At 38.7% G+C, this 144179-nt stretch overlaps 1 protein-coding gene across 8 annotated transcripts; it reads left to right on the top strand.

The window, feature by feature from the left end:
- The first annotated feature begins 61754 nt into the window (after nt 1-61754).
- On the top strand, nt 61755-125008 carry LOC128861464 (uncharacterized). Of its 8 annotated transcripts, none has more exons than XM_054099607.1 (7): nt 61755-61834; nt 63499-64440; nt 109833-110566; nt 123302-123539; nt 123614-123825; nt 123894-123999; nt 124133-125008. In XM_054099607.1, exons 2-7 carry the CDS (start codon nt 63963-63965, stop codon nt 124243-124245), a joined length of 1881 nt encoding a protein of 626 aa, XP_053955582.1. In that variant the 5' UTR covers nt 61755-61834; nt 63499-63962; the 3' UTR covers nt 124246-125008. The 8 variants fall into 8 exon arrangements, with proteins under 8 accessions (XP_053955582.1, XP_053955591.1, XP_053955642.1 ...); XM_054099616.1 differs by having other exon boundaries at nt 63484-64440; XM_054099667.1 differs by having other exon boundaries at nt 61757-61834; nt 63770-64440.
- Nucleotides 125009-144179: the final 19171 nt, after the last annotated feature.

The raw sequence follows: 144179 nt of genomic DNA, 5'->3' as shown, positions 1-144179 counted from the left end.
AACAGAATCGAAGAAGCAAACGCGCTCTCTAATTTGAAGTTGGACTGGATATGCGCTTTCGGTAAAAGTGTCATAACTCCCTCAATTTTGCTTTGATTGCCTTGAGGCGTTCATTGCGCGATAGCTAAGGCGCCAACCTTGCTAATCATGTACAAGTGTCGAAAATCGAATGTAAAGCAACAACAGAAGCGAAGGAGCAAACGCGCTCTCTAATTTGAAATTGGTGTGGGTATGCGCTTTCAGTAAAAGTGTCATAACCCCCTCAATTTTGCTTCGATTGCCTTGAGGCGTTCATTGCGCGATAGCTAAGGCGCCAAACTTTCTAATCAGGAACAAGTTCCGAAAATCGGTTGTGAGATAACCACAGAGTCGAAGGAGCAAACGCGCTCTCTAATTTGAAATTGGTGTGGGTATGCGCTTTCAGTAGAAATGGCATTAGTCCCTCAATTTTGCTCCGATTGCCTTGAGGCGTTCATTGCGCGATAGCTAAGGCGCCAACCTTGCTAATCATGTACAAGTGTCGAAAATTGAATGTAAAACAACAACAGAATCGAAGAAGCAAACGCGCTCTCTAATTTAAAGTGTGCCTAGATATGCGCTTTCGGTTAAAGTGTCATAGCTCCCTAAATTTTCCTCCGATTGCCTTGAGGCGTTCATTGCGCGATAGCTAAGGCGCCAACCTTGCTAATCATGTACAAGTGTCGAAAATCTAATGTAAAACAACAACAGAATCGAAGAAGCAAACGCGCTCTAATTTGAAGTTGGCCTGGATATGCGCTTTCAGTAAAAGTGTCATAACCCCCTCAATTTTGCTTTGATTGCCTTGAGGCGTTCATTGCGCGATAGCTAAGGCGCCAAACTTTCTAATCATGTAAAAGTTTCGAAAATCGGTTTTGAGACAACCAGAGAATCGAGGAAGCAATCGCGCTCTCTAATTTGAAGTTGGCCTGGATATGCGCTTTCAGTAAAAGAGTCATAACTCCCTCAATTTTGCTCCGGTTGCCTTGAGGCGTTCATTGCGCGATAGCTAAGGCGCCAACCTTGCTAATCATGTACAAGTGTCGAAAATCGAATGTAAAGCAACAACAGAATCGAAGAAGCAAACGCGCTCTCTAATTTGAAGTTGGCCTAGATTTGCGCTTTCGGTTAAAGTGTCATAGCTCCCTAAATTTTCCTCCGATTGCCTTGAGGCGTTCATTGCGCGATAGCTAAGGCGCCAACCTTGCTAATCATGTACAAGTGTCGAAAATCTAATGTAAAACAACAACAGAATCGAAGAAGCAAACGCGCTCTAATTTGAAGTTGGCCTGGATATGCGCTTTCAGTAAAAGTGTCATAACCCCCTCAATTTGGCTCCGATTGCCTTGAGGCGTTCATTGCGCGATAGCTAAGGCGCCAAAGTTTCTAATCAGGAACAAGTTCCGAAAATCGGTTGTGAGATAACCACAGAATCGAAGGAGCAAACGCGCTCTCTAATTTGAAATTGGTGTGGGTATGCGCTTTCAGTAAAAATGGCATTAGTCCCTCAATTTTGCTCCGATTGCCTTGAGGCGTTCATTGCGCAATAGCTAAGGCGCCAACCTTGCTAATCATGTACAAGTGTCGAAAATCGAATGTAAAACAACAACAGAATCGAAGAAGCAAACGCGCTCTAATTTGAAGTTGGCCTGGATATGCAATTTCAGTAAAAGTGTCGTAACTCCCTCAATTTGGCTCCGATTGCCTTGAGGCGTTCATTACGCGATAGCTAAGGCGCCAAACTTTCTAATCAGGAACAAGTTCCGAAAATCGGTTGTGAGATAACCACAGAATCGAAGGAGCAAACGCGCTCTCTAATTTGAAATTGGTGTGGGTATGCGCTTTCAGTAAAAATGGCATTAGTCCCTCAATTTTGCTCCGATTGCCTTGAGGCGTTCATTGTGCGATAGCTAAGGCGCCAAACTTTCTAATCAGGAACAAGTTTCGAAAATCGGTTTTGAGATAACCACAGAATCGAAGGAGCAAACGCGCTCTCTAATTTGAAATTGGTGTGGGTATGCGCTTTCAGTAAAAGTGTCATAACTCCCTCAATTTTGCTCCGATTGCCTTGAGGCGTTCATTGAGCGATAGATAAGGTGCCAACCTTGCTAATCATGTACAAGTGTCGAAAAGTGAATGTAAAGCAACAACAGAATCGAAGAAGCAAACGCGCTCTCTAATTTGAAGTTGGCCTGGATATGCGCTTTCAGTAAAAGTGTCATAACTCCCTCAATTTTCCGGCGATTGCCTTGAGGCGTTCATTGCGCGATAGCTAAGGCGCCAACCTTGCTAATCATGCACAAGTGTCGAAAATCGAATGTAAAGCAACAACAGAATCGAAGAAGCAAACGCGCTCTAATTTGAAGCTGTTCCGGATATGCAATTTCAGTAAAAGTGTCGTAACTCCCTCAATTTGGCTCCGATTGCCTTGAGGCGTTCATTGCGCGATAGCTAAGGCGCCAAACTTTCTAATCAGGAACAAGTTCCGAAAATCGGTTGTGAGATAACCACAGAATCGAAGGAGCAAACGCGCTCTCTAATTTGAAATTGGTGTGGGTATGCGCTTTCAGTAAAAATGGCATTATTCCCTCAATTTTGCTCCGATTTCCTTGAGGCGTTCATTGCGCGATAGCTAAGGCGCCAACCTTGCTAATCATGTACAAGTGTCGAAAATCGAATGTAAAACAACAACAGAATCGAAGAAGCAAACGCGCTCTAATTTGAAGTTGGCCTGGATATGCGCTTTCAGTAAAAGTGTCATAACCCCCTCAATTTTGCTTCGATTGCCTTGAGGCGTTCATTGCGCGATAGCTAAGGCGCCAAACTTTCTAATCATGTAAAAGTTTCGAAAATCGGTTTTGAGACAACCAGAGAATCGAGGAAGCAATCGCGCTCTCTAATTTGAAGTTGGCCTGGGTATGCGCTTTCAGTAAAAGAGTCATAACTCCCTCAATTTTGCTCCGGTTGCCTTGAGGCGTTCATTGCGCGATAGCTAAGGCGCCAACCTTGCTAATCATGTACAAGTTTCGAAAATCGAATGTAAAGCAACAACAGAATCGAAGAAGCAAACGCGCTCTCTAATTTGAAGTTGGCCTGGATATGCGCTTTCGGTAAAAGTGTCATAACTCCCTCAATTTTGCTCCGATTGCCTTGAGGCGTTCATTGAGCGATAGCTAAGGCGCCAACCTTGCTAATCATGTACAAGTGTCGAAAATCGAATGTAAAGCAACAACAGAATCGAAGAAGCAAACGCGCTCTAATTTGAAGCTGGCCTGGATATGCACTTTCAGTAAAAGTGTCATAACTCTCTCAATTTTGCTCCGATTGCCTTGAGGCGTTCATTGCGCGATAGCTAAGGCGCCAACCTTGCTAATCATGTACAAGTGTCGAAAATCGAATGTAAAGCAACAACAGAATCGAAGAAGCAAACGCCCTCCCTAATTTGAAGTTGGCTTGGATATGCGCTTTCAGTAAAAGTGTCGTAACTCCCTCAATTTGGCTCCGATTGCCTTGAGGCGTTCATTGCGCGATAGCTAAGGCGCCAAACTTTCTAATCAGGAACAAGTTCCGAAAATCGGTTGTGAGATAACCACAGAATCGAAGGAGCAAACGCGCTCTCTAATTTGAAATTGGTGTGGGTATGCGCTTTCAGTAGAAATGGCATTAGTCCCTCAATTTTGCTCCGATTGCCTTGAGGCGTTCATTGCGCGATAGCTAAGGCGCCAACCTTGCTAATCATGTACAAGTGTCGAAAATCGAATGTAAAACAACAACAGAATCGAAGAAGCAAACGCGCTCTAATTTGAAGTTGGCCTGGATATGCAATTTCAGTAAAAGTGTCGTAACTCCCTCAATTTGGCTCCGATTGCCTTGAGGCGTTCATTACGCGATAGCTAAGGCGCCAAACTTTCTAATCATGCAAAAGTTTCGAAAATCGGTTTTGAGACAACCAGAGAATCGAGGAAGCAAACGCGCTCTCTAATTTGAAGTTGGCCTGGATATGCGCTTTCGGTAAAAGTGTCATAACTCCCTCAATTTTGCTCCGATTGCCTTGAGGCGTTCATTGAGCGATAGCTAAGGCGCCAACCTTGCTAATCATGTGCAAGTGTCGAAAATCGAATGTAAAACAACAACAGAATCGAAGAAGCAAACGCGCTCTCTAATTTGAAGTGTGCCTAGATATGCGCTTTCGGTTAAAGTGTCATAGCTCCCTCAATTTTCCTCCGATTGCCTTGAGGCGTTCATTGCGCGATAGCTAAGGCGCCAAACTTTCTAATCATGCAAAAGTTTCGAAAATCGGTTTTGAGACAACCAGAGAATCGAGGAAGCAATCGCGCTCTCTAATTTGAAGTTGGCCTGGATATGCGCTTTCAGTAAAAGTGTCACAACTCCCTCAATTTTGTTCCGGTTGCCTTGAGGCGTTCATTGCGCGATAGCTAAGGCGCCAACCTTGCTAATCATGTACAAGTGTCGAAAATCGAATGCAAAGCAACAACAGAATCGAAGAAGCAAACGCGCTCTAATTTGAAGCTGGCCTGGATATGCACTTTCAGTAAAAGTGTCATAACTCTCTCAATTTTGCTCCGATTGCCTTGAGGCGTTCATTGCGCGATAGCTAAGGCGCCAACCTTGCTAATCATGTACAAGTGTCGAAAATCGAATGTAAAGCAACAACAGAATCGAAGAAGCAAACGCCCTCCCTAATTTGAAGTTGGCTTGGATATGCGCTTTCAGTAAAAGTGTCGTAACTCCCTCAATTTGGCTCCGATTGCCTTGAGGCGTTCATTGCGCGATAGCTAAGGCGCCAAACTTTCTAATCAGGAACAAGTTCCGAAAATCGGTTGTGAGATAACCACAGAATCGAAGGAGCAAACGCGCTCTCTAATTTGAAATTGGTGTGGGTATGCGCTTTCAGTAGAAATGGCATTAGTCCCTCAATTTTGCTCCGATTTCCTTGAGGCGTTCATTGCGCGATAGCTAAGGCGCCAACCTTGCTAATCATGTACAAGTGTCGAAAATCGGTTGTGAGATAACCACAGAGTCGAAGAAGCAAACGCGCTCTAATTTGAAGTTGGCCTGGATATGCAATTTCAGTAAAAGTGTCGTAACTCCCTCAATTTGGCTCCGATTGCCTTGAGGCGTTCATTACGCGATAGCTAAGGCGCCAAACTTTCTAATCATGCAAAAGTTTCGAAAATCGGTTTTGAGACAACCAGAGAATCGAGGAAGCAAACGCGCTCTCTAATTTGAAGTTGGCCTGGATATGCGCTTTCGGTAAAAGTGTCATAACTCCCTCAATTTTGCTCCGATTGCCTTGAGGCGTTCATTGAGCGATAGCTAAGGCGCCAACCTTGCTAATCATGTACAAGTGTCGAAAATCGAATGTAAAACAACAACAGAATCGAAGAAGCAAACGCGCTCTCTAATTTGAAGTGTGCCTAGATATGCGCTTTCGGTTAAAGTGTCATAGCTCCCTCAATTTTCCTCCGATTGCCTTGAGGCGTTCATTGCGCGATAGCTAAGGCGCCAACCTTGCTAATCATGCAAAAGTTTCGAAAATCGGTTTTGAGACAACCAGAGAATCGAGGAAGCAATCGCGCTCTCTAATTTGAAGTTGGCCTGGATATGCGCTTTCAGTAAAAGTGTCACAACTCCCTCAATTTTGTTCCGGTTGCCTTGAGGCGTTCATTGCGCGATAGCTAAGGCGCCAACCTTGCTAATCATGTACAAGTGTCGAAAATCGGATGTAAAGCAACAACAGAATCGAAGAAGCAAACGCGCTCTAATTTGAAGTTGGCCTGGATATGCGCTTTCAGTAAAAGTGTCATAACTCTCTCAATTTTGCTCCGATTGCCTTTAGGCGTTGATTGCGCGATAGCTAAGGCGCCAACCTTGCTAATCATGTACAAGTGTCGAAAATCGAATGCAAAACAACCACAGAATCGAATGAGCAAACGCACTCTCTAATTTGAAGTTGGCCTGGATATGCGCTTTCAGTAAAAATGTTATTAGTCCCTCAATTTTGCTCCGATTGCCTTGATGCGTTCATTGCGCGATAGCTAAGGCGCCAACCTTGCTAATCATGTACAAGTGTCGAAAATCGAATGCAAAACAACAACAGAATCGAAGGAGAAAACGCACTCTCTAATTTGAAGTTGGCCTGGATATGCGCTTTCAGTAAAAGTGTCGTAACTCCCTCAATTTGGCTCCGATTGGCTTGAGGCGTTCCTTGCGCGATAGCTAAGGCGCCAAACTTTCTAATCAGGAACAAGTTTCGAAAATCGGTTGTGAGATAACCACAGAATCGAAGGAGCAAACGCGCTCTCTAATTTGAAATTGGTGTGGGTATGCGCTTTCAGTAAAAGTGTCATAACTCCCTCAATTTTGCTCCGATTGCCTTGAGGCGTTCATTGCGCGATAGCTAAGGCGCCAACCTTGCTAATCATGTACAAGTGTCGAAAATCGAATGTAAAACAACAACAGAATCGAAGAAGCAAATGCACTCTTTAATTTGAAGTTGGCCTGGATATGCGCTTTCGGTAAAAGTGTCATAACTCCCTCAATTTTGCTCCGATTGCCTTGAGGAGTTCATTGCGCGATAGCTAAGGCGCCAACCTTGCTAATCATGTACAAAGTGTCGAAAATCGAATGCAAAACAACCACAGAATCGAATGAGCAAACGCACTCTCTAATTTGAAGTTGGCCTGGATATGCCCTTTCAGTAAAAGTGTCGTAACTCCCTCAATTTGGCTCCGATTGGCTTGAGGCGTTCATTGCGCGATAGCTAAGGCGCCAAACTTTCTAATCAGGAACAAGTTTCGAAAATCGGTTGTGAGATAACCACAGAATCGAAGGAGCAAACGCGCTCTCTAATTTGAAATTGGTGTGGGTATGCGCTTTCAGTAAAAATGGCATTAGTCCCTCAATTTTGCTCCGATTGCCTTGAGGCGTTCATTGAGCGATAGATAAGGTGCCAACCTTGCTAATCATGTACAAGTGTCGAAAAGTGAATGTAAAACAACAACAGAATCGAAGAAGCAAACGCGCTCTCTAATTTGAAATTGGGCTGGATATGCGCTTTTAGTAAAGGTGTCATAACTCGCTCAATTTTTTCTGCGATTGCCTTGAGGCGTTCATTGCGCGATAGCTAAGGCGCCAACCTTGCTAATCATGTACAAGTGTCGAAAATCGAATGTAAAGCAACAACAGAATCGAAGAAGCAAACGCCCTCCCTAATTTGAAGTTTGGCTTGGATATGCGCTTTCAGTAAAAGTGTCGTAACTCCCTCAATTTGGCTCCGATTGCCTTGAGGCGTTCATTGCGCGATAGCTAAGGCGCCAAACTTTCTAATCAGGAACAAGTTCCGAAAATCGGTTGTGAGATAACCACAGAATCGAAGGAGCAAACGCGCTCTCTAATTTGAAATTGGTGTGGGTATGCGCTTTCAGTAAAAATGGCATTAGTCCCTCAATTTTGCTCCGATTGCCTTGAGGCGTTCATTGCGCGATAGCTAAGGCGCCAACCTTGCTAATCCTGTACAAGTGTCGAAAATTGAATGTAAAACAACAACAGAATCGAAGAAGCAAACGCGCTCTCTAATTTGAAGTGTGCCTAGATATGCGCTTTCGGTAAAAGTGTCATAGCTCCCTCAATTTTCCTCCGATTGCCTTGAGGCGTTCATTGCGCGATAGCTAAGGCGCCAACCTTGCTAATCATGTACAAGTGTCGAAAATCTAATGTAAAACAACAACAGAATCGAATGAGCAAACGCGCTCTAATTTGAAGTTGGCCTGGATATGCGCTTTCAGTAAAAGTGTCATAACTCTCTCAATTTTGCTTTGATTGCCTTGAGGCGTTCATTGCGCGATAGCTAAGGCGCCAAACTTTCTAATCATGTAAAAGTTTCGAAAATCGGTTTTGAGACAACCAGAGAATCGAGGAAGCAATCGCGCTCTCTAATTTGAAGTTGGCCTGGATATGCGCTTTCAGTAAAAGAGTCATAACTCCCTCAATTTTGCTCCGGTTGCCTTGAGGCGTTCATTGCGCGATAGCTAAGGCGCCAACCTTGCTAATCATGTACAAGTGTCGAAAATCGAATGTAAAGCAACAACAGAATCGAAGAAGCAAACGCGCTCTCTAATTTGAAGTTGGCCTGGATATGCGCTTTCGGTAAAAGTGTCATAACTCCCTCAATTTTGCTCCGATTGCCTTGAGGCGTTCATTGCGCGATAGCTAAGGCGCCAACCTTGCTAATCATGTACAAGTGTCGAAAATCGAATGTAAAGCAACAACAGAAGCGAAGGAGCAAACGCGCTCTCTAATTTGAAATTGGTGTAGGCATGCGCTTTCAGTAAAAGTGTCATAACTCCCTCAATTTTGCTCCGATTGCCTTGAGGCGTTCATTGCGCGATAGCTAAGGCGCCAAACTTTCTAATCAGGAACAAGTTCCGAAAATCGGTTGTGAGATAACCACAGAATCGAAGGAGCAAACGCGCTCTCTAATTTGAAATTGGTATGGGTATGCGCTTTCAGTAAAAATGGCATTAGTCCCTCAATTTTGCTCCGATTGCCTTGAGGCGTTCATTGCGCGATAGCTAAGGCGCCAACCTTGCTAATCATGTACAAGTGTCGAAAATCGAATGTAAAGCAACAACAGAATCGAAGAAGCAAACGCGCTCTAATTTGAAGTTGGCCTGGATATGCGCTTTCAGTAAAAGTGTCATAACTCTCTCAAATTTGCTCCGATTGCCTTTAGGCGTTCATTGCGCGATAGCTAAGGCGCCAACCTTGCTAATCATGTACAAGTGTCGAAAATCGAATGTAAAACAACAACAGAATCGAAGAAGCAAACGCGCTCTAATTTGAAGTTGGCCTGGATATCCGCTTTCAGTAAAAGTGTCATAACTCCCTCAATGTTGCTCCGATTGCCTTGAGGCGTTCATTGCGCGATAGCTAAGGCGCCAACCTTGCTAATCATGTACAAGTGTCGAAAATCGGATGTAAAGCGACAACAGAATCGAAGAAGCAAACGCGCTCTAATTTGAAGTAGGCCTGGATATGCGCTTTCAGTAAAAGTGTCATAACTCTCTCAATTTTGCTCCGATTGCCTTTAGGCGTTCATTGCGCGATAGCTAAGGCGCCAACCTTGCTAATCATGTACAAGTGTCGAAAATCGAATGTAAAGCAACAACAGAATCGAAGAAGCAAACGCGCTCTAATTTGAAGTTGGCCTGGATATGCGCTTTCAGTAAAAGTGTCATAACTCTCTCAAATTTGCTCCGATTGCCTTTAGGCGTTCATTGCGCGATAGCTAAGGCGCCAACCTTGCTAATCATGTACAAGTGTCGAAAATCGAATGTAAAACAACAACAGAATCGAAGAAGCAAACGCGCTCTAATTTGAATTTGGCCTGGATATGCGCTTTCAGTAAAAGTGTCATAACCCCCTCAATTTTGCTTCGATTGCCTTGAGGCGTTCATTGCGCGATAGCTAAGGCGCCAAACTTTCTAATCAGGAACAAGTTCCGAAAATCGGTTGTGAGATAACCACAGAGTCGAAGGAGCAAACGCGCTCTCTAATTTGAAATTGGTGTGGGTATGCGCTTTCAGTAGAAATGGCATTAGTCCCTCAATTTTGCTCCGATTGCCTTGAGGCGTTCATTGCGCGATAGCTAAGGCGCCAACCTTGCTAATCATGTACAAGTGTCGAAAATTGAATGTAAAACAACAACAGAATCGAAGAAGCAAACGCGCTCTCTAATTTAAAGTGTGCCTAGATATGCGCTTTCGGTTAAAGTGTCATAGCTCCCTAAATTTTCCTCCGATTGCCTTGAGGCGTTCATTGCGCGATAGCTAAGGCGCCAACCTTGCTAATCATGTACAAGTGTCGAAAATCTAATGTAAAACAACAACAGAATCGAAGAAGCAAACGCGCTCTAATTTGAAGTTGGCCTGGATATGCGCTTTCAGTAAAAGTGTCATAACCCCCTCAATTTTGCTTTGATTGCCTTGAGGCGTTCATTGCGCGATAGCTAAGGCGCCAAACTTTCTAATCAGGAACAAGTTTCGAAAATCGGTTTTGAGACAACCAGAGAATCGAGGAAGCAATCGCGCTCTCTAATTTGAAGTTGGCCTGGATATGCGCTTTCAGTAAAAGAGTCATAACTCCCTCAATTTTGCTCCGGTTGCCTTGAGGCGTTCATTGCGCGATAGCTAAGGCGCCAACCTTGCTAATCATGTACAAGTGTCGAAAATCGAATGTAAAGCAACAACAGAATCGAAGAAGCAAACGCGCTCTCTAATTTGAAGTTGGCCTGGATATGCGCTTTCGGTAAAAGTGTCATAACTCCCTCAATTTTGCTCCGATTGCCTTGAGGCGTTCATTGCGCGATAGCTAAGGCGCCAACCTTGCTAATCATGTACAAGTGTCGAAAATCGAATGTAAAGCAACAACAGAAGCGAAGGAGCAAACGCGCTCTCTAATTTGAAATTGGTGTGGGTATGCGCTTTCAGTAAAAGTGTCATAACTCCCTCAATTTTGCTCCGATTGCCTTGAGGCGTTCATTGCGCGATAGCTAAGGCGCCAACCTTGCTAATCATGTACAAGTGTCGAAAAGTGAATGTAAAACAACAACAGAATCGAAGAAGCAAACGCGCTCTCTAATTTGAAATTGGGCTGGATATGCGCTTTTAGTAAAGGTGTCATAACTCGCTCAACTTTTTCTGCGATTGCCTTGAGGCGTTCGTTGCGCGATAGCTAAGGCGCCAACCTTGCTAATCATGTACAAGTGTCGAAAATCGAATGTAAAGCAACAACAGAATCGAAGAAGCAAACGCCCTCCCTAATTTGAAGTTGGCTTGGATATGCGCTTTCAGTAAAAGTGTCGTAACTCCCTCAATTTGGCTCCGATTGCCTTGAGGCGTTCATTGCGCGATAGCTAAGGCGCCAAACTTTCTAATCAGGAACAAGTTCCGAAAATCGGTTGTGAGATAGCCACAGAATCGAAGGAGCAAACGCGCTCTCTAATTTGAAATTGGTGTGGGTATGCGCTTTCAGTAGAAATGGCATTAGTCCCTCAATTTTGCTCCGATTGCCTTGAGGCGTTCATTGCGCGATAGCTAAGGCGCCAACCTTGCTAATCATGTACAAGTGTCGAAAATCGAATGTAAAACAACAACAGAATCGAAGAAGCAAACGCGAGTTATGGTTTCTATAGACTCCCCAGTTATGGTTTCCGTCTATTTTTTGAAACCTCGAGTTGCGGCCATAACCCCTTTTAATATCCTTCCTCTAAATAATAAATACTTTTTATTAAGTTTATGGAAACTTTTATTGCAAATTTAGATTACGGAGTTTCTGCGACTTTTGCCAGTCGCCCTTCGCGGTTCAGCCACAACTGGCTTTTCTTAGATCTTTAGGTCTTAAATATAGCCTTAGTATATACATATTTAGATTGTAAATATGTGTGTTTGTGATGTTACTCAGCACCATCCAAATAGTCTACTTTTTGTTTAGACTTGCAGCAATTGTTTTACTGTGTCCTCTTATTTCACTCAAGTATGTTTTGCATACTTGAGTGTTGACACCAGTATGTTTGTTATCTGCATATACGTATGACTTCACGTCATTCGTATATGCAATGAGCGAATTATACTTAAGCATATACATATTTATGTATATTTATATTTCTAACTCTAAAGTGCTGAGTGGCATTCCTAAGGTTCATTTTACAATCATACATTTTATTGGAATATGATTGTTTTCTTTTTCACTAATACTCATTTTACAATTAAAATATGGTTCTTTTCTTTTTGATAATTTTATGTGTGGGAGCGGGGCCATTCCACATAACTCCCCCACCGTTAGAGTTAGAACTCTCCTGAGTTCTTTCATTAATAAGTACATTTTGTTTGGGGTTGGTTTCCATTAACATAATTCCCCCTTCATTATAATTCTTTTTATTAACAACTTTTACTTTTATATTCTTCCTTTTCCAATATACAATTATTATAATCAATAAGAGCAATAAACATATTGCTACTGTTACATTCATACCATATGAAACATTTTTATGGTATTTTAATTCTTTAATTTCTTTAATGTTTTCCATATTTTTTTCTTCAATCATTTTAAACTTTAATTCCTGTTCGTAACTTTGGTTTAACATTTTTACTGGGTAGTGGAATTTTTCTGCAAATTCCACTTTATTATTTTCAAACATTTCATTATTTAATTCGATTTTACAATTTGTAAACGTAATCAGGAAATTATTTTTTAATACGATATTTCTATTGTCACAATTTTGTTTTAAGATTGTTTCGTATGCATTGACGATCAATATCGTATCGTCATCAATGTTTAATATTTTAGTTTTATTATTTATTTCAAAAGAACAATCATTTTCAAATATACAATTTCTACTTCGTTTTAGATCTTTCAAGGCAATGTCTTTCTTATAACTTAGATTTATTTCATTAATTGTAATTAAATACTCATTTTCTGTTTTTATTTGTAATTTATTTCTGTTCGGTAATGGAGTGATCATCTTTAGATCAGTTATAACATAACTTCTTGGTATCTTTATTGCTATTACAAGTGATTGATTTTTATATGCTAATACTCCCATTTTTGCCATTTTCAATTTGTAAAAATCTATTTGGAAGTGATCAATTTCTTCCTTAGTTAGAATTCCTGGATGGACCATATTGTATTTAGCCGCAGCAATATTGTGCTGTATATCATTGACCCTACTTTCCAAATATCTCAATTTATTTATCAAATTATTGAATAGGATGTGCTCGTAAAAATTTTTGTTCTGTTCATTCATACTTTTTACAAATTCCTTTATTTCCTCCCTATCTTCATTTATTGTTTTTCTAATCAAATCTATACTATCATTAAAATGATTATTTATTGCTATTTGCTTATTAACTGTTTCAATAATATTACGGTCATTTTCTTTCTGTACTTCTAAATATCCTAAAATCTCTTGTCTATCTTCATCATCCATTAACCCGAACAACCAATTATATGTTCTTCCTACTGCGTTCAATAATCCCCTCCTGTATCTACCGTTCTTTTGGGGTCGAATTGTTCTTATCTTTGCCTTCAATGCCTCAATTTCGTTTAGCAAAAACTTCTTTTCTGTCATATTAATGTTTCTGACTTCCTTTCCTAATTCCTCCACAACTTCTAAAATTTCTTGTGGCTGGATAATATGCAATATGGTTGTGGTCTCGTTAACTACTTCCACCTGTCCTATTCGTACAATGGTGTACCCTGCCTCGTCCAGTATCGGGGTCACCTGCAAAAATCCCCTCGCTGATGCCATGCTCACTAGCATGATATAAAATATTATACGCCACATAGTCTGAAAGCAAAATAATAAAAAAAACTTACAAGTGGAAACGGCAATAAAAAAAAATTAACCAGTATCTCCATTATGGACTATGATACTAAACCTATCATCATCGTAATTATTTTCTGTGTCCAAATTAGGTATGTTCGCAAATTTTTGTGGTCTTTTTATATTAACAATTTTTCACAAAAAAAAAAAAATTTTTTTTTTCACTGTCGTTTTCAAGTATCATAACTTTTCGCAAAATGTTAAAAAATATATGTATCACTAGCTACTTACATAGACTCCTTTCGTCAATGGATGGATCAAAATTTTCAGGATCTCTGCTCTGCTTGGTCTTCACTTATTTGCTGTGGTTTGGTTGATGTTTCCGGAGTGCTCACTGGTACTTGTTGAAATTGTTATTCTGCTGCTGTTATTTTGCTGCTGTTGTTTTGCTGCTGATGTTACTGCTGTTGTTTTGCTGCTGATGTTGCTGCTGTTGTTTTGCTGCTGATGTTGCTTTTGCGTTTGATAGCGATCAAGGAAACAAGCGACCTCTTTGATGACAGAGATATCTGTTGCTGCTGCTTCTTTCACTGCTATTTTATAGTGCGGTTTTTTAAATTTTTATGTGTAAATGCTTTCCTTCTTTAAAGATCCCTTAATAAGCAACCACCGTAGCCGAATGGGGTGGTGCCATCCGTATCGCGACTGCGCCAGTTATGGTTTCTATAGACTCCCCAGTTATGGTTTCCGTCTATTTTTTGAAACCTCGAGTTGCGGCCATAACCCCTTTTAATATCCTTCCCCTAAATAATAAATACTTTTTATTAAGTTTATGGAAACTTTTATTGCAAATTTAGATTACGGAGTTTCTGCGACTTTTGCCAGTCGCCCTTCGCGGTTCAGCCACAACTGGCTTTTCTTAGATCTTTAGGTCTTAAATATAGCCTTAGTATATACATATTTAGATTGTAAATATGTGTGTTTGTGATGTTACTCAGCACCATCCAAATAGTCTACTTTTTGTTTAGACTTGCAGCAATTGTTTTACTGTGTCCTCTTATTTCACTCAAGTATGTTTTGCATACTTGAGTGTTGACACCAGTATGTTTGTTATCTGCATATACGTATGACTTCACGTCATTCGTATATGCAATGAGCGAATTATACTTAAGCATATACATATTTATGTATATTTATATTTCTAACTCTAAAGTGCTGAGTGGCATTCCTAAGGTTCATTTTACAATCATAAATTTTATTGGAATATGATTGTTTTCTTTTTCACTAATACTCATTTTACAATTAAAATATGGTTCTTTTCTTTTTGATAATTTTATGTGTGGGAGCGGGGCCATTCCACATAACTCGCGCTCTCTAATTTGAAGTTGGCCTGGATATGCGCTTTCGGTAAAAGTGTCATAACTCCCTCAATTTTGCTCCGATTGCCTTGAGGCGTTCATTGCGCGATAGCTAAGACGCCAACCTTGCTAATCATGTAGAAGTGTCGAAAATCGGATGTAAAGCAACAACAGAATCGAAGAAGCAAACGCGCTCTAATTTGAAGTTGGCCTGGATATGCGCTTTCAGTAAAAGTGTCATAACTCCCTCAATGTTGCTCCGATTGCCTTGAGGCGTTCATTGCGCGATAGCTAAGGCGCCAACCTTGCTAATCATGTACAAGTGTCGAAAATCGGATGTAAAGCAACAACAGAATCGAAGAAGCAAACGCGCTCTAATTTGAAGTTGGCCTGGATATGCGCTTTCAGTAAAAGTGTCATAACTCTCTCGATTTTGCTCCGATTGCCTTTAGGCGTTCATTGCGCGATAGCTAAGGCGCCAACCTTGCTAATCATGTACAAGTGTCGAAAATCGAATGTAAAACAACAACAGAATCGAAGAAGCAAACGCGCTCTAATTTGAAGATGGCCTGGATATGCGCTTTCAGTAAAAGTGTCATAACCCCCTCAATTTTGCTTCGATTGCCTTGAGGCGTTCATTGCGCGATAGCTAAGGCGCCAACCTTGCTAATCATGCACAAGTGTCGAAAATCGAATGTAAAGCAACAACAGAATCGAAGAAGCAAACGCGCTCTAATTTGAAGTTGGCCTGGATATGCGCTTTCAGTAAAAGTGTCATAACTCTCTCAATTTTGCTCCGATTGCCTTTAGGCGTTCATTGCGCGATAGCTAAGGCGCCAACCTTGCTAACCATGTACAAGTGTCGAAAATCGAATGTAAAACAACAGAATCGAAGAAGCAAACGCGCTCTAATTTGAAGTTGGCCTGGATATGCGCTTTCAGTAAAAGTGTCATAACTCCCTCAATGTTGCTCCGATTGCCTTGAGGCGTTCATTGCGCGATAGCTAAGGCGCCAAACTTGCTAATCATGTACAAGTGTCGAGAATCGGATGTAAAGCGACAACAGAATCGAAGAAGCAAACGCGCTCTAATTTGAAGTAGGCCTGGATATGCGCTTTCAGTAAAAGTGTCATAACTCTCTCAATTTTGCTCCGATTGCCTTTAGGCGTTCATTGCGCGATAGCTAAGGCGCCAACCTTGCTAATCATGTACAAGTGTCGAAAATCGAATGTAAAACAACAACAGAATCGAAGAAGCAAACGCGCTCTAATTTGAAGTTGGCCTGGATATGCGCTTTCAGTAAAAGTGTCATAACCCCCTCAATTTTGCTTCGATTGCCTTGAGGCGTTCATTGCGCGATAGCTAAGGCGCCAACCTTGCTAATCATGTACAAGTGTCGAAAATCGAATGTAAAACAACAACAGAATCGAAGAAGTAAACGCGCTCTAATTTGAAGTTGGCCTGGATATGCGCTTTCAGTAAAAGTGTCATAACTCTCTCAATTTTGCTCCGATTGCCTTTAGGCGTTCATTGCGCGATAGCTAAGGCGCCAACCTTGCTAATCATGTACAAGTGTCGAAAATCGAATGTAAAACAACAACAGAATCGAAGAAGCAAACGCGCTCTAATTTGAAGTTGGCCTGGATATGCGCTTTCAGTAAAAGTGTCATAACCCCCTCAATTTTGCTTCGATTGCCTTGAGGCGTTCATTGCGCGATAGCTAAGGCGCCAACCTTGCTAATCCTGTACAAGTGTCGAAAATTGAATGTAAAACAACAACAGAATCGAAGAAGCAAACGCGCTCTCTAATTTGAAGTGTGCCTGGATATGCGCTTTCGGTAAAAGTGTCATAGCTCCCTAAATTTTCCTCCGATTGCCTTGAGGCGTTCATTGCGCGATAGCTAAGGCGCCAACCTTGCTAATCATGTACAAGTGTCGAAAATCTAATGTAAAACAACAACAGAATCGAAGAAGCAAACGCGCTTTAATTTGAAGTTGGCCTGGATATGCGCTTTCAGTAAAAGTGTCATAACCCCCTCAATTTTGCTTTGATTGCCTTGAGGCGTTCATTGCGCGATAGCTAAGGCGCCAAACTTTCTAATCATGTAAAAGTTTCGAAAATCGGTTTTGAGACAACCAGAGAATCGAGGAAGCAATCGCGCTCTCTAATTTGAAGTTGGCCTGGATATGCGCTTTCAGTAAAAGAGTCATAACTCCCTCAATTTTGCTCCGGTTGCCTTGAGGCGTTCATTGCGCGATAGCTAAGGCGCCAACCTTGCTAATCATGTACAAGTGTCGAAAATCGAATGTAAAGCAACAACAGAATCGAAGAAGCAAACGCGCTCTCTAATTTGAAGTTGGCCTGGATATGCGCTTTCGGTAAAAGTGTCATAACTCCCTCAATTTTGCTCCGATTGCCTTGAGGCGTTCATTGCGCGATAGCTAAGGCGCCAACCTTGCTAATCATGTACAAGTGTCGAAAATCGAATGTAAAGCAACAACAGAAGCGAAGGAGCAAACGCGCTCTCTAATTTGAAATTGGTGTGGGCATGCGCTTTCAGTAAAAGTGTCATAACTCCCTCAATTTTGCTCCGATTGCCTTGAGGCGTTCATTGCGCGATAGCTAAGGCGCCAACCTTGCTAATCATGTACAAGTGTCGAAAAGTGAATGTAAAACAACAACAGAATCGAAGAAGCAAACGCGCTCTCTAATTTGAAATTGGGCTGGATATGCGCTTTTAGTAAAGGTGTCATAACTCGCTCAATTTTTTCTGCGATTGCCTTGAGGCGTTCATTGCGCGATAGCTAAGGCGCCAACCTTGCTAATCATGTACAAGTGTCGAAAATCGAATGTAAAGCAACAACAGAATCGAAGAAGCAAACGCCCTCCTTAATTTGAAGTTGGCTTGGATATGCGCTTTCAGTAAAAGTGTCGTAACTCCCTCAATTTGGCTCCGATTGCCTTGAGGCGTTCATTGCGCGATAGCTAAGGCGCCAAACTTTCTAATCAGGAACAAGTTCCGAAAATCGGTTGTGAGATAGCCACAGAATCGAAGGAGCAAACGCGCTCTCTAATTTGAAATTGGTGTGGGTATGCGCTTTCAGTAGAAATGGCATTAGTCCCTCAATTTTGCTCCGATTGCCTTGAGGCGTTCATTGCGCGATAGCTAAGGCGCCAACCTTGCTAATCATGTACAAGTGTCGAAAATTGAATGTAAAACAACAACAGAATCGAAGAAGCAAACGCGCTCTCTAATTTAAAGTGTGCCTAGATATGCGCTTTCGGTTAAAGTGTCATAGCTCCCTAAATTTTCCTCCGATTGCCTTGAGGCGTTCATTGCGCGATAGCTAAGGCGCCAACCTTGCTAATCATGTACAAGTGTCGAAAATCTAATGTAAAACAACAACAGAATCGAAGAAGCAAACGCGCTCTAATTTGAAGTTGGCCTGGATATGCGCTTTCAGTAAAAGTGTCATAACCCCCTCAATTTTGCTTCGATTGCCTTGAGGCGTTCATTGCGCGATAGCTAAGGCGCCAACCTTGCTGATCATGTACAAGTGTCGAAAATCGAATGTAAAACAACAACAGAATCGAAGAAGCAAACGCGCTCTCTAATTTGAAGTTGGCCTGGATATGCGCTTTCGGTAAAAGTGTCATAACTCCCTCAATTTTGCTCCGATTACCTTGAGGCGTTCATTGCGCGATAGCTAAGACGCCAACCTTGCTAATCATGTAGAAGTGTCGAAAATCGGATGTAAAGCAACAACAGAATCGAAGAAGCAAACGCGCTCTAATTTGAAGTTGGCCTGGATATGCGCTTTCGGTAAAAGTGTCATAACTCCCTCAATTTTGCTCCGATTACCTTGAGGCGTTCATTGCGCGATAGCTAAGACGCCAACCTTGCTAATCATGTAGAAGTGTCGAAAATCGGATGTAAAGCAACAACAGAATCGAAGAAGCAAACGCGCTCTAATTTGAAGTTGGCCTGGATATGCGCTTTCAGTAAAAGTGTCATAACTCCCTCAATGTTGCTCCGATTGCCTTGAGGCGTTCATTGCGCGATAGCTAAGGCGCCAACCTTGCTAATCATGTACAAGTGTCGAAAATCTAATGTAAAACAACAACAGAATCGAAGAAGCAAACGCGCTCTAATTTGAAGTTGGCCTGGATATGCGCTTTCAGTAAAAGTGTCGTAACTCCCTCAATTTGGCTCCGATTGCCTTGAGGCGTTCATTGCGCGATAGCTAAGGCGCCAACCTTGCTAATCATGTACAAGTGTCGAAAATCGAATGTAAAGCAACAACAGAATCGAAGAAGCAAACGCGCTCTAATTTGAAGTTGGCCTGGATATGCGCTTTCAGTAAAAGTGTCATAACTCTCTCAATTTTGCTCCGATTGCCTTTAGGCGTTCATTGCGCGATAGCTAAGGCGCCAACCTTGCTAATCATGTACAAGTGTCGAAAATCGAATGTAAAACAACAACAGAATCGAAGAAGCAAACGCGCTCTAATTTGAAGTTGGCCTGGATATGCGCTTTCAGTAAAAGTGTCATAACTCTCTCAATTTTGCTCCGATTGCCTTTAGGCGTTCATTGCGCGATAGCTAAGGCGCCAACCTTGCTAATCATGTACAAGTGTCGAAAATCGAATGTAAAACAACAACAGAATCGAAGAAGCAAACACGCTCTCTAATTTGAAGTTGGCCTGGATATGCGCTTTCAGTAAAAGTGTCATAACTCCCTCAATGTTGCTCCGATTGCCTTGAGGCGTTCATTGCGCGATAGCTAAGGCGCCAACCTTGCTAATCATGTACAAGTGTCGAAAATCGAATGTAAAGCAACAACAGAATCGAAGAAGCAAACGCGCTCTAATTTGAAGTAGGCCTGGATATGCGCTTTCAGTAAAAGTGTCATAACTCTCTCAATTTTGCTCCGATTGCCTTTAGGCGTTCATTGCGCGATAGCTAAGGCGCCAACCTTGCTAATCATGTACAAGTGTCGAAAATCGAATGTAAAACAACAACAGAATCGAAGAAGCAAACGCGCTCTAATTTGAAGTTGGCCTGGATATGCGCTTTCAGTAAAAGTGTCATAACCCCCTCAATTTTGCTTCGATTGCCTTGAGGCGTTCATTGCGCGATAGCTAAGGCGCCAAACTTTCTAATCAGGAACAAGTTCCGAAAATCGGTTGTGAGATAACCACAGAGCCGAAGGAGCAAACGCGCTCTAATTTGAAGTTGGCCTGGATATGCGCTTTCAGTAAAAGTGTCATGACCCCCTCAATTTTGCTTTGATTGCCTTGAGGCGTTCATTGCGCGATAGCTAAGGCGCCAAACTTTCTAATCATGTAAAAGTTTCGAAAATCGGTTTTGAGACAACCAGAGAGTCGAGGAAGCAATCGCGCTCTCTAATTTGAAGTTGGCCTGGATATGCGCTTTCAGTAAAAGAGTCATAACTCCCTCAATTTTGCTCCGGTTGCCTTGAGGCGTTCATTGCGCGATAGCTAAGGCGCCAACCTTGCTAATCATGTACAAGTGTCGAAAATCGAATGTAAAGCAACAACAGAATCGAAGAAGCAAACGCGCTCTCTAATTTGAAGTTGGCCTGGATATGCGCTTTCGGTAAAAGTGTCATAACTCCCTCAATTTTGCTTTGATTGCCTTGAGGCGTTCATTGCGCGATAGCTAAGGCGCCAACCTTGCTAATCATGTACAAGTGTCGAAAATCGAATGTAAAGCAACAACAGAAGCGAAGGAGCAAACGCGCTCTCTAATTTGAAATTGGTGTGGGTATGCGCTTTCAGTAAAAGTGTCATAACTCCCTCAATTTTGCTCCGATTGCCTTGAGGCGTTCATTGCGCGATAGCTAAGGCGCCAACCTTGCTAATCATGTACAAGTGTCGAAAATCTAATGTAAAACAACAACAGAATCAAAGAAGCAAACGCGCTCTAATTTGAAGTTGGCCTGGATATGCGCTTTCAGTAAAAGTGTCATAACCCCCTCAATTTTGCTTTGATTGCCTTGAGGCGTTCATTGCGCGATAGCTAAGGCGCCAAACTTTCTAATCATGTAAAAGTTTCGAAAATCGGTTGTGAGACAACCAGAGAATCGAGGAAGCAATCGCGCTCTCTAATTTGAAGTTGGCCTGGATATGCGCTTTCAGTAAAAGAGTCATAACTCTCTCAATTTTGCTCCGGTTGCCTTGAGGCGTTCATTGCGCGATAGCTAAGGCGCCAACCTTGCTAATCATGTACAAGTGTCGAAAATCGAATGTAAAGCAACAACAGAATCGAAGAAGCAAACGCGCTCTCTAATTTGAAGTTGGCCTGGATATGCGCTTTCGGTAAAAGTGTCATAACTCCCTCAATTTTGCTTCGATTGCCTTGAGGCGTTCATTGCGCGATAGCTAAGGCGCCAACCTTGCTAATCATGTACAAGTGTCGAAAATCGAATGTAAAGCAACAACAGAAGCGAAGGAGCAAACGCGCTCTCTAATTTGAAATTGGTGTGGGTATGCGCTTTCAGTAAAAGTGTCATAACTCCCTCAATTTTGCTCCGGTTGCCTTGAGGCGTTCATTGCGCGATAGCTAAGGCGCCAACCTTGCTAATCATGTACAAGTGTCGAAAATCGAATGTAAAGCAACAACAGAATCGAAGAAGCAAACGCCCTCCCTAATTTGAAGTTGGCTTGGATATCCGCTTTCAGTAAAAGTGTCGTAAGTCCCTCAATTTGGCTCCGATTGCGCGTTCATTGCGCGATAGCTAAGGCGCCAAACTTTCTAATCAGGAACAAGTTCCGAAAATCGGTTGTGAGATAACCGCAGAATCGAAGGAGCAAACGCGCTCTCTAATTTGAAATTGGTGTGGGTATGCGCTTTCAGTAGAAATGGCATTAGTCCCTCAATTTTGCTCCGATTGCCTTGAGGCGTTCATTGCGCGATAGCTAAGGCGCCAACCTTGCTAATCATGTACAAGTGTCGAAAATCTAATGTAAAACAACAACAGAATCGAAGAAGCAAACGCGCTCTAATTTGAAGTTGGCCTGGATATGCGCTTTCAGTAAAAGTGTCATAACTCTCTCAATTTTGCTCCGATTGCCTTTAGGCGTTCATTGCGCGATAGCTAAGGCGCCAACCTTGCTAATCATGTACAAGTGTCGAAAATCGAATGTAAAGCAACAACAGAATCGAAGAAGCAAACGCGCTCTCTAATTTGAAGTTGGCCTGGATATGCGCTTTCAGTAAAAGTGTCATAACCCCCTCAATTTTGCTTTGATTGCCTTGAGGCGTTCATTGCGCGATAGCTAAGGCGCCAAACCTTGCTAATCATGTAAAAGTTTCCAAAATCGGTTTTGAGACAACCAGAGAATCGAGGAAGCAATCGCGCTCTCTAATTTGAAGTTGGCCTGGATTTGCCCTTTCAGTAAAAGAGTCATAACTCCCTCAATTTTGCTCCGTTTGCCTTGAGGCGTTCATTGCGCGATAGCTAAGGCGCCAACCTTGCTAATCATGTACAAGTGTCGAAAATCGAATGTAAAGCAACAACAGAATCGAAGAAGCAAACGCGCTCTCTAATTTGAAGTTGGCCTGGATATGCGCTTTCGGTAAAAGTGTCATAACTCCCTCAATTTTGCTCCGATTGCCTTGAGGCGTTCATTGCGCGATAGCTAAGGCGCCAACCTTGCTAATCATGTACAAGTGTCGAAAATCGAATGTAAAGCAACAACAGAAGCGAAGGAGCAAACGCGCTCTCTAAGTTGAAATTGGTGTGGGTATGCGCTTTCAGTAAAAGTGTCATAACTCCCTCAATTTTGCTCCGGTTGCCTTGAGGCGTTCATTGCGCGATAGCTAAGGCGCCAACCTTGCTAATCATGTACAAGTATCGAAAATCGAATGTAAAGCAACAACAGAATCGAAGAAGCAAACGCCCTCCCTAATTTGAAGTTGGCTTGGATATGCGCTTTCAGTAAAAGTGTCGTAACTCCCTCAATTTGGCTCCGATTGCGCGTTCATTGCGCGATAGCTAAGGCGCCAAACTTTCTAATCAGGAACAAGTTCCGAAAATCGGTTGTGAGATAACCGCAGAATCGAAGGAGCAAACGCGCTCTCTAATTTGAAATTGGTGTGGGTATGCGCTTTCAGTAGAAATGGCATTAGTCCCTCAATTTTGCTCCGATTGCCTTGAGGCGTTCATTGCGCGATAGCTAAGGCGCCAACCTTGCTAATCATGTACAAGTGTCGAAAATTGAATGTAAAACAACAACAGAATCGAAGAAGCAAACGCGCTCTCTAATTTAAAGTGTGCCTAGATATGCGCTTTCGGTTAAAGTGTCATAGCTCCCTAAATTTTCCTCCGATTGCCTTGAGGCGTTCATTGCGCGATAGCTAAGGCGCCAACCTTGCTAATCATGTACAAGTGTCGAAAATCTAATGTAAAGCAACAACAGAATCGAAGAAGCAAACGCGCTCTCTAATTTGAAGTTGGCCTGGATATGCGCTTTCAGTAAAAGTGTCATAACCCCCTCAATTTTGCTTCGATTGCCTTGAGGCGTTCATTGCGCGATAGCTAAGGCGCCAAACTTTCTAATCATGTAAAAGTTTCGAAAATCGGTTTTGAGACAACCAGAGAATCGAGGAAGCAATCGCGCTCTCTAATTTGAAGTTGGCCTGGATATGCGCTTTGAGTAAAAGTGTCACAACTCCCTCAATTTTGCTCCGGCTGCCTGAGGCGTTCATTGCGCGATAGCTAAGGCGCCAACCTTGCTAATCATGTACAAGTGTCGAAAATCGAATGTAAAACAACAACAGAATCGAAGAAGCAAACGCGCTCTAATTTGAAGTTGGCCTGGATATGCGCTTTCAGTAAAAGTGTCATAACCCCCTCAATTTTGCTCCGATTGCCTTGAGGCGTTCATTGCGCGATAGCTAAGGCGCCAACCTTGCTAATCATGTACAAGTGTCGAAAATCGAATGTAAAGCAACAACAGAATCGAAGAAGCAAACGCGCTCTAATTTGAAGTTGGCCTGGATATGCGCTTTCAGTAAAAGTGTCATAACTCTCTCAATTTTGCTCCGGCTGCCTGAGGCGTTCATTGCGCGATAGCTAAGGCGCCAACCTTGCTAATCATGTACAAGTGTCGAAAATCGAATGTAAAACAACAACAGAATCGAAGAAGCAAACGCGCTCTAATTTGAAGTTGGCCTGGATATGCGCTTTCAGTAAAAGTGTCATAACCCCCTCAATTTTGCTCCGATTGCCTTGAGGCGTTCATTGCGCGATAGCTAAGGCGCCAACCTTGCTAATCATGTACAAGTGTCGAAAATCGAATGTAAAGCAACAACAGAATCGAAGAAGCAAACGCCCTCCCTAATTTGAAGTTGGCTTGGATATCCGCTTTCAGTAAAAGTGTCGTAAGTCCCTCAATTTGGCTCCGATTGCGCGTTCATTGCGCGATAGCTAAGGCGCCAAACTTTCTAATCAGGAACAAGTTCCGAAAATCGGTTGTGAGATAACCGCAGAATCGAAGGAGCAAACGCGCTCTCTAATTTGAAATTGGTGTGGGTATGCGCTTTCAGTAGAAATGGCATTAGTCCCTCAATTTTGCTCCGATTGCCTTGAGGCGTTCATTGCGCGATAGCTAAGGCGCCAACCTTGCTAATCATGTACAAGTGTCGAAAATCTAATGTAAAACAACAACAGAATCGAAGAAGCAAACGCGCTCTAATTTGAAGTTGGCCTGGATATGCGCTTTCAGTAAAAGTGTCATAACTCTCTCAATTTTGCTCCGATTGCCTTTAGGCGTTCATTGCGCGATAGCTAAGGCGCCAACCTTGCTAATCATGTACAAGTGTCGAAAATCGAATGTAAAGCAACAACAGAATCGAAGAAGCAAACGCGCTCTCTAATTTGAAGTTGGCCTGGATATGCGCTTTCAGTAAAAGTGTCATAACCCCCTCAATTTTGCTTTGATTGCCTTGAGGCGTTCATTGCGCGATAGCTAAGGCGCCAAACCTTGCTAATCATGTAAAAGTTTCCAAAATCGGTTTTGAGACAACCAGAGAATCGAGGAAGCAATCGCGCTCTCTAATTTGAAGTTGGCCTGGATTTGCCCTTTCAGTAAAAGAGTCATAACTCCCTCAATTTTGCTCCGTTTGCCTTGAGGCGTTCATTGCGCGATAGCTAAGGCGCCAACCTTGCTAATCATGTACAAGTGTCGAAAATCGAATGTAAAGCAACAACAGAATCGAAGAAGCAAACGCGCTCTCTAATTTGAAGTTGGCCTGGATATGCGCTTTCGGTAAAAGTGTCATAACTCCCTCAATTTTGCTCCGATTGCCTTGAGGCGTTCATTGCGCGATAGCTAAGGCGCCAACCTTGCTAATCATGTACAAGTGTCGAAAATCGAATGTAAAGCAACAACAGAAGCGAAGGAGCAAACGCGCTCTCTAAGTTGAAATTGGTGTGGGTATGCGCTTTCAGTAAAAGTGTCATAACTCCCTCAATTTTGCTCCGGTTGCCTTGAGGCGTTCATTGCGCGATAGCTAAGGCGCCAACCTTGCTAATCATGTACAAGTATCGAAAATCGAATGTAAAGCAACAACAGAATCGAAGAAGCAAACGCCCTCCCTAATTTGAAGTTGGCTTGGATATGCGCTTTCAGTAAAAGTGTCGTAACTCCCTCAATTTGGCTCCGATTGCGCGTTCATTGCGCGATAGCTAAGGCGCCAAACTTTCTAATCAGGAACAAGTTCCGAAAATCGGTTGTGAGATAACCGCAGAATCGAAGGAGCAAACGCGCTCTCTAATTTGAAATTGGTGTGGGTATGCGCTTTCAGTAGAAATGGCATTAGTCCCTCAATTTTGCTCCGATTGCCTTGAGGCGTTCATTGCGCGATAGCTAAGGCGCCAACCTTGCTAATCATGTACAAGTGTCGAAAATTGAATGTAAAACAACAACAGAATCGAAGAAGCAAACGCGCTCTCTAATTTAAAGTGTGCCTAGATATGCGCTTTCGGTTAAAGTGTCATAGCTCCCTAAATTTTCCTCCGATTGCCTTGAGGCGTTCATTGCGCGATAGCTAAGGCGCCAACCTTGCTAATCATGTACAAGTGTCGAAAATCTAATGTAAAGCAACAACAGAATCGAAGAAGCAAACGCGCTCTCTAATTTGAAGTTGGCCTGGATATGCGCTTTCAGTAAAAGTGTCATAACCCCCTCAATTTTGCTTCGATTGCCTTGAGGCGTTCATTGCGCGATAGCTAAGGCGCCAAACTTTCTAATCATGTAAAAGTTTCGAAAATCGGTTTTGAGACAACCAGAGAATCGAGGAAGCAATCGCGCTCTCTAATTTGAAGTTGGCCTGGATATGCGCTTTGAGTAAAAGTGTCACAACTCCCTCAATTTTGCTCCGGCTGCCTGAGGCGTTCATTGCGCGATAGCTAAGGCGCCAACCTTGCTAATCATGTACAAGTGTCGAAAATCGAATGTAAAACAACAACAGAATCGAAGAAGCAAACGCGCTCTAATTTGAAGTTGGCCTGGATATGCGCTTTCAGTAAAAGTGTCATAACCCCCTCAATTTTGCTCCGATTGCCTTGAGGCGTTCATTGCGCGATAGCTAAGGCGCCAACCTTGCTAATCATGTACAAGTGTCGAAAATCGAATGTAAAGCAACAACAGAATCGAAGAAGCAAACGCGCTCTAATTTGAAGTTGGCCTGGATATGCGCTTTCAGTAAAAGTGTCATAACTCTCTCAATTTTGCTCCGATTGCCTTTAGGCGTTCATTGCGCGATAGCTAAGGCGCCAACCTTGCTAATCATGTACAAGTGTCGAAAATCGGATGTAAAGCGACAACAGAATCGAAGAAGCAAACGCGCTCTAATTTGAAGTAGGCCTGGATATGCGCTTTCAGTAAAAGTGTCATAACTCTCTCAATTTTGCTCCGATTGCCTTTAGGCGTTCATTGCGCGATAGCTAAGGCGCCAACCTTGCTAATCATGTACAAGTGTCGAAAATCGAATGTAAAACAACAACAGAATCGAAGAAGCAAACGCGCTCTAATTTGAAGTTGGCCTGGATATGCGCTTTCAGTAAAAGTGTCATAACCCCCTCAATTTTGCTTCGATTGCCTTGAGGCGTTCATTGCGCGATAGCTAAGGCGCCAACCTTGCTAATCATGTACAAGTGTCGAAAATCGAATGTAAAGCAACAACAGAATCGAAGAAGCAAACGCGCTCTAATTTGAAGTTGGCCTGGATATGCGCTTTCAGTAAAAGTGTCATAACTCTCTCAATTTTGCTCCGATTGCCTTTAGGCGTTCATTGCGCGATAGCTAAGGCGCCAACCTTGCTAATCATGTACAAGTGTCGAAAATCGAATGTAAAACAACAACAGAATCGAAGAAGCAAACGCGTTCTAATTTGAAGTTGGCCTGGATATGCGCTTTCAGTAAAAGTGTCATAACCCCCTCAATTTTGCTTCGATTGCCTTGAGGCGTTCATTGCGCGATAGCTAAGGCGCCAACCTTGCTAATCATGTACAAGTGTCGAAAATCGAATGTAAAACAACAACAGAATCGAAGAAGCAAACGCGCTCTAATTTGAAGTTGGCCTGGATATGCGCTTACAGTAAAAGTGTCATAACTCTCTCAATTTTGCTCCGATTGCCTTTAGGCGTTCATTGCGCGATAGCTAAGGCGCCAACCTTGCTAATCATGTACAAGTGTCGAAAATCGAATGTAAAACAACAACAGAATCGAAGAAGCAAACGCGTTCTAATTTGAAGTTGGCCTGGATATGCGCTTTCAGTAAAAGTGTCATAACCCCCTCAATTTTGCTTCGATTGCCTTGAGGCGTTCATTGCGCGATAGCTAAGGCGCCAACCTTGCTAATCATGTACAAGTGTCGAAAATCGAATGTAAAGCAACAACAGAATCGAAGAAGCAAACGCCCTCCCTAATTTGAAGTTAGCTTGGATATGCGCTTTCAGTAAAAGTGTCGTAACTCCCTCAATTTGGCTCCGATTGCCTTGAGGCGTTCATTGCGCGATAGCTAAGGCGCCAAACTTGCTAATCAGGAACAAGTTTCGAAAATCGGTTGTGAGATAACCACAGAATCGAAGGAGCAAACGCGCTCTCTAATTTAAAATTGGTGTGGGTATGCGCTTTCAGTAAAAATGGCATTAGTCCCTCAATTTTGCTCCGATTGCCTTGAGGCGTTCATTGCGCGATAGCTAAGGCGCCAACCTTGCTAATCATGTACAAGTGTCGAAACTCGAATGCAAAACAACAACAGAATCGAAGAAGCAAACGCGCTCTCTAATTTGAAGTTGGCCTGGATATGCGCTTTCAGTAAAAGTGTCGTAACTCCCTCAATTTTGCTCCGATTGCCTTAACACGTTCATTGCTCCATGGCTAAGGCGCTATCCTTTCTAATCATGTACAAGTGTCGAAAATCGAATGTAAAACAACAACAGAATCGAAGGAGAAAACGCGCTCTCTAATTTGAAGTTGGTGTGGATATGCTCTTTCAGTAAAATGTCATAACTCCCTGAATTTTGCTTCGATTTCCTTGAAGCGTTCATTGCTCAATAGCTAAAGGCCCAGCCTTTTTAACAGTGTACACATTTTGAAAAGTGGTTTAAAACAACAACACAATCGAATGAAAAAAACTAAATTTGGTTGGATATTTCCCTAATATACCATAAGTGAACTCAACGAAGTCGAGTCAAGAACGCAGTGAAACTATTTTACTGTCAAGTCCTCTCCTCGATCACATTTTATTGAACACAGTGCTCTTCTCTATCCCTCTTCTACGACACTCCCATCTACTTATGGTATTTAAGGGTTCTTTTATATATAGGCCAAGTCCGCAAAATGTCTTCTATGTTGGAGTGGAGCTGTTGAAAGTAGGGTAAGCGCGCATGTCAGCAACACCCATGTTTGTATGGGAAGCCCGCAAGAATAGTACATTGTTTCCCTATATCCTTTCGAGTTTGAGTGAATATATTGTATATCTTGCTGATAAACAGACACACATGAATTAGTTGGTTTAAGAAGAAGTATTTTAGTATAACAAAGTGCAACTTTCAAAAAAAAACAAAAGTTTCCTTTAATCTTGCACTTCGTTGTATTAAAATTCAGTGAACTACAAAACTGATTACTCAGAAGAAGTCTAAATATTATTGTTAAAAAGATGAAAGTTTTGATTATATTTTGAAAAATTTTGAACAAAATTTGTGCAAATTTCTTGTTTCAAGCTTTGCGTTATATGGTTTTTGTTTTAGTATGAACTATTGTATATTTTTACAAAGAAAATAGTGATGTGTTTATGAATTTTTAATGGGGTGTATATGAGAAGAAACCGGAGGGGTGCGAATGAATAATGGTTTAGGCAAGTATAATTAAAGCAATTCGCAGTCTAAAGTGCGAAATTATTTTGTTGTCAATACAGTAAATTTCTGACTCAGTCGTTGAGTTTATGCGCACTATTGGGAGAGTAAATTAGAGGCTGCAAATAGACATAGCCATAGGTTGATTTGAGGTGTGTCCTTCCACCTGATGGTATTTTGAGCCCTCTACTTATCCAAAACATTTCCCTATTAAATGAGTTGGGCTAAGCTTAATTGGTTCTTTTTAACCTTTTCCGCGCTATGGCGCTGGGACATGAATTAGTGGTCCATATCCCGATCATGGCGGCCGCCGTAGCCGAATGGGTTGGTGCGTGACTACCATTCGGAATTCACAGAGGGAACATTGGTTCCAATCTCGGTGAAACACCAAAATTAAGAAAAAGATGTTTCTTATAGCGGTTGCCCCTTGGCAGGCAATAGCAAACCTCCGAGTGTATTTCTGCCATGAAAAAGCTCCTCATAAAAATATCTGCCGTTCGAAGTCGCTTTGAAACTCTAGGTCCATCCATTTGTGGAACAACATCAAGACGAACACCACAAATAGGAGGAGGAGCTCGGCCAAACACCCAAAAAGGGTGTACGCTCCAATTATATATATATATATATATATCCCGATCATGTGTAGATGACTGCGCAGTCTACAGTGGCCTGTGGAAATGCTCGTGAGCATTCTCAATTCCCATTCTCGCCAAATTAGCAGGGTGCGATTTTGCGTTCCTAATAGATTCAATTCACTCAAGGATCAGTGAGAACTGCACTTTACCACAATGCCTTTAGTGCCGCCTAGCTGTTACTTGAAATGGAGACTCGCTCATTCCGGAGGCATACATCCCCATTGGAAGTTGCTTTGAACACAACCCATCGGCATAGAAGCTTGCTTCTGCGGACATATATATTCCGGCGCCTGTGCCGTCTGTTTCCTTTCAAATTCAGGTATACTCCAGATTAACTTGTCGTCCAGTTCAATGCTGAACTTCTTTTCGAATTCGATGACTTTGCTGATATCGTTTCTGGGTGGCTGGGTGACAATTGCAGACTCAGCAATTACATGTTTTTAGATGACCTCGCTTTTTCGCTACCGAAGCCTTCCAACCTACGTTTGGCTCTGTCAATACCACAAATTGGTAAGTGAAAACCATGCTGCTTTTTCTTCTTTTTCAGGTATTTTTAGTCGATAGTATTTTCAGCGATGTATTATTTTCCAATCTGTTTTCTTTATCGTGCATTTTTTTTAAATGCGTCCATTAAAAATTGTTTTAAACTGCATAGAGTTCAACTGATTATAGTATTTATCAGTGCATTGACGACAGACTTCTGCAGATATTCCTATTTTTACATCTCTTAGCAATTGTTAAGCTAATTTTCTTCTATTTTCTTCCAATTATTGCGGTTAACTCGTTAAATTTTTTATTTAATTAATTGCACATTATTTGTGATTTTTCTTAAGTTCTACTTTCCATTCGAGAATATGTCATACAATGCCTGCTGTTCCGGCTCAAAGTGTCAGTGTCATATTGTTTCAACTAAGCGAGAAAATGAAAATTCAATGCCGCCGCGCAGCAGGTTGCCAAAGTGACCTAGTTTCTGTTGAAAATAAAAGTATGCAAGGAAAGCTGGCAGCTTGTAAAACAATAATTTTTTCATTAAAGCAGCAGAGAAAAGTCTTTAAAGGAAACTAAGAAAAATAAATGGAACTTTAGGGTTTCTCGGCAACGGATCTGACTTTTATCTTTACTTGTATGTACATATAATTATAAGAGAATACATAAAAGATGTTATTACGTATGGGAATATTTCGAATGAAAATTATTTTCAGTGGTATTTGAAAGTAGAATTGATTGAACTGAAAAGGTTTGCGATGTTGGCTTTATTGGCATTGTGAGTCTACTTGTAAATTTATTTATTTTAAAGGGCTATTTATTAATAGTGCAGTAAAATTGCGCGTTTGTCCGATTTCTCTTTTCAACTGTCCACCTCTACAGGAAACAGTTAAACACCTGCGCTATCAGCACACAAACGTCGCACGAATGGAACACGAGACGCACTAAAAGTATGCTTAGGTCATGTAGAAAGGCTTTTCCGGACAACATTGCCGATGCTGCGAATCTCAAACTTGCTGGTACATTCAGTTAGCTTTTTAAAGGCCAAACAATGGTTTGGAGAGGGCCAAAGGATAGTTAGGAGGATAGTTCCGCTGGTATCACAAGAAACCTCTAACTGGCCTAGGTGCGTCAAAAGACAGCCGCTTTGCTTAACCTAACCTAGCAACATCTTTTGATTTTAAAATCCTTAAAATACATTGGAATTTTCAAACTGAAAAAAGAATTATATAATAAATTTTTAAAATTCTCACTTAATTAAAGCAAGCAATGAACTTCTCAAGCCTTTACGCATAAAATAACTGATTTTCAGATAAGAGATATTATCTTTTTGCTATTATTACTACACAAAATATTCTAAGGCAAGGCATTTCGAAGTGATTTTGAAGATATATATGAAACTAATAACAAAGCAATTAATCAAGTGCAAATAAATATAACAAACAATAGGGTCAACAAAAAAACTATGGTGAAGAATTCTCTCTTACTACCGATAGTTATATATGTATTTTCATATGTCCGCCCACTTCGAGCCTTACTTCACCATTCTTACGGAATGGCCAACGAAAGTGCTCCGGAGACAAGTTTATCAAAAGCCAACCTCAATACAATGTTATTATTATTATTACTATTACTCCATGCCACCATAATTTTTTTAATATGCTATCCGGCATGTTTTCGCCGTGTCTATGAGTTACGTGGTCCATTCGATCATTCCAAATTGTTGACTACTTTTTTCAATAAATCTGAGTAATAAATCTAAATGAGCTAAATCAACAAAAATGCGACGTAGACGATGGTAATTGGACTTCAATTCTTGCACGAGCTGTATTATGGGCACATAAGCCAAGATCCGCATGTAAAATCTTCGACGTAGTCGAAAGACAAAGGCCAGCAAGTTGAGAACGGCGATGAATCGACATTTCGGCGACTTCTGCTACATAAACTTCGCTCTATAAACTTCGCCAACAGATTTATTTGTTTTTCCAAAGTAAATTTTCACAATTTTCAAGCGTTGTTCTGGTGCTAAACTATTCATGATGACACAGTTTGCCATTGTCAGCTAGCTTCTACCATAGTTACCGATATTGATAGTTCACATGCAGCTAAACAGAACACCCGATGTTAAGTTGTGTTTGGTTACTGCAAGTATATAAGAGAGTTGAACATTATTCAAAATACGGCTTAATATCGACATTATAAATATTTATTGCAGTTGTTGTGTCGATTTAAATTCGTATCCGTTTTTGTTTCCAACTTTTTTACATCTATATTCCAGGTGCTCCTTAAATTTCGTATTTTTGTCTAATACGTCACCTAAATACTTCCCCTCACTTTCTCAATGGCCACGTTATTTATATTTAATTAAATTTGACTGTTCATATCTTACCCAATTATTCTCCAGTAACTCGGCGCAACACGACTCAACGTATTTGTTGAAACCAACAGTTAATGAATGAATTCACTTCTCATAACAAAATCTCAAAAGAATTTTTAGCTTAAGGATTTGATTTTTTATACATATTTAAGGATGCATTATTGCACTTTTGGAATTCTTCGAGCGCATCTCTACAGTGAATTTTCAGAGGATCTGAAAAATACCGTTCAACAATTTTTTTTCTCGAATTTTCAACAAATGCAGCTATTCCGTATGCAATTTCTTATTTGAAATATACAGTACTCATTCAACTGAAACGCCTACGGTATCAGCAATTTCATGCTTAGGAAAACTTCGATGATCACAGACGTGAAGACTATTTTGATTTATCTTCAAACAACCGCAACGGTCTTTAAATTCCAATGGCCCATGGATGCACAGGTAGAAGCTTTTACCATTTTTTTGTGAATTTTGTTGCTGAGAAATCATCAAACAAAAAAGCAAAAAACCAAAAGGCATAAACTGCAATAATGAAATGGCAAATCGAAATCATTTTTTTGCGCATTCAAATGAAGGATGAAATACTAACATGTTGTACAAATTTTTATTCCACTGCTTAACACTCGCTTACAACACTTTTCAACCAACCTGTATTTTTCATTTAAGTCTCCGTTGGAGCTCAACTCGCCAAATTCATTAGCATCTGCGCATGGCAGGTGCACTAATTCAGATAAATTTTTGTATGTAAGTACGCAAATGGCTTAACCTCGCCTGTAATATCGATTCATGTAAAAATGTGCCACTTCGCATTTTTCTTTCATCTTCATTAAATATTTATTCTATTGATTGCTGCAGACGTCAGTAAGGCATTGAACGACACTAAAAAAATTTATTGCATGGATTGAAAGTTTTCCTTTCAAAATTTGCATTGTAACAGCAAACAGAAAACGTATGGAATAATCAGTGACTCACCTAAAATTAGTGAAACTATAAAATTTCAATATAAAATAGAGAATGCTCTCAAAAGTTAAAACTATTCGCAACAAATATTTGGAAAACATAAATGATTCTCGTCGTTTAACATGGCCATTTCCACTTTGATTTACATAAATTTATGCTGTGTTTAATATTAGCAGACGCTTGGCTGAGCAAATCGAAGCTAATAGACATCATTCTTGGGAAAACATTTGAAAGTGCGGTCAATGTGGGAATGTAAAGTCAAGTGAAATGCAAACATAGCACGGCCCTTCCCTGTAACCTCATATGGGAAAAATTGTGTGCATTTATGTATGTGTATGAGTGGCGCAGCATGCAACTCAGTGAAGCATAAAAAATATCATTTGCTAACGTGTGCTTCGTGTATGACCTTTGCAAATACCACTTCGTTCGCCGTGGCGTAGTATCAACAGTAAATTGGCTTCGCAAATAACGCAAGAATGTGAGAATGCACAATGGCTAAGCTCTTCGGTTGTTGGTGAGATGTGAAATTCAGCATTAAAATGGAGCAAATCGACAAACTTTACAATGCCATTAGCGACGGCGACACAAACACTGCCTGGCCAAACGATCAACCGCGTGACCGAGCAGCCAACAACATGGTAAGCGGTTGGCACGAGTCAAACAACTAACAGTACCCATATGAACACCATGCAGCACATATTGCGCGTTCTTATATGTGTGTATGTGTGTTATGTGTTATGGTAAATTTTGTCAACTGTTCACAATAGAAAAATAAGTACACAAAGCAAAAAAGAAACCTGCAAACATACGAGGCTAGGATGGAGTAAGCTTTAAGAAGTAGAAATGGAAATGTGCTTTTTAGCATGCCCTTCTCCGTTGCCTTAAGATTTCCGTACTTTTGAACAGAGATAATCAAATATCGTACAATCGAAGAATACTTGTATCGGTTGTTTTCTTAAGAGCTTAAAAACTTAGAACGATAATAGAGAGTCATCAGACTGGAGGTACTTTTTCCAAAGTGTTTCTTTGACAGATCACGCATGACTACTTCAAGCTAAATATTGTACATCATTTTTTCCAGTATTCAGTGTTGACATTTCATCACGGAAAGACTTCCGCCTCAAAAACATTTAAAAATCGTTCAATTGTATTACGGAAGTAATCGCACACTCAGGCCAACTTATTGAGTTCAGCGATGAGGCTCATTTTTGGCTTAATGGCTACGTCAATAAGCAAAATTTGCGTATTTGGGCTGAAGAGCAACCCGAAACCGAAAACAACCGGCCTATGAGCTGGACGAATCATCGCCCCATATTTCTTCGGAGACGAGGCTGGCGCCAATGTAACAATGAATGGCGAACGCTATGGCGCCATGATAAACGACTTTTTGGTGCCGGAGATTGAAGCCCGTGATCTCCACAGCATTTCGCTTCAACAAGACGGCAATACGGCGACACTTGTCGTACAGCTCGTGAAACAATGGATTTACTGGGTCATCGTTTCATCGATTTATCTCTCGTCTTGGAGCAGTGGATTGTTATTTACGAGATACCGGCCGAAGCCTTCCAGTGAGTCATTAAAAATGGTGTTTACGGATGGCCAAATTACGACGCGGTTGCGACAACCTTTAAAAGGGATTATCTTTAAAAAATAAATGTGAATGATTCCGTAGAAAAATAATAAAGATTGCCCAATCAATTATTATAGAATTTTCCAAAAAACAATACCTCTAAATCGATCACCCTTTTACAAAACAGAAATATCATTGGAATTATTTGTTTTTATTACAATCTAATAGATAATTTCACGGCATTTATTTCAATGCGATATCCGGCATATGTCTGCCGCAGCTGTAAGTTACATGGTCATTCGTCAAGTTTTTTCATATTTCTCCAATAAATCCGCATAATAAATCTAAATGAGACCAATCAACAAAAATTCGACGCAAGCGATGGTAATTTGGCTCCAATTCTTGCTAAGATCTTTACGAAAAATTTTCCACGTAGTCGAAGGACAAAGGCCAACAAGTTGAGAACGACGATGAATCGACATTTCGGCGTTTTCTGAACACTTCGCTCTATGAACATCGGAAACTGATTTTTTTAAAGTGATTTTAGAAGTATGGCGTTAAACGATTCATTACGACTTTCTAAACCTTACTCGAACGAAAATGTCAACTCAGTTTGCCATTTCAGTTGTCGAACCATAGTTATCGATATCGATAATTCTCATATAACTAAAAACACACCCTATATTTTTATGCATATACAAGAAATTATGTAAAAACACTTCTTATTAGCTTCGCATTGGGCAAATGCTCCAGTTTTGTCACGTTTCCAAGCGTCATCGTCAACTTCTAATCCCATTGGGGTATACTGATGTAACTCTTCGTAATGTATTGTATTCATATTTTTTCTACCAAATTTAGGGTTTTCCTTATAAACCCCACTTTATTAAACATTAAGCGTTGACTTATTTATGTCAATCAATTCATATGGTATTCATATTGACCTAAATATATTATATTATAGTTTATGCATTATTCCGCAAAAACAGCTGTGGTTTACGAACAAATATCCACAATTTCATATATAATTATTCAGTCAAAAGCTGCGGAAATTGCGAAATATTGATCATCATCATCAATTCCTCGAGTTCCAAGTTGGAGCATAGGGCCGCAAGGAATTTCTTCTAATCGGGTCTATTTTGCGCCATTCGCTTACCTTCATTCCAGCTAAGACGCATGTCACGGATTTTGACCCCAGCAGTCGTCTGCAGCTGTTCGCTGGTCTTCCTCGTCTGCGACTCCCTTGGGAATTCCCGCCAAACTATTGATTATAACCTTAATGAAATGAAAATAAAAGTAAACAAAATCACTGCACATTCAAAGAATATGGCGAGACTTTGCAGTTCTAGTTGATGTCGTAACCAGAAATGCAATTCATACAATGCATTTTGAACTGGATAACGAAGACTACAGGAATGTCATAATTATCATCAGCAAAAGAAGCCTGATAGCAACTCGAAAGAACCAGTTTATAAATGTATTTCCTTATTTATTTCCTTATTTATATATTAGAATTAAATATAATTATAAATAATTAGGATAGGTAGGTTAGATGGCAAGAGGGTCACGGGTACACTACAAGCAGCCCTCGAGTGACGTTTTGACACCAATGTAGATTGCGAAAGATTACAAAACTTAAAGGAAGAAAAGCATCTACAGCCATCCAATGATGTTGATGTAGTGGAGGAGAGCTAAAGGGATCTAAGCTGAAGAAGTGCCGCAGCCTATCTCCAAAAGGCACACTAAGGAACCTCAAGCGCCTAACCGCAATGGAAATAACGTAAACGTCGATGTTAAGTAAGTGCAAAATGGCATTCAGTTCTTTGCACCCTCTCTTAGGTAACCATACATAAATATAAGCTAATAAATAAACTGCGTATGACGATTAACAATACTAGTTGCAAGGTAATCCGCCCGAAGATGAGTTCTCAAACTTCATAATGCTCATTTAATTTTTTTAATTTCATACCTATGACTGATTCTGTTAAATCTTATTTCAGCCAAGAGCTAGTATTACAGTTTTGCTTAAACCTTTTCACAAGTACGTGTAAAAGATACTAATATAAAGAGGAAAATTCTCGCAGGCTTGCCACCTCCATCCTAAAGCCAGTTTAGGCCAACTGCAACCTTCATCCATTTCATCTCTTTTACCTTCTTGACATTGAACACCACTTGTTCGCATAGTATCCATAATTTATAGTAGAACACAAATGTATTTTTCACACACTTTCGCACATCAGTCCACGTATTGTAAGTTGTCCAGCAGCTTTGTAATTAAAATATCCTTACATTATTTGCACAAATTAAGCTAAAATGCCTGTTTTAATAGAAACAAAGCTGTTGTCAGCAGCCATTACGGTATTAAATTTCATCACCTTATTCCGCTCTGCCTTACTTTTGCATATTTCCTGTAGTTGTCAATGTATGTATACCATGCATGTTGGTATGTATGTATGCATGTGCATATATTAAAAAAAAAATCTTGCCAAGCCGCGACAAAAGCTAAGACCGTAATCAGCAACAAAGTGGACCTCAAAGTGAATGTAACCAAATATTTAACCACAACGGTAACGGTAACGCTTATGAACGATGCGCCCAACAAACATTTACATTTTGGTATACCTTCCATTATGCGAATTAAAATAGACGATTTTGCAGCTGAAGTGATTTTCAAATACATTCGTACACGTTCTTTTGTTTTCAGAACCCTTTGGTGCTGACGTACACATAACGGACTTATTTTTAGACAAAGGAGCTATTTCATTACTTATATAGTTGAATAGGGTTGCCATATAATGTAAAATTACAAAACTATTAAAAAAACACAAATACATTAGAGAGATGTGTTCTTAAACTTTTAAAAAATTATCTTCTTCATCTCGATTGCGAGAGCGCTGTAACCGCTTAAGCGATTTTGGTCGACTTTAACAAAGCGCGCCATTCGTGTCTTTCTCGTGCTAATCAGCGCCAGCTGTACACACCAAGTCCTTGTCCACCTGATCTTTCCAACGCAGAGGAGGCCTTTCTCTTCCTCCCTGCTAACCCCAGCTGGTACTGCATCGAATACTTTCAGAGCCGGAGCGTTTGTGTCCATTCCGACAACAATACCCAACCAACGAAGCCCCTGTGTCTTTATACGCTGCGCTATTTCTATGTCGTGGCAAAGCTCATACAGTTCATCGTTTCATCGCCCACGATACTCGTTGTGGCTAACGTGCAAAGGTCCACTCCAAAGGACGCCTCATCGGATATTGTCAATCAAGCGCTGTCCACCTAAATTTCTCCTTTATTTAATGCACAAATAATTCCGTGAGAAATAGTTTTATCCGTTTTCAAGAAGAAACTACTGAAACCAATGGCTTGAATAATAGTGAGTGGGTGCAAGATGCAAAGCTACATACTTTCATAAAACTCGCGAAGCAAAATTTACGTCGTTAAGAAATTATATGTAACGAAAATTATGAGGCAAGGGTGTACACTAAATTATATTACTTCGAAGGAGACTCTATAAATTTATGTTTTTCAGTTCTGATTATTCATAAATATATTTCAATCTTCATCAATTAAGACTTAAATTTATTATTTTTATTGTTTACAGAAATCATATTTGGCAACTCTACCATGAACGAAGAGCAAACCAACAGAAATACCACAAAAGGGCAAAAATATCCCTTTGTAAAATTGTAATCTGTGTATACTCGTATAATGTTTGTATATACCTATGTTTGTTTGAACCTACGCACTCACCTATTGCATGATGTTGCACTATGCAACAAACTTCGATGCTTTGTTGGCGAATGAAGTGGTGCGAGTACAGTAGAACGTCGATTACCCGAAAGCCGGTCATCCGAAACGTCGGTTAACCGAAAGGAAACATGACGCCTTTTTCGGATATAAAGTATAAAAAAAGTATGTATAAATGAAATAGAAACGTTTAATAGAAATGACTCAGAGAGCGACGCAAGGGAACGTCATGATTTTGGCATTTTCCGTGTCTTCATCGATAGCTTCTTATATTTAGAACATGATTCATAGGTATTGACAGCGTTGTACATATGTACATACTTGCTTTCTGTCACGCGCTTTATGAATTTAAGTTAGTATCGCAGTTCCTAAATATAACAGCGTCGGTGGTGTTATCGTGCCGCTAAACGAACGTGCATCGAACGCGCATCCGACGCCGACAGTTTTGTTTGGCCAATCTCTCTTTATTAGTGATTGATAATTCTCCAAGTCATCCCTCACACCTTTCACTTGAGAGAGAAGATGGAAAATTTAAGGTGATTTTTTTGCCCCCAAATGTTACCTCAGTCGTTCAACCTATGGACCAGGGGGTGATCGAAGCCTTCCAACGTTACAACAGAAAAGCGTTGCTTCGTAGTGTACTAATCGGCCAAGAGGAAGATAAAACAATTCTTGAAATCTACAAGGCAGCAGAAGCGTGGCCTTATGTCAAAGCGATTACTCTAAAGAAATCCTGGAATAAGCTTTGTCCAGCAGTTGAATCCGAAGCTAGCCCTACATCTGAAGAACCAACAAATGAAAACTTTGTTTCAGAAATGGTTGAGTTGATGAAAGAGGTTTCATGATTTGAAGAATGTGACCAAGAAAACGTGCATTAATGGCTAGAATTTGACGAGGATGATCCTGGCTACGAATTGTTTAAAGACGATGATATAATAGCACAGGTTCAAGTTCCTGAAGATGACGACGATGAAGACGAAATTAGTGATGACATCGTCTCAGCTGAAAAATGTCCGTCCAATGAAGAAGCCTTTAAATGATTTGAGACTGCTATTAAATGGTTGGGTCACCAAGGCGAATGCGATTCTGTGCAGTCTTTAAAACGCCTAAGAGATATGGCGGCAAAAAAACGAGTCTCAAAACTTAAGCAAACAAATATGTCCGACTTTTTTTTTAGATTAGTTTTGTACTATTAAAAAATGTTTAGCCATATGTATTTATGTACCATGTGTGCAATCCCTACTTAAATGAGACTATTCATAATATGTACTGTACTCTAGGGTTTCATTAAAAAGCATTACATACATAATATGTATTCCTAATCCAATGACATGTTTTATTACCCTACCCTCAACAAAGAACCGGAATTTCGCAAATGTTCGTTTATCCGAAGAATCGATTATCCGAACACCCTCTGCACCAATTGTTTCGGATAATCGGCGCTCTACTGTATTTGCATGCACACATACATACATATATACTTATTTTGTAAATTATTTCTTTACGGCTATTATTTTGGAATTAAGTAGCATTTGCTAATAAACCTGCCCTGTGGTGGTCTAGCACTTCTTGGACTTTCTCGAGTAAGCAGAATTGTGTAGATTGAGGTTGGTTTAAACACCAAATAATGTGGGCAAATTTTGTTGTAGCTTTCTCCAGTTACCCGAGTGGCTTATAGGCACCGCTCTGAAGGGTATTTCCAGCTCTTGAGAATAGTATTTTATTCGTACTACTCACAATGGCTGCCAGTTACTTTACTCAATTTCCGCATCGACACTTGACACCATCCGCATGTCGGCGCCAGATAGACCTTTTCGCAGTTGCAGTCAGTAGCTTAAAATCACCTGGCCCTTTTTGTGCTGGCGTGCCGCACTTCTCCTTCTCTCGACCATCAAAACACCCTCATCCCAATGCTTGCTTGACGTTTATTTATGTGTTTGTAAATGAATATGCTTGAGCACACACAGCCACGTGAAAATGAAAAATGAAGGTAATTCTGTGCTTGCCACATACTCCTATACATATGCACATACACAAACAATATAAGAGGGCATGCCAATTTTGGCGCCGCTGAATTCTTGGAGTGGACCAAAGTGAAAGTATTTCATTCAACAATGGTGGAGCCAATTGGTAACTTATATCTATGTAAAATGAATATTTTTATCGCACGAATTGAAGATGACATCCACAGGAACAAGAAAATGGCACAGCAGCGAATGCGAGCAAGTATGGTGTAAGATGTGTGGAAATTTTAAGTTTCGGTTTATGCGTCTGTGGCACTGTTTGTGTTAAATTTATGGTAACATCTAAAACGCTGCCAGTGCTTCTATTAAAGGGATACAAACAGCTGCTGCTTCAGCGTCAAATATTTATGCAAAACAATCAAGACAATGCTTCCTTTTCACATCTCAGCCAGAAGTATCCGTCGGCAGCATAAACATGAAATTGTCGTTGAGAAGCAATGAAATAGCAAATAGCATAGTCGTTACCGACACGAAAGCAGCTTATAGAAATTTTGATGCCGCAAATGATGTGTAAATAACAAAGAGCAACAAACAAAAGCTGCCTGCTGATTTATGTATTTCTGGACGTCGCAAACGTAGGCAAGGGTAGGTATCTTCAGTCGAGCGTTATTGCCACTGGAGCTCCGCGTGCAACGTGACATGCATGCGCATTTTAAAAGTTATATGTATGTACATCTGTACACATGCAGGATTATTATATCGGCGTGTTGAATTCGTAAAACTGCCTGCTAGAACCATAAAAGGAAAATATTCGCACACAGCTCCCCAATTAGCCCTTTGGTGGTGATGAGCTTTGTATTCCCAGATACTAAAGGGTGTTTTTTTAGAGGTTAGGTTTTCAAGTTGGCACTACTTTTTTCGTAGATGGTCTTTTTGACAGCTGTCACTTGATTTATGCTCAGTTTGGTTTGCCATTTCATAATGAATAGACTTACACCTGAACAACGTTTGCAAATCGTGCAAATTTATTACGAAAATAATGGTTCGGTTCGCGCGACGCATCGAAGAAAATTTTGTTCAGCGATGAAGCTCACTTTTGGTTTAATGGGTATGTCAATAAGCAAAATTGTCGCATTTGGAGTGAACATAATCCACAAGCCATTGCTGAGACGCCGTTACATCCTCAAAAAGTCACTGTTTGGTGTGCTCTATGGGCAGAGGGAATCATTGGTCCATATTTCTTTAAAAATGAAGCCGGCCATAATGTTACAGTCAATGGAGAGCGCTATAGAGCCATGATTAATGACTTTTTCGTGCCTGAATTGAACGATGTTGATGTGGACGACCTTTGGTCCCAACAAGACGGCGCTACATGCCATACAGCCAACGCAACAATCGATTTATTGAAGGAAACTTTTGGTGAGCGCATTATCTCGCACCGTGGACCTGTGGCGTGGCCTCCAAGATCGTGCGATATAACACCGCTGGACTATTTCTTGTGGGGCTATGTGAAGTCGCTTGTCTACGCAGATAAGCCCGAGACGATTGACGTCTTGGAAGAGAATATTCGGCGCGTTATTGCTGACATACGGCCCCAATTGCTGCAAAAAGTGGTCGAAAATTGGGCCTCTCGCCTGGAATTTATTCGAGCCAGGCGCGGCGGCCACTTGCCCGAAATCATTTTTAAAACATAATGGCAAACCCTTATCTTTATAATAAAGCTAAATTCTTGACCATATCATTAAATTATATACGTTTTATTTCATCTTGAAAACCTAACCTCTAAAAAACACCCTTTATATAAGATGTGCGCAGAAAGCTGCAGCCATCAAAGTGCGTCAATATAAAAACGAGTTAATATATTTTTGTATATAGATACATGCATGACTATACCAAAAGCAGGTGTAAACTATTGGAAAATGTTAACTAAATAAAGCAGACGCACGAAGAAGAATTGGTTGAATTCAGTACTTATTGTAATAACGTTTCCATGGAATATAAGCTATAAGAAATGAATTACGTACTAAGCTAATCCAATATTGGGAATGAACACTTTTCATATTCCTGTCCAAAAAGTTAGTGCTGTTTTTTAAGTTCTTTAGCGGACGATACCTTAAATCGCGTGTGACAAAGCCTCTCTTTGAAATTATTGAGTTATGGTATAAGCAAAAAAAATATTTCTTATAAATATCGATAACAACTGTTTTTCCCGCAGAAACTTCTGAAAATTTACAGTTTTTAATTGAGCCTAAAACCATATCCGCTGAACTACTTAAGAACGCTGAACTACTTATCCTCATTTTAGACTTTTTTCAATAAAATAACTTAAATTTTTTGCACATAGGTGCACCTTGATTTAGCTCCAGACACAAAAAAGAAGATAGCCAATGTTCATAAAGAGACACTGAATAAACAAATAAACATAGAGGCCGCCTTGCTGACTCAAATAAATGGCAAATTAAACAATTTTTTTTATTTATTTCCATAATATTTAAGTACGAAATCCGAATACTAATTTGTTTTACACAAATTGCTTTTTAGGCTAAGTTAGGTTAGGATAAATGGTTGCCATTGCGGGGCGCCCATTTGGACAAAACAAATAAAAAATTGCTTGTTAGTTTCAAATATTTTGTAACTTATCGCAATGAAATCTTAAAAAAAAAATAAAAATTAACAAGGTATACAAAAGTTAATAACTCATAAAAAATTCAGACGAAATGGAAAGGTATACATAAATAACATAAATATTTTGTTTAAAATCCTTTTTGCCACGCAACGCATTTGTATTGAAATTATTAAATCTCTACAACGTTCAACAGGAATGGGTTGGCGTTTTCAAATAACTAAGATACCCAATCTGTGATCGATTGTTTTCGAAAAACTTTTTTGCAACCCGAGAAGTGTGCATCTCATTATTGTCTTGTTGAAATTTCCAAATCACCGAAAGTAGCACTATGTTATGAAGTATCTGAACTTACTTGACGGCATCCATATTTCCTTCAGTACAATGAATTGGCACCGACACCGTTCGACGAAAAGCAGCCACACGCCATTATTGAGCCTCCCCGTGTTTTATGATTCAGAGACGAAATTTGGGTCGAATGCTGCACGTTTTGGCCGTCGCTCGTACTTCCTACCATCTGAGCCAACTCTATTTATTTTCCCTTCATCGCTGAATAAAATATAATTGCTCTCGAGCAACCTCTATTCCGCGTTGTCGTTGCGATGCTGTTGCCAATGACTTCTTCCGTTCAGCCAATCAAAGCACCACTGAACAAAAATATATCGTTGGATATCAGCGGCACTTTTCTTGGGATCCTGTTTCGACAATCTAACGATCATCCTCTCAATCTGACTAGTAGTCTTTCGCGCTTTCTTTTTCTCACAAAAATATTTCAAACCATTAAAAACCATTGTTTCTGAAACGTTTAATTAGTTGGCAGGCGAGGGCAAACCCTCGAGTATATTTCTGCCATGAAAAAATTCCTCAAAAAAAAAATCATCTGCCTTTAATGATCGAAACGATGACAGATGTGAAGAAGAAGAAACGTTCAATGTTTTAATGTTCAATATTGGCCAAACTTTCCGACGTTACTACAAAAGAATGTACAACAAATTCAACCAACATATACAGTTGATGATGAATCAGCCAATAAAAAATAATCAGCCTTTTTATCAGCTGATTTTTTACCACTGTTTCCACAATTGTTTCATCTGCACCTAAGTATTAATCGGGAGTAGCTATTCTGGCTTCATTGCATTTTTAACTTTTCCACCGGTACTATTCTTGATATCTTCCCGCTCTTAGGAATAATGTTTACCTATAATGGCCGATTTGCATCATAGAGTGTTTGATCAGCTTTTTCCCAGCATATTTGTATTTAAATGCTTTAGTGATTTTCATCTTCTAGTTCAACGACGTCGAATTCAAATTATATTTACCAGCGGGTTACTTAGTATTCGGTATTTCATCAGCGTCTGTATTTACTTCAATACTATCATTAATTTGGACTATGCTCTGCTCGAAATAACCGTTTAATATATTAGCTATGTCGTGGCTATTCTCAAAGCATTCACCATTAAACACTATTTATGTATTTCATGTTTCCTGCTTTTTTAAGTACTCGATCATCCATAGGCTTCTGCCTTGCTACGTACACAAAGATTTCCATATTTGAGTTTCCTTAAGCCAACTCTAATAACGCGCAAGTAACCATTTATCGAAAGCTACAGAAACCATGTGATAAAAACAGAATATCTTTAGTAGATAATGGTGATTTTTTTATTGAAAAAACCGGGAATCGAATGCCAAATTATGGAAAAAGAAGAGAAATTGAGTATAAAAAGATAACATCATTGAACGCAATGCACAACGTCCTTTATGAGTAAGCATCTCTTCCTCTCAATAAATCTAATTAAATGTATAACTGTTTAATACAAGGATTTATGAATAAATTATCACACAAATTTTACCAAAACAAAAATTTAATCAATCAAGAAAATATTACTTTTGCTACTCGCCAAACAGCGTAAATCATTTGAAATTTGGTAATTTAAATGAATCTTTGCTGCATTACATCATTTTGCTGCTAATCTAAAATAAAATTGATTTATAATATCTTACTCGCATGAATTTGTATTCGCCTATTTTGCACATTCACAAATTGGCTTCATAGCAACTCAAATAAATAAGTTTGTATGTAAATATTCAAGGAATAAATTTTGCAAGTGTGATTTCATGCAAGTAGTTTGGTGAAAATGAGAGTATTTATTAATTTGGAATTTGTTATATTAATATTTGCTTCGAATTATGCCAATTGCCTCAGCAAGCCAACATTTAGAAACTCTGGTTTTCGGTTTCAACTATTTCCAATTTATACTGATTGAAATTATTTCCTGAAATTTTGCTGGCATTTTAGCTTATAGATTCTATATTTTATGGTTTATTTCCATTCAAACAAAGCCGAGCATATTAATAAAAGATCTGCACAGTGGGGCAATTAAGACAAAAGTATATTTAATTAATTAATTAATTTATTTATTTAATTCAATTAATAGTCTAAAAATACAGTATTTCTTACAGACTATGAAAACAGATTAATGCTAAATTAATTAATCAAAGTAAAATTAAACTTAAAATTAACTAACTTCAATTGTAATGAGTAAAAGAAAAAGATAAAATTTCTTATAACTTACAGAGGAGGATTATTCATTTTAGTAAGTCAAGAAATACAAGTTTCTTACAGACTACATAGAACTAAGAGTATTTATATAGAAGTAGTTAACAAAATTAAAGCTTAGGAAACTAAATTAACAAGATATATTAGGTAATTATTTACAATTCTTATAAAAGAAGAAATTTTTTAAATGGGTATTAAATACATACAAAATGAGTAAATTCATTTTATTAAATTATTTATTTTAACTGTAATTCTAATATGGGTGAGTAGGCTGCTTTCCGTCAAAATAAAAGACAAAGTTATTCCGGATGGAAATCTATTTTCTGATATTGCTCCGAAAGTTAAAATTTGCCGTAGCGTTCAAATTTTGGGGGAGGCGGATTTAAATCATATCTGAAGGATTTTATATATATGTTGGTTTCTTACGAAATCATGACATTTTCTGGTTAGAGATGGTTGAAATAATTTTTTTTTGTCGGGACAATACGCAAGTGCAGCACTCAGACAGTAATTAAGTCCATTGTATTACACTTGGATTCCCTTTTAATTTTCTTTAAATCTACCCGATCTCCGAAGAAATCTAAGTAGATCTTGTGGTGCCAAGGAGCCAGGGTGGTCGCTTCTTAACACATCAGTGCCAAAGACCTCAAACCTGATTCGAGCTAAGGCGGAGTAGACGCACAGGAAGTGGTCCGCCGTCTCATCCTCCTTTTCACAAGCTGGGCAGAGTACACTGTCTGAGATGCCCAACCTTTCCATGTGCTTCGCTCACAGAAAGTGGCCCGTCATCAATCCAACCAGCCGTCTGCACTTCCCTCTGCTTAATGACAGAAGGGTTTGCGACAGTCGATCGGACATGGCAGGTAACATCAGTTTAGTCCATCTGCAGCCTCTCTCAGCCAGCCAAGCTCGCTTGTGGGTGGTAGTTACCCATTTGATAACCGTGGCTTTGACGACCGCAGAAGGGAGTGGATGGTTAGAATTAGTTATGCTTCGAACTACGAGAGAATTTTATTCGCTTTGAAACCATATTGGCTTGGATTTTTCTTCAACAAAAAACCCCTTGAAATTCTAAGTATTGCCTAATATTTTTCCTCTGTAAATTATAAGAAATATTAAATTTTATTTCATTCATTGCAATGAAACAAGTAAATTGGACTCCGAACGACAGATATTTCTTATGATCCTTTCCAGCAACCATTCGGCTGTGGCGGCCGCCATCTGCAGTATATTATATACCAAACATATGCATTTATTTCATTGATTGCAATGAAAGAAGTAAATTGGACTCCGAACGACAGATATTTCTTATGATCCTTTCCAGCAACCATTCGGCTGTGGCGGCCGCCATCTGCAGTATATTATATACCAAACATATGCATTTATTTCATTGATTGCAATGAAAGAAGTAAATTGGACTCCGAACGACAGATATTTCTTATGATCCTTTCCAGCAACCATTCGGCTGTGGCGGCCGCCATCTGCAGAATATTATATACCAAACATATGCATACGTTTCTATGGACAAAACTCTTCTCAGCGCCTGAGACTATGATATATATAGATATATATAATTGGCGCGTACATCCTTTTTTGGTGTTTGGCCGAGCTCCTCCTCCTATGTGTTGTGTGCGTCTTTATATTGTTCCACAAATGGAGGGACCTACAGTTTCAAGCCGACTCCCAACGGCAGATATTTTTATGAGGAGGTTTTTCATGGCAGAAATATACTCGTAGGCTTGCCATTACCTGCCGAGGGGTGACCGCTATTAGAAAAATGTTTTTATTAATTTGGTTTCACCGAGATTGGAACCAATGTTCTATCTGTGAATTCCGAATGGTAATCACGCACCAACCCATTCGGCTACAGCGGCCGAGGCTATGTTACAGAAGACAAAATCAAAATTCATATTTACAGGTGGATCAAAGTCCCTATTCAAGAACTCCTTTGCAGTTTTCAGCAGCTACAAACTTTATGTTCTATAGCGAAGCGACTGCGATTTTGCTAGTAACGCTTTTGCTCGCCACGCTCAAAAGGGAAATTTGTAATCTTCACGGGAGACATTCTGTAATTATATAACTTCAAAAAAAAGGGTAGCGAACGCTTCTTAGACAAATACAAAATGCAAAAATCATATGGATCCCAAGTCATCTGAAGTAACCCGACGTGAAGCTACCTCTTCAATCAAGAATCTTAAGCAGTGATGAACCGTTATAAAAGTGATTAGAGAGTTAGTTCTTATGTTCCTTATTTTATTTATTTATTATATATTATACAATGGATGCTTATAACTAGTAGAACGTACGACTATATGATTGATATGTTGTCAGCCGGAATCATTTAAAATAAGTACTTGATAGCGGCCGCCGAAGCCGAATGAGTTGGTGCATGTCTGCCAGTTGTCAGTGCTTAGATTCGAATCACCGTACGTGAAACAGCGAATTGAAAGAACAAGTTTTTTCTAACAGCGGTTACCCCTCGGCAGGCAATGGCAAACCTCCGAGTGTATTTCTGTCATGAAAAACCACCTCATAAAAATATATCTGCCATTCGGAGTTGGCTTAAAACTTTAGGTCCCCCTATTTGTGGAGTAACACGAATACGCATATCAAAAATAGGAGGAGGAGTTCAACGAAATACCTAACGGAAGTATACGCTCCAATTATTTTTTTATTTTTTCTCTTCATTTTTTATTTAAAGGTTTCATTTGCATCATTTTAGGTTCAAAAATAGATACAAATTCATTACGCAGAAAATATTATTATTTAAAGAGCGATTATAACTGGCAAAAAAGGGGTATGTGCACATCATCCCTTAGCCAGTGAGCTCACAAAAGCAGTTACTCGTAAATCGAAGCCCCAACATCAACACTACTAAGTAACTGTTTAATTTTAGATAACCTGCCCAAAAGGATCTTCACGCAAAGAGCTTCAACGCTCACACAAATTCACGGCAGCACTAAGCCACACTCTCCCTTCAGCAATAGCACAGACATAACTGGAGATCCCATCCGTTACAACTGTATGAAATCAAATCTATCCATTCCGTACTCATCGACGTAAATTTCTGAAATAGCAGCAACAAATTAACCTTCTATTTTTCAAGCTTTAAATCCTTAGCAAAGTAATGTAATGTAAATTTTAATTCTAATTAAAACAGATTTCGTGCTACTGCTTTATTATTTTGTATTAATAATAAAAATATATATGTACATAAAAATGTATTTGATATAATTTTCAAGTGATTTAGTAAAAAAAGTTAAACATTGAAAATTTACCAAAGTTATTGCAGAAATGTACACTGCCAATTGGAACTGAAGCAATATGTAACGAAAGCATTAAATTATCGTTGTGTACATATGTATGTATGTACATGGCACTTCGCATAAAATTTAATAACAGTTTAGCCAATGAATAAATGGATAAAATTTCCATTGCACTAATTTTAATTTTGTTTGCAACAAGGACACGCACACCCGCACTACAACCACCCCAACTTCAACTCAAATGCACTTGCAAAAGTCAGACAGCAGCATGAGCACATTCACACACACACCCGCACACCAACACATAGGACATGCAGTAGCACGAGGAATTGTGAACGCTAGATGACGGCAGCTTTTGCTTGTTTCTTTGTGGGTTTGGTATGCTTGTTTGCTTGGAAACTGGTAAGTACATATTCATTTAACTGCATTTACATAAATACTGTGCGTATGAACATCTGCGCTCATGTGTTCGTGCGAGTAATTTGTTTGGCAACAAACAATGTTAAACACACTGAAGTACTTAACCATAAACAAGAGCATTCGGCCACTTGTGAGTTTGTGCTCACATATTTTCATACCTACATACATACATGCATACATAGAAGCGCGCCCGTATTGGGCCTAAGTGGGTGCCACTGCTATTCGTTGGTCTTGCATTCGACGCCCACAATGCATATGACATAAAAAATTATAGAAAAACTTTTCTTTGAGTATATTTTCTGCCTTAAAAAATTAATTTATTATAAATAATAAAAAAAATATATAAATAATTAATAATGATATTTCAGTGATAATAGTGGCAAAGCATATACAGAATGCCACATATAAGGGGGGATTCCCATTCCCCGGCTTAAAAAAACCGATGTTTTTTTTTTACCGATTCTTGTTTATTATACTTTTAAAGAACTCTGTGCAAAATTGCATGACAAAATTCGTTAAATTGCCGAAGTTATGCGTGATCAATGACCTCGGCGCGCTCCATAATACTGAGAAAGCGCGCGAGCAATAGCCGAGCGGCGAATTTTATTCCGAGAATTACTTCTGTCCTAATGCAATTCTGAGATTTTTATTCGTACTGGTTAAAAGTAGATTAGCAGGCATGTAGTATAAAAAGAGGGAGTACTATATGGTCCTGGAATAGCTGATTAACACGAAAATGCTGTGAGTCTTAAATATATACCTTTTTCACATAAATATTTGAATGCGTTTTTCTCAAAACAGTATTTTTCTATACGGCCGCCATAATATCTCGAGAACTATTCGGTCGATTGCTGTCAAATTTGACACGAATCTCGAAATAATATCTGCCTCTATTATAAACTACGGAAAATAAGATACTTGCATGACGTTTTTTTATAAATAAAAATCCGAGGAAAAAATGTGCGAAAAAATAAACTCACTTCAACCATCGCAGTTATATTAATTTTCGAAAATTTTTTTCAATAGCTCATACTGAAACTATATTCATAAAGAGTAAAATACCATTTGAATTTTTCCTTTCAGACAAGGAATTTTCAGGAATTTTCATAGAAATTTCACCTCGAGCGTTGTCAAAACCACAATTTTCCAGAAAATCGACCAAAAATTGAAGTTAATTTTATATAAAGCTTAATAAATATGGCTGTAAATTTTCCAACAGATTCAACTGATATTTTTCCCAATAAAAATTCGTAAAAAAACCGTATTTTTTAGCGTTTGAAATGGGAATCCCCCCATAAGTAGGACCAAGGCATGGCCGACGTGGATGAACTTTTAACCAGCCGATCACAAAACTGAAGCGAATCCTATTAGCAGCCAAAAGGCGATAGAACTCCTGAGGATAAAAGTAGGAGGCTTTGATTAACAATTCGTTCAACTTCTAGGCGCACCTAAAATTTGTTGTAATAGATGCATGGGGCAGGAGTGCTGCCTATCGAGAAAAGTAAAACAATTTTGTAAGGTAAAGTAGTAATCACTCCCAAAGAAGGAATGTAAAATACTGGTGAACGACGAGGTTATCTTTTGCAAAGAAAAAAGGGTACGTTAGAACACCTCCTTTGTCAGTGTCCTGCTCTAAACAGATCTCGTTACAACTGCCTATGATCGGTATACCTTTCATCTCTGAAGGATGCTACTGACAAAAGTCTCTGCTTATTAAAACTCGCCAAGACATGCATCACGAACTAAGTTTATAACGGCTCCAACAACACTGGTAATACTACGTGATGGTGGTCTATATGAGATCAGCCATATATGCCTAACCTAACCCACTCCGATCTGGGCTAAAGTACTTAATATAAATTCCTATGAAAAAATAACCATATTTTTATCAGCTTAGCAGCATACGAACCATTCGCGGTTTCGTACAATTTTCGTCGAAGCTTCCCCCGTCAACGCTGGTCTACTTTCATACGACATACTATCAAAATAAATTAAGAGAAATTATACAAGGTTACCTAGGATGACGGAAGAACAAAGCGAAGCAGTCTCTCGATCAACAATATTAGTGGACCCATAAACTGATGCCATGTCACACTTGGCTTGAAGGTAACTTTGAAAAAAAACTGCCTTTTACTTCACACCTCAATAGATTTGACCGACAATGAAGAAGTTGTGGAGCATCTTACGTTTCAATGTCCACGCTATGTAGCCAAAGATAGCAAATTTATACAAGGGGAAAACATTATGGACTCCAGATTGCAGTCTGCTAAGAATTACCTTTAACCTCCTTAGGTAAATCCTTCGTGGTAGTTTCAAGGGGAGGGTGGCTGTTAGTGGAGAGGTACAGGGTGGCTGATGAATTTTGCTACATTAAGAAACTCAAATAACTTTTTTTTTAGTGTATGGAATTCATTTATTTTTTTTCAAGTTGAAGGTCATTAAATTTTATTAAATGTAGCTTAACTAGTTTTAAAAATAATTGAATTTAAATGCCCCCCATGCTCGTTGACACAAGTGCGGCATCTTAGTAAAAAGTTGTTCATTGCTGCTTTGGGAGTTGCGACAGGAATAGCCGCAATTGTTGCCCTAATGGATTGTTTTAGTTCATCCAAATTTGTTGGCTTTGTTTTATAAACTTCTTGTTTACATAAACCCCACAAGAAGAAGTCAGGTGCAGTAAGGTCAGGCGACCTGGGGGGCCAACGAAATTCGGAGTTTCTTGAAATCAGTTTATTGGGAAATTTTCGTCGCAACTCTGTCATAACAGTCTGGGCTATGTGAGACGTTGCCCCATCTTGTTGAAACCACACAGAGTTGAAAGGAATTCTCTTTCGGCGTAGTTCTGGATAGAAAAATTCTTTCAGCATTTTCAAATAACGGTCTCCAGTAACCGTAACGGTGTGACCATTTTCTTCAAAAAAATAAGGCCCGACAATACAGCGTGAAGAAACCGCACACCACACTGTCACGCGAAGAGGATGCAATTCCGTCTCGTGGAGTATCTGTGGGTTAGAAGTACTCCATATTCGACAATTTTGTTTGCTCACATTGCCGTTTAAATCGAAATGGGCCTCATCAGACATGAAAAGGCAGTTTAACATGTTTTGGTCTTCTTCCACCATTTGCAGGATCTTCTGGCAAAATTACAAGCGAATCGGCAAGTCTGCTGCATTCAGTTTGTTAACCATTTGAATTTTGTAGGGAAATAAGTCTAAATCTTTGTGCATTATTGTTTGCAAAGACTGTCGGCTGACACCAAGTTGAGCAGATAAGCTTCTTGTTGAAACCCTTGGATTGCTTTGTATAGCTGCAGCTATAGCAGCGATCGTTTCCTCCGTCCGAACTGGTGGGTTTCGATGATAAGGCCTTCTTGCGACTGTTCCTTGCTCAGCAAAATTATTCACCAGTCTCATTATGGTCCATCTGCTCGGGGAATCGCCGCCAAACATCCGCCTGTACTCTCTCTGTACCAAAACTACGGACTCCAGTGCGTGATAGCGGCGGACTATCCAAATTCTTGTTTGCGTGTCCCAGTTATCCATTTTAATAAATTTTAAAGATCAATCTGCAAATTAAAACAAAAATGGAGCAGATAACTTAAAAAGAAAAAAAGTTATTCAATTTTTTTTTGGTAGCGGCTTTCATCAGCCACCCTGTATTTAGAGTACGTAGGCACAGCCGGTAAAGCAGTACACACCAGAGCTTCCTCTTCACTAGTATTATCCCAAATTGTACAGCGACATCAATGCATTGGCCACGTCTCCAGCAGAAGCTTGGCCATACACCTATCAAAGGATGTACTCAACCAAAATAATCAGTAAATAAATGTATGTACATACAAGTATACATACAAACATACAAATATGATAATGCATTTCACATTTAAAACGCTGATTTATGCTGTTGGCCCAAATTATCTGAAATGAAAACAACGTAATTTATAACGGCAACCGCAACAGTAGCCACAACAAAAGCATCCAAAGAGTAAAATTCTCCGATTCGCTTACGGCCAATCGAATTAAATGTTTACAAATATGTTTACTCAGGCATAAACAAAGGCAATATGCAGGCATGAACATAGGCAAAGTGCTGTGAGTATGATGGTTTTTGGAAACTAAAAATTATTTCTGCCCCCCTTCGAGGTTAAAAAGGGCGCTCACTAACCAATTTGGAGAGCTGAATGCCCTTATTGAAGCGTATTGACCCATTTTTCCGCATATCTTTTCCTCGTCTAAGCATATAATCAATGCTACGTGCACCCAACTTATACCCAATGCATCGAAAAAGATCGATGTCCTCGTCCTAACGTCCCAGCTCTTCAACGCAATGCCTAAGTGAATATTTTGCATTGTCATCACTACGAAGTAAACGAATAATTTGAGAATCGGTGCGGATATGGGGCATATGTTTTTGCATAAGTTTTATGTATTTGCTCACGCATCATCAAAACGTGTGTACATATACATATGTATGTATGTATATTAGGGTGGCTGTATTACCGCTAAAACACCTCTGCAACTAGAAATTACCAAATATAAAATAAATTTAAAAAAGTGTATTAAGATTATGTTTTGTTAGATCTACAGCAAAAAACAAAAAATATTTTAGATAAAAATACTTTTTACATCAATTATGGGTTCGCTTTTCTTTGTGACGATTGCATTCAACCAGGGTAGTTTGCTGCCTTTCAGCTGCATCTCTTCTTTATAGTTTGCATCAAAGTAAATTTTATTGAAAACAACTGCAAAAACTTTTTCTTTAAATAATTCTTTGATACATCATTTACGATAAATTATTATTTTGAAAGCATTCCTATGAATAATCGGCATTTTTTTGAAAAAATGTGATGAATCCGAATACTGCGTTTGTAGTTGTAAAGCATATTTTTATGAGAATATTTTTACTCAAAAGAATTTTTTCTTCGAAGAAGACTGTCTCACTCTAGATTGCTCACCCACACGCTATTGGTATAAGCCAATGAATATGTACATCATTGTGCAAAACTTAAGCAACTTTCTTTTTGAGTCGTAGTGCAACAGCATTTTTGGAGGTCCCTAGACCCGTATAGTGAATACTCCAGAACTTCTCCTGCGCATATTCTCAGGCGTATAGAACTCTGAATGCTTGACCAACCAAGTTGAAGGGAACAGAATGAATACATTTCGTAATCAAAAGAACCCATTTGGACCTTAATGAAAATGGCCAGGAATTAAATCCACTTGGGAGCAACACAAAAAAGGTTCAGAAGTAGTGCATCGTACAGAGAGTCAATTTTAAATTCTTGTTCTATTCGGAACTTAGCCCCGATTAATAATATAAGTAATAAAATGGAGTTATGTATATGAAAATTGCAATTTAGTTATTATTTTATGTACAAACAAACTTTATAATGTTTTCTGAAGTAAGGACTGCAATGAATTTTAAGATGCAAGAAAAATGTTTATTATTGTATATTTACAAAAAATTTGTTAACTTCGGTTGTACTTTTACAAATGAAAAACACTTCGCAGGCGACTAGTATCCGAGATAAAATTGTAAGGTGCATTTCTTTCCTTGAGTTTAGGGCTTATATAGTAAATAAATAGTAAAACCTTATTTTTGAGTCATAATAGTCGGCGGCCGTAGCCGAATGGATTGGTGCGTAATAACCATTCGGAATTCACAGAGAGAACGTTGGTTCGAATCTCGGTGAAACACCAAAATTAAGAAAAACGTTTTTCTAATAGCGGTCGCCCCTCGGCAGGCAATGGCAAACCTCCGAGTGTATTTCTGCCATGGAAAGGAGCATAAGAAATATCTGCCGTTCGGAGCCGGCTTGAAACTGTAGGTCCCTCCATTTGTGGAACAACATCAACACGCACACCACAAATAGGAGGAGGAGCTCGGCCCAACACCCAAAAAGGGTGTACCCGCCAATTATATATACATATATATAATGTAGTTAAATTGAAATAACTGTAAATCTTTTATTTGTTAATTATCCATAGTTAAATGATATTTTAAATAATCTTGGCTATCCCTTGACCCCTTGTGAGCGGAACTATCCTCATATCTATCCTTTGGCGCTCTCTAAATCATTGAGTGGCCTTTAAAAAGCTAACTAAATGTACCAGCAAGTTTGAGATTCGCAACATCGACAATGTTGTCCGTTAAAGCGAGACTGAGTAATCCCAGCCGTCTTCGGCACATAGCCATGCACCCGCATAGAAGGTGTATGATTGCCTCTTCTATATTCTGACAGCTTCTACAATAGTCATCGGATGGTGCCCATAATCTACTGGAATTTCTTCCTATTCTGAATGATCTGAAGTGCTAAAATTTCTTCAAGATGTCGGTGAAATGTGTAGAAATACGGTTTCAATATGTATAGGCTACAGAAGCACAACTAGTACCAAGTTGAAAAGCTTTGGAAAATCATTTTCCCCATGGCTCCAGAACTCTTCTATTTTGAAAATTTTACTCAACCGAGAATTGCGTAAGACTTCTCACCTAAATTCAGAAATAATTCTCATTAATATAAATCATATTTCTTAATTGGTTTGTTAGATTATGCACAATACTGTATGTATAAGTAAAGAAGTATGTACGTCTACGTAGCAAATATGCAAAATACCATTTTTGGCACAGTTACAATTCTCTCAGACCCAAAATCACAGCCGCACACAAACTTTTAAGGACTTTCAATTGTTAAAGTTGCAAGCAACACTTATGGGCCGGAAGACAAAAATACTCCATCGAAACCCATTACATGATCTTTTTTACATACACACACATGCAAAGATACATACATTCACATGCTGCAGCACATTGGTCCAATGTCGAACGACAAACGAAATTGCCCGTCGCTCGCTTCTTCAATTTTACTTGTCATTCGAATGTGAGTTGCAAATATTCAAAAGTGGCAGGCAAATATAATGGAATTTCCATTTTATTGTATTTTCATCTTTGAAATGTCTTTTTCAACGCAATGCCAGTGCATTTTCTTTCCGCTTTGCATTCTAAAGATATGAAATACTTGAGACCTCTTGGAAGAATGTAGCTGAAAGAATAAGGAACACACATTCATGAGCATGCACACATATGCATATTTGCATATATTACATAAACGTATGAGCGCAGTTTTTGCCAAAGCTTATTGCGGTTTGCGCCACTTTGGGAGCACTTTCACTTGAAGGCCTGTTGCAGACTAACGTAATTACAACTTCGTTATTGTTGATTGTATTGGTTCACAAAGTCAGCAGTCCCTTGGGTGATTTTAGCAAAATCCCTCAAGGGCAATGGCACACTTCCTTCAAAATTATGGCAAAGGAGATTGTAATAAGAAACAGTTGGAGAAGTTTTCAGCAACACAAATAAATCTACGTAGGTTGGCTTTTAGTGGATGTGCTTTTGGTAAAAGCAAAGTAAGTAGGTAATATCAAGGCTTTGGGAAAAGTAATCTCAAATAAAAAGTAAAATATCAAGTTATTTTCAGGGACATGACATGAAGTTAGACTCGACGAAATGTCTCTTCTTCTTTTTTGTGGAATTTATTTACGTTAAATGTTGTTAACAAACAATCATAGCTAAGGAGCTAATAATTACATGTAACTTCTGTTTCTGAACCTGTTCATTAAAACAACGTTCAAAGTAGACTATCACAGCCAGTTTAATCGAAAGGCATTAGACAGTAAGGCAGCACATCTGTGGCTTGCAGTTTTCATGCTCTACGTACAGGGTGTTCCATGCCATAGAACGCGCAGAAATCTCAGCGTCACGAACGATGAAGACAAAGTAAACATAACTTTGTTCCGGAGCACTAAAAAGACCCCAAACTACACCAACGGCCCTCATGAGACTTATTACTGAAAGCCTTGATGTGCTCCACTATAAATACATACGTAACATAATTTCAATGTCATTCTGACATACAACAGAGTAGAAAATCAACCTACATTCCTCAGCAAATTTGAAGAGATGCGAACGGCCACTAGGGCCTTTAGAGCAGCTCGGCTGGAAATAAAAAGTAATGCATTTTTCACTAAATTATTCATAGCTCTCATGTGTTAAGCAAACTGGGTTGTTCCATAAGTTTTGCGGTTCGATAAGAAAGACAACAATATTATGGTTTGAAATACACTTTTTATTCATGTAGTATCCCTGAGCATCAGTACACTTGCTCCAATTTATGAATTCCGTCCTTGCAGTGAGAATCTGGAAGGCCTGCAAAATGCGCTTCCGCAGCTGTTATGACCTCATCATTTGATGAAAAAAACTTTTCTCGCATGACTTTTTTTAGTCTGGAAACAGAGGGAAGTCGCTAGGGCCCAAACTTGGTGAATACGGTGGATACTCCAACAATACGAACTTCAACTCATGGATTTCAGTATTTCAAAATGCTCTTGTGGCACGGTGCATTGCCCAGATGAAAATGATTGTTTTTCTTTCGCAAACTTTCTTTCGATTTTTTTCCTAAAAGGTTACGATAGTATTCAGAGTTTATTGTTTTACTAGTTTGCAAGGAATCCACAAACAAACTTCCTTTCGCATTCCAAGAACATGATGCTACCACCTTCTTGGCCGCTTTCAGGACACGAACTCGTTTCGGAGCCGAAGAACTAGGTCACATCACTCTTCAGTCTCTTGTTTCGATTTGGGATCATGGTGATATACCCGAGTCAAATCCACTTTATCCTTTAGAAATCGCTCTAAATGTAGCTGAGAAAGTGGCATTCAAATCTGTTTTCATTCCATTGTTAGCGAATGCGGCGCCCTGTGTGCACACAGCTTTTTGAAACCCACTACTTCAGTCAAAGTACCGCTTGCACTGCCTAATGAGATACCTCAGACCCCTACTAAATCCCCCAATCTCTCTGCGATTTTCCAATACGACATCCCGTATTTGTTCTACGATTTCTAGAGTTGTTGCTACTATTGGACGTCCTTGATGTAGATCGTCTTCAAGGCTTGTAGGGCCACGTTTAAATTCAGCAAGCCAATTCAACCACCGCACGATACTTAATTTTTTTCGGTGCAGAAAATACTGTGATACGTCGGTACTAAATCGCTTGTAATCAAAGAATGAATTGACAGATTCGAATGAAACTTCACAAACTAGCATAACAAAAAAATGCAAGCTAGTAGCAACGCCATTTCTTATCGAGCCGCAAAATTTATTAAACAACCTAGTATATGCAGCACCCTGTGTATTAAAAAACCGAGTAGGCAACATAATTTTTCCACATTAAAGCAACCATACGACTCAGTTTTGAAAATTTTCTCGCACATAACGTACGCTCCGGTCAATGGAAACACTTCACATATACTGAATTCATAAAAGTCGAGCTATCGCCGGACTCGCACCCCGCACAGTTATCCTTTAGGAGTACCGTTTGCTTAACTTCATCTAAAAAAAGTGTAGCTACCAATGTTCTGTAAAAATATAAACGTTTATGTGGCCATTTTAAGTTCATAAGCATATAAAATTAGAAGTTTAGTGGAGTTTATACTTTAAGTGCTACTTTTCCATTTGGTAATTTTTATTTATTTACGTTGAAAGTTATATTAAAAAATGTTTTAGGGTGGAGTCAGAAGTGCAGAAATTGCAAAAATTAAAAGCATCAACATTTCGTAGAATTTAATTAAAGTAAATCTCACTTTTTTAGTGAAACGCAAATTAGGTATGTGGGTGTACATGCATACACACATACATGTGTAGCAAAGTATTAATTGCCTTGCTGTCAAAGGCCGTTAAACATACTAATTATACATTAATACATAGTTATCCCGTTATATTTTAAAGGCTTTGTAATCTGTAGCAGCAAAAAAGTCGGCTTAATCGCCAGCACACACATACGTACTCAAATGCAAAATGTAAACTCGGTTAATTTGGTAATTATTCGCTTACTTTCGCTTTTGCTTGGTAAATCAGCTGCATATATTCACACAAACATTTGCTGCTTGGCACTCTTTTTCGTTTCTAGACATCTGGTTTTTTAAATTGCTGTTTTCAATATCGAATTTCCCGCCCTCAAATTAATCTAGTACAGGTCCACCTGAGGAATGCCGATGAAGGCGAACGGTAATGTAACGCAGTGAGAATTCAAAATAGATTATCGATTCAGCTCATATAAAACAGTGAGTCAGTGTGTTTCGTATCGGCAGACGGAAGGGCAGGTCAAGTGCACTGGTTGCCGTCAGGACATTCAAAATTGATATCCGATGTCTGCCACGGTTCGATGGCTACGCCACAGCATGGCTACTGTTTTGTTGATATATGTATGCGTGTATGTATGTAGGTATGGGTATAGAAGTGCACAGTTTACATTAAGCAGAATCTTAGAATTGTAATAAACCTCAAAAATAGGCATTGAGCTGTTAGTTACAATGTCTGTCCTTGGCAATAGAAAAATGATGAAGGTATTGAAACTCGCACCTCTCTTCCGTTCGCTGGTAATCAACATGCGGCTAGAAGAAGTTTACTCCGTCAAACGTTTCGAAAGGAACTGCGGTTCATATTTGTATTTGCCTTGAGTTGGAATTACTTACAAAAAGAGTAAACTTTGTTTCCTTCGAACTGCAGTTCTTCATGCATTCTTTCTTCTGCCTCCAATTCTAAAGAGAAACTTGAGACAGGCAGCCACAATTAATTTCTCATATATTTGCAAGTACAAAGCTCTTGGCTTACTACCAACATTTCGTCTAATAGAAATTTAAAATTAAATTTATTTCGAACTATTTGCCTAACCAGCTTGCAAGTTTCGACAACTAAAGAGGTCGGGTATAAATGATTTTCACTTTCTTATTTGTTGATTTTCCATTTAGAAGTCTAGTTTCATTACATTCGCGTCGAGAACAAAAACAAACAATCGAAATGCGCTTTTTGTCTAATTTAACTTTCCCTCCAGGGTGTAAATGCAAATGTAGTTGCGGTTGGCAGCGTACAAACTTTCTCATCTGACCACCGTTGGTTTCGTCATGGTTATGCGCTTTGTAGTTTGCTTTTAAATGCTTTCCTGAGTGGAATAAAAAATGAAGTTAGCTCTGCGCTATGCAATTTGAAGCGATTATTTCCCGAAGGCGGCCTTTTTTTCAAGTTTCACTGTTTGACTGCAACAAAGTACGACTAATTGCACAAATATTTCGCAGTCGACATCGCTATCGAAAACCCCTGCTATTGTATATTCCCACCCCCGCACCTTAAATGCATGCTCGTACTTGTGCACTGGTCACTGCAGCCGCGAGCGAGAACTCGGAAATTCCGAACATAGAGGGCGGATAACATACGAATGAATAGCGCCGTCAGACATAAACTTTACGTGAGGCGCTTCTGCATTCCATTTAATTTGATCCTTGTTAGGTCTTCGGAAATGCAGTCGGAGGGTAGGCCTTTTCATATCAGGAAAAAAATTCATTTTGGAGCGCGGCTTAAACTTGAAAAAGAAGCTCGACCTAAGCCAATCATTGTAAGCTCAAATTATTTATTAACTGCCATGTTCACTAATAAGCGAGAAGTTCTACAATACAATTTACTTGACCACTACATTTCAGATACTGGAGAAGTGGAATGCATATGTGGTGATCCCTTTTAAATAATTAATTTGTATGTTTGGTTCATTTAAAAGTAGTTACAAATTAATATTAAGAATTCTGGTGTCCGCTCCTTTACGAAGTTGTGGAAAAATAGGTGAGTAATTTATGACAGATGAATTTTTCTCGAAGATTGTTTAAATATTCGTAATGAATTACATTTCTACATAACGAAAAGAGCTAGCAAAACAAAGCAGATGAAGCAGCTTGAAAATAACCAAAAACAAAAGACATCAAATGCATTGTTCTGTCTCTGTCGGCTGGGAACGGACATGCGCAATTCAAAGGCACGCGCCAGGATGAAACACTCTGTAAATCTCTCAATTCTGTTAAAACGGAATTTAATAAATCGAAAAACATATACACATAAAGACTCCTCAGCAATGGGCGAACTAAAAGGAACGCTGGCAAGCGGCACATCACAAAATCTCGACGTTGCTGGTAACTGCGTGCCTTTCTTGGATTCAGTTGAAAATCTGTAATGTTGACGTGAACACATCTGATGAGCTACACTCGCGAGTGTTACGCGCGGCATACCAAATCAAAAGTCTAAGAGGTAGCGCATTAAACTGTGAAAAAGAAACACTCACTTAGTGCTTTAGGCGGGTGGTCGTAGCCTCACAGCAGAGGCGGAATATGCGCCACACGTGGAGTCGCCGGAGACATAGGATTATATGAAGGGCTGTCAAGTGTGTGGGCACGTGCGGGTGCCAGGACTTGTGTCGTGACTTACACATCTAACCATCATACAGAAATTAAATGTTTGTCGGCATAAGGCGAACAGCTGGTGCCAGCAAATACGCATTTCATTGCCTATATTGCAGTACAGGTGCAGGCACTGCAGAGAGATTGTGAGAACAAGGAAAGATTTAAATTGTTTTTAATAGAATGTAAAACGAATAGCTTTCTACTCCATGTTGTTTTCCTGTTTTGTGCACAAATACAGTGATTCAAAGGAAATGTGCGGTCGCGCACTTGTGTAGTTGTGTGTGGTGCGCCAGCATCCACCTGGAAGTTACGATTGCTGGCAACTCATTCAACTATAACGCAGCCATGTGCCCAATTTTACATGCAAAAAGCAAATTAATTCGAAATGTTCAGAATTTGTATAAAATGAAAAAATAATGACCTGTGTAGAAGTGAATTGTGTGGGCTGATGGAAAGTATTAAAAATGTGAGCATTGAACCAACATTTTGAATTCCGAGGCAGTGAAAATCAAAATAGTAAAGATTAAATCCTTTAAATGCAAAATATTTGCAAAACTTTATATTCAGGATTAAAGAGTGAATAAAATGAGGGCAACCTAAGCCACTAAGTGCGCATTCAGCCATGAAATTAGAAGTTGACAGATGAGTTCTTTGCTCGACCGTACCCGTTGATGGAAATAAAGAGGAAAAGAATAAATCTATGCAAAACCAAAATATGTGTTTGGATATGGTCAATAAAAGGACCATTTGTTGGCAGAGATATCAAGAAATCGAAATCACTATTGCTTTACAAATGTGAGCTTATAATTTGACGATTGATAGCCGATATTTTGAAGACAAATTATTAGGCATTCGAAAATGTAGCTTAGTGGATGAGATGAAGCTAATGGGTGTGTAACTTGAAAATGAAGGATTTAAAACACTTATCAGAAGTTGTACTAGACACTTCAGAGCTATACTGTTAATAATTTATCGTATAGCTAAAGTTTTCTCTAGCTAAAGAATGGTGGTGCGAAAGTTGCAGGTTGTTGTTGGGCCGCCGCCAGGAAGTACGAAATGGTTATTAGAAGCATTGCGAGAAAAATGATCAGAATATGCATCGGCCGACGCAGCCGAATGAGTTGGTGCGTGACTTCATGCATGAAACACCAAAATTATTTTTTTCTAAAAGCGGTCGCCCCTCTTTCATGAAAAAACTCCTCATAAGAAAAACTATTTGCTGTTCGGAGTAGACTTAAAATTGTCGGTCTCTCCATTTGTGGAACAACATCCAGACGTTCGCCACAAACAGGAGAGGAGCTCGACCAAACACCTAATGGAAGTGTACGCGCCAACTATTTATTTCTTAAATTTTTATTTTTATGCATCACGGCAAGAGTGCGTAATTCTTCATTGTGACAGTGCTCCCGAACTGCTACACTGGCGGATTTACCAGTCCTTGCACTTTCTGATTTTCACTTGTTTCGATTGATACAGACTGATTTTTCAAAATAACAGTTCATTTAAACTTAGGGCTTGACCTTTCTTAGACTCAAAATATGAATGAGCATCCATAATTACCTGACAAATGTCAAGGGGTTATAAGTTCTGGTGGTGGAATGAACAATGAAATTTGGCATTCTGTAATAGCTAAAAACATTCACTTTGGATTTGTATTCACCTCTGTGATGAATGGTCAAAATATTTCTCGATCCGCGATGGCATACAGCGCAGTACTTCCAATTAACCAAAGCGGCAGTGTCAACTCAGCAACGTAAAAATGTCTTCAACATAAACATTTAAGTTTAGTGGCTATCGAGAAAAGAAAAAAACGCCGCTAAGTTTTGCAATAAAATAAAATAAATAAAGTGTGAAAATGTGCGATTCTCTAAGTGACAAAAACATCGCAGCTTACTTGTAAGTGTAAGAAAAAGAGAAAAAGAAAAAGGAGAGAAAAAATAAGAAATTAAACAAAAAAACGAACATCAACAATAATAATGCAGCAACAACCACAAACGCTAACTGAATTTCTGTCCTCAAGGAATTATTTTAATAAGCGATATTTGTGCGAAATTGTGAAAAGACAGAAACTTCAACTGCACCAAAAATTCACGCCGCAAATGTGTCCCAAAAGTACGCAGAGCGAAGAAGCTGAACTGAAGAAGTTAGCTAAAATACCAACATCCACCGCAAAAACAAATACAAGCATGGGAAGCTATAGACATTTGCAGAGACGCAGCAGCAACAACAACAGCTTAACTGGCGCCAGTAGCAACATTAACTGCACCAGTGGGGCCATTCGCACCGACTACAGTCATGGCAATGCGAAGAGCAACAACAAAAGACACAGCTACTACGGCTATAATCTCTGTGTTAGAAATGGCAAGAGCTTTACAGCAAGAAGAAGAATAACGATTACAAGCGGACAACTCCTGCTGACAATGCTGCTATCTTCCGTGCTCGTCCTGGAAGCGAGTAAGTGGAGGCGAACAATTTTTTCAATCTAATTTCGCACATTACTTATTTTGCATACGACCAATGGAATTCCGAAAAGAATTCGAGGTCAATAGGGTGGTTGCTCCCTTCTTCAGATATTTACTCGTGCATGAGCCAATCAATAGGAATTATCTTCATTTAAAAAGATAGCAAACAATGTGGGAAACTTTACTTAGCTGAGGATGCTCTTAGTTGCGACCTATTCGACTTTTATGAACTGAACTAAAGGAGAAATTCTGCGCATTTTGTGCCGAATTTCGCGAGGCATTGGTAAATTATTCCTCATGTAGATTTATTGGGCTTTATTAAAACTTTAAAATTAGGAAAATACTCGTGAAGAAAATTCGGAAGCACGAGTACCGTTGTGAGACTAATTTTATTTACTCATTTGATGCCATTTACTGAAAGCCTTTCACGTTTTTGCGCAACCAATTTTTTTCGGCTCTACACTTATGGCGGATCGACCGTTGAACTCTTCGCTTGCTACTGCTGATGTGTAAATCATTTGTATATTAATGTATTTACAACAATAAAACTCAAATTCCGCCCACAATACATCATCAGTGAACGCTCTTTCCAAGTGTGTGCAAATAAAATTTTACAGGAGAAGCTCTACACAAATGCAAATTATTGCATATTTGTTCAGAAGTGTGGGTGTTTTTGTTTACATTCACTTCATGCAAAATATTACAAAGAGGAAAATAATTAGTTTTTAGCTGTTGAGAACGCAAACATGTAGCTGCACTTTCTTTAAAGGAAATACATTTAATTAGATTCAGGCACCCAAATGCAGCTTAGCTGTTTAAACTTCCTATTTTAAAATTAGAGATTAGCATACAGAAACAGGCAATTTACTGTTAATGTGTGGGCAGGAAGACCGAGTAAAGCGTCAGTTCGATGGATTCATAGTTTTCTAATGCCTATAGCCGCTATTTAAAAAGCGACAAACTTTCTGTATTATTACGTAACGCAACTAATACATATGTATATAGGGTGCGTACGGCATTTGAGGACAACTGGAGAGTAAACCAAATTACCGTTTATTTTGCACAAAACTTAATGACACTGCACCAATTTTTACACAGGATTGACTTACGAATCACTCAGTAAAATTTCCATCACCTTCAATAACCTCTCGGATCCGGATGATTGCATACCCGAACCAAATGGTTTCACGTTCAACTACCCTACATACATAGTAATCCGGGCGATTAAGATCTGAGTAGGCAGTGGTCATAAGTTTGGTGTTATGTGGCCATGGAAATTTTTAGCCATCCCATCTTGTGTCGCAATCGCTTTGTGTGAAGGAGCAGTAAATCCAGGGTCTCACTATTGTCTCTAGAACCTCGATATATGCAGCAGAATTCACTCGAAATCCTTGAGTAAAGAAGTGTGATGACTTGACATGACCTTTGTTGCTCACAACACCAAAACCACAACAGTGGCTGGAAACTTCGTGTGCATGAAAAGAGGAATCCCAGTAGGGTTAGAACAGAGCCATTTGACATTTCTGTGGTTGGCCTTGGTAAAAATTTTTAACGGCAGAAAAAAACCATAACATCTCAGGCGCTTCAAGGGATTTAATTTTGTTTAGAAGGCGTTTTGTTCGGAGAGCTGGCTGTTCTCACGTTTGCCCCGACATAAACTACCTTTGAAGAGTCCTCATCAATGATCGCTCGCAGATCGGCCAGTGTCTCAACGTTCCTAGTGTTTTTTCGGATTTGCAACAGATGCTGCCTTGCCGCCTGGTGCTTCGAATTCAGGCCCCTCTTAGTAAGAATTAATTTGTTTAATCAAACAATCTTAGACAAAGTTATTGCTCGTAACATAAGGTGGCCAGATGGAAATTTAGTCTTAATATATAAAAAGTGGGCCAGTTTTTGTTTGATCTGAATAAAAATTAGGACGGATCTAACCGAAGCATCGTGCACCAAAATTCTGTGAGTTCTACTACCTCGATTATTGAATGCTATTAATATATGTACAACCATTCTGTGAACAACATTATAATACCCTGATCCACAAGTGCGCCTAGGTATAAAAAGATCTGCATATCATTTCAACCGCATACCTCTCCGCAGAATGCCAGTAGAAGATCTAATTATTGAGCTGTTTTTTTATTATACACGGGTAGACGTCCCAGGTTGCTGCCATCTCAGTGCCGCATATTCGCATAAACGCACTCATAATTTTAGTTCTACTGCCGTCTTTCTCTTTTCTGAATGCATTGCCCACAACAGCTTCTAACTCATACTGTTTGTCAAACTAACGGAAATTTAGATTGCATGTTTACTTTAAGTCTCGTTGTTGTTGTTTACCTAAATCGTTGCTTTTTAAGTATCACACTAAAATAAGAACATATCCGGTGAAATGCACCTGGATAAGAAAGCCGAATACATTGAAGTAGTGGAGAATAGCCCGTTTTTTGAGTTAAGTTGATAACTGGTAAATTTTTATCAAAACGCCAGAAGGAAAATATCTTAATGATTCTGGAAAGGTGCAAATCAACCTGTACCGTAAGGAGGGCTATTCCAGTGGAGAGATTAGGCGAAGAATTGGAAGATCAGAGGCGTTGTGCGCTCTTTTTAAAGAAAAGGCAAAAATTATGGCGTAACCTCCTTCAAAAGGAAGCCAAGAATTTTACGCAACACGTCTACGTAAGTCGGTGTTGAAAACACATCACTGACAAGTGCGTTTAGACTTCGCTCAAAAACACATGCAGTGGGAAATTGAGTGCGGCGATGTTGTGTTCTCCCCCAAAAAATCACCCACATGACGCAGACTCGTAAAGCAGTTATTGGTACAATTTGCGTAACAACGACGTAGGTATGTCAAAAAGAAGCTCTGGTGGTGGCAGCATTTTCATCAACAACTGAATTATAAAATATACAGGGTATGCATGTCGCGCAAAATTTATTGACAAAAAGCGCAAAGACGCAAGTACAGAGATTTGGACCGTATTTTTCTGCAATGACTAAGTATAACAACAACAACAACGAGTCTTGAATTGTTGTTGTGGACAATGCATTAAGAAAAAAGGGAGACGGTAGTACAACCAAAATTATGAGTGCGTTTATACTGTAAATAAACTGTTTATTTTTTATTAAATTTCACCGACGAAATATTTCAGAGGGTCGAGCATTTATCAAGTCCAAGTCTAACCCACACACTTGCGGCGCTTGCCCTTGTGTTTTATTGCTGATCACTGCTTTACACCGAAAGTCTTGTGCCATTGCGAAGTCCTAGTGGACAGTGAAGAGAGGCTTTGTTGTTTCGCAAACTAATAGCAGGATTACGGTTTAATTTACAAAACGTTTACTTTATTTGCTATCACACCAATTTCAGCGGGTTGTAACTCGGTTTTTTTGCGAAATCACGTTCGCCAACATTTCCTCGCCAATAGTCAAAATCCACCGATTCCCTCAATAACAATCAAGCTTCTACTTATTTTTCATTAAAATTTTTTTTGAAAACACGCCCTCCTCGCGCACTTAAGCGAACATCACTCAGTTCGTAAAAAAGTACAGTTTGGTCGTCATATTTCTCTTAACAACGGTTTGTTGACATAGCCACGAAGCACTAACAGAATACAAAAATTATTTTTACAATACGAATTGGCAGGTCAATTTGTACGTTACATGCGTAGCAGTCATTTATTGTGCCTTTATGTACAGAAGTCGGTGACGGGCAGTGCGCGCGAGGTTTGACATGATATGAGTTTGGTAAGCCAATGGGGCTGCAGCTCAGTTTGCTCAAGCGCATGCAAGCAGATTTGTCATTGTACTGGTTGTTTTCGCAGTGACACGCTTTTAACAATCGTTTTTGTGGTGTACTGCAGAGGTTAATGAAAAATTTCATTCCATATGGGAAACTGATTCAGTCGGAAGGCATTTTGTTGTGCGCTCTGCCGAGGCCACTTCGCAGTTGCCTTTTATTTACTGCGATTTCGCTGGTGTGGTTGTCATTGATATTTTTATAATTATGCAGGAGCACTTTTAGCAAAAATTCAAAATGAAACTTTACCTTAATTATAAACACTTCAATGCACTTCCACGCATTATTTATTACAGGCACGTTTACATATTTACATACTGCACTGCATATGTAAGAGTCCATTCGATGCACACACACATGCATTCTTGTATGCACTTTCCGTAACATTTGAGCATAAAGTGATTTGCCGTATCCGCACGAAAACCGCAATGACAGACATGTCTGACCAATTAAGCAGCTGCTACACCTTAGCTGAGAGAAAATCAGGACATAAATGGGCTGTAATTTTGCATTTTATTACGCAAGCACACATGGCCCTAACCAGTGCATGATTGGTAGGGAAATCGCATTGCTTTCCATAAAACACTCTGCTCAAAATTCAAATAGCTTTCAACAGTTTGAAACTTAGATGATACTCTCAGAACATCCTTCCTCTTAACCTTAAATTCGAAATGGGCAAAACGAGTGAATGGCACAATATTGGTTTTCATTTTATTTAATTTCAATTTAGTTCGCCTCCTCTCGTTTTCCCTTCACTTCTTTTTTGGGGGTTTCACCTTGTCTCTTCGCCTTCTTTTATATGACAGGCATATTGCAAGGGAAAGGGCTCTACAGTACTGCCTCCGAACGACGAAAAATATTTCAGAATTTTATTTAAGTATTTTTGTGGCAGAAAAGAATCGGAAGTTGGCCTTTGCCCATAAAAATTTGATAGTTCAAAAAATTATTTCGTGTTCTCTGTATAACCTCCAGGACCAGCTGCAGGTCACCGAAAAGGTAGTGATTTTTGGTTTTGGATTTTTCTAGTAATTATCGAATCCTTAATAGCTTATTTTGGATGCTTTTTGGTGTCGGAATAAGTTAAGTGGGATCATTATAGTTTTGCTGTGTCTCCTATTTTGGGAATTCTAAAAATATTCACCTTTGCTTAACTTTCTTTGTATTCACTTTTTAAGCTCCGCAGCTTTATTTACTGGTTTTTTGTTTGTCCAGTGCCTGCAGAATTTTAATGGCGAATGTTAGCGCAAAAAATACATTCGTATTATGAAAACCTTGAACCTCTTGAATTCAAAAGTTGACTCTCACCTGAAGTGACATAAATAACAAGTAAAAATCTCATAACAGTAACAGAGTGTTGCCCACTCACCCGAAGGGTTGCCGCGAACAGCGTGAAACCAATTTGCAAACTGTCCTCGCTAATGCATTGTTTGTGTGGCCTTTGTTGCCAACCGCCACACATTAACAAGTCTCACAATGATGCATGAGCTCACGGCTGGCACTTGGTTCTTCCGCTGCTCGTAGGTGTCATTCGAACGCGAGACAGATGCGCCTGAGCACTCATTATGTTCCACGTACGTGCAGCGCCCCCCGTCACACACACTCACTTACATGCACACGCATATCCACTGTTAGCGTGCACGCGTCCCAGCAGCTGTCACGGTCGCCTTTTCGCTTCAGTCTTCACCACCACTTACGGTATTAACGCAGCGTTGCGTATACGCCATGGGGGTGAAGAACGCTAGCTAATTTCAGTTGAAAACTAGCGCGTGTATTGTTTTGCCGATGAACTGCTAAGACACACAAACTTAGTTGGAGTTACAAACTCCGGAATGACATTGCTATTCAATATTTGTACAGTTCCGAGAAGCCAATTTCGTTCTCAACAGTTGGCACCTAGCGGCTGAGAATGCAAATTACATGTTTTCAAGCTAGTCACACATTCTGCTTCGATAGTTATTTGGAAAACAAACAGTATTTCGAGCTGCTACAATGACTATTTAGAGCCAAAAATCCGCGGAAGAAATGTTTGTTCTTTGATTACGAAGAACAGCTGATAAGTTTGCAGTCGAAAGTGTTTAATGCATGAACATTTCGCTTTTAAATGCTTATTCTTCAATTTTAATTTTCGCAGCATGCAAGTTTTATTGTATCCACGCAGGTTAAGCGGCGGAATCTTCTAGAACCAATAAAAATCTAAGTGGATTTATTTTGTGTTTCTTGTTAGGCTTACTTGATTAAATAGCAAAACTCCATATCTATTTAAACACTTATATTATATAACATGTGCCAGTATTTACTATTTAAGTACAAACACTTTGCTTTTAAAGACCTTTGTATAACCTGTTGATTTTTGTCTGGTTTGGTGCATTTCGCAATCGACCTGAAAACTTTGAATTTTAACTATAACGGAGGTATCGATGGCAAAGGAAAGAAATATAGGAACGAACACTCTGACGGTGACTGAAATAGAGAAATAATTGCAATTTGATTCTGAATTTATGCCAATGAATGAATAGTTTTAAGAAGTAGGTTAGTTATATAATTGTTTTTTTGAAAAATCTACAGAAACGCCCTTATATGCAGTTCGATATGTTGTACTTGATGGCTAGGAACAGCAGTTTGACCAAGTGAAAGGAAATAGAACTAAGTTCGAAGATTTCCACGTGCCAATTTAATAATTACATAAAAATATTTGTAAAAAAAAATTCACCCGCCAAGGCCAAAATATGTATGTCAAAAACTATTCAATAAATAGTGGTTAATAACTGTGGTTTGATTTTCCCGATTAAAATTGACTAAGTATACCACAAATGTCTATATCTAGCTCATGGTTCATGCCGTCACTGAACAGCGGATGGGGTTTAGTTGCGGTTTTTCATAGCAGAAATACACTTGAAAGTTTGGCGAACCAAACCGAAGGGCGACCACAATTATCTGTTTATATTTTTACTTTTTTACTCTTTTTTGGCAATGAAATTTAAAAAATTATAGTAGGAGGGATAAAGAGGAATATTCCCTAGCAAACAGGGGGGTGCAGAAATTAATTTGGCTTTAAAATTATTTGCATTTTCTGAAAATAGGTCCAAGTGACAAACTAACTCATTGGCGTGCCTAAAGCAGCAATTTAGTGGTTTCCTAAAATGAGTCCCAGGACGATGAATATGAGAAATTTTGCATGAATCCCGGTTGATCCAATTTAAAATAATTAACTTTAGCACAAAAACGCAGTTAAAATACGAGGGATTATGAATCTAATACATATTCAGAAATATAATTGCTTACGCGTTTCTAAAGTTGGTAGCCCGAGTAGGAGGCATCTACTTCAACAAGTGAAACAGTTGATGTTTCATGCCCACAATAGATTTTGAGCCCAGTCGAACGGAAGGTAGTCACGAAAAACCCTTCCGGACTGCGGTGGCCACTTCTAATGTACACATACAAGTATTCTTTCAAATTTGAATATCCTAGTATTACATTATTGACTAACCAGTTGGCTGTAGTAGGTACGTATATGGTTTAGTTGTTTTGGTTTTTCTTATATTTTAATGTTTATTTTATTTTATAGTTCAAAAACTCATAGATATATAAAGTTATAGTTCATTTACAATTATTAGTAAAAAACGAAAATAAAAGAAACGAAGTATTGTAATGCGAAACTTAAGAAAAGTCGAAGGCGGAATGAAAAAACGATCGTTGCGTCCACGTCCACGGCTAGAATTCAACTGCTGACAAGTTTTGCTCACTCTCTCTACTACTCCTCGTTCCCACACTCGGCCATTCTGTACTACTCAAGAATGATAGAAACAAGATTGCGCCCATCAGAGCGTACGTGACGTCACGTTTGCTGAGTAGTGCAGTATTGCCAACCATTTGCTCTTCGCAATAAATTTAGTGCTTTTTTATACCGAAAATGCGACAATTTTTAAGTTTGGTGTTTGTTTCTTTTTGTTTTTAATTTAAGGCTAGCGAAACTTTAGGTTAAAAAAAAACTGTATTATTATACAAAAGAAGTTTAAAAAAGGCCACTCTGAGAAGATTTTAGTGCTAATGAAAATTTTTTTACTCCTATAAAATTTGATAATTTGAAAGTGCAAATTTAATTTTTGGCTCCATTTAAGGCTATGCAAAAATATTAAATGCCCCGCTCTCAACTCTTCTTAAGATTGAAAACCTTTTTACACTTTAAAAAGCCTTTGAATTTATTGAATGCGAATTAAAACCATAGAGGTGTAATCGTTTCTTCCGGTCATCAATCCTTAGTGAGACATAGAGCATCAAGAGGTGTATTCATAGTAAAAATAATCAACAAAATACCAGAAAATACTAAAGAAACCATACTGACATTTTTACAAAAAGAGTACCTTATCTAGTAAATATAGCAAAAAAGTCGTTCCCTTAAAAAAAGAGTCTCGCTTAACAAAAAAAACTCATAAATTAAATTATACATAAGCATAACACATTTATTTAAAAAAAACGCACATTCTACAGACAATTTGTCATGCATACAAAGTTCTTTAAGTAACACAATAAAAATTTCGTGTTTTATTTTCTTTAAATGGGCATTTAGTGCGTTTTTATATCCAAAGCTAGGCAACTCTGCAGTAGCGAGAGAGAGATTTGACTGCCGAAAGCAGAAGAACACCAACAACACCGGCAATCGCGGGCAATGCCACCAGATGTTAAAAAAAAGTAAAGCTAAATAAAACTGAGTGAATTATTTAAATAATTATTAAAAAATGTACATTTTACAAAATTATAAACATGACACTTTAATTAGAACAGCTAGAAAAATGTCATGAAGAAAGAACTAAAACTCCGAGACAAAAAATAATAAAAATAACAAAAAAAAAAAATCTAAATCAAGTTACGAAAATGGTAATCTGGCCATACTGGAGCTAAAATCACGTAACTAGTTGTCAAATTCGCTGAGCGCAAAGTAACGGGACCACGATGGGCGCCATCTCATTATTCTTTGCATCATGTGTACTACTCATCTGTCTCAGATGAGCTACCGCCTTCTGTTTCCCCATTCTCACTAAAGGCATATAGTTCGCCTTCTTGCACCCATGCTTTCATCTTATCCGCACTTGTTGTTGTCGAAACGGGTTCCTCTCCATCTCCCATCTTTTCAACTTTATAACGATCAAACCCCTTCGATGCTACTACTCTGTACGGACCCAAAAACTTCGGTTTGACTCCGAACTGCGTGCGTTCGATCGCCACAAGATCATTTATTTTGTAAACCGTTGCCGCCTTACGATTTCTATTGAATTGCTTTCGGTTTTCTTCTTGAATTTTACATATGGCCGCTTTGCGTTCTCACGTGCTTCTTCTCTACCTTTGTTGAACCTATCAATCCAATCCTCCTCTACCAATTACATAATTTTCTCTTCGTTTTTAGTTCTCATCTTAACTCCCACCAACAATTCGAACGGCGTTGATTGAATAGCTCGGTGAAACGTGTTATTTAATACCCTTTGTAGAACAGGCACTTGTTGAAACCATTTATCTAATTTGTCTACGCAGAGCTTCGTTAGTACAGATATGATTGTTGAGTTCAGCCTCTCCACCTTACCGTTACCTCTAGGAACTCCTGCAGTAATGTGCACAAGCTTTACACCGTGATTCTCGCAGTAATATCTAAATACGTTTGAAATAAAAGCGCCGCCACGATCTGCGATTACTCGGTTGAGGTAACCAAACGTATCTGCCACTATTTCAAACTTTTTGACAACTTCCTCGACGTTGAGTGTTTTGGTTGGAAAAAAGCCAACAAAATTTTGTGAAACTATCTATCATTGCGAAAATATATCGATACCCCTTCGCTGTTGTAGATAAAGGACCTAAATGGTCAATGTGGAAAGTTTCTAGTGGTTGCTCCCCTTTCGGTATGGGATTGAGAAAAGATTCCCTTTTTCCATGTTTCCTCCCTGCTAAGATGCACTTCACACAGATAGCGATGCACGAATCGATTCTTTTGGCTACGTTAGGTATAAAATATACACGCTCAATTTTTTCTTTGATCTTTTGGTGGTGAAAGTGGCCATCTTCATGCGCTGTCCTAACAATGGTATTTTAAAACTGCTCTGGAACGACATATAAGAAAGAATTATTTACATTTTTATACAAAATTCCATGTTGGACTACATAGCCTTTATATGGTCCATGTTTCAATGCTTCAATTATAGCACATATGTATCTTTTCGTCTTTTAATTGCGCTTGACGTAACCGAATTGATATGCTGTCTGTTTGCGCGTAAAGGTCTACTGGATTTCGGCTAAGAGCGTCAGCATGTCTCATTCTGGTACCGGAGCGATGTTCAACCTCGTATTGATAATCTTCCAGTAAAAGGGCCCAACGTGCAATGCGAGTAACCAAGTCCTTTTTCTTTAAGGTAAGAGCAAAAGCTTTACAGTCAGTTACCAATTTGAAAAAGTGTCCTAGTAGATAAGTGCGAAATTTTGTAACCGCTTGAACCACTGCTAACACCTCTAATTCGTAGCTTGAATACTTCGCTTCAACGTCGCTTGTTTTTCTGCACATAAAATATACCAGGTGTAACTCCTCGTCTTCGCAGCTCTTCTGCATCAACACTGCGCCGTATCCGTGCTGACTTGCATCTGGGTGTAGTTCGGTGTACTGACCGTATTCAAAAATCTTCAAAATTGAAGGATTCACTAATTTCATTTTAAGCTCGTTAAAAGCGTAGGTTTCATTTTCCCCAAAATTAAATTTTATCCCGTTTCTTAAGAGTTGGCTTAATGGTCTCGCTATAACTGCGTAATCTGGGATAAATTTACGAAAATACCCCGTAAGTCCCAGAAAACTCTGCACCTGCTTTGTAGTTCGCGGCTGTGGAAAATTCATAACGGCCTTGATTTTGTATGCTGAAGGAGAAATCTCACCTGCCTTCACAAGGTAGCCCAAATACTCGACTTCAGTCTTTAAAAACTGACACTTTGAACATTTAATCGACATACCATTTTCAACCGCTGCAAACCTTCATCTCTTGTTTTAGTGGGTATAATCAAATCGTCGATGTAAACGATAACGATATTTTCGTTTATTAATTTCCTGAAAACGTAGTTAATGTAACGTTGGAATACGCTGGGCGAATTACATAACCCAAAAGGCACGTGCTGAAATTCGTACTGCCCCTTTTGCGTAACGAAGACAGTGTACGTTCTACTCGCCGGTTCTATCTCCACGTGAAAAAATCCATTCTCCAGATCGATCGTACTGAATACAAATGCTCCCTGCAGCTTGTCTAATTGGTCTTCAGTAATGGGAAGCGGATAGTGGTCACGCCTGATTCTTTTATTTAGCTCGCGGAAATCTATACATAAACGATGCGAGCCGTCCTTCTTTTTTACGAGAACCACTGGACTAGCGTAATCGGATGAACTTTCCGTGATGATTTCTTTCTGCAGCCGTTCTCGTACTTGCTCATCAATGATATTTTGCTCGTAGGGTGGAAATCTGCGTGGTCTTTGGAAAACCGGTAGACGAGGTGGGATGATTTTCATTTGAACAGGTAATTGCTTAGGTACTTCTGGTGAGTATTCTTTAACCATATTGCGAATCTCGTCTACCGCAGATTTGTCGCATGCAATAGAAAAATCAAGTTCGCTATCCACCGCTGCAAGTTCAATATCAGCAAATAGACATGATCTTATTTCATCAGGAGTGCATTCTTTAGATTCACCAACCTTTTTCACCATCGTCAACTTACCGGCCCCTATTTTTACAACCGCCTGTCGAATTATGTTTGCACCCAATAAAAGATTATATTTAATACACCTATCATTCACGATGTGAGTTTCAATGTCAGTGTAGATCTCGCCATTTATTTCCATGTTGAGTTTGCAGACACCTTTAGTGTGCACCTTAGAGCTCAAACCAGCCACGGATATTGATTTACTTCTGTCAAAAGACATCGGTTTAATTATTTTCATCACCGACTCTTTGATCACGCAAATGTCGCTTGCAGTGTCCAGCAAACTGTCGATGATGACTCTGTTGACCTTCACTGGAACACCCATATTGTTGACCGAAACGACATTCACCAGAGATGACTTTGTTGCTTTTAGACAGACGTTACGCTTATGGCCGAAGTCATTACATCCGCAGAACTTTCGACCTTTTTCTTTTTGAGGACACATATGAAACTCATGTTCTCTCGAATCGCATTTAAAACAGTAACGTGGTTTAATTCTTGATTGCATTGTTTTGTTTTTGTCACTCTTTTTTATTTTGCCATATATTATTAGTTTTTCTTTGAATTCCTTTATATTCCTTTAGAATTCCTTATAATTCCGTTGGCTGAATCGTTTATACCCTGTATGACATAACTTATAATAGAAGGAACGTACACTTCTGCTTGTGATGCTATGTCAATCATTTTGTCCAATCCACGGCAGCTTTCGTCGTGACTCTTTCTTGTTGTTGCCATTTTACTATGTACGTCAGCTGCGTTAATTCTGGGCTTAAACTCCGCATATAGCGAAGCTTTTAACTGAGAATATGAGCGAGGTTTGGCTTCACATTCGATGTACAGTTTTGCCGTAACGCTAAGCGATCTTTTACAAAATACGTAACGCTGTAAATCTGTCCAACGGAAAGTTTCGGCATAGCTCTCAAAATCTTGCAGCCATACCTGCACGCTCATAGTTTCGTCACCGGTGAATTTTTTAATTATTCCCTCGATATCATTAAAATTAATTTTTGCTGTACTTGTACTGCCTCCTTCTCCCTCCTCCAGACGCGTAGAATTCGGCATAGTTACTTCGAAGTCAGCTTCGCGGTTGCTGCTTTTTAACTGTCTTCTTCTGCGACCGCTCATTTAAGTTACTTTCGCACTAACAAAAACTGGGCTTCTTTTTAAACAGGAATATATCCCGGTTGAGCCCCCACGATATGGTTTTGTTGTTTTGGTTTTTCTTATATTTTAATGTTTATTTTATTTTATAGTTCAAAAACTCATAGATATATAAAGTTATAGTTCATTTAAAATTATTAGTAAAAAACGAAAATAAAAGAAACGAAGTATTGTAATGCGAAACTTAAGAAAAGTCGAAGGCGGAATGAAAAAACATCGTTGCGTCCACGTTCACGGCTAGAATTCAACTGCTGACAAGTTTGCATGTATGTGCATATCAGCGCAGAGCTACTTATTTTTTCATTGTACTACATTACGTAGTTTAAATAACTAAGTACATGCAGGTATCTGTATTTTGCAAAACAGTTCTTCAAATCTGTAAATCCTCTTATTGTTTACCGCGAGGTTGCATGAAACGTTTTCACATCCTAATAGTAAATCGTAGTGACTCTACAAGGAAAATTGGCGTTTAACTGTGTAGAATTATTATTACTATTACACTAATTGTGGGTAAGCCATGTCGTTAGATGCATGTGGATATATAAATAAAGTAGTAATTTTCGTAGTACCACTTTAAGATTCCTCGATTGAAACACATCACATCTCACCATACATGCAAGTTGCATCACTTAGAGGGTAGGTAGAGGGGTATTTGGTACAACGTGTTGGTGCGAACCAACGCAGTTACACAAACAAATAGGGAGAACCCTCATTTGTTAGCTTACTCCCATTGCAAATGTAAATGTAAAACTGGTCAAGTGTGAAAGCAACAACTCCACAACAAAGCTTAAATCGAATACTCATACAGCCAATTGCAAGAAACACCAGTCGTTTTCGTGTTTTACTAAGCTTTCGAATGAGAACATTCCGATGGCTGGTCAAGTTCATGTATTGCGCATATTTATATATACTGCAGCAAATTTATCATTGAACTTTACATGTTGAAAATATTACGATTTTAAAGAATAACTTAATTTACTCAAATTTCACTTCACAACTCAGCAATAATCTTAGGATCCGATCTATTTATGGGTAAATTGAATTTGAATTTCGATTTGAAAAATCCGCAATAACCATTGCATGAAAAGAACATATTTTTATCTTAGTATTGGGAAGAATTGACTTCAATGGTTAATGTGCCCTATGGTTGCCACCGGCGCCAAGTAAGTTTGCATGTGACTATTATTCGACTGGCTCGGATTGGAAGCAAAACTGTAGCTATGAAACATTAAATTACAAAACAAAGTAAATTGTAAAGCAGTTGCTCCCAGACAGGCAAACTTCCGTTCTGTTACCACTTTAAAGAAGAAAACGAGATGCACCAGAAAGAGTTTTGGAGCACCCAGTAGTCTTAAACAGCCGCATGGGAGATATGTATTCAATTAGCGGGAAGTGGAAGTCAATTGAGCTTTCGCAATAAAAATTGTAATTGGTCTCCGCCATATCGATTGGGAGCGCAAGGCGCAGCATCACCATTAGCAGCAGAGCAGTGCAGGGGGACTGAAATTAACTTGAGTATCATTGACTCGCAATGACGTACTACTTCACGTAGAGATACAAGAAGACGAGCCTATAGCATAAAGCTGGCAATTCAGCCCTTTCCTTTTTATGGCCCTTCCCGAAGTAATGCAGGAAGTAGTCCCGGGAAGGGTGTCTCCCCAGAAGAACAGGAGGGATTGTTTTACTCACCACACCACTCAACACAGTAGGCGAAGGTCGAGGATGAAAAAAAGACTAGCAGAGCAAAAACTGGACGTTATGTTCAGAATATTGCTGCTACAGTAGAAAGTGTTGCTGAACAACCTATTGATATCTCGGCGTTCTCAACAATTATGCATTCATGAATTTATGGCAGCCTGTAGACGTGCTAATGGTGGACATTTATGTAAATTGTGTCATTTTTCTCATACTCGTACAATTGTCAAGAGCCCAATTTTGAGCAAAAAACGTGAAACCTAAAAGAATCTAAATTTTCACGATTTTTATTTTAAAAACAGAAACTAGGCGCTGCTTTTGAAAGACCCTTTATGTGTATATAGTAGCTGTCGTCCCTCAGAATGCATTCCCACTTGAAAAAGCTTCTCACATAAATCATTTGTCGCTTAGAGTCATAGGTCCTTCCAATTTTAGAACCACATTTAGACACAATCCAGTTGAAGGGGAAACTCGGCCAAACATCGCCCTGAAAGTATCAACCAAATATACTTACTTACCTGGGAAAATATGTATTAAACTCGAAACTTGCAACCTCAGTAAATTTCCCTACACTATTTAATACTTCAAACGTTATCGGCTTTCAGCAATCTGATATCTTTCAAAAAGAAGTGGCAAGCTGCTGAGCTGCGGCTGCATCTGCACACAGAGGCGAAAGTCTCAAAAACTGTCCATTTGACTAAGGCATTAATTATTTATATTTGACACGACAGTTATTTAATTATATGTAATCAATATAACATAACCTAACTTATTTTGCAGAAAGTCCTTGAAAAGAATGAAGTTCACTTAAAAATATTGCCAAATATTCATAATTCGAAAATAAAATATGTCGCTTCTTATTTAAGGGTATGTAAGTATGTGATTGAGTAAACCAATTAAGGTCAGAGTCTAAAGTGCGTCCACTGCAAATTTGCAAACAAAAAGCAACAAGATTTTGCAAAGTAGGTTTGTATTTCTCCCTCTCCTTTGTATGAATATTTTTTCAAACACGTCGCGACAACCGCGAAAGACTTAATCCGCCATTTCGCTGTCGGTTTACACGCTGTCAGCCGGCAGTTTTAGTTTTGCGGCAACGCGAGTTGACTGCAGCTTCAATGTAAAATGCAAGGTAATCGAGCATTGTGTTGCATCGCCGCAAATACTGCCTCATCTGCGCTCATGCTCGAGGCAGTGTTATTGTTCAAATGCCAGTAACAGCGCCTAAAGAAAAGCAGCTGAAGCCGCCTTCGCGCAGTCTGTCTGGAAATACACTTAGCAAACGGGCCATTGTGGCTATTGAAGGCACTCTTTGGCAGACGGGAAAGACGAAGTAAGCAGCAACCCATTAGGACGTGGTTTTAATTAAAGACTTACACGGCTCTTAAAGAGATAGACAAGCGGAAAGTTATGGAGGCGAATTTTATTGTCAAGTTTGTAGTCACGGAACGTTAGGAGGCGCCAAAAAATGAACTGTCGGCGGAGTTTATTAGAATGAGAGGCAAGATTATCAATATTGTGTGAATTGCTGATGACGTTTTAAGAAATTCGTTTCAATGTTTTCTTTATGGAGTTGTTGGTTAAGGCGGTAAATTAAGTGAATCAAACTACTGTGCAACCCTTTCGGCATTCGGTAAGGCATTCTTTAGGAAAACCGTTCACATTGTGAACAAGGACGAAGTAGCAGTTACCCTCTTATTTGCATGCATGTAAATTGAAAAAAGGAAAAAATATATATATTTATGTGTATAAGAATATGTGTGTAAGCGTCAAACGTTAGAGTCACGCTATTCACGCCAGAATAGTTTCCACGATAGATGTAGTTTAGATGAAAGTAGAAATGTTTAATGAACGCCCGTAGAACTAAAATCGCTTACACAACTCGCCTGGCAGCAAAGAGGGAAGAATAAAATCCATAAAACGACTTTCAAATAAAGCCCACTAAAATTTAGAAGCTTCCATCAGCTCCACCACGAACAGCTCGACAGACATTATCCCATCTACAGCGCTAATTTCCACTCTAGCAACGTCGGCAAAGCGCAAGTCAAATAAAAACTAGCCACAAAACACACAAACAAAAATTTAACTAAAAAAATAAAAACAAATATTCTATGTACAATGGTGGCTTGTATTTGCATATTTCTTTCCTTTTACTGGTCCCACCCACGTGTATTGGCAATGGCCCTGCAACGAAATCCTGTTCGGTACGGCCCAGTTTAGGAATAGACCAACATAGCAAATTGTTTGTAATCGCCCCCCACTTCGCAACGTTTAGTTTTTTTTTATTCTTACGTTGTTTGTTTAGCGGAAATTTTTATTGCTGTCAATGTTGCACTGAAGCTTAGAAACTTCGAGTAGGTTTAGTGATGCAATAAGGATCCCTTTTTTGCCAGGAATGGTTATCGCGCGGCAGGGAGCTAAAGTGACCCAGAAACCAAGCAACTATCCGCTCTTATGGCTTAAGCAAATTCTTAAATAAATATAAATTTTTCCACATTTTAAACAGAACAGAAAGAACCTTATTTATTTTATTTTACGTATTAAAGATGTGAGTTCAGACGGAATGGCCAAATAAAATCAATAGATCAATACGGGCCTCGGGTAAATAGAGGCGACGAAGGTCGAGGTTTGGATTCGATAGTACTCCATACCTAGTCAATGTGTTTCGAATTTCTTCCTTAAAGCATTGGCTAGACATAATTTTATGTAAAAATACTTAAAACAAATAAAAGAGCCTGAATATGAGTCGATTCTGCAGTCGCATAGGTTGTAAATACTTCTTTCCAATAAAAAAAAATCTGGAAAAAGTATGAAATAAATTCTAAACAACCTAAATTACTTTGGGTCATAATTCTGTATTTTCGAAATTCTGTAAAGATAAAATTATGTAGAATCAATATTCAGGGTATTAAAATTATGTATGCAAATTTATTTTGGGCAGTTCGATAAGAAAAACACAATTGAATGGTTTGAAATAATTGAATTCTGTCCATGGAGTGAGAATATGGAACGGCTGCAAAATACGCTTCCACAGCTGTTATGACCTCATCATTTCCACGCATGAATTTTTTTAGGTCTGCAAACAGAGAGAAGCCGCTAGGGTCCAAATCTGGCGGTTGCTCGATTCGAACTTTAATTCATGGATTTAAACATTGTCAAAATGCTCCTGTGACACAGTGACCGTGACAATTTTTTTTTTTTGCAAACTGGATCTTTTTTCACGAATTTTTTCCTTCCATTGGTTTAAATGCTTCAATAATATTCAGAATTTATTGTTTTATTAGTTTGCAAGTAATCCACAAAGGAAATTCTTTCGCATCCCAAAAAACTGATGCTGAAACCTTCTTGGCCGATTTCTGGAGCTTGGCGGATTTCTGATTTCATTTCGGAGCCGATGAACCAGGTCCACACCACTCTTTAGCCTCTTCTTTTTATTTGGGATCATGGCGATAGACCCAAGTATCATCCATAGTGACGAGTCGATGCACAAAATCCACTTTATCCATTTGAAAACGCTCTAAATGTTGTTGATCGCTCCATTGTTAGCGAATGCGGCACCTATTGCGCACACAGCTTTCTGAAAGCCAGCACCTCAGCCAAAATATTGCTTTCTCTGAGCTGCCTCGAGCCCAGCATTCAGTTAGAAATCCATCTTCCAACATTCGTTCATAAATTTTTGCTTTCAAACATTCCAAAAATAAAAATGCAATAATCGCACGATAGTTGACTTTTTCCATTGTAGAAAATACTGGCACACGTCGATACAAAGTGGCTTGTAAACAAAGAATGAATTGACAGAGTAAAATGAAACTTCACATATGTACGTACATAACAAAAAAATGTAGGTCAGTAGCAACGCCCTTTCTTATCTAGCCGCAAAACTTATTGAACTTATTGAGATGTAAAATAAATTAATATGCAACTAAATTTTTGGCGGCTTGAACAATTTCTGAAATGAGCACTGGATTTTAATCGCATCAGAATTACAGAATTTTGCAGAGCAGAATTTTGAAATACATAATTTCGCAATTAATGATAGTACCAAGTGGAATTTTAGAATACATAATTTTGACACCCAGACTTTTGAACACAGAATATTTTACCGTAAAAATGTTGTACCCAACCCTCTTTTGATAAATTGAAAGATACAAAAATTCATGAAGATGATTACATTTTTTATATAGACTCAGTTCCAATGAAAGCAAAAACTAATTTAAATAAATTTTCATAAAAAGTGAGTAAAATCAAAATTACATATCAGCCACACTTGCGCTACCAGGAATGCTGACAGACTGTCAGGCTGGAATAGAGGAAAGTAGGTGGAAGTGCGCACATACATACATATATATGTATGGGTATAAATTGGCGCGGAAAGCAAAATTTGTTGGGAATATTAAAAGCTAAGTTGGTGTAGGAGTTAAAACTTGCTCACACACGCGCTCGTACTCGTATGGAATGCTAAAGTGGCAACTGGAATTCTAAACACTTTTCATGCATCGTCGTGTTTTCGTTTTATTACATTTTAAGCATTTGACTTTCTTGTTGACAACACCGAATTTATGGTGTAACAAAACAGAAAATAAAACACGGAAAATACAAGCAACGTAGGGGAGATGCTTACATTTCTCCCGAAGCACCACAGCTTCCATGTAGTCCCTCCCCCACTTCTGTTTCGGCAAAAACTACTCCAGTAGAATTTTGAGTGGTGCAGAACGAAAGCTACAGGACATCCTGTAAGCAACGAGAATGTGTCTACCGAAAGTAGATGTGTGTGTACAGATGTGGCAGACAATGACACAAAGTTAGAAATGCGTCATTTGAAAGAGCAATTTGTAGGCACCGAAAAAAATGTGAAAGATCGCACTTTTTATATGGTCAAAATACGCAACACTGTCAAGGAAAACAAATATTAAAAATCAGAAAAATCTTCAGCTACTTCAGACTTGCACTTTATCATAATAAAAACATTGAAATGTTTATGAAATTGTTCCAAACTTGGATAAATTTTGCACAAAGTGTGTATAATAAAAAAAAAAGTATATTAAAAAAATTGCAATTAGAAAATAAATACAATAATTAGTTAAAAGTGGGTTTTTTTTGTCTTTACGTGTATATTATTCATAAATACTAACACTAATATAAAAGTTTGAATTTTTACCTTAAGAGTGTACCCAAAATACGCCTTCCTTTTCCGCCTCTGTTTGTTCTTTTTCTCTGTTTTCTTCTGTATGGTACCACAAAGGACACATTTGATTTATCGTCCGAGTGGGCATCCGTTTAACCTGTAAGAGATGTAGCACTGAAAGAAAATACGTTTACATAGACCAGAGCGCACCAAGTAATCTTGACGGGTTATTATCTATAAGGCTGATATTAAATCTATTACTTTGAGGAAAAAGAAATTAAATATTTTTGCGTAAATTTTTGTGCAAATGGCTTAAAACTGTTTTATGGTCGATCTTTAGCTCCTGAGTAAACTTCGATTATTTCTGTGACTTTATCGACATTATCGACTATTACTTCACATCAAAAATGCCTGAACATAATCGACAAAACCAGAATTGCACGTAATTAGCTGTTACAGAATCGGCACCATTCACAATCTCAGCGGTCTGGCTTGTAGTTTCGCCCTTATCAAAAGAAAAACTGTAAAATGTACCGAATTTTCCCTTTGGTGACTTCCATTGTTAACACCCTGTAACTCACAACGCAATAGAACAAACAAAAAGGAGGAAACAAAGTTCTTTAGTGTGAAATGTCACCTTGATAACGAGCATAAACTTTAAATTGTTTGATCGATACTTTGCGAGATATCGATCAGTACAGCTATCTACCGTGGAAATAGTGGAATTCGAGTTTTACTCAAGAGGCTTCGGTTGGTTGACCAAAATTGTTTTTATATCCGTAAAAAACTTTGAATTTAGTTTTAGCAATTTAGAGGTACTCAGAAAGGGGATAGAAAGGAACTAGTAAACACTCGGAAGACACATAACCAATATTCACTACTGGTTCCGCACATTTGAATTCCTGGAATAAAACAGATGACATTTATATCACATCCATACAAGGATTAGCTACCTTCTTTCTGTATGCCAATGAGATGCATCATTGCGAATCCTTGTACTTATTCTGATATATACAACTGTACATGAAATGAGTTTTGAATAAAAATATTTGGAAGCCTTTACTTCGTCCCATAAAGGCAAATTTCGCGAATCAAAATGCAAAGATAATAAAATTTCCATATAATCCTTTTTGCTCACAACCAATTTGCATGAGCACTTTTATTTATTTTATTTTTCAACAGCCCTCGTAACTGTTGGCCCCAGTTAACCTGCAGATCGGCTGCTGGAGTTGTTAAAGCAAAGCATTTGCCAGATTTCAATTCGCTCAAAGGCAAATAAAAGTGCACAAAAAGTCAAATTGTTAAAAAATGCAAAAGAAATGTATTGGCTGCATTTGTTAGCCATCCAGATGGCCAAAGGGTGGTTCAGTGCAGTGCAGTTCTGTGTTAAAGTGCAGCCATTCATTCCGGCCACTCAACTGCAATTGCAATTGCTTCTGCTGCTGAATGCTACGCACACACAAACAGCTGTGCCGGATGTGGTGTAATTGCTCTCTGACTTCATTATTTTGGCTATTTCTTGTGGTATTTTAGTTGCACTCCGCCAGTAGCGACTATGCACTGTCTTCGGCACTCTGAACTGCTTTAGCACTTCTTTCCTACGCGCCAAGTGAAAGCGAATGGCAATGTAGCGCATGTTTTCTAATTGTTGGCCTGGTCAGAGTTTAATTAATTTATTCTGCAATGGCAAACGACTACGGTCTCTCATAAAACACTGTTTCTCGAAATTAGGACTGGAACATGCTTTATGACTTCTTATTCCATTAATTTTAATTTCCTTCTGGTACGAGTGCAGTTCATGTTCGCCTCTGAAGGTCATATTTAATTTCGTTGAAATTTATTTCATTTTACGTGCATATTTTTTGGCACTCAGCTGTGGCAATCCTCCTGCCATAGGTAAATTTTTGAGACAGTGCCAACGAGTCAGAAAGGACAAGCACTGATTTCGCACTGGTGTGCATGTGGCTGGTTATTATTTTGAGTAGACTGCGTTCCTTCTGGATAAACGGTATCGCTTTTCTGCGGTATACGACTCGAAAAATGATACGTAATTATATCCCAGGTTTAAAGCACCAAATTAATCTTATGGATAAGATAATAAAATTTTCATATATGACTGATATAGGCATAAATAAAATCATGTAAATTCGAAATTTTACCAAACCATCACCATATTTTAAGAAAATAGCAAAATGTACAGCTTTTCATTAGAAAGTCCAAAATATTATTATTTTGCCCACTTCGCGCACATGAATTGGTTATAATGAAGTCACTACTTCCAGCCACATTTGATTCGCATTACCAACCTAGACCTGATAAACATTGGTTGCAGTGGTACCAGTTTTCCCTGCGCGGTAGATTTCGATTATTTGTTGACTTATGTCGAATGACTTCGCTTAATGTCGCATTGCCTTCTAGCCATTTTGCATAGATTGCTTTGCCAAACGGCTTACAGATCTACATACCTACCACAAATGGCAAAAACAATGTTTTAATTAAGTTAAAATATTTGCTTGTCACATTTATTGCTTTTGGAGACATTTTGTTCTTGGGCCGTCGCTGTTGGGCTCCATTCGATGTCTACAAATTGGCATTCGAATAAGTTTTTCAACTATTTATTGCCCTGTTTGTATAGCGAAAGTCTGCTGAATGTTATAATAAACATTGTTTTGTCAATATTAATGGAGCTTGAAATTTTATGAGTGGACAGTTTTGGTTTGAAAGCGAAAATTATTAAGTGCACCCGTCAAAATGGATGTTTTTTTGCATGGCTCGATCCAAACAAGCCAAAAATTATGTAACGGAAAATAAATAAATATTTTCTTAATGATGCAAAAACTACAATTGAGAAGTTTTCCAACAGTATGCTTAATTATTTAGTAGGAAAACGCTAACTCGCACTGTTTGTGTGCCAGTAAAATAATTATGTAGGCATTTTGGGGCATTCCGCATAAGTTCAGTATATTAGATCTGCTTGAAAAATCTTAGTGTAATATTTTCTTTTTATTAGTTGTCAGTTTCGCCAAGCGAAATAAGAGTGTATGTGTGATGCACGTATAAGTATGCACGAAAAAAACAATAATAGGGAAATAAAAAGGGGTTAGGGTACCATAGCATTAAACACTTAAGTACGTTTAGGTTGTTCACCCTTTAAAGTTCAGCATCATCATCATTGGAGGCGTGACAGTCCGGGTTGAAACTTGACCTCGCTTAATAGCTTCGATCAAGAATCTCGATCCTTTGTAGACATCCTCCAGTTTTTCAGTCTAAAAACCTTGGCGTCGGCATTAACTGTGTGAATCCAAGTTTTCCTTGGGCAATGCCTTTTTAAGGTACATAAAACTTACTATTGTACATCTTTTATGCAATTTCGTTTAGGTCCATCTTCAGAAAAAGTCCAGCCGACTTAAGACGCTAAAGCTTGATGTAGTCAGCAAGTTGAAAGCCGTTTAGCTCAGGCTAGGCGTGGTAATGTGGGCGATAGTTGACATGATCTATCCGCACCAATCCAAAATTGCCCCATATAATTTTTCTTCAGCCGCCTAACGCCTCTCGTAGGTTTCAGAAGCATAAGTAACGCAAGGCCTAATTATTGTTGCGTAGAGTTTCAACTTTGTTTCACTTTCTAATGAAGTGAGATAATGACCCCTACCTGCCAGTCTGCAGGCGCTTCTTATGGTTTTTATTAAGGTGTGAAGAGCTTTGTGGGCCCCTTGTCCTCCTTCTTTGAGTAATTCTGTACCTTTGCCATCGATTCCAAATACTTTGTAACTCTTTTGCTTCATAACTGCACTGTAAATTTCATCCAAAGCGGGTATATTAAAGTATATTTATTTTTAATTTTATTTTAAATTATTATAATACAAAAGTTCAAAACTATTTAAAGTAATTTAAATGTGCACGTCTGTAATCAATCGTCGGTAATCTCCCACCTTCGGTAGTTTTTTTTCCAGTTCAATTTTAATATTAAAAAATGTACGTTTGGTTTTTATACAGCTAAAATATTCGTAAGGTATTTTATTACTCAATCCATTCTCACATACCTGTAAGTTACATGGTATTCTTACGACATCACATAAATTTAAAGAAATATGGAAAACTTAACGCCCAAATATTTAAATAAACATTTAGATCACTTTCCGCGTGATGCTTTAGTGAGTCATACACTAATGCAGCTAATATATTCGTAAGGTATTTTATTACTCAATCCATTCTCACATACCTGTAAGTTACATGGTATTCTTACGACATCACATAAATTTAAAGAAATATGGAAAACTTAACGCCCAAATATTTAAATAAACATTCAGATCACTTTCCGCGTGATGTTTTAGTGAGTCATACACTAATCCAGCTTAAGCTCCTCTGTATACTTTAATCTTTATATTAATATAATTTTTCGTTATCTTGTCTACTGGATATTTTAGAGCACAAGTTAACTCCACAATAGTTGAGTGCCGCTCAGCAAAATAATTTTCAAAACAATATCCTCGCGCAGAAAGTATTTATAACGCTACATCCGCCGTGAACTGGAGAAGATAACTTGAGAGCAGTGACTGCAGGAGTTCGCTGGCACAGCGTCTGCTGGACCTGGCTGCAGTCACGCGGCTAATCCGTGTCACGATTGGACTTATTTACTCCTTATTTGCTTATTTACTCGAATTTATTTAAACTTGCTTTGTGTAATAATAAGCCGCAGCCGTTATCACTCAGCTTTGACTATTCGTAAGGCGGAATTAATTACCGGCAACACCAAAAAATCTCTTTATAGTTCTTTAATAAGAAAATAATGAAAGAACTCTTCGTATGGTCAATATCTATGTAAATTACCATACACATATGCGTATATATACAAAATAAATTAAAAAAACATTCAAAATATTTATATGCAAATATGCCTGGGCGTATATTTTTTCATTTTCAATTAAACAGATTTCTTGCTTCAATCTCACAGAATTCCGATGCCTCCTCATGATGTACAGCGATTTAATGGTAACTTTACGCTTTAAAAGAAAATGGCTCTTACCATTTTGTGTTGGGTGAAACCGGTTATGTGTTACTGCGCACAAAAATAATAGATGAAAATTCGGGGCAGGATGCCAAAAAATTCTTACTGTCCATAAACAAAGTTAAGTATGAAATATAAGAGCAAATGGTGGTTCCAATGATTCCGCTTTGGTTGAATTTGGTTATTATGTGGTCTCGTGAAGTCGGACATGCATGTGGGCACTTCCACCATTGTTCAGTCTGAATTCAAGGTTAAAGGACGCAAAACGAACCGAATCCACGCCTGTGGTTATTTACTGAAACGTATCGAGGTTAACTCATTTTCGAAGGCGAAGGTAACTGGCGAAAAGGGGGTAGCATATGTATGATAATACCAATACAAAAATATTGGTTTGATAGCCAAACCCGGGTTAAGAGTTTGGTGAAACTGGAATTGACATCACATTTGTAACGACGTAGAAGTAGCTCCGAGAACTTGGATGAGCAGTTCTATTGCATTTGTGGTCTAAATATTTGTATGAAATTTATGTATGGTTAGATTTGGTTATTATTCATGCAAATACGCGGCATGATATAACAAAACACTTATGCTAAACAAAGCTCAAGAGCAATCTGTATAAGTCTGTGGATTAGGTCTCGAAAATCTATCTATTCAAAAATCTGGTGAAATCCTTTAGTGAAAAATTCGCAAAATGTATTTATTTTTCCAAGTGATGGAAAACGAAAAGTATAGAGTATCCCACTTAATGTTTTTTTTTAATCTTTCTTGCCGGAGGGCTTTACAGAAAGTTAGCGTCATATCTAAGCGGACAAAATAAGTCACTCTACGCTTGGACAGCATTTGGGAATTTTGCAAACTTATTGCGAAAGGCAATGTTGTGTAGCCCAAGCAGAGCGTTGTTAAACATATGTCAAAATCACCTTTCTATCTCGGCTATGTTAACAACCAAAACTGCTACGTCTGAGGATCGAAAACCCCAACCTTATCGTCGAGAAGCCAATGCATCTTCAGAGAGTGACAGTTTGGTACAGATTTTGAAGAAGTGGCATCATTGGTTTACTTTTCTTAAATGCTACATAGCGTTTCTACATTTCAGTCAAAGGTGAGCACTTAGAAGTTCAGCACTTAGAAAAAGCATGAACAACCTTAATCATTCAGCCATCTAGAAAATAATGAACGTTTGAGGTTCGTACAACGCAGCTCTCGCACCTGTTGATTTCTCCCATAACAGTATGCAATATTTCTTAATACAAGCACATGACAGAGAATATGGGGTAAAAAATGTATTAGCACTTATGGCTCTACGAATGTGCACTGAGCGGAAAAAAGTTTCTGAGCCTTGCATCGCCTAAAATGCCAACAAACAAACGTATTTACGTATGTACGTAAGTCGTCATTAGTTAATCGAGTTACTAGGAAATCGAGGAAGTGATTTCTTTTTGCTACTCTCAAGCGTTTAATACTCGTATCATAAAATGTTAGTTATTAGCAAGTGAAGTCTGTAAACAGAAAGAGAAACTTGCGCACCGCACAACACAGCAATTCGGGGTACATAACAGAACGTAGAAACCATATTTCATAGTAGCTCGAGGAAGCAATTTGTAGACACTTTCGCACAGCTGCAATAAAAGTAAACAACAGCCTTTTACTAATCAGCTAAGCAGGAACGGAAACGGAAGGTGAAATTCGAAACTAAAAGTCGTTTTGTGTGTATGACAAAAAAACTGCTTAGGAAGCTCAAGAAGAATTTATTTAACGGGCACGTGCACTTATCAAGCAATGCTTTGACAATCAGCCCACGATACAGCGGCCGTTAAGAAGAGACTTTTCTGTTTCGCTTTAATCTTGCGGTTTTTTTTTGTTACTTGGGTTGAAATGTTTGCAAAGTTCATCGCTTTAGCAGAACGGAAGACTGTTGAGCACTCGTCAGACAGAAGTATAACATACGTTAGGAGAGTTCATCTCAGTAGTTAAATTTTAAATTGTACTTAAAAACCTAATTCGCTGGAAGATCTGATTACGCACATGCGCCGAATTAACGGAATACCAAGCAGTGCGGGTGGAAGGGAAAAGTTTATGATTAGTCTTGCAGCGGAAGCAGAAAAAGTGGAGGCTGGAAATGAGTAAAGATGAGATTATTAAAAAGTATGTAAATTAGTGATGGAAGTTATTAAAAACTGGCGAAAATTTGGTTAAAGAACGGGAGGTTTTAAAATGCTGACCATTTTGGCATTAAGTGAGGTTTAATTTTGGATTATGGAATATTTGTGGCAGATTATCATTTAAATGTAAGCGAATTTGAAAAAACGTGTATTATATTTTGAATTTAATGTTGCAGAGAAGATATAAAAATGAAGAATGTATGTGCGGATGATATCGGGCGCCAATTCTAGTCTAGGTTAGGCTAGGTTGAAGCGGTTATCCACTATGGGATACTCTGGCTCATAGCCCATTGTAATGCTGAGGCCTTCAGATTCTTTCAAGAATTGTCTACCTACAATGGTAAATCTACGTTTTAATAGAGCAGGATAATGGCACAGGATATGCGAGGTCGTCTCTTCCTCATGGAGACACCTTCTGCAGAAGTCATGTGTTTGCACGCTCATTCTCTGAGCGTGTTTGCTTATTTGGCAGTCCTCAGTTATACCTGAAATCAGTGTGCTAAGACTGTGCTTATATATTCTTAGTGGGGATTTTGTGCGTCTAGCATTGAGAGCCAACGTATGGCGCAGAAGCTTGGATGATGACAACATACGATGAAGAGACACTTGGAGTGTTCGAGAGAAAGATTCTGCGCAAGATTTTTGGACCTTTGCACGTTGGCAGCGGCGAATATCGTAGGCGATGGAACGATGAGCTGTATGAGCCTTACGACGATATAGATATAGTACAGTGAATAAAGATCCAGCGGCTACGCTGGCTGGGTCATGTTGTCCGAATGGATACAAACGTTCCGGCTCTAAAGGTATTCGATGCGGTACCAGCTGGTGGTAGCAGAGGAAGAGGGCGGCCTCCTCTGCGTTGGAAAGATCAGGTGGAGAAGGCTTGGCTTCACTCGGTGTGTCCAACTGGCGCCGGTTAGCACGAGAAAGAAACGACTGGCGCGGTTTGTTAAACTCGGCCAAAATCGCGTAAGCAGTTATAGCGCCAATTAAGAAGAAGAAGAAGCATTGAGAGTTGGCCACATTTGACGGACGATTCTGGTTTCATTACGCCATCTTTCATTCGCAGCGTCATGGCTTTTATTATTGCCATCAGTTCACCCTGAAAGACATTAGAGTAGCCGGGGAGCCGAGTCTTTGAACCTTGTCACCCTTTTTAATTATCACATAATTTTCAAATTCATTCCACCATACTACAGTACCATAGTAGAGAATTGACCTAATTTCCGCTGAGCCAATGTATTATTCTGACCTTCCCACATTTCTCCAGATTTAATTCTAGTCCTCGACCTTTACACCAAAGTAATAGTATGTTGAGAGATCTTTGTTGAAGATCTCACAATGTTGGTAGATGTTTTCCCGATAATGCTATTATAATATTATACCATCGGCCCATGATGGAAGAAATAATGAGATGGCGCCTATCGTGCTACTATTCTAACTAAAATGTAATGTTTATAATTTTGTAAAATATACATTTTTTAAAAATTAGTTCAATAATTCTCCCAGTTTTATTTAGCTTTACTTGTTTTAACATCTGCTCGCATTGCCCGCGATTGCAGTTGCTGTTGGTGTTCTTCTGCTTTCAGCAGTCAAATCTCTCTCTCGCTACTGTAGTGTTGCCTAGCTTTGGATATAAAAACGCACTAAAATGCCCATTTAAAGAGTATAAAATACCAAATTTTTATTGAATTACTTAAAAAACTTTGTATGCGTGACAAATTGCCTTTAAAATCTGCGTATTTTTTAAAAACATGTGTTATGGTTATGTACTATTTAGTTTATGAGTCTTTTATTAAAAGAAACCCTTTTGTCAAGAGAACGACTTGTTTGCTATTTTTGAGGTTATGTAACAAGATAAGGTACTCTTTCTGTAAAAATGTCGTTTCTTCAGTATTTTGTGGTATTTTTTGTTTATCTCTTCTATGAATACACCTTTTGATGCCCTATGACCCACTATGTTAAGACGAATTGAGAGAAGAAAGTTTAATATTCTTGCATAACCTTAAAAAGAACAAAAAATTAAATTTGCACTTTCAAAATATAAAATTTTATAAGAATGAACAAATTTTCATTAGCACTAAAATCTTCTCAGAGTAGCCTTTTTTAACCTTCTTTTGATTAATAATACAATTTTTTTTTTAACTTACAGTTTCTGTAGCTTTAAATTATTATAAAAAAGGAAACAAACACGAAACTTAAACATTTTCGCGTTTTTAGTATAAATAAGCATTAAATTTATTGCGAAGAGCAAATGGTTGGCAACACTGCACAACTCAACTAATGTGACGTCACACACTCTCTGATGGGCGCAATCTTGTTTCTATCATTTTTGCCAGCGGCCTAAGAAATTATCTTATCTCACGTATATCGTAATCGAAACACAATATAACCACAACTTACCAAAGGCCAAACAACTGCTTGGGTACGATATACCCCACATCTCAAGACTAACCGCGATTCGCGCAGGACTCTGGAAAGATAGAGCGCTCGTGGCGAGGTTAAACACGCCACGCAACAAAAGAGGCAAACTCCTGTGCTATGAGATTTCGACAAACCATTCCGCAACAGCATGGAAGAAATTTCAAGAATGGAATTTATGTATCTTCTTTTCTTTCTGGGCATAACAAAGTGGGTATAGGAAATAGCAAATCAGCAAACCAATCTTCAAGCAGCAGAGGTATTAAAACGGTGTTATATGCTAATTAGGTGTCGAATCACAAAATACTTATAATGAAAAATGAAATGCTCAATATAATATTACAATATATGAAACAAGCATAATTTGTTATTCATATATTTCAACAAATCAAATTATTTCTTTCTCGCATTCCAAATAAATAAATCTAGATATTTGCTAAAATGATTGTGTTCAAGGTTTTCCTTTAACGCAAAAGGCATGAAATGAAATAAGACACAAAAGAATTCAAAGAATCATAACGAGTGCAAGGAAAACGAGTGGAAAGGACAAGAAAAATATCACTAATGCATTTATTTCTTTCTTATCATGACTGGACCACTGCTTCCGCTAAAGTATCCCATGAGTGTAATTACACCATGAAAAATATAAAGTATAGAAGAATGCCAACATTCACTGAATCGCCAAAAACAGCAAGCGAGCCAAGGAGCCGTTTAAAAACAGTAATACTCACCTCGCTCAACGTAGTCGAACAGATTTGTCTGTGACTGCCATTTGGGAGGGCACTGCTTCGAAACCCACTGCGAACATGAACTACCAGAATGGCTGAAAATGTTTTTTCTAGCGGCTCCGAGCGTATTGTTGTCATGAAAAAGCTTTTTGAAAAAACCGTCTGCGGTTCGGAGGGAGCAGAAAAGTCACTCCCAGTGTTTCCATATAATATTCACCACGAAATCCACTTATGCTTGCACACTGCTAAGTGCACACATATGCTCATATGTATGTATGTGTAAACGCATTTTAAGACTATCAAATTCTTTCGGAATTTATAATTATTTAGCTAATAATCTTGCAGTGAGCTTTCATAGTCCCTTCTTCTCATATTTTACTACCACTATTTTTGCCGTAATTATAATCATTTATATTTCGAAAGATAAGCTACTTTAAAATATTGTTCGTAGGTGTGAGATAAATTTCACTTAATATATCTTAAAGCTTTTTTGTCTCTCTAGGCATTTTTTTTTAATCGACCTCCCTCTTTTCCTACCGCATATTTGGTTGAGTGAAAAAGGCTTTATTGTATATGGTAACCCATTTGCAATTTCATTTATAAAAGTACGTACACATACGTGAGTGTGAGAGCGTAGGTAAGGCTAAATAATCGACTTGCGCGTCATTCGGTATAGACGTGTTTTCATCGAGCTCCGTGCTTTTTACTTTTTATTATCTAATATACTTTGTTTAAAAAATTCATAATCTAAATAAATAACAAATGTTATTGAGACAGTGACTCCTTTATTGATATACAAAGCATAATTTGCATATTAGCTGTAAAATGCCGCGTGTTTGTGGGCAGAGAGTTGATCGCAACAAAGTTAATGCCAAAGTTCAATGCGCTAAGTGCGGCGAATTTTTTCATTTAGGTTGTGTTGGGATTTTACAAAGCGATTTAGAATTTTTACTTAGCACTAACAACAAATATTTGTGCAAGGACTGTCAGGCTACTCGTCGGGCGTCTATTCGCTCCCCCCCCCCCCCTATGCCCTTCCCCAAGTGAGTGCATAATAAATAAAACGAAAAGTGCGTGTTTATCTAATACACATTCTCAAGATGTGAATATCGAAAAACAACAACCGTTGTCGACTAAACAGTCAAATCAAAATATAAACGACAATAACCAGCAAGTCTCTTTGTTAACCGTGCTAAATGAAATTTCTGCTCTTAAAATAGAATACAAGAGCGCGGTGACAATGCTAAATATTTTACAAACAGAAAAGCAGCTCTTAGTTGAAAAAACGGAACATATGCATTCCGAGATTAAAGCTATGCGCAAATCACACGCCGAAGATGTGGTATCAGCTATTTCCATGCTCACAAAAGAGGTCAAAGAACTCCGACGCATTGCATGCTCTTGCAAGTGTGCTAATAAAAATGTGAAAAGTGCATCAAAATAATTGTCTCCTAAGTCTGCCGTTAATGTGCCATCTACTGCTTCTTCGCTTTCTCTTCACATAAATCCTCTCCCAGCTGTAGAAGAGGGAAATAAATCTAATCAACAAACGGCTCAGCCAATTGAGCAACGCAATACCAACAAAGTATCGTGTTCAGCAACGGTGGTGGATTCTGCTGCGGCTGTGACTGCATCCTACGCCGACGTAGCTAAATTATCTTCACATCCTGAACAAAATGCCTCTGCTGCGGATGCCTCTGCTTCTGCTTCTAACTCTGCGTCCGCTCATTCTATTGGTACTTCTAATAAGCCAAAAGTGAAAGCGCTTACTCGTAAAATCGTTGTTGGGTCGAGCTCAAATGATGAATTAAATGTTGCTCATAGATTGAAATGGTTACACTTATCTTCATTTAAGCCATCTGTAACAACAAGTAATATTATCGCCTACGTATCTAAGCATTCATCTATTAGTTCCGAAATGATATCTTGCTATAGCCTTGTAAAGAAGGATGTGGCTGTTGATTCTCTAAAGCGAGTTAACTTTAAACTAGGGGTCTTCTCAAATCATTATGACAGCCTACTAAATTCAGAGCTCTGGCCAGCTGGCGTAAAAGTACGCCCCTTCAAGTTTTTTCAAGAGCGAGTAAACAAAGAAGTGACTACTTAGGAACTGTACCTTACCAAGCAAATAATTCAACCGCCGCAGAATTAGTTGCCTGTGCCAGGCCTAATAATCGATTAAAAATTTATTATGAAAATGCGTCCGGACTAAGAAGTAAGTCAGATGAAGTACGATTGCTTAGTTCATGTTGTGAGTATGATGTGGTGGTTATAACCGAGACTTGGCTCAACTCAAACCTTTTTGATGCTGAATTTTTCGATCCAAACATTAACGTTCTTTTTCGTAAAGACAGAGATGCTGTCAAAACTGGATGTAGCAGAGGAGGCGGAGTCATGATTGCAGTTCGCTGTAATCGTCACGCATCACTCATTCAATTACAGGAGACTGATACTGTATTAGACCAGCTATGCGTGCGAATACGTGGTGCGCATAGTTTTCTTTATATTTGTGTGTCTTATATTCCACCCTTAAGTAATGAGTACTTGTATAAGTCGCATGTGAACAACATATTAGCCCTTCAAGATGTTATTGGGAATAACCAATTATGTGTCTTAGGGGATTTTAACTTAAGCAATATAAATTGGGTATATTTAGACAATAACGTATATCTAACGCCTTCAAATGTCAATAGTCCTACTGAATCTTTTTTTATTGATAATTTACTGGGCATGGGTCTAACTCAGATTAATGGGTTAATTAATAGAATGAGTCGTTTATTAGATTTGATTTTTATAAGTGACAACATTAGTTCTGTTCTATCGCAGTCTTTTTCTTCTATATCGCCGATCAGCGTTCACCATATTCCTTTAAAGCTAGACTTGGAATTTTTAGAATTTTTTGAATCCAGGCCCGATAGTGCTCATCCCTCCTTTAACTTTGCTAATTGTGATTTCCAAACGCTCGATAATGCCTTACGTGAAATTGATTGGGAAGTATCTCTAGGCAATATTGAAGTTGCTGAGTGCTTCAAGATATTTAAAACTTTAGTCCTTGACATATGCTCTCAACATGTTCCAATTTTTAAGCGTGTAAATTATAAGATTCCTTGGTGCACGAAAGAACTTAAACATCATAAAAACTTGAGAAATAAGTTTTTTAAGAAGTTCAAGTTAACTAACGAAACCCGCTATTATGATTTTTTTATCCTCCACAGGAATAAGTTTCGTACTTTAAATAAGTCTTTGTATAAGGAATTCATTCACAAATCTGAGCTTAATATAAAAAGTAATCCGAAGAATTTTTGGCGATATATTAAATCGATCAAAAAGGCCTCTTCTATTCCTAATTCTGTTTTTTATAGGGACGTAACTGCCTGCTCTGTCAGCGATGCAGCGAATTTATTTGCTGATTTCTTTTCATCTAACTTCGTGTCTGATGATGATATTCAGGAAGAACATTTGGCAGCCATTCGCCTTAATTTCGTGGGGAAAGTGTCTTCTTCAGTTGACTTTGGTTCGCTTGTTCTATCAGATGATGATGTCATTGAGGGATTGTTAAAGATTAAAAACTCGGCCCATTCGGATGTAGACGGGCTTTCTGTAACTTTGTTTAAAAATTGTCGCTCTTTGGTTCAACCTCCTTGGCCGAAGGAATATTTATCGATGATTGGAAGCTGACTTCAGTCACTCCTATCTTCAAAAGCGGTAATAAAAGTGATATTGTAAATTACCGACCAATTTCCAAATTATCTGCGGTATCTAAACTCTTTGAATGCGTTGTTAAAGACAAGTTATATTTTAGTGTTAAACGTCTCATTAGTCCACGTCAGCATGGTTTTGTAGCTGCAAGATCTACCTTAACTAACTTATCCGTTTTTTCTGATGATTGCCACGCTGGCTTCCAGAATGGTTTCCAAACTGACGTGATATACACGGATTTTTCTAAAGCCTTTGATAAAATCCCCCATACGATTTTAATAACTAAATTGGCTTGTCTCGGTTTTCATTCTACTTTCCTTAATTGGATTCGGTCCTATTTAATAAAGAGATGCTGCACTGTAGTTATCGATGGTGTTTCTTCGAAACACTACACTGCCACCTCTGGTGTACCTCAGGGTAGTATTTTAGGACCTTTGTTATTTGTTTTGTTTATTAATGATATTTATTCGTGTTTTTCCTTTGCTAATTTTCTTCTCTATGCTGATGATCTTAAAGTGTACGCTGAAATAAGAAATTCTAGTGATTCAGCCGCCCTACAGTCCGAGTTGAATAATTTATTTTCCTGGTGCCTTATAAATCGTCTATTTCTTAATATTGAAAAATGTCATAAAATCACATTTTCTAAGCTTCAAAACCCCCTCAACACCTCTTATCACATCAATTATACATATCTTGCCTCGTCTGATGTGATAAAAGATTTTGGGGTTTTCTTTGATTCAAAGCTTAATTTTATAACGCACCTAAATTTCCAATTCTCTTGCTATGCTCGCCTTTGTTAGACGTAACTCATCGCACTTCACTGATCCATATACTCTTAAGATTTTATACTCCGCGTTTGTGCGGTCCAAATTAGATTATGCCTCTTTTATTTGGAGGCCTTATCATGCAGTTCATATAAATCGAGTGGAGAGGGTTCAAAAAATTTTTGTGCGTTTCGCGCTACATTCACTCAATTTCTCAGACCCCAAACCATCATACGTCTCACGCTGTCGTTTGATTAGTCTCTGTGCATTAAGTGACAGAGGCACGTTTCAGTCAGTTTCTTTTATTTTCGATCTTGTTAATGGACTAATTGACTGCCCGTTTCTTCTTGAAAGAATACATTTTAATGTTCCTTGCAGGAATTTTCGCCGTGTCAAAATTTTTCATGTTGGCGTTAGGAGGACATTATATAGTTCCAAAGCACCTCTTGTTAGAACGCTGTCTGACATTAACTATCTCGCCTCATTTTTGGATCTAAACTTTTCCAGAGCGAAACATGTATTTAATACCCAATTAAAAAATTTCTTCCTTTGTAAGAATTCTAAATAACTACCTAATATATTTTGTTAATTTAGTTTAATAAGCTTTAATTTTGTCAACTACTTCTATATAAATACTCTTAGTTCTATTGTAGTCAGTAAGAAACTTTGTATTTCTTGACTTTCTAAAATGAATTAATCCTCTCTGTAAGTTATAAGAAATTTTCTTTTTTTCTTTTTACTCATTAAAATTGAAGCTAATTAACTATAAGTTTAATTTTACTTTGATTAATTAATTTAGCATTAATCTGTTTTCATAGTCTGTAAGAAATACTGTATTTTTAGACTATTAATTGAATTAAATAAATGAATTAAATAAATAAAATAATTTAAAACGCCAAGCTAAAAAATTCAATTAAATTGTGGCTCTTAATTGAAATTAATGCTTGTATGAGGGCAAAAGCCCAGCGCGTGCTCATTAAAAAACATATCCGGCAATTTGTTGCTAGCCAGCCACGCTGTCAACAATGCGAGCACAACAAAGCGAAGGCGGTAAGTAGCGATGTCCTAGTGCGAAACAATGCCACTTGCCATGTTGTTGAAGCACAAGAGTTTTAGGATATGCAAGAAAATTTTTATTTGAATTTGTAATGTGAATGTTGGTGGGAGTCGGTTCCCGCTTCCTACGGTGCGTTGCTTTAGCCACCTAATCGTTTGGGTGGCAGCTAGTTTGTCTACCTAACATTAGGTGAGTCAAGCAGTCTGTCAACCCGATAAGTTTGCCAACCAACCGAATGGGAACTGTGATTGGCGCTCGATGGCAAATTAGATGCGCCAATTTTGCTAAACCAAACAGCACAAAAACAACGAAAATTGTATCAAAAACTATATATGTATATATGTATATGTATGTACTCGTAGGTACCCGCCAATGTATATATAGCGTTTTTCAATAGGTGCGCTTCAACTTTTTTCCGATAGGGAGGGCGAACGACGCAATATTTTTTATTTTTCGCTTATCATTTGTAAACTTCATTAGTATACATTTCATCATGAAACGCTACACACTTGAGCAACGCTTGCAAATCATTGAATTTTATTATAAAAATGCGTGTTCTGTTAAGAAAGTTTAAAGTCGAAAAATCATCTTCAGTGATGAAGCTCACTTCTGGCTCAATGGCTTTGTCAACAAGCAAAATATGCGTTACTGGGCAGAAAGCAATCCACACGTGATTCATGAGGCACCGTTGCATGCCGGCGGCGTAATTGGCCTATATTTTTTCGTTGACGAGAACGATCGCCACGTTACTGTGAATGGAAATCGATACCGCGACATGATAAACGATTATTTTTGGCCGCAATTGAATGGTATGGACTTAGACGACATGTGGTTTCAACAGGACGGGGCCACAAGCCACACAGCACACGCTACAATTGATTTGTTGAAGAGTAAGTTCGATGAGCGTATTATTTCCAGAAATGGACCGGTCGAATGGCCGCCGCGCTCGTGTGATTTGACGCCTCTAGACTATTTTCTTTGGTGGTATGTGAAGTCATTGGTCTACAGTAACAAGCCGGCGACGATTTGTGAGCTCAGAGCCAATATTGAACGCGAAATTGCTGGAATTTCGGACGATTTATGCAAAAGAGTGGTCGAAAATTGGGTTCAACGATTGGACTTCGTAAAACGTGCACGCGGTGGTCATGCAAAAGAAATCGAATTTCATACTTAAATGTATATGTTCATAATCGAGAATGAAAAAAAATTAGTTAAAAAAGTCAAACCGTTTGTGTTTCATTCAAAAAAAAAGTTGAAACGCTCTTACTGAAAAACGCTTTATGTATGTGTTGGTGGTGCGAGTTTGTGATTTTATTTTACTGTACTATTCTCTGTGCACGACATTGTCATAGGGCCAATGGTACATATCCATATGTCGAATTGATTCCATAGGAATAAATTGTGGACTCATTATTACAGTTTTTCGCAAAAACAAGCAAATTTCCAAAGCCTCATACAACTGATTTTTCTTGTGGTACTCGCATGAGTGACATGATTCACTCAAATTCACCGGCTAGCAGGCGGCCATTAGCTTCTGAGAGTAATTCATTTATTTGGCCATCAACGAGCATTTCCGTTTGTCGCCTTTAAAACTTGTATATATTAACATGCCCTTACTTTCGATGTGAGAATTACACAAAGGGCAAAGAGAATATTTCATTCGAGTTGTGTTCGACTTCCGCTCCTCCTGGGGAGGCAGGTTATTGGTACATGTGTATATATGTACGCTTTGGTTGGTTATGGGCTCAAGCATAATTTAGTCTGGGAACATTAAATATGTAATCAGATTTTTATGTAAATATCTCAGATGAAAAGAGCGCCTATTTTCGTAAATCATGGCATCAGCGCCATTTCGCTTGGAAATAAAATTAGTTAACTACTTTAACTTTCCTCGCGAAGTGAATTAGTGTGAATTCATATTTAATTTACTTTTTGCTTTATTTAATTTAATAAAAGATTTTTGCTGAATTAAAATCATACTTTTTTGCAAAATTTTACGTAAACAAACCTGTGTACAAGGTGTAGAAAATAAGTTCCTGGATGTTGTCAATAAAATACCATCAAATTAAGGTGCGAGCAAAATTTTATTAGCGACTTTCAAAACAGTCCCATTTTAACCCTACAAAATCACCGTGAACCAGTTCAGTATCGCGGTTGCAGCTTCCTTAATCCCTCGTACACAGCCATGATAAGTTCTCTTGACAAGAAACTAAAACTTATGGTACAAGCTATAAGAAGAGTATTACAACGTTGAAATGCGTATTTACGCCAAAAATTCTTGCTAAAAAAAAGGCGGGACCGACTGGTTGTTCTTGTGAAAGATTCAGCCATTCTAGACTAGTTCGATCCGCACACATCTGCGGTCGTGAGGCCGCCCTATTATGCCAACATACAATTTTTCAGTCATTGTCCGTCAGGCAGAAAATATTCACGACGAATAATGAAACAGATATAAAAAAAAAATATGCAAATATCAACATTGACCTTAGTTGTGACTTGGCCATCATCGCTTGGGCCCTCCCCACCCTTTTCACCAACCGACTTGGTTTACGCTGACTTTGTCTATGTGACTCGCGCTCATACTCAAACATCGGATCTCGAGTTCAGTAAATTATCGAAGGATTTCGGAAGGGTTATCATTCATTAAGGACACTGTGAATATAAAGAAATAAATATTTCCTTTTCCAGTTATGGAACTAAACTAAATTCCCGGAATAGGTTGGAATACACCCCGACTCTACTTTAAGTTACCTCATAATTCCAGGCATACATCCACAAAATGGTGTTTGCTCTCAATTCGATATCATTAAAATAAAATAATATGAATATGAAAATACGTGAGCTAAATAACTAAATGAAGGGTAAAAATCCAAATTACAAGAAGAGGAAGAAATTTCCAATTCATTACGGTAGTGTGAGGTACGTTCCTATATAATAAGATGGAATTTTTAACAGTAAGTTTTCAGCTTCAAGGGTAAGAAGATCGGACCTTAGTTACGCCTTCACGCGTATTTCTACTGCGAGCCTCCACATTAGAATTATTCGTAGGATGTTGCTAATCGTAATTGCATTCGCGCAATGAGTGCTCGTAATAAGATTCTAATTTCATTCCGCTCGTATGAAGCCCTTCGAGTCAAGTAACATATGATGACGACAAGAACATCAAGGAATGTTTGCTTGCAATAAGAAACGAAAAGATAAATCAAAGCCAAATTATGAAAACGAGTGAAATTTCTCAATTCGGGAAAAATAAAAAAAAACTTCGAGCGGACTTAAATAATTCAATATGGATATAAAACCATTTCCTTTGAAGCTTTCCTGCGATATGCGCACATGCCCACATTTGTGGCAGTGAAATTGGCGTCGCGAAAAAGAAATAAAAAAATAAATAAAAGCATAAATAAGATTAAAAATACCATTCAAACAACAGTGATTGCATGTTGGCGGATACTTCAGCGAAATACGTAAAATTTCTGCCAGCTACTTTTCAAGTGGATACAAATTGTGTCAAAAAAAATACAAACAAATATTAAAAAAATGTACAAAATTGCACTTGCTCACTTACTCTGCACTTGCTGAAAAAGTTGCCAGTACTCGAGTGATGCACATAAAGAGGGAAAACTGCTGTGAACGAGCTTGAAGTGGAAGTGGTGATCACATTGCCAGCAACAGTCGGTGCTGGGACAGTTGGTGAAGTCGGGAGGCAGTGAACCGTTTTATAAACATACCCTGACATATGTACATGTGGTCTCTTGCATATATATGGATATGTGATGTTAAATCTAATGCCTGATGAATCCCCTCTAGTCAAAAATGAAAGCCCGAAAGCCAAACACATTTATCTAACTCATCAAATTTATATAATATGACTCCACTCCTCACTTATTTTACAGAAGAAATACAGCTCAAGTTATTTGGAAAAACAAACCGAAATTACTTTTATAAAAAAACGTTTAATTTAATTAAAATATATTAGTGATCACAACTGTAAGCATCATGAAAATATGAGTCGTTCGGAGAAAACATTCCACCCATCTCCATGGGGTAACTAACTATTTCTCCCATCAACTTTGGTGCGTATACGTCATTTTTTTTTTTTTTTTTTGCTATTGGCATTAAATTTCGTTTACTGATTATCTGATGCTTCGAATGGATTTATATTAAGCTCCAACCCTTTAACCCTAGAAGGGTACGGTTAAATTGTAGGCGCTTATAGGTACCGATGAGTAAATTTTACTCACTTCAGAATTTTTACGTTATTGTCTGATTTATTTTGTAAAATAGTAGTTTTAAATGAAAAAAATTTAAAGCCAGCATATAATATAAGTGTAATTTTTTATTATAATATGTAAAATAAGCAAAAATAATACTTTATTATTGATTTTTGACAATTATGAATACATAAAAATTGTTTTTCAAGCACATTCAGGGCACTTTTTTTGTAAATGTTCAACGCAAATAGCTAATCCACAATTGCAATAAGTGGTGGTGTATCTACGTTTGGTATAACTACAAAAATTACAGTACTTTCTTGGCCCCTTTTGGTATTCTCCGGCACTATGGGCCTCTTGGCTTGCGCCTACATTATTCTGAATGGATTTTTTCAACGCCAAGCTCATGTTTGTATTAGTTGCTAATCTTTTACTTTGAAATCCTTCCGTTAACTCCTTGTGTAGAGATAACATAAAATTAAGTCGGGATTCTGGCTTTTGCCCACGGCTACACATGTTGTGCGCGTAAATGATGTATGCGTTTATTGCAGCTATGTTCATCATATTTTGGAAAAATGCTAGAGGCCACCTTCTGGTTTTCCTGCCATGGTTAATGTTTTGGCACATCTGGTCAAAACTGTCAACTCCTCCTTTTGTTGAGTTGTACACATGCACTATTTCTGGTTTTCCAGTCGTCTCATGAATACTACCCGTACTGTGCATACTAGACGCCAATAATACAAGTTTATTATTATTGGGCTTGTATGATACAACTGTCAAATCCTCATGAAATATAAACAATGAAGTGGCATCCAACATATACTTTGTTCCGCTATCACAAGACAAGACAATTTTGATGTCATACTTGTTGGGTTTAGAGGAAATATACATCCTAAATGGTCATTTGCCTCTAAATTCAACTAGTTGCTCATCAATGGTTATATAACTTCCAGTTATAGTTCACTCTGCAATTGTTTAGAAGTTTGTCCCAGATAGAAGAAACTGGAGCTAGTTTGGTCATTTCTCTTCTAGCAGTTCTTGTTTCTTTGTCATCGAACCTTAGACAATTTCGGATAAATTTCAGGCATGGTTGGTTGCCTTCTTTCAGGCGTGGTTCCCCACAGTAGGTAGTGTCAAACATCATATGTGTTGTCAAGTGATTATCTTTGAGAGCAGCGGACAAGACTAACAAACCAAGAAATGCTTCAAGTTCGTCCATTTCTAAATTTGACAAAACCGCGTGAGATTTATCGTTATAGTTCTCCCTTTGAATGTTTATTTCTTTATTTGTATAAACCAAAATCTCTTCCAATATGTCTGCGGTAAAAAACAGTTTGAAGCAGCTGGCAGGACACAACGAATTTTTTGCATTTGCTGTTGGGCCAGGGCGAATGTGAACAATATTTTTTGAGGGAGTTTTTTGACCTAGCGCAGCAACATGTTCCTTACTCCAAAAAAAGTTCCATCTTTTCCGATCAGATTGTTGGTACTAGGTGTAATAATTGTAATTACCTCTTCTGTTTCACGAATTTCTTGGGCAGCTGATCTTTCATTTCTTCTCCCCTCAATAAGTTTCTGTTTTTTACGTTTGCTGTTTCCAGGTGTTTTCTCCCTTTCTTCCTTTCCAGCTTCTTCTGCATTTATGATTCCTTGTATCAAATTTTCTTCGACATCATTTAATTCTTCCGGTTCTGGTTGATATTCCGGATCTGCACACTGTCCCAAGAATCCTCATCAAAGTTACAAAGCTCCAACTCCAAATTGTCTTCTTCCTCAGATTCTAGTTCAAGTATTGCATCCAAACTATTTTGTTCTGATAGCCCGCGACCTGCCATTTGTATGCTCTGTAGTTTTCTTTACGGTAACGTAATACAAAACATAAACATAATTGTCATAATTCAGCACAAAATATATTTTTTAGACACGTAGTAAGTTACTGATAAATAAACTTGACTCACACAATTTAGTACGTAAAGGGTACAAATGAGTAAATTTTACTCACTAACTTTTTTTAAATTGTCCACAAGCGCGATAAATCAAACAACACCATTCAATGCTTGCGGCAGCCGACTAATGACAGAGTGGGCCAAGCACTGCTAGTGGCTTGACTTTCAGTGTGGCCAACCTGCAGATTTACGAACAAATCTATTCCTTATGTGAGTAAATTTTACTCACAGTACCCTTCTAGGGTTAATAATAGTATAAAACCGAAACCACCAAAATTTTCAAAAACTGGACAGGAAACTATCGAAATATTGATTCCAGGCGATATATACGGAAATATCGATAATTCTGATCATAAGAACCAAGCCAAGAAGAAGCAGATAAGTGAGAAGAGGGCCTCTAAATCTCAGCATCTCATTTATAAGTTGTTTAAAATCAGTGGAAACGCTCAGCATAAGTTGAAGGAATGTTCAACTTTAACCAGTCGAGGTTGTATGCGCCCAACGGCTCATTGGTAGATTTTTGGATTTTTGGCATAGGTTTTCATCTGCAAGTTTAGTACACACATCGCGTATTTTACAAACCAATATCTGTAATGCAATAAAACATGGATTTACTTCAAGCGCTAGTTTTACAGATGGCCCCGATTGAAAATGATGTACGAAAAATGGGGCAAATATAAGGAAAATTTATATATGTATATAATATAGAACAAAAAATCTGATTTGTTTGCTTATATACTCGCTCTCATGTAAAGCTTTAACATAGTTACGGAATTGAATTTCATCCCAGCTAAACTGACAAAATGCCGCCTCTCTTACTTTTTCCGCCCAATGGCCTTTAGGCATTTAGTAGGTTTTTATTTTGCGCCAGTGTTCTACATACTCATATTTTTATATTTTTTGCTTGCAATTAAAAATCAAACACAATTCCCGGAGCGGAAAAAATAGAAATGGGCATCGAAAGCGCTTGAGCGCATTTTTATTCTTGTTTTCAATACAAAGTATTAGTATGTTAAAAAGTCACATTCGCACAGATTTTTTATGTGAGTAAATGCGTTCATATGTGTGTGTAATTGTAATCATGCACCAAGCAGTTAAGCTCACTGGTTTCCACATAAGGAGCAAGGACACTGTTGTAACTGGCTTTCGAATATAAAAAACGTAATCAATCGCAATAAATATAACTTTCAGATATAATCTCACGTACAAGGCTGACTCAAATATTATGAATCGAAATCTTGTTCGAAGATCTGTTAAGGCGTCGAGTATAACAATCACAGATAAGGAAAGGCTTGTTTATGAGCGAAAAAAACTGTGATTTTCTATGCGGTTCGATTTCACCTACCATTACCACCACACCTTCTAACAGCCCATAGAGAACAGTGAAACACTCTTCATATGTACGAGTACAATCTGTTTCTACTGAAAGATAGATGATCAAAGATGGTATTAAAAACCTTCCATTATGTCGAAAAGGATATAAAAACTTAACATTATTCAATGTAGAAAAATAACGTGAGAGTTTTTGTATCGAAAAACATGAGAACAAAAATTCCTTCTCAACTGTCCTGCTCCTACGGGGTCTTTCAAGAACGCCCTTCAAGACTTTAGTTGTTTTTAGTTTACTTACACAAACTTTATCGGATATAGCCCCGTTCCCACGACTGTCGGTTCTACGTTTCCGGTTGGACCTAGATTTATATCCGACCAAGGACTGTCACTACAGCAACAACAACAACAGCATCAGATATGTCCGGATAACAGCGGCGGGTAAATTCTGCAGAATATCGTGAAATTCTTGCTGCAAATTTTGCTTGCCATAAATTGGGTTTTCTTGTGTGATGAAGCGCATGCTTCGGCGTCTTGTTGAAATCAAATAACATACATATCTATTTCTTAAAAAAAAAACTTAACTTAACTTACCTTTTTTAATTCGAAATGTTGATCGTTTTCAAAGCTCTGCCCTCCATATTTGAAATTGGACACCCTTTTTGTAGTGAATTTTAATTAGATATGGTCCCCAGTCCAAATCAACTCATTTTAATAAGTTGTAGATTTCCTACTCAGCATCTGTTCAACAGAGAAAGCCGTATAACGAAACATTGCTAAAAGAAAGCTCGAACTTGAAACTCCGTATTTAAAAAAAAAAAACACACAGAAATAATTAATCATAACGCACGTATAATATATTATGGGATCAACGCAGTTTTTATTATATATGGGGTAATTAAGTAGCTCTCGACTACAAATGATCAAGTAATATTAGTAGTGTTGTGTAAGTACTTTAGTGAATCTGTCTCGGTCTCGTCATTACCAAGGGTAACAGATGTAGTAACCAGTTGGTCGGTTATAACCCTAACCAGCTAAACCTATCTCAGGGTTAGGAAGAATTTCGGCCTGTACAGCTGAGTAGCACACAAAAAAGTGCGTAGCCAAATGAACGTGACCCAATGCAATTTTTTTTAGCAGAGATATTTCACGAGGGTATCTTTCTGATAGATGGTTTAGAAATTTTAAACTTTAAAGTACTGTAATTCCTTTGTGGAAAGGCGAGTCCAACAATGCACTTATGCATAAATATGTACAAATATGTACAATTGGAAAGCGAATTTGCGCCGAGAATTTTTTAAAATTCGCTAATGAAAGACCTTGCTTGTAGTCTCCTAGACTGTTATCACATTGTTGGTTTATTACTTTCATTTTATTTACATTTGTTAATTAGTCCAACACAACAGCCACAGGTTATATTGTATTTCAGTATTAGATTCTAATGTTACTACAATGTAATGCATACTAAAATTAAAATTGTCACAATTTGAACTTAACATTTAAAATTTATTATTTATTCTTCAGATTTGAAGAAAGAGAAAGAGCAATACAACAACTAAGCGAAGAAGAGACAAATGATTAAATAGGGCAAATTATCCTTCACTGTGAGTGGTATTTAAGTAATGTTTTAAACTGGAATGCATCTTCAGTAGCCCTGAACTTAAGGAGTAATTGTTCCATAGGCGGACAGTATGGACGAAAAACTGACGTTCAGATATTGCAGAAGAAAATTTCAAGTGCAAAAGCTGTTGTAATCGTGACGATTGAGTAATTTGAAGACGATTTTTGAGATGCTCTTCAGAAACTATGATTTTGTAATTTTCATCATATCGTCGAGTGATATCGAGTTTATCTTGCGAGCCCACAGAGAGATCCGATTATACCGTTTCCTCCTATATATATATATTCCTGGAAATGTTATTATAAATCGCATTGAGCGTTTTACTGCACTGACTATCGTGCTAGCATACAGTTCACAGCCCTACAACAAACTTAATTGTATGCCTGAAAAATTAAACTTAAGCATTTCCTATTTGGATAGTCAATTTTGAAAAAAAACTTTGAAGGCGACCTAATTCTATATACAATATCTATATTCTATAAAATAAAAATTAAGGTTGTTACTTCTTAAGCTTTCAGCTTCTGTAAGATAAATTTAAAAGTCATGGCTCTCCAGCTTGATTTATGTTGATTTCAATGATAATTGTCCCTTAAAGAAATTCACTACCGTTATATATCTGAGTAGAAATATGCTCGCATAAATATACAACTATGTACACTTCAGAAGAAAGTATTTACCTGCTACAACTGACATTTTTCGAATATGAGGAATGGTGCGAAGCCGGTTTTTGTCATTCTCTATGCGCTTAATAAGAAAATATTGAAGTGTCAATTTCCCTTCCATTAGTTTGAATATCTATAATATGTATGTATGTGTGTATGTACGTATGTATGCATATTCTAAATGATGTTCACTGTTTTACAAACTGAATTAACTGAGCGTTCAATTTAGTTATTTTCAATAGGGTAGTCCATTGCATCCTATCAATTACATTCACACTGATTTCTTCTTACAGACTCCACCGTCGCTTCATCGACGTATGCAACAATATCGTTAACAAAAACAACAAATACAGCAACGCCAAACGCAATGTTATTTTTAAACACATCTACAAGCAACGTGCCGACAGCAAGAACTGCCGAGAGTTCGGCCCCAACACAACCAAAGAGCGTAACAATAGCAGCTATGGGAGTAACACCTCCAACAAACTTGGCTGCGCCACCTGTATTATCATTAGTTTCAGCCTCAGCAATAACAAATGTCCCTGATGCTACGCCCGTTACCGATACAATGCTATCTACGCCACCTATCCGTTCGCCGTCAGCATCGCCTCTGCGTCCCATATCAAACCCATTATCGTCTTCCTCAGTAACAACAATAATGCCAGCAAGTGATCCACCAGTAGAGCTATTTGCAATGGAGAAGGTAACAACTATAGCAACAACAACAGACGACAACGTGGAAAGCGCCACGATTAGCCTGCAGCCTCCGCCGCCTTCCGATGTACTCATAAAAGGCTTTTCCATACCAACATTTTTACCACCATTTCCGTCTTTTGCCATGGCTGACCTACCAGCTTACAAATCGGCGCCTACTTCGTTAGCAGCAGTCACTCCGACTGTGTCAACAGACCCTCAGGATCAACTTTATTTAGCCGCCTACCAGCAAAACGCTCTCCGCCTCAACCTATCGATGCCAACGATGAATATTACCGTTCAGATGGGCAATCACGCTTACCTGCCTTGCAATGTAAGTGGCACATATTTTTATACATTCACATATGCACACATATGTAAGTATGTACAAGTATAGGAGTTCATAGCAGAAAATGCTACTCCGATATATAAATAAGGATATACTCTTTGGAGTATAAAAATTGCATCATCAACTAAGGCAGGCGACCTAGTGGAGCGGTGAGCAAAGCCTAATTTAATTAAAGATTTTGTTCTGTTAAAAACGCATTTTGCATCATTCGAAAAATCGTTTTTAAAAACTTCCTTGCTTTATGAAAGCGAAGAGAAAAGTAAAGAGGGAGAAAAATAAACATAACCAAACATGTCTGTAATATGAAATTCGAACATAAATCGACTTGAAATAAGTAATTAAATAGCATGTCGCAGTCGAACAAAATTGGATTAGAAATTATTAGAACTACCCAAACAAAACTCTGAAAGAATTGTCCATTTAGCCTGGCAGTTTTGCTAGCTGGGAATATAAGTTTTCATTGAAAAGTATCCGTTGTTAACGAAACTCAATGCCTTGCTCGCTACTCCACTATGTTTCCTTCCTCATAGCCTAGACAGACGGCTATGCGAAATGCACTAACAAGATCGAAATAACACTAACTTTTTTGATATTTCGGACCAGTTTGAGAAATTGTAATTTACGATTTTCTATAAAATAAATAATTACTTTTCATAATCAGGGCCACTAATACCCACTTCCTGCAGTCCATCCTTTACTGACAAAACCGTCCAATAAGCGAATCAGATATTTACTAACCAGCGTAACAACCGTCTATCGTACTACAATTTTAATCAGAATTAACTGCGCCGGTATCTTGATTAAAGCCGTCGTCTGTCTAGGCTATAAAAGAGAATTCGCTCCATTTCGTACTTGTTATCTAAATTTTAGAATTTTAAATTGAAAATTTTTCAAATGGAAAGAAAAGAATTTGTAAAAGCGTTGTTCTTTGTTAAAAATTAGATTTATTCATCAACGTAATTCACATCAAGAACAACGCAATCATTCCAGCGCCCATCTAACATTTCAATACGACTTTTATAGAATCTTTTGCCTCAAAATAGGCCTGAGTTTCAGAGACAACGTTTTCATTCCAGCGAAATTTCTTGCCTTGCTTAGGTCTGCGAACAGCTAATGGTCACTGGGAGCCAAATCTGGCGCATACGTTGGATGTGGCAGCAATTCGAAGTTCAATTCAAGTAATTTCGCCATTGTTCAAAATCATCAACACGTTCTTGTGTTTGGTCCTAGTGAGCGAACGTCGCACCCACTTTGAGCAGAGCTTTCTCATAGCCAAATACTCAAATGCAAGGTCAACACGTTCTTCTGATATCTTTACGATGTCAACTAACTCATGCAACTTAACTTTTCGACCATTCAAAACGATTTTCTTGATTTTTTAATGTTTTCTGGTGTTACCGCCTCATTCGGACGTCATCGATCACTCTACGACCCCGTTTGTAACCCTCGTTTTATGGTTGTTTCTGATGAAGCGGAGTCTCTATAACACTTTTCAAGGCCATTGCTTCGCTTGAGCTGTACTTTTTCCCGTCAAGAAGCAATGCAAACTTAAAACACGAAATTCTTTTTGATCCACTTTTTGTTTTGAAAATAACAGAAGTAGCGTCACTCTTAGCTGAGTAACTCACGAATTAGTGAATAGAATATCATGAAATTATAACAGCTGCCTTTTTTTGTCGTGATAACGTCTTATAATTCGATTTAGCCGGCTGCTCGCACGAAAAAATGTGTCGTTATCTTGCTCATTCGTCGTTACCTTGCTTGAACTGCAAGCGAGAGCTCGGAACGAACGACAAAGAACACAATCGGCCCCCGCATTCGGCAACGTGCGACATCTGGCTCTCTCCTACTTGAGTGAACATATATATGTATGTATATGCGCATATGTATATAAATTCACATATTTGTATTTGCATATGCCTTCTTCCTGTGTGCATGGTTATGAACCATTTCTCTGTTGAGAAAGGACGATGATAGGAAAATTAGGAAATGAAAAGGGGGTGCTTCGAGTATAATGTGTCTTGAAAACGGCAAATCGATGATGGTTCCTCTTATTTATGTCTGATGCACAATCGAAATTGAACATATCTTTCATGAATTTAATAAATGTTTCGTCATTTTTCACGTTTGTGTAAATGTAACTTGATCAATTTCATTGCGATTACATTTACCTCCTTCTCTATATCCATACAAAATATCTATCAAACAAATAAAATTAAAATTTTGTTTTGAAAATTGCAACCATTCATCTGTTTTTTTTATGACGTTGTCACGTTAAACTATCGTCAGTAAACCGAATTTACAGACAACCTCTTTTTTTGTCAGTAGTAACTGAATGCAATAAAACTAGGGCCATCTATGTATTAGACCCGGGACTTTTCAGGCCATGTTATATTCATAAAGTACTCACGAAACTGATTCGTATGAAAAAGTGGCAAACTCATACCTTCACTCCTTAAAGAACTTTTGAACGAATTTCTCGTTCTTTTGATATGTCTGATACAATTTTCGTCTGCTGATATTTGCTATTTGTTGCTTTAAAAATGTAATATTGCAATCGGAGTATGCTCCAGATAATCGTTTACTTATTTGGTATAAACAAATTCAAAATTAAGCAGTTATAATCAAAAATCAAATGCAGACGCTCGCATGCTACACAAATCAGCTTTTATTGCTTCCCATCCGCATGTTTGTATTATTACACATAAAATACTTAACACGTTTAAATATTTATTGAAACCATAGGAATATCTGCAACTTTATCCAAAGCCATTACAATTTCTGCCCACGCGTATTTCCAATGAATGAAGAAACTCAAATATGTTTTTGTACCATTGTATCTTAAGGATCATCACGAGTTGAACATGTTTTGACTGCTACTGCCTTTTATTGGGCAATAAATTACGTCTACGTACTTTATGACATGAACACGATTTCTTTTCATATTCACTTATCTGCGAGGTTTTCATATTAATAATAATAAACTATTTTCCGTGAGTTTGCCTAAGTAGAATATATTGAGGGTTAAGTGTTTTGTTCTCACTGTATGAGTCTTTCTTAGGACTGACTATGACTACTATGAGGACGACACAGGGCGTAGATATGCGCAACACAGAGGGTTATTCCAACCCCATAGCCTCTACTAAGCCAAGACCGTTAGTGCGTGATGAAGAATCACATCCTGCGCGAGGTAACCCTGCTACTTAACTCAGTAAGATCGCTTGCTGTCGGATGACAAATAAAGTGATTAATGAGTTAAAACAGAACACTACGGATCTAGACTTAAACTGCAGATAACGGTTCCTCTTCAACAGTGGCTCCCTTGAAGAGTATTAATAGGGCCAAAAAAAAAAACAATGGAAATGAGTTCAAACAAGAACTACTCCTCACGGGGTACCCACACTTGTGGCAATCCTTCCGCTGGATCTCCAGCAGCTTGGGCATCGGATGTGCAGGCCCAAAACTCATTCACCACCAAGACGGCCAGGGCTGAAAATCAGGGCCCTGGAGGAAGTAAGCTACTGGTTGAGGATGGGCACCATTGGACGGTGCATCTTACGTAGCTTTATAAAGAGCCTGTTACTGGGCGAAAATGAGTTCGGCTTAGTGGAACCAGCGAAAGCAATGGGGATGCAGGTGACCCCTGCAAACCCTTTAGCTGATCCTAGGGAGACTGCGCTAGCTCATTTACGTCTCAGTACTCTGACGCTTTCCTCTGCGGACGGAAGTAATATGGTTTATTTGGATGTAAATCCCAAAAGTACCACTGCACTAACGGCTACAAAGAAAGCGTCTGATTCGGGAGGCAATTTAGAGCACGCAGATATGGTTATGAGGATGGAGGATGGTTCCATGTGTAGAAGTCCACGCAAGTGGGGAAAGTTACTGATCGCCATTCACTTGAGAATGGCTAGGACGATTCTTCTGCATATGGTTCAAACAGCTCACAACGGCCGGGATTAGCCCACATATCCTCTGGGTAGCTTCCGAACACCCGTTCGGGAGTGAGCTAACGTGAGAAGGTGAAACATTCCAGGATAGCTGGTTGTGCGCTGGGTTTGGGACCCGCCACTTAAAAATCGCCCCCAATGAAAAGAATTACAAAGCCTCGGATGAGACCTCCCTATACTGATGACGACCCCTGCAAACGAACTAAGGACTATGACTTGAGGGCATGCACCTGGAATGTCCGGTCCCTTAATGGGGAAGGTGCCTCTGCCCGGCTGGTTGATGTCCTCGTGAGAGTAAAGGCTGACATCACTGCCATCCAAGAGATGCGATGGACGGGGCAAGGAAAGAAAACCATAGGACCTTGCGACGTCTACTACAGCTGCCATGTAAAGGAGCACAAATTCGGTTTCGGATTTGTTGTGGGAGAGAGACTTCGTCGCCAAGTACTGTCGTTCACTCCGGTAGACGAGCGTCTCGCGACAATCCGCATCAAAGCCCGTTTTTTTAACATATCGCTAATTTGCGCCCACGCCCCGACGGAAGAGAAGGACGATGCGACCAAAGATTCCTTCTATGAGCGCCTGGAACGTTCCTATGAGCGCTGCCCCCGCCACGACATAAAAATCGTGCTTGGCGACTTCAACGCCAGGGTGGGCAAGGAGGGAAATTTTGGTCCCACAGTCGGAAAATTCAGCCTGCACAACGAAACATCCGGTAACGGACAGAGGCTGATCGACTTCGCCGGGGCCCGAAACATGGTAGTCTGCAGCACCAGATTCCAGCATAAGAAGATTCACCAAGCCACCTGGCTGTCTCCTGATCGAAAAACACGAAACCAGATCGATCATGTTGTGATAGATGGAAGACACGCTTCTAGTATATTAGATGTACGTACGATCCGAGGGCCCAACATCGACTCGGATCACTACCTTGTTGCAGCCAAACTGCGCACACGCCTCTGTGCAGCAAAAAACGTGCATCTACGGAACACTTCTCGAACCTTTTAAACAGTGACAGCTGCGCATTTCACCGAGAAAGTGAAGATCCCGATACCCCAATCGTTGACGACGGAATTGTCGTTCCGCTACCCGATCATGACGAAGTGAGAATAGCGATAACGCGGCTAAAGAACAACAAAGCGGCGGGCGCTGACGGACTGCCGGCTGAGCTATTCAAACATGGCGGCGAGGAGCTGGTAAGGTGCAAAATATGGTCGGATGAAAGCATGCCTGCCGATTTAAGTGTGCTCTGCCCAATCCATAAGAAGAGCGATTCTGCAATTTATGCCAATTACCGCGGGATTAGTCTTCTAAATATCGCCTATAAGGTTCTAGCGAGTGTATTGTGTGAATTGCTGAAGCCCACCGCCAACCAACTGATTGGACCTTATCAGTGTGGCTTCAGGCCTGGAAAATCTACCATCGACCAAATATTCACAATACGCCAAATCTTGGAAAATACCCATGAAAGGAGAATCGACACACACCATCTTTTCGTCGACTTCAAAGCTGCATTCGACAGTACGGAAAGGACTTACCTGTATGATATTGACATCAACGGCCTTAACAACCGCGCTGTTAGTTCTGCCTTCTCCAAACTGGATAAAGAGGCAAAGCGAATGGGTTTGGTGGTGAACGAGGACAAACCGAAGTACCTCCTGTCTTCAAACAAACAGTCGGCGCACTCGCGTATCGGCACCCACGTCACTGTAGACAGTTATAATTTCGAGGTTGTAAAAGACTTCGTATATTTAGGAACCAGCATTAACACCGATACCAATGTCAGCCTTGAAATCCAACGTAGAATCTCTCTTGCCAACAAGTGCTACTTTGGACTAAGTAGGCAATTGAGCAGTAAAGTCCTCTCTCGACGAACAAAACTAACACTCTACAAGACTCTCATCATGCCCGTCCTAACGTATGGCGCAGAAGCTTGGACGATGACAACATCCGATGAAGCGACGCTTGGAGTGTTCGAGAGAAAGATTCTGCGTAAGATTTTTGGACCTTTGCACGTTGGCAACGGCGAATATCGCAAACGATGGAACGATGAGCTGTATGAGCTTTGCGACGACATAGACATAGCGCAGCGAATAAAAACCCAGCGGCTACGTTGGCTGGATCACGTCGTCCGAATGGATACAAACGCTCCGGCTTTGAAAGTATTCGATGCGGTACCAGCTGGTGGTAGCAGAGGAAGAGGGCGGCCTCCTCTGCGTTGGAAAGATCAGGTGGAGAAGGACTTGGCTTCACTTGGTGTGTCCAACTGGCGCCTGTTAGCACGAGAAAGAAACGACTGGCGCGCTTTGTTAAACTCGGCCAAAATCGCTTAAGCGGTTATAGCGCCAATTAAGAAGAAGAAGAAGAAGAGAAGTGGTTATGATGCAGGTAACCCCTGCCAGTCATGTCACCACGACTGAGAAAACCAAATTGGTTCCTGTCCTGGCACCAGTTTCGGCGACTGTTGGGGCTATAGTTAATCAGAATTCACGCTCAGAAAGTACCAGCGCAGCAATGGCCACGGAACAGATGCCAGCTTCAGGGGAAAATCTGTATAATAGACAGAAGAAGCGGCAAAGGCAGAGGAACGCGAAGAAGGCGGGAGAAACAGTAGGTATGACTGCGGCTAACGTAGCTATGCCAACTGCCACTCGAGCCGGAATTGCGGCTCATTTGTCTTCGTCCACTCCTGTAGCCGAATCTGGCAAAATGAACAGATCTGATGATGGCCCATCCAGTTGGCACGAGGAAGAAGAAAAGGAGGAAGGGTAATAAACCGGAATCCGTAATAAGCGACCTTAGACAACAGGTTGTAGTGACTGCAGGAGGAGCTCGAATGGCTTGCCAAAACAGTGGCTGCGATGTCAGCGCTTGAAGGATGTAAGTTTGTCATTCGGCAAACGAACAAAATTCAAAAACTGGAGGGTGGGCATGCTGATCCCTGGGCCTCCAAGCCGAGGGACTTGATACGAAGCACTGGAGATCATACCACTACACCAAAGCGGGGACGGATCCTAAATATGGAAACTGTTCCCATTTGGTTCTTGATATGGATCCAGAATCGTTGAAGGTCATACGGTCGAGATATGGAATGCGCCTATATTTGAATCTGGGACGGATACTAGTTACTGTCCTCGACTCAGATATAGGAAAAGTGTAAGGTTGCAATTATGGCTGTCCTTATGACATCAAACATTTCATTTACGCAAATTACTTATTTGCCGTACCTACTCTTTTATGCCGTAGTCAAGCGAAACTGCACACAAATCCTCACATAATATTAATTCAAGAAACGTGGGTGGCTAAAGAACAAATACGGGGCTTGGGAGATATAAAATGGGGGTCTATCCTTCATAAAGAGGGAGAGGTCCGTCCGCGTACGCGTATTATTATGCCGAAAGTGGTTGATTGCACTTTGTTAAGACAATTCTGTTGTCAAGACTTAGTTGCAGTTAAAACAAAGAATAGATTAGAGGGGAAAGAAGTAGAGACAATTGTCGTCTCGGCCTATTTTCCTAGCGACTCCATTCTCCCTCCCCCTACGAGGGAGTTTACGGAAGTTGTGAGATATGCTGAATCCATGGGGTTAGGTCTAATTGTGACGCAAATTCACAGATCACTCTCTGGGGTAGCACAAAATGTAACTTCAGAGGGCATAAACTCATGGACTTCATTCTGTCATCTCGCTTGGTCATACAGAACGTTGGCACCAGTGCGACTTTTGTGACAGGCAGAAGGCAGGAAGTGATTCATATGACATTATCTAACGATAAAGATCATATCACTGCTTGGAAAGTACTCGATAAAGATTCCATGTCGGACCACCGCTATATAGAGTTCAGGCTTGCGGCCGAGACAATCTCGACCCCAGCAGGCTGGAATCCTCGAAAAGCGGATTGAACACGATATGAGGATCTCACTAAAGAGGAAATCCGTGATGTTCCCAAACTCCGGACAATAACTGGTATTGAAGAAGCCACAAACTCATTGGGGCGAACTTTGATAGAGTGTTATAACAAGGTGTGCCCGGAACGTAGGAGAAGAGAGGGTAAGACAGTCCCTTGGAGGAACGCCGAACTCTCGAATCTCCGGAAAACTTCCAGGTAACTTCTTAACAGAGCTCTCAAAACTCAGTTGCTGAGGAAGGAATATAAGTGAACTGGAGGAACGAAAGAGTTCAGTGAGGTTATGCAAAGCCCTCCAAAGAGGCTGGACGACTGCTCAAACCAGATGGTACTTATACGGACTCAAAATCAGAAGTGTATGATGTTCTCCTTTCAACACATTTCCCTGGCTCGAGGAATGTTGTTGATCAAAGCTCTATCGATCAATCTGATCATGTCAATATAATTACCAGCAGACGTGATTGGTTTATTGCATCCAGGATAGTTAACGAGGAAACGATAAGGTTCGCCTTCTCGCCAATCGAAAACTTTAAGTCCCCAGGACCCGATGGCATTTACCCAATCATGCTCAAGCGAGGCGGAGAACAACTATTAAAGGCTTTGAAAAGAATCTTTACGGCATGTCTTGCGCGCGCTTATGTTCCACAACTGTGGCGTTTGGTGAAAGTTATATTTGTCCCAAAGCCAGGTAAGGACAGCTGCGCTTTACCAAAAAGTTTCAGTCCTATAAGTCTGACATCGTTTATGCTTAAGGGTCTGGAACGTATGGTGGAGAAACACATTAGGACGAGGGTTCTAAGTCGAAACCCTCTCAACGTCAGACAACATGCTTATCAAAGTGGGGAATCTTGCGAATCGGCTCTGCGCGAGTTCGTTAGCATAATCGAAAAAGGGCTGGAAACAAGAGAGTACACTCTTGGCGTGTTTGTGTACATTGAATGAGCTTTTGACAATGCTACTTTTGACTCTATGTGCTCATCTATCAGAAGTCATGGAGTAGAAGAAATCATTGTCAGATGGATCCACTCTATGCTATCCAAAAGACTGCTTACCATGGATGGAGAAAGCGATGAAGGAGTCAGGGTTGAGGATAAGAAGGGTTGCCCACAAGGTGGTGTACTCTCTCCCATTCTCTGGTGCTTCGTGGTGGACTCTCTTCTTAATGATCTGCAGGAAATTCGACACATCCGAGCCTATGCAGACGATGTGTGCATATTTTTCTCAGGACGATCACTTGAAGCTATATGCAATAAAAAGCAGGTAGCTCTAAATAAGATTGAGTATTGGTGCGAATTGCATGGTCTTTCGGCGAATCCTACAAAAAGTACCTTAGTGCTTTTCACTAGGAAACGCAATATGGAAGACCTGTTACTACCCACATTGAAAGGGGTAACACTGCAACTGTCTTCTGAGGTTAAATATCTAGGAATAATCCTAGATAGTAAACTTACCTGGAAGAAGCACGTCGAGCAGAAGGTCTCTCGAACACTAAAAGTCTTCTGGCAGTGTAAGAGAACCTTTGGCAAGACATGGGGGCTAAGACCAGCGATAGTACACTGGCTGTACATCACCCTGATTAGACCCATTATTACATACGCCTCTGTAGTATGGTGGAAAGCCACAATGGTTAATTCCAGAGTAAAACCCCTAAACAGGCTACAGAGAAGTGTGTGCCTGGGTATCACAGGTGCCATGAGCACAACATCTGGGGATGCCCTTAATGCCATTCTGAACTTGCAACCTTTGGATCTTCAAATTCGAAAGGAAGCAATGAAGGCGGCGTACAGACTCAAGTTAAACGGAGTCTGGGGAAATGAAGTAAGCACTGGCCACTGTCAGATATACCACCAGTTGTCGGAGCGGTGCACACTGTTCTCGATGCCGGTGGACAATCGGGTGCCTGTCGTTAGCTTCCGTAAGAAGTATGATGTTTTAATTCCAGATAGAGATCAATGGTTAAGTCCAGAGAACCTATTAACGGGATACCAGCACACCTTCCACACCGACGGATCCAAAACCAGCGATGGAAGCGGATCTAGATGGTACATAGACGAAGACACTAAGTACTCCTATGCCACAGGCCAGATTGCCACGGTATTCCTTACGGAAGTCTATGCCATCTTGAATGTGGCGTACTGGCTAATTGAGAAAAAGTGGCGGGGCAACAGTATTGGAATTTATAGTGACAGTCAAGCTGCACTAAAAGCCCTTGCTAACCCATGCTGCTCTTCGAAGTTGGTCGGTGAATGTAAGACAAAACTGAACAGTGTTGCAAAACACAACAAAGTTAGTCTTATTTGGGTACCTGGACATTGTGGTATTGCAGGGAACGAGTTGGCTGAAGAATTGGCAAATGAAGGCTCTGAAAGTATGCCACTAGGCCCTGAACCCTTTCTAGGTGTCAATTCCGCATCGATTCAACTATGGATTGACGACCTCATGAGGTCAACTCACAGAGGTCGTTGGTCTGAGTTGAACTCGTGCAGAGTAGCCAAGTGCTTTGTGAAAGAACCAACAGGAAAACAGCGACCTTCCTCCTAAAACTCAGCAGGAAGGACCTGAGAGTACTGGTGGGTGTAATAACAGGGCACGACTACGACTACGTGGAACATTTTAGGTATGGATCTTAGCTTACATGTCCATAAAATACAGTTCGTGCAAGAATTGAAACCAAATGACCATCGTTTGCGTCGCAGTTTTGCTCAAAGGTCTCATCTAAATTTATTGGAAAAAGTTTTCAAAAGTTGGACAATGGACCTGTAACTCGTAGCCGCGGTAGCCATATGCGTGCAGTAAAAAAATTCCTGGAAATTTTGTACCAGATTATAATAAAAGAGAAATCATGCCAACAATATTTTTTTTGGTATTCGATAAATGTTTTTATGGAGGTGACGTGGCGGCAAACCGACTTTCAACTAAATGATGCCTGCTTAAAATGATTAGACTTGGACTAAACTGAGCTTAAAGTCGACTAAACTTTCTAATGAGCGCAAGTTTAAATCAAAAACAGTAAGCTCGGGTTTCTAATGCAAATGTCTTCTGGAATACTCGTATAAGTTGTAAATAATCTAAGAAAGAAGTTTATCAATGAAAGGGGTAATATTGTATTCAACGCAGTTGTTGCTTTCTTTATAATCGAGCATTAAATTCTCCGCTTTGCACTCTGCCTTCGTTAGACTGTCTAAAATATCTATGTACCTATGTATCTATGTTTATATTCCTTTTTGCGTTTGATTAAAATGCAAGTACTGAAATAAAACGAAAAATCAGGAAATATACAGAGCTGAGCACTCGAAGCGAATTTACGGGATTGAGTAGTTAAGTGAAAATGTAAAAGTTTCGTTTGCATTGGCTAACTGTTTCAATGGCATTTTACCAGCTCTCAACTTTCAACCTGACGTCAAGTAGTTTTCGACTGCGTGCATGCCATTTGAGAGGATGTTGTGTAGACGCATTTATCGCTTAGTGAGAGTGGCTGGAAATGAAGAAGATAGATTATTCAAAATGGCAGAGAAATAAAATCATTTGTATAATCTCCGGAAGATGCAGGCATCATGAAAACAGCAAGCAACTAACGACAACTTTAGATTTGCTGCAAACAATTTTTGTTATCATATTTACAATGACCTTCCGAAAAATGTCAACAAAATTAGTGATAAAAACTAGCTGTGATTTTCGCTTGCACTGTACTAAGCGAACTTACCTTCCAATAGTACAGTAAATTCAATATTTTCAGACAAAAGACGTCTTATTAAGCCGCTGAAGAGTGAAAAGATTAGCGGCTGAAATCGCTAGCGCCTTCGGTCTGAGTTTTTGCTCATTAATTCAACGCAGGGAACCCTTTACTAGACATTTGTCCCACAACACCTCGTACATATGTAATGAAATATTCAAAATGGATGCTCGATTTGCTGGTTAAAATGCTAACTGCCGGCAGACGAGATTCAGCAGCAGTTTAAAAACTCAATGTAAATAAATAACGTCGACCTGCCGATGTCACGATAAGACTTTCCCAAAATCCAATCAAGATAAACATCATTTAATCAGTAGCATTGCGCTTACCTTTTCGGCTTGATGACGGAAAAACAGCAACGGAACTTTAAGAGGAGTATACGCACTGTATTAAACCACTAACGGATAATATATTTTATTCATTTGGTTTCAGTGTCAGCGCTGGAGCTGCTGCTAGCCACGGTAGTTATGCATTCTGCGACAGAGGGACCGCTGAATACAACAACACTAACCGTAATCAGACAGCAGCATAACTAGTAGACATTTCATATGTACATACACAAAGGCAATGGTGAAGCAAAACAACAAAAATATAAAATAAGAATGAAGAGAACAAACAGTAAAGGAAAAATGCAAAATAAATTGTTGATATGCAAATCGGCACATCTGATACTGGGACGATACAAAACTTTGGTGAAATGAACATTTTTACATTTCACAGCCGGAAAAACACTTTCGCATCCTCGAAGTACAAAACGCTCACGCACACAAGCACACGTTCCAATTACGTTTGTTTGCAGCTCGTGTGGGTGTGCGGAGTGTGGAGTGCGGAGTGCGGAGCGTGGGGGCCACTCTGATAAGAAAGCCGAAACACGCACAGCACTCACACCAGTGCCCATAAAAATAACGGCCACACCTAGGGTGCAATGTAATATATTTGAGAAAAGCATTGTGCGGAAATAAGATTGAAATATATTTAATGCAACATCAGTTAGTTTTGACACACCCGCCTTCGAGAGTGAATTAATTTTCCATTGTGTGTGTAAACATTTTCCCTAAACTCTAATTTATTTATGCATATTCGCCTCTTTGATGAAAACCTCGATATTTTCTGCCATTTCACTATTTCACAGATACATCACATGTTGAACAAGCCAATTTCGTGGGTGCGGCTTCGTGATGGCCACATACTCTCCGTGGACCAAGCGACTTTCATTGCCGACCAGCGTTTTCAGGCCATATTCCAAGGCGAGGACGAGTACACCTGGTCGCTGCAGATCAAATATGTGCAGGACACCGATGAAGGCTGGTACGAGTGCCAAGTGTCCACTGAGCCAAAAATGAGTGCAACAATTTATTTAGGCGTAGTTGGTAAATGCCAGAAGACGCAATAAATATTTAAGTTTGTTGATAATAATTCCTTTATTTGCTCAATTTTTTCACAGTCCCACACACCGAGCTGATTGGTGATCAGAACCGTTTCGTGAAAGCAGGTAGTAAGGTGGCACTGCACTGCATAGTTCGGGACACACTTGACCCGCCAACCTACATCATTTGGTTCCGAGGCAAGACACAAATCGCGAATGACAATAAAATGGGCTGGTACACAGAAATCGACCGCACGATCTTCGGTAATGCGGACAGCAACCGTAATACGGTATGGAATACTAGAGTGCATCACAATTTTCAATAGCTAATAACATGAGAATGAATTTTTTGTAACAGATTGGCTCGCTAATAATACCTTTTGTGAAGAAAAAGGATTCGGGTAACTACACTTGTCAGCCGTCTAATAGTGCGCCCGTTTCGGTGGATCTGCACGTGCTGAGCGGTAGGTATTAAGGAGTAACCAACAATCAAACAAGAAAACAAGATCCCATCTGTTTTTATTTCACTGCCAAAGTAACTGGCTAGCAGCTCTTTCATTACTTTCTGTTTTCTTTCTACTTTCGTATCTTTTATAGGGGAGTATTCTGCGTCGGCAATAATGTCGGCGGGAAGCACCTACCGGGTGAGCGGAAGTTCTCTTTGCTGTCTGCTGCTGCTACTGGTGATGCTCGTCGTGTCGAAGACGTGACTGCGTCGTATTTTAACGTAAGTCGACGAACTGACATTAGCTCCGCCGTTCATTTTATGTTTACATTGCCAAGCCCTTTTCGTTGTGAACAAAGACATCTAGACTAAGTTAAGTAAATGGACTTGGAAACGCTACTTGTAAATAATTAAGTATTGTTAATATTACTGACAAAGACAAAGAGAAAGAGAAAAGAGCATTTGGATATGGCAAACAATGAGACCCAAGTCAGACGAGAGTGTGCACGGACGTAATCACAAGGACAAGCACTTTAATTATAAGATGATATGAACAATTAATGTAATAATTCCACACCATAACTTAAGTGACTTTTTTATTAACGTAATGAAACGTACAACTGAAATACAGATAACGGAAAGTGCGAAAACAAAGTTGTGAAACATCAATAAGTAGGATATCAGCAAAAGTAATTTAGTAGCAGACGATTAGTTATTCATTACAGTAGCAAGATAATTATGGTGGTTAAGTCAAATTGGTGCAACCAGAAGTTGAAATAATTACGAGAATTGAAACAAATAGCAAAAATTGTCAACTACTTTCAGCACTGCATAATCGAATATTGTAAATATTAAATAAATTTTACCTTAATAATAACAAAATACTGCATAAGAGATTATATAAACGCATTCGATTGAAGTGAACACTTAGTATTTAATACAAATACAACACACAGGCGAGTATATTTGCAGGGCATGCCAAGCTACTCGTTGCTGAAAATGAAATCTAATATATAATAAAATGCAATAAAGACAATTCAAATTATAAGAGCTCCGTCTTTTCTCAGTTATAAGTAAGTGTGTGTACATTTCATTAACACAGATACTCTGCTTGTATAAACATTGTTTGGCCACATGCCTTCGATGACGGGTAAGTACTGTTTGAATTGGACAAAGCTGCTGCCATTTCCAGATTACCATAAAAGTTGTTTACCTCATTAATCGAAAATCATTTACCCCATGAATTTTACTGCTTGCTCGTTGTTGTCTCAGTGGCGACACTTTGGGCCATCGCTGGTGTGCTGTCGCGCCACAACGGCTCTTAATCGATATGATATGCTGCAATCATGCCACTGACGATATCCAACTCGCGAGTAATGACTCCAAGAAAGATTAAAATTCACTCGTTTGTGAAAAGTTTAGTTTTTCTTCTCTTTTATCAAAGTGAATTCTGGCATCAAATAAAATTCTCTGAAGCTGTGTTTGTGCTTTTTGTGAGCCAATTTGGCTGTGCTAAACTATTTTTTAACAAATAGTTTTATTTGTCCATTGTTATTATTATTATATATTAAATTTCTAATAAATTATCATACAGAGGTTATCAGCTCAATTATTTACCCCATATTTTTCGTTATTTTAAAACATTCGAAATCAATTCTCTCTAAGGAGTTGACGGGTAATGATTTAGCCAAAACACGAAAATAAGCAGACAGTTGTGTGTATGTTAGACAATCATGCATACTGTAATAACAGCGTTTGCAATTTTGCTCTCCCCAACTGCTTTCTAAATGAACAGTAGTTGAATTGTTGCTTTGTTGGAACTGTGGGTTAAACTTTTGTTGTATACTAACATCAGCTCATTCTTCAATTAATTAAAATTATTAGTGGAACATAGAGAAATGACAACGAAGTATTATTCTTCTTCTTCTAAGCATCACAGTCCTTGGTGAATCATTGCTTTATTCACAACTTTGCGCCATCTGTCTCTCCTTCCACCGCCGCACGTTTAGCTTTTCAAGGTCAACTTTGAGGCATCTCTTTGTGGGGCGTCTCCTTCTTCGGCCTACAACAGGACGTAATTCAACTGCCTTTCGAGTAGTTATCTCCTTGGGCATTCTAAATACGTGCCAGATTATCCTCATAGATTTTATATTGTAAATACTATCACAGTTTTTTTTTTTTAATAGTTGCAGCTCTTGCAGTCTTACAGGTCCATATATTTTCTGCAAAAGTTTTTCTTTCAAATATCTCTGCATTAATGTCAGTAGTTTTTAACGTCCATATCTCGCAACTAAATGTAAACATGGGACGGATGAAGGTGGTGTTTAACCTTAACTTTTGGTCGCAAGATAACCATTTAGACTTAAGCCGTTTGAAATTAGAAATGTAAGACTTATTTGCTGCTAAATCTCTGTCATTTACTGTCAATAGTGCTTCCTTATTGGCTGATATTTTAATACCCAGATGGTACATTTTTGTGAACTCTCGAATGCATAGCCACCGATCAATAGGTAATCATGCAACGCAGTATTAACATCTATATATTATTGGTACTTTTATTTAACACTCAAAGTGTACCTGAGCGTTAAAAGATTGAGGAATTGAGGCATGCCCCAAAACTAAATTCAAAATAGCAAAATTAGTTAACATTTCTCTTCTTAGGTATAATTAACTTTGCTTTTTTAGATTTTTTTCTACTTTCGTTTAAATGGAAACAATTAAATTACATATAGAATTTAAAAAAAAGTTCGAGATCTCCGCACACAAATTCTCTATTATAGTGTGCTGTTAGTCATAGTCCCCTTAGAATACACAATTTGCATACTTTTTACATACATCTCTCGATATGATGTTCAACTCCATGAAAAGAAAACCAAGACCAAGCTATTTTGCGGGACTCTCCGTATCTTATAGTCTTGGTAATACCTTTCGGTAACATTTCGGCTTACGAGCTTTACAGATTTCTTTGAACAAATGGAAATATTTTTCTCCTTTTTTTTGTCGATATATCTATTTTTTTATTATCATAAGGATGTAGAGGAATTAAAAATATAAAATTTCAGCTAAACAATTATTCAAGCGGACAAAACTCTTTCACAATTTTGTGTCGACTCTCAAATGCAACATAACTGAAAATGCAACTCATTTCTTGATAATGGCTGGTACTTAAATTTTTTGACGACAAATTTACGCGACGCCGACGGGTGTCTATGCAAATGTCTTGCATTGCACATTTTTAAAGCATTTCCTCAGAGTGCAGTCTCATGGAACAGTTTCATACCATCATGAATATTTGTGATGTAGAACCAAATCGAATAATTGTATGCACACCCACATAAAAGATTGCAACTACAAATATTCCATAGTTATGAAATAGATAATGGGAGTGAGCATTTTTAAAGGCTCCCAACTTCGCGCTTCGAAACAAAGAATTCCGAACAATGGAATAAAAAACAATGGGTTGCAACAATAGCAAATACTCGTACATAAAGAGGTAGTAATAAACCTTGGCATAAAGCACTCATAAACACATGCTATAAAAACTTAAAGTTCATGCAATTTAAGGACGCGAATTATGTTTCTAAGAAAAGTGAATTGTTAATAACAAAAAATAAATCGTTAATTGAAAAAATGTATAATTGATATTCATCTTTCATACGCCCGGCAGTGCCCACGTTTCCGTTATAAAAGGTGGTCAGATTGGAGGTATTTTTTGCAATAGGGTTTCCTAGACCGATCACGCCTGACTATTATCAAGCTAAATAACAAACAAAACTGCCGTATTTGGGTTGAAGACCACCCAGAAGGTATTCAAAAATAACCATTACATCCATTGAAAACAACCATTTGCTGCGGCCAATGGGCTGGAGGAATCATCGGTCCATATTTCTTCAAAGACTATAAGCGACTTTTTGACCGACACAACCGGAGATTGAAGCCCGTGATCTCCACAGTATTTGGTTCCAACAAGACGGCGCCGCTTGCCATACAGCCCGTGAAACAACGGATTTATCGTGTCGTCGTTTCGGTAAGCAATTCATCTCGCGTCTCGGACCGTTGGATTGGTGGATTGGCCACCAAGATCGTGTGATATCACACTTTTAGACTTTTATTTGTGGGGGTGTGTAAAGCCTAAATACTTTGTGGATAAACCAGCTTCGATTGAGGCATTGAAAGCCAACATTACTAAAGTTATAAAGTTGACGGATGGCCGAACTACGCCGCAGTTGTGGCCAACATTTCAAGGGACCATCTTTAAAAAATAAATGTCATGAATGGTTCTATTCAAAAATAATAAAGATTGCCCAATCAATTTGAATTTTCGTTGTTTAATTTAAAATCCATTACCTCTAAATTGATCACCCTTTAGTTGAGTATGATTATTAAGGTGATCCAATTATGACGCAGATTTTTGCGTGAATTATTTGAGTTATTTTAATTTTTAATTAATTTTCAGATAATTGGTACTACTGGTTTGGCAAACTTGAAAAGGACAAATAAGTAATCCAAACATTTTCGGAAAATAGTCGCTCAGCAAAAAATGCATTAGGCACAGGCACATTTTCAGCTAAACGGATATATTAACAAGAAAACTAACGGATATATTATCCAAGAAAAATCTAGGCCACTACAACGAAATACTGTTCGGAGGCATCGGACCGTACGTCCTAGCAAATGCTGTGGCTCCAACCGGACGGTGTCACTTGTCACACAGCGCATAAAACAATGGCCATATTGCGAACGAGGTTCCCAGAACGTATCATCCCACGAAAGACGGAGGAGATGTGCCACCAAAATTTAGCGAGTTGACACCACTGGGGGGCATCCTGAAAAATATGGTCTATGGTCTATGGAATTATCTTATCCAGAGCTGAAGAACGAGATCATACGCGTTATAAATGATATGGAGCCAAAAGACAATGGACAATTTTGATAAGCATAAGTCGGGGTAAGAATTTAACGTATATTGCATTTCAAACTGTGTTTCATAAGTGGCATTTATGTACTAAACTAAGAAACATAATTAAATAAAAGAAAACTATATCGACAAATGTTGTTGTATTTTATTTATAAAAGAATATCGGTGGTCTTATTGGAAAGTGGTAGTTCTAATAATTCCGTTCTGATAATGTAGACGGGGAAGGTACAGGGTGGCTGATGAAAGCCGCTGCCAAAAAAAAATTGAATAACTTTTTTTCTTTTTAAGTTATCTGTTCCATTTTTGTTTTAATTTGCAGATTGATCTTTAAAATTTATTAAAATGGATAACTGGGACACGCAAACAAGAATTTGGATAGTCCGCCTCTATCACGCACTGGAGTCCGTAGTTTTGGTACAGAGAGAGTACAGGCGGATGTTTGGCGGCGATCCCCAGAGCAGATGGACCATAATGAGACTGGTGAATAATTTTGCTGAGCAAGGAACAGTCGCAAGAAGGCCTTATCATCGAAACCCACCAGTTCGGACGGAGGAAACGATCGCTGCTGTAGCTGCAGCTATACAAAGCAATCCAAGGGTTTCAACAAGAAGCTTATCTGCTCAACTTGGTGTCAGCCGACAGTCTTTGCAAACAATAATGCACAAAGATTTAGACTTATTTCCCTACAAAATTCAAATGGTTAACAAACTGAATGCAGCAGACTTGCCGATTCGCTTGGAATTTTGCCAGAAGATCCTGCAAATGGTGGAAGAAGACCAAAACATGTTAAACTGCCTTTTCATGTCTGATGAGGCCCATTTCGATTTAAACGGCAATGTGAACAAACAAAATTGTCGAATATGGAGTACTTCAAACCCACAGATACTCCACGAGACGGAATTGCATACTCTTCGCGTGACAGTGTGGTGTGCGGTTTCTTCACGCTGTATTGTCGGGCCTTATTTTTTTGAAGAAAATGGTCACACCGTTACGGTTACTGGAGACCGTTATTTGAAAATGCTGAAAGAATTTTTCTATCCAGAACTACGCCGAAAGAGAATTCCTTTCAACTCTGTGTGGTTTCAACAAGATGGGGCAACGTCTCACATAGCCCAGACTGTTATGACAGAGTTGCGACGAAAATTTCCCAATAAACTGATTTCAAGAAACTCCGAATTTCGTTGGCCCCCCAGGTCGCCTGACCTTACTGCACCTGACTTTTTCTTGTGGGGTTTATGTAAACAAGAAGTTTATAAAACAAAGCCAACAAATTTGGATGAACTAAAACAATCCATTCGGGCAACAATTGCGGCTATTCCTGTCGCAACTCTCAAAGCAGCAATGAACAACTTTTTACTAAGATGCCGCACTTGTGTCAACGAGCATGGGGGGCATTTAAATTCAATTATTTTTAAAACTAGTTAAGCTACATTTAATAAAATTTAATGACCTTCAACTTGAAAAAAAATAAATGAATTCCATACACTAAAAAAAAAGTTATTTGAGTTTCTTAATGTAGCAAAATTCATCAGCCACCCTGTATATCGCAAAAATGTCGATAAAGTCACGAAAATCATGAAGTCGGCATGTAAATATTGACATAAATATTGAAGAACTTATGAGAATTGAAGATTAGCCAGACAATTGTTTGGAATGGATATCATAAAGCTGGTTTCAAGACGAAGCTCGACGCATAGATGCCACATGAATTGTCTGAAAAGAAACACTTTGATCGATTCCTTGCAGAGATATATAAAAAGTATACACATTTTGGAAGCTTATGGCAACTTTTTACCTTTAACTTTTTTAATTAAAAAATTTTAAAATATTTGCACAACTTTAGAAAAGATATACGTTTAAGAAACTTATAATATGAGTAATTCCGATTTATGATATGTAAGCATTTATGTTCATGCATTTTTTGTTAGCAAACTGTCACTTGTGAAACCAGGTCCTTTTGCACTTATTTCAAAATTTACTTCCAAAACGACACTTGGACATAAAAAGTTGTCAGGGAGTAAAAGCCCCCACTCTCGTTCAAATGATAGTGTAAACTACTCAAAACGCATTTGTATGTGCATGCAAGTTAAAGTTTTATTTTATAATTTAAGTTTTTAAAAAAGTCCACGTCTTTACCTTTTATTGTCCACTTAAAAACTGAATTTACAAAATATTCTTACTTCTATATTACAACTATATTTTGGCCAGGTCACGTTGCATCTGCATGTGCTGGGAAAATTCCTTAGTTTAGGTAATGCACGGTCAGCGCTTTATTCCTGCGCGTGTGGTGTCGTTTACCCGTGGGACACTATTTCGCAATATTTTCACATTATGTATATTTGTCACTAGAAGCATTTAATCGAACAGTGCAAGATTTACGTGGTAACCAACAGCTTTTTGGTGGTGCTTTGATATTACTGTCAGGGGATTTTCGACAAATATTGCCTGCCATTCCTCGGTCAACTCCTGCTGATGAAATAAATGCCTGTTTGAAGTCATCAGTTCTTTAGAGATATGTACAAAAATTGCCACTGAACATTAATATGCGTATTCACCTACAAAATGATCCAGCTGCCCATGAGTTTTCAAAACAATTGTTACAAATTGGTGATGGCAAAATACAAATCGACAGAACCAACGGATTGATTACTGTACCGAACAATTTTTGTACAATTACGAAATCGATAGATGAATTGATTGAATGTGTTTTCCAAATATTCTTCAGAATTACAGAAATCATGATTGGTTGAGAGAACGCGCCATCTTAGCACCGAAGAACATTCATATCAATGCCATTAATTTTCAAATTCAAGCAAAACTACCAGGTGTAGTCACGACATATAAATCAATTGACAGTACTATGAATCAAGATGAGGCAATGAATTATCCAGCTGAATTTTTAAATTCATTAAAACCGGCTGGTATGCCACCGCATTGCTTGAATCTGAAAGTGGGTTCTTTGATTATATTATTGCGAAATATTAATCCACCAAAACTGTGTAATGGCACCAGATTGGCAGTGAAAAATGTATTGTCAAATTTGATTGAAGCTACGATCTTAACTGGTAAATCAAAAGGAGAAGTTTGTTTAATACCGCGTATCCCTATGATTCCAACTGATATGTCATTTGAATTCAAACGATTACAATATCCTGTGCGTTTATCATTTGCGATGTCCATCAACAAAGCTCAAGGGCAAACACTTAACGGTTGTGGTGTGAATTTGGAGGAATCATGTTTTTCACATGGCCAACTTTATGTTGCCTGTTCCAGAGTCGGTACCCCCAGCCGTTTGTTTATTCATGCTCAAAATGGGAAAACAAAAAATATTGTTTATCCAAATGTTTTGGATTAAGTTTTAAAATAGCTAGCAAATAATTAAATATATTTCTTTTTATAAATGAGTTTGATTTAATATTTGACTTTATAATAGGACTATGAATAAGTTCGTGCGGTTTTTTTTCGAAATTTGAAACTTTATTGACGTAAAATGGTTACAAATTTAATATTCAAAATATTGTCCATCGCTTACTACTACTTTTTCCCATCTTTCTGGCAATTCACGGATTCCCTTTGTGAAAAATTCGGTCGGTTTTGCCGCAATCCACGAATCGATCCATTTTTTGACTTCATCGTAATTACGGAAGTGCTGGTCAGCCAGGCCATGTTGCATCGATCGGAAGAGATAGTAATCGGATGGCGCAAGGTCTGGACTATACGGCGGGTGGGGTAGGACATCCCATTTGAGCGTTTCTAAGTATGTTTTGACCACTTGTGCAACATGTGGCCGAGCATTGTCATGTTGCAAAATAACTTTGTCGTATCTATCGGCGTATTGCGGCCGTTTTTCTCGCAGTGCTCGGCTCAAACGCATCAATTGTCGTCGGTAGACATCCCCCGTAATCGTTTCATTCGGTTTCAGTAGCTCATAATACACAACACCCAGCTGGTCCCACCAGATACACAGCATAACCTTCAGGCCATGAATATTCTGCGCCGACGTCGATGTTGAAGCATGGCCAGGGTATCCATACGTTGCCCGACGTTTTGGATTGTCGTAATGGACCCACTTTTCATCGCCAGTCACAATTCGATGCAAAAAACCCTTTCTTTTGTGCCGTTGAAGCAGTTGTTCGCATGCCATAAAACGGCGTTCAACGTCTCTTGGCTTCAATTCATACGGCACCCAATGGCCTACCTTTCGGATCATTCCCATGGCTTTTAAACGTTTGGAAATGGTTGATTGATCAACTCCCAAAGTTTTTGCAACCTCTTCTTGCGTTTGAGCCGGATCTTGATCGAGCAATTCCTCCAATTCGGTATCCATGAACTTTGGCGGCGCACCCTCGCGTTCTTCGTCTTCCAAGCCAAAATCACCACTTTTAAAGCGTGCAAACCACTTCTGACACGTTCGCTCAGATAGAGCATGCTCACCATAAACTTCCACCAAGATACGATGACTTTCGGCTGCTTTTTTCTTCATATTAAAATAATGAAGAAGAATTCCCCGCAAAAACACATTATTTCGCACGAAATTCGACATTTTCAAGTGTGGTAAAAATATTGTTGTTTACGCTTCAAATAAAAAACTTATACTGACGTTTGTGCCTTACGACAGTAGCTCTCCAATGAATGTTTGGAAATGTGGATCGATGGAATAATAATCAAGTTACGCCATCTGTTGTAAAACCGCACGAACTTATAAATAGACCATTACGTAGCGAAGCACGTACCGGGCCGCTAGTAGTCTCATAAGCATGTCTTTGATCCGGTACTAATTTGGGCACATTGTCATTAACAAACGCTGTTAGATCATTTCTGTTATACTGTTGTACCATTGTGTCAATAGTATTATTCTGTGTACGAACGGGAGAAGGTAATCCAAAATCACTTAAATTTTTGTCGTTTAATTCTATAAGTTTGTTTTCAATTTCAATTAATCCTTCATTATAAATGACTTCAGTGAAGGGTAAAGTGTTATCCTGATTCTGTTGCCTGATCCGATGTCTAATATCTTCACAGAACTGATCTTTGAAAGTATCCCATAACTTAAATGGTTCCGATGGTTGACAAAATAAAAGTATAACTACAAACAACTCCCTTAGTTTTTTTGGACACTGTGACAACGAAGCTTCGCTTAAAGTGTTTCCCCAATGGTCATCGTTTTCAAGTAAACCTCGGTCACGGCATGCTACTTGATACGTCTCTTTGACAATACCGTTTACTGCTTTAAGGTATGCAAATGAGGTCGGACCGCGTACGTGGTGCAGTAGAATCCTAAGATAAAAACTCTCTGATTGGGGTGGATGTATCCCGTAGACTCTACCTAAAGCGGCATCTTTTTTTATCCCCGGATGTCCCACTACATCTTCACCATGCCTCCTTCTAGTGAATTTATTATTTGCCCATGTATAGTATTGCGGGACTTCATGATACAGAAGAGTTTTCGCAAATTCATCTTCATTACAGAGAGAAAAAAATGCCAGTAATGTGGTATTGCGTGGGTTTTGGACAATTTGATGAGCTGTCCCTGGTGTAAAATACACCCTTTGACCGTTCTCTAGATGAACGGCCAAATGCACTACAGTAGGATGCCGCTCGTGAATAGGAAATTCAAATAAGCGCCAGACAGCTTCAGATGTGCTTATGTACCTTCCATTTAAATAGTTTTCGACCTCGTCGTGTGGGTTTCTAAGGCTAAAAGTTGCCTGATCTGAACCTTTATTTATATATTTACATATATATTTAATGGCATGGATAGAGTGGCAATACTCCACGTTTATATGAGCATTAAAAGTCTTACATAGTAGCGGGGAGTATGGAACAATCCACCTATTATCTATCGTCACCATGTTGCCCATGAGTTGTAACGTAGTGCTCCGACCGCCATTTTCTGTATCGAGCCTACGATAAACTGGATACCCATCCTCTCCGGTCTGGGTGTCGTTAATGAAACGGCTAGGGCATTTTTTGTGCAGACACCGTTCTTCATGCATGATGCAGCTAAATTATGTTCTCCGCAGAGTCCATGTACCATATTTTTAGTTATAATGTCGTGTAGTACCGGATCAATTTGTTGATCGGGTAGCTCCGCAACTATGACACTGTCGATCTCATCTGGTTGTATTTTAGTTTCTAGCCAGAACAGCAAATGACAATGAGGTAAACCGCGCTTCTGCCACTCTACACTTGCCATATAACATTTTACTTTACCGAATATCTGTTCTTTGACAAATAATTTGATGAATTTCTTCATTTTTAAATGAAACACACGTGAAATTATGTCATGACGGTCGAAAGACCGTTGTCCTGGTAGCAGCTCTGCTTTAATTTCAGGCCATTCGGGGTTGCATGTAAAAGTGACAAATAAGTCAGGTCTACCATAATTTCGGACGTACGTCATCGCGTCCTGCGTTTTCTCGAGCTATGACATGTTGACCGATATTTGATGGGTCAACATTTGCGTCATGATTTAAGGCATCTCTGAGATGGATGTAGTCATCAGCCCTCAGTCTTTTTAGATTCCGCGAAATATAATTTAGTCTTTCCGATATCATTTTCGCCATCATGTCAACACAATATTGACTAAATAAGTCTCTGTAATAATGTAACGGATTAAAAGAGTTAGTTCTAAACATTAATCTAAATGCATAAAATTGCATACACGAAACAGTTTTATTACGCGCAGAACCTTGCTGAGGAATAGTCAAATAATAACCGTCTTCACCTGTCACAAACATTACAGGATACTGTAGTGGATCATAGGACCGATGTAGCTCAGAAACTCTTTTGAGCTGTCCGTCTCTACCGTGTAAGACTATATCCCTGGGACCTTTCATCGACCAAGAGAACGGCTACCTCGTTTACAGTAGGAGCATTGTATCTGCCTCTGTGCGCTGTCTGTGGAGTGCGATCAGAATGAATAATTAGATTTAAATTATGTGATGAGTTAAGTTCTAAGTTTTGTTTAAAACTTCGTATATACACCTTATGATTATTCAAAGTGGTCTGTAATTCGCGAATTAAATCCATTTTTAAGGTTGGTGCGATGCTTGATCGCAATGATAACTGGTCTGCATCCGAAATAAAATATATTTGCAGGAACTGTGGGTTTTGGCCTGATGATGGTAAAAGGCTACCAATGAGATGATACACCTGTCCTTCAATTTTAAAAGTGGGCATGAAATTTCCTTCCCTGATTTCTTTTGCGCCAAACGAAGTCATTTGAAAAATACTATTGTATTTACGTATATTTGTTAAAAAATGACCAGATAATGGATGGTTATTAGTTAAAAGATTTTTTATTGGTTGTGGCGGCTCCTGAAGGTTAGGAAGACACACTTTACCTGAAGCACAACACATACCATTAGGTTCGTCCTCCCATTTCTTGGCAGAGCAGTTAAAATAAATAAATAATTGGCGCGTACACTTCTGTTAGGTGTTTGGCCGAGCTCCTCCTCCTATTTGTGGTGTGCGTCTTGATGTTGTTCCACAAATGGAGGGACCTACAGTTTCAAGCCGACTCCGAACGGCAGATATTTTTATGAGGAGCTTTTTCATGGCAGAAATACACTCGGAGGTTTGCCATTGCCTGCCGAGGGGCGACCGCTAGTAGAAAAATGGCAGAGCAGTTAGAGCAGATCTTATTCGTGACTCCGATTTGGACGGACGCTTGTTGTGCATAATCAAGCTGCGGATCATATCTGAAAGCCAGTCTGTTCCTGTTAGCTAAAATTCGATTGCGCACTCTATTTGTGGACAACTGCTGTCTCTCTGCTTGAGCTCTAAGTCGCTGCAAACGCTCGACACTCGACTCTCTTTCGCGCAACTGAGAGGTCCTTATATTTTGTTCATGAAGACGTTGGGAACGCTCCAGCCTCGACTCTTGAGCGCGTAGCTCAGAGGTTCTCAAGCTTTGTTCGGCAAGACGTTGCGAACACTCCAGCCTCGACTCTCGTGCACGTAACTCAGAGGTTCTCTGATTTTGTTGCGCCTGTCGTTGCGAACGTTCGACACTCGACTCTCGTACGCGTACCTGAGAGTTTCTCTGATTTTGTTCAGCAAGGCGTTGTGAACGTTCAGGTGAAGATTCTCCTATACGACGTATTTTTGCTGCTCGTGCTTGAGAACTATGTTTAGAAAGTTGGGACCTGGCTCTCTTAGGCATTTTCAAATGTTTAAGAAAATGTTAATAGCGTGTAATATTCTAGCTCTGAAAAGAACTGTTGTTTAGCCCTGAAAAGAACTGTTGGTTAGCCCTGAAAAGAACTATTGTATAGCTCTGAGAAGGACTGTTGTTTAGCTCTGAGAAGAACTTTTGCGTAGGTGTAGTTTTAAGAACAAAATCTAAAAAAAATCTCAGGAAAATTATTAGACTTCGCGCAACGGGCCGTGCAGCAGAAATCGTAATATTTTAATTTCACCACAACTTCAAAACCAAACGTCCAATTTTAATCATTCAAAGACCAAATATTATCAACATAAACTGTACTTATTGATGAAATAATTTATTTTGATAAGGATTAATAGCATGAGTAAAATAAACGCGTTTAAATGTAGTCCAAAAAAAATTCAAGATTTTTAAATAAAAATGTGGTTGTTGTGCCTCACTCGACATAGATAGGTATAGTGTGTCGCGGACTTTTTTGTAGATATATAGATATATATGTAGATTATAAGATCTACAATTAATTATAACATTTTATGGTTCTATCTTTTGTAGTTTAGGCAGCGTACGCAAAATTAGTAACTTCTTTGGTTGATTTTTTTCAGTTTGTGTCCGAAAAATCCAAATATCTTACGGAACCCTATTTTTTTCCAAAATAAAACATACTCGTGGATAATGTAGCTTTCGAATGGTGAAAGAATTTTTAAAATCGGTCCAGTAGTTTTTGAGCCTATTCATTACAACCAAACAAACAAACAAACAAACAAAGTTTTCCTCTTTATAATATTAGTGTAGATAATGCTAATGTATGATGTGTTAACTATTCCCCTCTCAAAAAAATCATCGTCCTCGATCATTAAAAGTAAGGTAGGTCATTGAATTTAATAAAGGTGGGTCTATCATCGTTACAGGATAAATTTGTTGGAGTAATTTCTAATGGAATTGCTTGCTTCTTCCCAACGTATTCAATCTTGATGGATTTACGTTTAAGAAGGATAATTGATATGACTGTTAGCGCTATGACTATAGCGATTGTAAATGTTCCAATAGAGAGTGTAGTATTTTTCAAATATTCAATCCGCTGGGTGTTGTTGATGTGTAGTTCTTGCAACATTTCTAATGAAAGTAGATTTATGTGCTTACTTTCGGCTGGTGAAAGCTGCATGATTGAGGGAATGGCTTCGAATGGTTGCGACGCAAAATTTCTATATAATCGGTTATTAATTTTTATCGATGAATTGTAGAATTTTATAATGTGTGTTCCATTTATTTGTTGGATAACATCATTAATTTCTATTTGTCCATTAAAGTTGTTTAGCAGTATAACGCCTGTTTGAATTTCTTCTATACTAGGTAATTTGTAACCTGGCATCGTTGTACAACTAGAGTTTAAACTACTTAATAATTTGGGTATACATTGATCTTTGCTTAAATCTAATAAATTATTTTTATTACATATTGATATATCATTATATTTTTCGCAAGGCTTCCGGATGCCATATGTTGCATTTTTAATTTTTAAAATTTCTTCAAATTCAATGTTTAGTACAATATTGTTTTGTTTTTTTACTGGTCTTAAAATAATTTTTTTAAAAGTTTCACTTTTTGTGAGTGGTATTTTTACCATATAAACGATTATCATTTCTTTACTTAAAAAATGTATCTTAGAAAATTCTAACGCTTCTTCTGCCTTGTTAAATGGCATTTCTTCTTCTCTTAATTTATCTAATGCAATTTTTACTTCACTTTTGTTCAATATTACAGTATTTAGGATATTTCATTTGCCCATTGTATGGCGTATTTTATATTTATTAATTCGTCTTTGATAAATCTTATTTTACTTTGTAAATCTATTACTAGATACCTCATCTATTATACAATATAATATTATATTATTACTTTTTTTTATAGCATTTGAAATTAAATTCGTTATAGAAGTTATATTATTTAACCTTTTACTAAACAGTTCGTTTATTACTATCTGTTTATTATTATTTTCATTGGATTGGATACAGAAAACTGTCTTTAGGCAATTTTTCGGTTCTATGGTTGTATGGTCAAAAGTGTTTCGTATTTATTTATGTCAATTAAGTGAATGAGTCTGAAGGTACCGTTCTGTATTTTGTCAAGTCCATTATTGATGGTCACCAAGTAGGAGTTGGAGTAGTCCAAGATTTCCACCTCGCCGTTAATAAGTCGGAGGAGATGAATCCTGTAATTGGAAGGGATGATCTAACTTTTTTAAATTTATATCGTTGGCCTATGGCATTTTATAACGATTTTTTCTTATTATCTAAAGATCGAAAGCCTATGGCATTTTTAACGATTTTTTTTCTTATTATCTAAAGATCAAAAGCCTATGGCATTTTTAACGATTTTTCTCTATTATCTAATTATTATACTAATTATTTTTAAATTTAATGGAATTTAATTTAGTTGAAATTAATTAAATTCGATAGATGTGAATTTAAATTAGTATGAAGAAATTCAGTTAAAACTTTGGTATAAATTCATATTTTTTATAATTAAAAATAAAATTTTTTGTTTTATGTGACCCAAGTACGACTAACTTCTGATGTTACTTTTGTGTACTATTCTTCCAGATTCGGTCAGTATTGTTGTGCTTCTGTCTTTCTTGGCTGTTTCCTTTTTGTATTTTGGAGATATCTTTGATAATAATCTTTTGTCAATTTTAATAAATACAATGTCTCCTGGTAAATATGTTTTTATGGGTGCGCGTTTTTTATTATGTTGAGTCAAATCCTTAGTCTGTTTTTCTTTAAGTCTGTCAATGTTTTCCTGCCTAGCTCGTTCAAACTGTGATGAATCTGCGGTAACGTTTCGTCCAAAAAATACTTCTATGGGTCTTTTTCCAGTTGTTGAATGTACTGTGTAATTGTATTCGTAAACTGCTCTATCTAAGAGTTCGGGGAATGATGAGAAATGTCGTTCAACTTTCAGACATCTAATTATTTCTTTAATTGTGGAATGGAAGCGTTCGATTTGTCCATTGACAGAACTTTTATATGGCGGAGTTTTATAGACTTGAATATTGAGAGTGTCCTCTATCATAAAATTTATTGATGCGGAATTAAGGGATTGCTCGTTGTCAATTACTATTGCTTTTGGGACACCAAATAGAAATAGTATATTAATTTGCGAAGGGGCTCTTTTATGTCTTCAACTGCTTTTGAATTTATTATCCTAATTTGAACGTACTTGGAGAATTTATCTATTGCGGTAAAAACTAGATTTCTTTCGGTTATGTAAATGTCGGTATGAAGAATATGTCCTGGATATTCAAGTATCGGGGTTTTCTTTAACTCGGGATTATTGGGATGTCGGTCATATTTACTTTCATTGCATATTGAGCATTTTCGTATTCTATTTTTTATTTTTTTCGACATAGACGGAAAAAAGTAGTTATCTAAAATTTAAATTTTATTTTCACAGCTATTTCTGTGTGCTCTTCGATGAGTTTTTATTATTATTTCCTGTTGCTCTTGATCATTAATGATGTCCTGTACTTGGATTTGGGTGAATCTGATTTTGTAGATTCTAAAGTGAATTGGATAAATATTTTGAATTTTGCCCATGATTGATTCATCTGTTTTTATGCAGTTTATCACGGTAGGATTTAAATATCTTTTCAGGAGGTTTATACGTTTTGTGGTATCATAATTCGTTTCTTCTATTATGTGCCTGTGGTACGTCGGACAAACTATTTTAAACTGGTATGTAGACGTTGGACCTATATTTAAAATAATTTGATTTTTAAATACGTTAACGGGTACTTCGACACTAGGAATTCGGTCATGGGATGAACTGTCGCTACTATGGCAAGTAACTGTTGAGAGGGCATTACATCCTGTTTTTGGAGGCCTGGAGAGTGCGTCGGCAACTACATTGGTTTTTCCTGGTTTATACTTTAGTTCATAGTTATATTCCTCAAGGATACATTTCCACCTTTTCATTTTTGCGTTGTTGTTTTTATTACTCAACGCAAACGTCAAAGGTTGATGATCCGTAAAGATTACCACTTTTGGTGAACCGTATAAGTAATTTATAAACGTATTAAGTGCCCATATTATTGCCAGCATTTCTTTCTCATTTGCGGCATAATTCTCTTCGGCTTTATTTAGTGATCGTGAAATGTATGAAATGGGTTTTCCTGACTGTTCGAGGACAGCTCCTAATGCGTAGTTAGATGCGTCTAATTTCTTTGGAACTACCCATACAGGTGAATTGTATGGGGACCGCGATGGCCTTATAATGCCATCTTCTAGTAGTGTTTGAATTTCATTGTTGACAAATTCTCTCATTCCTACGGGATACGGATAGTATTTTGTATATACAGGGGTGTCTGAAGAAGTTCGAATCTCACCTATTACTGTTGTAGTGTAAGTTAACTTTTCATTTGGGTCGGTAAATAGCTGTTTGTACTTGTGTGTAAATTGCTGCATTTTGAGCTTCTGGGAAAGTGTCATATGTTCGGTTCTAACGTCGATTTTGTTTACTGTAGGGGAAAGCATTTGCTTAATTTTGACTTCTTTGCCATTGCCGAATTTAATGATGTCATCATGAACATTAATGGTCGCATGAAGTTTTTTGAGGCTATAGTTGCCGATAATACCATCAAATGACTTAAAACCGGGTAAAATAAAAAAATTCAGGTTTGTGTTTCCGAACATGTTAATAATTGTATTGTGAGTTATTTCAATTTGGCCTGCTATCGAATTTGCGAAAAAGGGTTTTTCGTTGGGGATGGGTTTTACTACGAGCTGCGGTTGGATATAATTTTTACTTGATCCCATGACTATTAAAATTTAAAAAAAATCGCCGTTCTTCGTTTTAAATTCGATGTAAGGTAACGAAGAACTCTTCATCCTAAAAAATGTACGACAATGTAGTCTTCTCTTTCTTCAGGATAATCTCGGGGCTGCTGATCGTATACCGTGCTCGTCATGTCATAATGGTACTCGTCCAAGTCCGGAGTCCATTCTGTCCTGTATTTCTGGTCGTCTTGGGCGCATTTCGGTTCTTCTACTCCTGCTCTGATATGGAAGTTCCTCTGTTGTTTGAGGGGTACTTGGTGAGAAAAGTTTGATGGCCTTTTCTCAGGTGGTTTGTTGAATGTAGGTTTATTTATATAGTTCACGTTCCTACTATGGATAGATCGATCGATGTCCATTGGTTGTGGACTGGGTTGTGGCTTCAGAGCTACTGGCTGCGCTTGGCGGTAGTTTTGCCACGGTTGCTGGAAATTTTGATAATATTGGGGTGTTTTTTGATAATGTGGAGGTGCATGCGGTCCTGGTAAGTACGTTAACTGTGGGAAGAAAGGCTGAGGTTTATAAAGGGGTCTCCTTGGTGGGAGTGGTTGTGGGTTAACAACATTTGGCCTTCGAATGGCGTTTGGTTGAGTAAATGCGTAGCTGCTGCGAGCAACTTGGTTTTCCAATTTAAGACACAAGTGTAGTGCCTGAGGAAGATCTTCGGGTTCTTTCATTCCCAGGAGTCTAGGGAGGTCGCCTTTGAGGCCTCGTATAAATGTATCTAATGCTTTATGCCTATAAGTCTGGGTAAGCAATGCAAGAGATTCTTGACTTGTTTCCAGACCGCTCAACTTATTGAGGATTAGTGAAAGGTGCGTGTAAACGCTTTGGTAGAACTCTTGAATCGTTCTATTTCCTTGTATCATAGATGTCAATTGACATTCGAGAGTGGTGGCATCTCTCTTGTCGGCATAGTGTAGAGTAAGGCATCTGGATATTGCCTTCCAGTCTAGGGGAGTGCTGTATGCCTCCAATGCGATATCGGCATTACCAACAATTTTGTTCCGCACAACGGACAGGATTCCGTAGTATTTTGGGGTACCTCTAAGGGATTCGTAAATTTTCAAAACCCTGTCTACACTTTTCTTCCAGGAGCTGAATTCTCCTGGATTCCCATTAAATTCTCGCAGGCTACGGACTATGTCCGATATTTTATCTAAGTCGGAAAGTTGTCCGCGATGTTCTGGTCTTATCGTCTCGTCTGTTGCGTTTGTAAAGTCAGCATTGGGATTTAATACAGGCTGAAGGTATTGGCGTCCTTCATCCCTTAATACCCTAGTCACAATGGAGGTGATTAATTGCTCTAACTCAGGATTGCCGCTCGAAACTGGTCTGTCCGGATTAGAAGCAGATGGCGGGGGTGTTTGGGAAGATGGGTTTCCAAGGATGCTTGGTCTAATCATTTTTAAATTTTTATTTTTTATTATTGTTTTCTATATAAAATTTCTCTAGATTATTTAAAAATTTGTTTAGCTTGTTTTAAATCCTAGAAATTATTTAATAGGTTTTATTTTTATTCTTTATTTGGTATTATTTGATATTTATGTGACCTCTTCTGGGAAGAGGGCCCTTTATACTCCGGAGGGTCCGTATAAGGATTCGCGGAATTAGGGTTATGTTATAAGTTTGAGGATCTCTTAAGTGCCTCAACTTTGTTATATTTTGTTATGGTTTTACAATCTGTTATCGCTCTATTATTCTTATCCTTATTTTATTTAAAAACTTTCCTAATACTAGGATTTCCCTCAATCAAAGGCTATTTTTATTTATCTGGTTAGATTTGATCACTATTAATTCAATTAATTTCTTTATTAACACACTTTTATTAGGTCGGGTAGTATGCATGTATGTATGTATGTATGTATGTAACGGAATCTTTGAGCTTAATTTTCACTGGTTTCTAAAAATCTAATCGACTTGGAATTTTGCACACCTATCAAGGACCGATGACAATGCAATAATTTGATAAAAGTTTTCCATTATCCTTATTAGGATTGCCAGGATTAATATTTTCTTTTTTTACCTGTGGGCAAAAAGTAAGATGAATTTGGTTGTAAAATGAAAAATCTTTATTTATTCTTGTAAATCAATTTCATCCCCTTCAAAACAATCCCCTCTCGATGAAATACACCAACGATTTTTCCAATCCCCGAAACATGCCAAATAGTCCATTTCCGGTATAGCCATCAGCACCTTCTTCGATTCAGCTTTTATCTCCTCAATCGACTCGAAACGCGTTCCGCGGAGTGGTCTCTTGAGTTTTGGGAATAGCCAGAAGT

This window comes from Anastrepha ludens, chromosome 2, assembly GCF_028408465.1.
Source record: "Anastrepha ludens isolate Willacy chromosome 2, idAnaLude1.1, whole genome shotgun sequence".
Lineage (NCBI taxonomy): Eukaryota > Metazoa > Arthropoda > Insecta > Diptera > Tephritidae > Anastrepha > Anastrepha ludens.
This window is presented reverse-complemented; position numbering and strand designations above follow the sequence as displayed.

Excerpts from the sequence above, each read along its gene's own strand:
- LOC128861464 (XM_054099607.1), top strand. The coding sequence starts at position 63,963 with ATGCAGCAACAACCACAAACGCTAACTGAATTTCTGTCCTCAAGGAAT. Across the intron at positions 110,567-123,301 it reads ACGCTTACCTGCCTTGCAAT|ATACATCACATGTTGAACAA; the intron begins GTAAGTGGCACA and ends ACTATTTCACAG. Across the intron at positions 123,540-123,613 it reads AATTTATTTAGGCGTAGTTG|TCCCACACACCGAGCTGATT; the intron begins GTAAATGCCAGA and ends ATTTTTTCACAG.